Genomic DNA, 142,500 nt, shown 5'->3' with positions numbered 1-142,500 from the left:
ATGGATCTGTGAGAAATAGGCTTCTCATAGGTACTTTCTGTGCACTGGTGATTAAATAACTCTCTATTGTATGTTAATGATGGCCTGAGGCTGATTTGATGAAATGGTTCTCTGAACTACAGGTAGGAGAGAAACAAATGTTCACATTCAGACAGACACACACACACACACACAAAGACACTGATCTGAACCTGAGTCTCCCACAGGAGAAACCAACTTCTTAATTAGATAGAGGTAATTCCCTCTTGGGCCGAGAGCCGACACTGATTTTTACGGTGACCGTGTTACCGCCAAACCGGTGGTCACAAGTCATGAAGGCAGTCAAATTCAATGAGACCGTTTAGTCACGGTAATTAGGCTTCTCCAAGCTCTGATGCTGCTGACAGTCATTTGTAACCTACCAAACTTGCTATAACTGCCTGGTACTCAGCACTCTATTGTCTCTCTAATCACTCTGACATCAATGCAAATGTGATCGAAAATCTAATGAAACACTTCATGAGCTCATGTTGTTCAACATTTCTATAGGCTATGCATTTACGTGACAAAACAGAGTGATGGCCTCTACTAAAAAGAGGAGGGTCCCATCAGCATTCTATAGGCTAGGCCTACTATATTTATTTCTCAACTTTCCTAATATGAAGCACATTGTTTGTCTTTACAACAGGAGTATAGCCTATATGGATGGCATGAAAATTAACCACAGGAAAAGCGTCCTCCATTTCCTATTTAAGTGCATAGATGACATTTTTTTCCCCCGCTACCCCTGTTCAGAGACATGTGCATGATAATGGTCCATTCTAAATCAAAACTAATTTCACACATATATTATTTAGTATACGTAAAGACAATAATTAAATCAAATGTAGATGTTCCCAAGGTCTTCATCAGTGGCTTGTGTGGAAACCAGGAGATGCTAAATGTGTTTATGTTAATTAACAGTAAATTACTTTGAGACCGGCAGTTATTTGCTTGACAATCACCGGCTGATGAAATTGTGACCGCCACAGCCCAACTCTGAACTACGGGTATGAGAGAAACGCACGCAGACACATTCAGATACACACATATACGCATGCACACACGCAGACAGTAATGATGCATATAAACCTTGAATTGCTGAGGCTATGTATTGACCATTGAGAGGCTTTGAAGCCACCGGGTCGGCCATATTGGCACTCCTCAGTAAGAGCAGTCCTCCATAGGAATGAATGGAATTCTACGGTGTTCAAGGACAAAATGACATGTATTTAAGTATTGTTGTTGTAGTGGGGGACAGCAACATTAGTTCTCTAATTCAACATATAATATCATTTGCAATTCTGCATTAAGGTGTCTGTAATAGAATATATGTGTCAAAAACAAATAAATACAAATACAAATAATCTATAGCTGTCAGTCATCCAGGGTTTATACACTCACTGATCTGAACCAGTCTCCCATGGAAGAAACCAACGTCTTAATTAGACAAAGGAAATTTCCTTTTGGGCCAAGAGATTACACTGATTTTGAAATCTCGGGAGGGGCTACTTCATCACATGACCATGAGCAACCAATCATGACCAACTCATGCCTGCTACACAAGCTGACACACAATAATTTATTCATATGTCAATCAATGAGGTGTACAATAGGGGTATAGTATTATTCAATAGCCACTGCCAATACATTACTATTAAGTTTTACACTTCTAAATATATTTAAAATGACTGTATATGTTTCAGGTAAACAGTATGTTTGCTTCTTGTGCTTTTATTATTCTGAACATAAACTATGTGTACTTCCTGCTAATTCAATAAATCATTAAACTGAGATTAAAGACATTTCCTGTCTATCAGTGTAATGTACATTATTGTTCTCTCTACTCTGTTTAACCTAACATGGAATCTAGAGGGACAAGACACCTCTGTTTTATACTGTATCTAATATTAACATGGAATCTAGAGGGACAAGACACCTCTGTTTTATACTGTATCTAATATTAACATGGAATCTAGAGGGACAAGACACCTCTGTTTTATACTGTATCTAATATTAACATGGAATCTAGAAGGACAAGACACCTCTCTGTTTTATACTGTATCTAATATTAACATGGAATCTAGAAGGACAAGACACCTCTGTTTTATACTTTATCTAATATTAACATGGAATCTAGAAGGACAAGACACCTCTCTGTTTTATACTGTATCTAATATTAACATGGAATCTAGAAGGACAAGACACCTCTCTGTTTTATACTGTATCTAATATTAACATGGAATCTAGAAGGACAAGACACCTCTGTTTTATACTTTATCTAATATTAACATGGAATCTAGAAGGACAAGACACCTCTCTGTTTTATACTTTATCTAATATTAACATGGAATCTAGAAGGACTGTAACGGTTTTCTAGTGGTGATGAAGGAGAGTCGGACCAAACTGCAGCGTGTTGATTGCGATCCATGTTTAATACAACAAAGAAACACGAACTTACAAAAAACAATAAACGAAACCAAAACAGCCTATCTGGTGCAAACTAACCGAGAGTACACATAGGACACTAAGGACAATCACCCACGACAAACTCAAAGAATATGGCTGCCTAAATATGGTTCCCAATCAGAGACAACGATAAGCACCTGCCTCTGATTGAGAACCACTCCAGACAGCCATAGACTTTGCTAGACAACCCACTAAGCTACAATCCCGATACCACCACCAAAACCCCAAGACAAACACACCACAATACAAAAACCCCATGCCACACCCTGGCCTGACCAAATACATAAAGATAAACACAAAATACTTTGACCAGGGCGTGACAGAACCCCCCCCCCTAAAGTGCGGACTCCCGAACGCACCTCAAAACAATAGGGAGGGTCCGGGTGGGCGTCTGTCCATGGTGGCGGCTCCGGCGCAGGACGTGGACCCCACTCATTTAATGTCTTAGTCCCCTCTCCCTTCGTCCCTGGATAGTCCACCCTCGCCGCCGACCATGGCCTAGTAGTCCTCACCCAGAACCCCACTGGACTGAGGAGCAGATCGGGACTGAAGGACAGCTCCGGACTGAGGCAGCTCGGGACTGAGGGGAAGCTCGGGAGTGAGAGAAAGCTCGGGACTGAGGGGAAGCTCGGGAGTGAGAGAAAGCTCGGGAGTGAGAGAAAGCTCGGGAGTGAGAGAAAGCTCGGGAGTGAGAGAAAGCTCGAGAGTGAGAGAAAGCTCGAGAGTGAGAGAAAGCTCGGGAGTGAGAGGAAGCTCGGGAGTGAGAGGAAGCTCAGGCAGGTAGATAGATCTACCAGCTCCTGGCTGGCTGGTGGTTCCGGCAGATCCTGGCTGACTGGCACTTCTGGCGGATCCTGGCTGACTGGTGGATCCTGGCAGACTGGCGGATCCTGGCTGACCCTGGCAGACTGGCGGATCCTGGCAGACTGGCGGATCCTGGCAGACTGGCGGATCCTGGCAGACTGGCGGATCTAACTGATCCTGGCCGACTGGCAGATCCTGGCCGACTGGCAGATCCTGGCCGACTGGCAGATCCTGGCCGACTGGCAGATCCTGGCCGACTGGCAGTTCTGGCGGATCCTGGCAGACTGGCGGATCCTGGCAGACTGGCGGATCCTGGCAGACTGGCGGATCCTGGCAGACTGGCGGATCCTGGCAGACTGGCAGTTCTGGCGGATCCTGGCAGACTGGCGGATCCTGGCAGACTGGCGGATCCTGGCAGACTGGCGGATCCTGGCAGACTGGCGGATCCTGGCAGACTGGCGGATCCTGGCAGACTGGCGGATCCTGGCTGAATGGCGGATCTAACTGATCCTGGCAGACTGGCGGATCCTGGCTGACTGGCAGATCCTGGCCGACTGGCAGTTCTGGCGGATCCTGGCCGACTGGCGGATCCTGGCCGACTGGCGGATCCTGGTCGACTGGCGGATCCCGGTTGACTGGCAGTTCTGGCAGATCCCGGCTGACTGGCGGATCTGGAAGAGTCTGGTTGACTGGCAGATCTGGAAGAGTCTGGTTGACTGGCAGATCTGGAAGAGTCTGGTTGACTGGCAGATCTGGAAGAGTCTGGTTGACTGGCAGATCTGGAAGAGTCTGGTTGACTGGCAGATCTGGAAGAGTCTGGCTGACTGGCAGATCTGGAAGAGTCTGGCTGACTGGCAGATCTGGCGGCGCTGGGCAGACTGGCGACGCTGGGCAGACTGGCGGTGCTGGGCAGACTGGTGACGCTGGGCAGACGGGGGGCACTGGTGGCGCTGGGCAGACTGGCGGCACTAGCTGCTCCATATAGGCTGGCAGCTCTGGCGGCTTCTTACAGACTGACAGCTCTGGCGGCTCCGTGCTGACTGGCTGCTCCTGGCAGCCTGGCAGCTCCTTGCAGACTGACAGCTCCGTGCAGACTGGCTGCTCCATGCAGACTGGCTGCTCTATGCAGACTGGCTGCTCTATGCAGACTGACATCTCTGGCTGCTTCATGCAGACTGACAGCTCTGGCTGCTCCATGTAGGCTGACAGCTCTGGCGGCTCCGTGCAGACTGGCAGATCCTGGCCGACTGGCAGATCCTGGCCGACTGGCAGATCCTGGCCGACTGGCAGTTCTGGCGAATCCTGGCAGACTGGCGGATCCTGGCAGACTGGCGGATCCTGGCAGACTGGCGGATCCTGGCAGACTGGCAGTTCTGGCGGATCCTGGCTGACTGGTGGATCCTGGCAGACTGGCAGATCCTGGCAGACTGGCACTTCTGGCGGATCCTGGCCGACTGGCGGATCCTGGCCGACTGGCGGATCCTGGTCGACTGGCGGATCCTGGTCGACTGGCAGTTCTGGCAGATCCCGGCTGACTGGCGGATCTGGAAGAGTCTGATTGACTGGCAGATCTGGAAGAGTCTGGTTGACTGGCAGATCTGGAAGAGTCTGGTTGACTGGCAGATCTGGAAGAGTCTGGTTGACTGGCAGATCTGGAAGAGTCTGGCTGACTGGCAGATCTGGAAGAGTCTGGTTGACTGGTAGATCTGGAAGAGTCTGGTTGACTGGCAGATCTGGAAGAGTCTGGTTGACTGGCAGATCTGGAAGAGTCTGGCTGACTGGCAGATCTGGAAGAGTCTGGCTGACTGGCAGATCTGGCGGCGCTGGGCAGACTGGCGACGCTGGGCAGACTGGCGACGCTGGGCAGACTGGCGGTGCTGGGCAGACTGGCGGTGCTGGGCAGACTGGTGACGCTGGGCAGACTGGCGGTGCTGGGCAGACTGGCGACGCTGGGCAGACTGGTGACGCTGGGCAGACGGGGGGCACTGGCGGCGCTGGGCAGACTGGCGGCACTAGCTGCTCCATATAGGCTGACAGCTCTGGCGGCTTCTTACAGACTGACAGCTCTGGCGGCTCCGTGCTGACTGGCTGCTCCTGGCAGCCTGGCAGCTCCTTGGAGACTGACAGCTCCGTGCAGACTGACAGCTCTGTGCAGACTGACAGCTCCGTGCAGACTGACAGCTCCATGCAGACTGGCTGCTCTATGCAGACTGACTGCTCTATGCAGACTGACATCTCTGGCTGCTTCATGCAGACTGACAGCTCTGGCTGCTCCATGTAGGCTGACAGCTCTGGCGGCTCCGTGCAGACTGGCAGCTCCTTACAGACTGGCAGCTCCGTGCAGACTGGCAGCTCCGTGCAGACTGGCAGCTCCGTGCAGACTGACAGCTCCTTGCAGACTGACAGCTCCTTGCAGACTGACAGCTCCATGCAGACTGGCTGCTCCATGCAGACTGACATCTCTGGCTGCTTCATGCAGACTGACAGCTCTGGCTGCTCCATGTAGGCTGACAGCTCTGGCGGCTTCTTACAGACTGGCAGCTCTGTGCAGACTGGCAGCTCCTTACAGACTGGCAGCTCCTTGCAGACTGGCAGCTCCGTGCAGACTGGCAGCTCCGTGCAGACCGGCAGCTCCGTGCAGACCGGCAGCTCCGTGCAGACCGGCAGCTCCGTGCAGACCGGCAGCTCCGTGCAGACTGACAGCTCCTTACAGACTGGCAGCTCCTTGTAGACTGGCTGCGCTGAACAGGCGGGAGACTCCGGCCGCGCAGGAGAGGAGAAAGGCTCTGGCTGCGCTGAACAGGCGGGAGACTCCAGCAGCGCTGTAGAGGAGAAAAGCTCCGGCAGCGCTGAACAGGTGGGACGCACTGTAGGCCTGATGCGTGGTGCTGGCACTGGTATGCCGTGCATGCTATGCCAAGCCCACACCTTTCTTTCTACTCTGTCCAATACATCCTCCACACTCTCAGACTCAGCACTCTGCTTCGCCGACAGCTCCAATTCCATCCATGGCTCTGCCCAGGGTCCTTGTCCGTCAAGGATCTCCTCCCAAGTCCATTTATCCAAAGAGTGCAGCCTCTCCCAATGCTGCTGCTGCCTCTGTTGCTTCTCCTGCTGCTGCCTTTGCTCCTGCTGCTGCCTTTGCTGCTGCTGCTGTTGCTCCTGCTGCACCTGTCGCTTCTCCTGCTGCTGCTGTTGCTGCTGCCTCTGTTTACCACGCCGCTTGGTCCTTGGTTGGTGGGTGATTCTGTAACGGTTTTCTAGTGGTGATGAAGGAGAGTCGGACCAAACTGCAGCGTGTCGATTGCGATCCATGTTTAATACAACAAAGAAACACGAACTTACAAAAAACAATAAACGAAACCGAAACAGCCTATCTGGTGCAAACTAACAGAGAGTACACATAGGACACTAAGGACAATCACCCACGACAAACTCAAAGAATATGGCTGCCTAAATATGGTTCCCAATCAGAGACAACGATAAGCACCTGCCTCTGATTGAGAACCACTCCAGACAGCCATAGACTTTGCTAGACAACCCACTAAGCTACAATCCCAATACCACCACCAAAACCCCAAGACAAACACACCACAATACAAAAACCCCATGCCACACCCTGGCCTGACCAAATACATAAAGATAAACACAAAATACTTTGACCAGGGCGTGACAAGGACAAGACACCTCTCTGTTTTATACTTTATCTAATATTAACATGGAATCTAGAAGGACAAGACACCTCTGTTTTATACTTTAATATTAACATGGAATCTAGAAGGACAAGACACCTCTGTTTTATACTTTATCTAATATTAACATGGAATCTAGAAGGACAAGGCACCTCTGTTTTATACTTTATCTAATATTAACATGGAATCTAGAAGGACAAGACACCTCTGTTTTATACTTTATCTAATATTAACATGGAATCTAGAAGGACAAGACACCTCTCTGTTTTATACTTTATATAATATTAACATGGAATCTAGAAGGACAAGACACCTCTCTGTTTATACTTTAATATTAACATGGAATCTAGAAGGACAAGACACCTCTCTGTTTATACTTTAATATTAACATGGAATCTAGAAGGACAAGACACCTCTGTTTTAAACTTTATCTAATATTAACATGGAATCTAGAAGGACAAGACACCTCTCTCTTTTATACTTTATCTAATATTAACATGGAATCTAGAAGGACAAGACACCTCTGTTTTATACTGTATCTAATATTAACATGGAATCTAGAAGGACAAGACACCTCTCTCTTTTATACTTTATCTAATATTAACATGGAATCTAGAAGGACAAGACACCTCTGTTTTATACTTTAATATTAACATGGAAGCTAGAAGGAAAAGACACCTCTCTGTTTTCTACTTTATCTAATATTAACATGGAATCTAGAAGGACAAGACACCTCTGTTTTATACTTTATCTAATATTAACATGGAATCTAGAAGGACAAGACACCTCTGTTTATACTTTAATATTAACATGGAATCTAGAAGGACAAGACACCTCTGTTTTCTACTTTAATATTAACATGGAATCTAGAAGGAAAAGACACCTCTCTCTTTTATACTTTATCTAATATTAACATGGCATCTAGAAGGACAAGACACCTCTGTTTTAAACTTTAATATTAACATGGAAGCTAGAAGGAAAAGACACCTCTCTGTTTTATACTTTATCTAATATTAACATGGAAGCTAGAAGGAAAAGACACCTCTCTGTTTTATACTTTATCTAATATTAACATGGAAGCTAGAAGGAAAAGACACCTCTCTGTTTTATACTTTATCTAATATTAACATGGAAGCTAGAAGGAAAAGACACCTCTCTGTTTTATACTTTATCTAATATTAACATGGAAGCTAGAAGGAAAAGACACCTCTCTGCCACTATGAAAGAGAGTCAATGTTACTGTTTACAATTGAACTCGTATCTTGTTAACTTCCTCTTTGTGGAGGCAACACCAGAATGAAGGGTTGGATCAGAACCATCAGTTATCAAAACAGTGTCTAAGGTTTTGTTACTAAACTAACTAGGATGAATCATTGACAACAGTAGGACAGGTGGCAATGACCTCCAGTTATCAGAGAGACAGCCTTAGGCAGGGTTTTGTTGGTGTGATTGTCAGAATGCATGAGATTCATCTAAAAGCGTATAAACGATTGGAAGCTGCTGAGGAGGACGGCTTGTAATGATGGCTTAGAACAGAGAAAATAGAATGGCATCAAACACATAGAAACCATAGAAACCATAGAAACCATGCGTTTGATGTACAGTGGGGCAAAAAATGATTTAGTCAGCCACCAATTGTGCAAGTTCTCCCCCTTAAAAAGATGAGAGAGGCCTGTAATTTTCATCATAGGTACACTTCGACAAAATGAGAAAAACAATCCAGAAAATCACATTGTAGGATTTTTAATGAATTTATTTGCAAATTATGGTGGAAAATAAGTATTTGGTCACCTACAAACAAGCAAGATTTCTGGCTCTCACAGACCTATAACTTCTTTAAGAGGCTCCTCTGTCCTCCACTCATTACCAGTATTGATGGCACCTGTTTGAACTTGTTATCAGTATAAAAGACACCTGTCCACAACCTCAAACAGTCACACTCCAAACTCCACTATGGCCAAGACCAAGGAGCTGTCAAAGGACATCAGAAACAAAATTGTAGACCAGCACCAGGCTGGGAAGACTGAATTTGCAATAGGTAAGCAGCTTGGTTTGAAGAAATCAACTGTGGGAGCAATTATTAGGAAATGGAAGACATACAAGACCACTGATAATCTCCACGCAAGATCTCACCCCGTGGGGTCAAAATGATCACAAGAACGGTGAGCAAAAATCCCAGAAGCACACGGGGGGACCTAGTGAATGACCTGCAGAGAGCTGGGACCAAAGTAACAAAGCCTACCATCAGTAACACACTACGCTGCCAGGGACTCAAATCCTGCGGTGCCAGACGTGTCCCCCTGCTTAAGCCAGTACATGTGCAGGCCCGTCTGACGTTTGCTAGAGAGGATTTGGATGATCCAGAAGAAGATTGGGAGAATGTCATATGGTCAGATGAAACCAAAATAGAACTTTTCGGTAAAAACTCAACTCGTCGTGTTTGGAGGACAAAGAATGCTGAGTTGCATCCAAAGAACACCATACCTACTGTGAAGCATGGGGGTGGAAACATCATGCTTTGGGGCTGTTTTTCTGCAAAGGGACCAGGACGACTGATCCATGTAAAGGAAAAAAACTCCTTCCATCAGCAAGGACATTGAAGATGAAACGTGGCTGGGTCTTTCAGCATGACAATGATCCCAAACACACCAGCCGGGCAACGAAGGAGTGGCTTCGTAAGAAGCATTTCAAGGTCCTGGAGTGGCCTAGCCAGTCTCCAGATCTCAACCCCATAGAAAATGTTTGGAGGGAGTTGAAAGTCCGTGTTGCCCAGCAACAGCCCCAAAACATCACTGCTCTAGAGGAGATGTGTGTGAAAACCTTGTGAAGACTTACAGAAAACGTTTGACCTCTGTCATTGCCAACAAAGGGTATAACAAAGTATTGAGATAAACTTTTGTTATTGACCAAATACTTATTTTCCACCATAATTTGCAAATAAATTCATTAAAAAATTCTACAATGTAATTTTCTGGATTTTTTCCCCTCATTTTGTCTGTCATAGTTGAAGTGTACCTCTGACGAAAATTACAGGCCTCTCATCTTTTTAAGTGGGAGAACTTGCACAATTGGTGGCTGACTAAATACTTTTTTGCCCCACTGTATTTGATGCTGTTCCATTATTTCTGCACCAGCCATTACAAGCCCGTCCTCCACACTTAAGGTTCCACCAATAAACATCCATTCCGTGTGACTATGCATGACTGGCCGAGAAGAGCTTCAGCCTGTGCTAATTCATTAACACAACACTAACCCAACACACTATGGCTCTTTTTCTCAGTCGTCTAAAAAGCACTCTTCCTCTCGGTCCTCTCCTTCACTTCTGAAAGAGCTGACCAGGTGAAAGCTAAGCTAGCGTAATGATGAGCTTCCTTCCACTATATTGTTTTCACCTGTGAAGCCAATCAGTGCAGAGGTAGGGGAGGAGACAAGTAGAGGGAGACATTTGCAAAAGAGCCTCTGGCCACATTTAGAAGCCTTTTAGTCAAAAGTTGCAGATATAAATTATATCAATAAAGCGGAATTGATTCCTTATTTTACACGTCAGAGAGGCATGTTTTTTTTACTACATACTATATTTCCGTTCCTAAACGTTGCATCCTGCTGAACGGGCCCTTGGTCTGGTCACATGCCCATAGATTACTTATCAAGGTACATTCTAGTGGTCAATTATTATACTGCTTTAACTTTCCTCAGACTAGTTTCTAACAAAGATATGCATTACCCCTAGACAACTGACAGGGTGCACTGTTTTGAAGCTTCTGCACATTCATTTTGGTGCTACTCCATTGTAAATATGTTGGAAGATACAGAAATTAATTTATTAATGTCTACATTCAAATGACAAGTATATTATATAAGACAAATTAATGCATACTTTAAAATGATATTAAATGAAGAATAAAATATATAACAGATGGGTTTGTTGTTCAGCAACAAAATCAATGAGCAACCATGGGGAATAACTGACAGGGTTGGCTTAGATTGTTGACAGCATGTAAACTATATTTCATCTCCAATGTTTGAAAATAAATACATTTGAACAATGAGCCCTCGTCTCAAATACATCATTTCTGTTGTTGGTGAGACAGCTAGCAAATATTACCCATATTAAAGTGAAATCAGTCAAAACACCTAAAACAAGAAACGGTATCAATAATGATGAAACGAGATGAAACGAGCCACTTACAATTCACCACATGGAAGTTTGTCAATCTTGCTAGCAATTTGGTCATCCAGAATCACAACCACTTACGTTCTCCAGAAAGAACCAAATAATGTAGCTCAAACAGAAGTGGGAACTAACAGAGAGACACTGACAACAACCAAACAGAAACAGGTGGGTTTAGGAGGGGTTCTGAAAGACACTCATGGGGGAGTCCACTGGGAGTTGACTAGCAACAACTGGAACCTAAAAGACACCTATCATGAGCACCCACTAAATGTTCCCCAAGAACAGGCAAACAAAAGAAAAACCCACACCAAACTGAAGACACCAAACTGAAGACACCAAACTGAAGACACCAAACTGAAGACACCAAACTGAAGACACCAAACTGAAGACACCAAACTGAAGACACCAAACTGAAGACACCAAACTGAAGACACCAAACTGAAGACACCAAACTGAAGACACCAAACTGAAGACACCAAACTGAAGACACCAAACTGAAGACACCAAACTGAAGACACCAAACTGAAGACACCAAACTGAAGACACCAAACTGAAGACACCAAACTGAAGACACCAAACTGAAGATACCAAACTGAAAAGACACCAAACTGAAGACACCAAACTGAAGACACCAAACTGAAAAGACACCAAACTGAAGACACCAAACTGAAAAGACACCAAACTGAAGACACCAAACTGAAGACACCAAACTGAAGACACCAAACTGAAAAGACACCAAACTGAAGATACCAAACTGAAGACACCAAACTGAAGACACCAAACTTGAAAGACATGAAAACTTTAATTGACTAAATGTATATTACTGTGTGAATTAAATTGTTGTGTTTGTTTTTTCCCAAGAGTTTTTAAAGAGCTGCACATATGGATATTTATTGCATTATATTTTCTGGTTGATGTATTTTTAAAATGACTGGGTTGAAATTGTATGTTGGGTTGACTGGTTATCAGGAACATCCATGTTGTCTGGTCAGAACATTCAAATTCATTAGATTAGTATCTGGGTGTGTGTCTTTTATTTTTTACTAGCAATGTGCCAAGAAATGTTCATTCAGGTTGGGGTTGCATTTCTTCTTGAATTTGGTTAAAAGGACAGTGAATTCACTCATACTTTGAGGACTTGCTACCAAGCTACCAAGGTACTAAGCTACCAAGCTTTCCACTAGATGTTGGAACATTGCAGCAGGGACTTGCTTCCATTCAGCCACAGGATCATTTGTGATGTCGGGCACTGATGTTGGGCGATTAGGCCTGGCTTGCAGTTGGTGTTCCAATTCATTCCAAAGGTGTTTGATGGGGTTGAGGTCAGGGCTCTGTGCAGGCCAGTCAATTTCTTCCACACAGATTTCAACAACCAATTTCCGCATTGACCTCGCTTTGTGCCCGGGGGCATTGTCATGCTCAAACAGCAAAGAAAATTGTTCCTCCTCCACCAAACTTTACAGTTGGCACTATGCATTGAGGCAGGTAGCGTTCTCCTGTCATCCCCCAAACTCAGATTTGTCCATCAGAATGCCAGAAGGTGAAGCGTGATTCATCACTCCAGAGAACGCGTTTCCACTGCTCCAGAGTCCAATGTCAGCAAGCTGTACACCACTCCACCCGATGCTTGGCATTGCACATGGCCACGTTGAAAGTCACCGATAAAAGCACTCACAATCCTTATTAGCCGTACAGTTTGTATTATTTATGACAATATATTACATACCGTATATAAGGCCTTTCTTTGAGGGCCTTGTTATTCAGAAAATCTCCCTGAAAAATGCTATATGGTTATGTTTTTTCCCCATGTCATTTTGTTTGATTAGAAATAGTGAAAATAGCCAAAGTATTTCTGACCCCTGAACCTACAGTATTGCGCTACCCCCTGAGCTTAGGTTTCCCATCGCTTAAGGTTTGTTAAAATAGAGCCCTAGGTGTTCTAGCTAGAAAATGGGGGACTATGTACAAAAAGTGCTGTCATTCCTAAATGGATGAAAAGGTGACATTGTTTGATTTCAAATGCAAACTTTAGAATAAATAGTCAAAAGAATAAAAAAATGATTCACTGTCCCAATAATTAAAAAGGGCACTGTATCTCAAACCGTTTCCAAACAACTTGAACAGAGCTGTCCTGTGCTGACCTGGTTACTCATTTACCATAATTGCTGGAACCATGCAATAAAGGACTGTAACGTTCTGTATGTGTTCCTACAGTGAGCATAGGACCACTCATGATATGCAGGAAGCATGAGCTGTAATTATTGCCTCAATTAAAAATGATTCTAATTTGAGAATTCATGATGGTAACTTCACTAGTGAATATTATAAGGACAGTTTGTACATAGTATGGTTGGAGTCTGAGCATGATAGTGTGAAAAGGTTCAACTCTGTTTCATTTGGATAATGTCAACATGAATACATTGTCAACATGTGTTTAAGTTTCCTTTGCACATTTTGGCGCCATTTTCTATTTGTTACAAAGAGTAGAAAGAAGAGACGGATTAATGAGTCACTGTAACGGGGTGCGACACAGGAGAGCAGAACTAGGAAATAGCAGCAGCAGTTTAATATATAAACCAACAGCATAAACAAAAAACAAAACACCAACATAAACAAAACCCGACGCGCACCAGAAAACAATGTGCACACGCACCTTATAATAAACAATTCCACACAAGGACATGGGGGAACAGAGGGTTAAATACACAACACTTAATGAGGGAAAGGAGAACCAGGTGTGTAGGAAAACAAGACTGTACAAATGGAGAAAAAAAAGCGGATCGACGATGGCTAGAAGACCGGTGACGCCGACCGCCACCCGATGGTAGCTGAAGGATGGGATTAAAAACAAACTAAAGATATATATTGTAAAATACATTGTATACATTGTATATAGTATGTATAAGCTGGAAGTGAAGCCTTGTCCATTAGTTTACTCCAATTACGGGAGGGGTGGTAGCGTTAGGGGAAAATAATAAAGGAAAATATATTTAAGTAGTTACCAAAAAGGTGTTAAAACAATCTAAAATATATTTTATATTTGAGATTCTTCAAAGTAGGTACCCTTTGCCTTGATGACAGCTTTGCACACTCTTGGCATTCTCTTAACCAGCTTCATGAGGAATGCTTTTCCAAGAGTCTTGAAGGAGTTCCCATATATGCTGAGCACTTGTTGGCTACTTTTCCTTCACCTTGCGGTCCAACTCATCCCAAACCATCTCAACTGGGTTGAGGTCGGGTGAAGTTATTAAGGATACTTTGGATAGTGTAGCAATACACCCAGTCACTACAATACAGGCGTAATTTCCTAACTCAGTTGCCAGAGAGGAAGGAAACCATTCAGTGATTTTACCATGATGCCAAATGTGAATTTAAAACCATTACAGAGTTGAATTGCTGTGATAGGAGAAAACTGAGGATGGATCAACAACATTGTAGTTACTCCACAATACTAACCTAAATGACAGAGTGAAAAGAAGGAAGCCTGTACAGAATACAAAATATTCCAAAACATGCATTCTGTTCGCAATAAGGCACTAAAGTAAAACTGCAAAAAATGTGGCAAAGAAATGAAATAGAAAGTACAAGTACAAAGCATTATGTTTGTGGCAAATCCATTACAACACATAACTGTATATCCCTCTTCATATTGTCAAGCCTGGTGGTGGCTGCATCACGCTATGGGTATCCTTCTCATTGTAAAAGAATAAGGATAAAATTAAATGGAATGCAGCTTTAAGCACAGGTGAAATCCTATATGAAAACCTGGTTGAGTCTGCTATCCAACAGACATCAGTAGACAAATTCACCTTTCAGCAATAACCTAAAACACAAGGTCAAATATACACTGTGATTGTTACCAAGATGACATTAAATGTTCCCGGGTGGCCTAGTTACATTTTTGACTTAAATATATGGGAAGACTTGAAAATGGCTGTCCAGCAATGATCAACAATCAACTTAACAGAATTTAAAAGAGAATCATGTGCAACTATTGTACAATCCAGGTGTGCAAAGAGCTTGGCGACTTACCCAGAAATACTCACAGATGTAATTCCTGCCAAAGGTGATTTTAACACTCAGGGGGCTGAAAACGTATGTAAATGAGATATTTCTGTATTTCATTTTCAATAAGTTGGCAAACATTTCTAAAAACATGTTTTCACTTTGTCATTATAGGATATTGTGTGTAGATTTGTAAAACATAATTCATTTCGAATTCAGGCTGTAATACAACTAAATGTGAACTACTGTGTTTGGGATTATAGCACTGTTATCATATACTGATTATTGCTGATAGGACTCATTCATATAAACATAATGACACAACTTTGCAGTACAGGAGAGTAAAGTGTATTGTATCTTTGTCAAAGATGCAAAATGTAAAGAATGACTTCTGATTAATTTTAAAAATCTCTGCATTCTTTTATTGTATAAAAATGGATGCAACATATCTCAGTTAAATGAATAAAGATGTAACACAATTCATCATTTAAATACTTTTTAAAATAATTGTTTATAGAAAAATAAATGAACACATAAAAAATAAATACAACTCATTGAATGAACATTATTTCCAATTGTGGTGATTTCTCCCAAATAAACTACAATAAGTATGAACACATAGAGAGGAAATGGAAAGCAAAAGGACACAGAGAGAGAGAGAGAGAGAGAGAGAGAGAGAGAGGTATAGAAAGAGCAGGTTGAGAGAAACTAAGTTCTGGCATTTAATCTCTGTGCTCTTCAGATACACTCAAAACCAATCTCTTCATATCATAAACGCATTGAATATAATTCACATTGGGTCTCTGTACCTCTGAAATCATCCCTGAGCTCCTTCACGCTCGTCATGTCTGCTTTCTGACAACGTTTTAGGACCATCAGCTCCACAGAGACCTTTGCTTCCACCTGGAGGAACAAAAGAGTGATTACAACTGTCGCAGGGATGACAAAAAAGAGAATAGGAATACTGTACATTTTCTGGTCTGTTTGTTGGTATGTTAACAGCATTTAACCACGAGCTGAAGACATTTCAACTTGGTGAACCATTTGAATGTAGAATAAATATTTTAAATAAAGTTTGCGGCGTTTGCCAACATTTATCAGATGTGTTGTTATTTCCAGATGTTTTTAATTAATTTGACACGATCAATATTTGACACCAGAAAAATTACAATTATCAGAACTACATACTCTGGCTCTTAGAAAACGTATAACTTTTTTTTAAAGAGTCATTCGAAGCTGAAAGCCTGTCGATTACAGTTAACGAGACAGTTGAGTGGACAACAGTGAAGTCCAAGAATGGAACAAAAAGTGCTAAGATTGTTGTGGAAAACGAGTCTGATGAATCGTTCCTTGTTGGAATACGCTTTTTTGGATAAAAATGTTAAGGGTGAAAGAGTTGAGGTGTCAAGCAAATCTCTTTTGTGGAGGCGGTGAAGAACATTGAAGGGGCAAGAGGCCACAGTTCTGAAGAAGATGCACCACAACCAGTTGCAAATGTTATACTTCAATCAAGTGATCTGGTTACACTTATGGTGAAAAAGGTGGATTTTATAGAATGTATAGCCACTGTTATTAAATGTACTGCACAAGTGTCCAAGAAGCTGGACATCATTATATCCGCAGCCGATACGTTTTTGGGCCTCCTTGCAGTGCAAGGACTACTGTCGCCTGGAAATGTCCCGCAATCACATGATCCTTCTGAGCCAGTGTAGGGATACCTGTTAAAAAAATATTATTATTATCCACCTGTACAGTAGGTGGCGGAATGCACATATAATTGTTGCAAATGCCACTCGACAGCCGGAGAAGTGGTAGGTTACTAATATTTCTATTATATAAGTCAGGTGTAACATTCTTTATGAGTCCATTTTTATTTTTATATCTCATTTTTATATCTCAACGAAATGTGAAGATAATAGCCCGATTTTCAACTTCTTTCTAATAAACGTCAGGTAAAAACATAAACACCCAACTAGGCCCACTATGGCTGTGTGCGCACAAAGTCTACAAAAGGTTTTCTCTTTTACACGCGATCAGACGCTGAGATGTGTTTTGTTAAGCCGATATATTATATTTATCCTAAAATAATACATGCTTATGTTGAAAGAAACAATAGGCGATAGTGTTAGTGTATTTCTTGCTAACTTTGATAGGCGGTCATGTCATTGAGTGCTCTATAGGCCTTATTGAGTTCTATAACATTTTTAGTGTCCGAATACCCATCAGATTTGAAGAAAATTGCAGAAAAATATGTAGCCGAAGTCAGGCGACAAATTTATTGTTTTTATTAATTATGACAAATGTTTTAAGAAACTGTTGAACAATGCAGTGACTTTTGAAATACGTTTTTTGTTAGCTGCACTATCCTTATGAACCACATAGCATATCATTACAGCAGTACGTTAGTAGCTACCTAACGTTAGTTGGCTACAAATGTATTTATTTTTTATTTAGCCGTTATTTAACTAGACAAGTTGTGATACAGCCTGGAATCAAACCAGGGTCTGTAGTGATGCCTCTAGCACTGAGATGCAGTGATTTAGACCGCTGCGCCACTCGGGAGCCCCCTCAAATACGTTCAATTTGACAGTAAATTGACTACATGCTATCTAACTACCCAACCTTCATTGGCTTGATTACTCACATCATGCTAAATTAAGTGGTATAGTCTTTGCACGTTCTTAATAGACATTGTTAATTGAGGTGTGTTTGTAAATTCGTTCTGGCTATCTACTCTGATTTCAGAGCACTCTCCTCTGAGTGTGCCTGAGCGCAGAATAACTGATGAATTTACGAACGCTGAACACCCCTTGAATATGGCCGGTGTCAGTAAACCTAGGCGAAAAGGCGTTATTAAATTGTTGCCAGCAGCACAGCTACAGTCACCAATGAGTTGGATAACATGAAAACAGCCTAACCAGCTCAGCTAGAGTGAATAAAATGGCCAGAGTGAGGTTCTCTCTCATTTGTGTCTGGGAGTAGCTACTGTAGCAAGCTAGCCAATGTTAGTCAGTTAGCTTGGGAGCTTGACTGCCGTTGTGAGGCCAGAACGCTTTGATCAACCCTACTACTCCCTGGCCAGAGCGTCCAGTGTGCACTCTGAACTCTCCGGGAGCGATACGCTCTGAATTTACAAATGGACAATCTGACAACGCTCTGAATTTGCAAACGCCCGGACCGAAATGTGGCACTCCAGATTAAATTTACGAACACACCCTAAGTAAGTATTATACAGTATGTTAGTATGGGGCACTGGTTCCCAAACTTTTTATAGTCCCGTACCCCTTCAAACATTCAACCACCAGCTGGGTACTGTCGTGGAAATTTCCTCTATTTACCAAATCATGAGCGCAAACCACACACAAGTCAGAGTTAGTTATCAAAGTGAGCTCTATCACAACCCTGTGACTCTCAGATCAATTCAGTGTCTATCCATGAATTCTCTGAGATCCCCCTCTACATTGCAACTGAGATCCTTTAATAGCAAAGAACACACATAGTCAGACAGCATAGACATAATAAATCGTTCAGCTTTGTGTCCTTACTCAAACCCAGAACCATAAACCAATCCTCCATATCAACAGGCATATATATCAAATTGTCATTTAGATACAACCAATTCTAAATACAACCAATCCTGGACAAGCTCACGGAGAGGAGAGTGAGGCTATAGGTTAAGATAAGAGGGAGCATAGAATGATTCCAGACACTGCCATCCTCCTCTCCCCGATGGGAAAAGTAGGGAGTGACTGGCACACAGACACAGTAAAGCAAAAGAGCAAAAGATATGTTTACACATGATGACACCTTGACCTCTCCCCTCTCTCCGGCCCAAGCAACTTAGTCTTGACATAGAACAGATACTGCAACCCTGCCACAGTATTATACCAAAATAACATTCTGAAGAGAAGTAACTTACAAACATTTGATGAATATAAAACATCTTACCTATGTCACCACCTAATTCTGATTATTCCCCAACAATCCCCTCTCAAGGGACTCCCCTCTCAAGAGTCCCTTCTGAAAAATCAGAATAGTAACATAGCACCTTACTATCAGTAGTTGCAGAGTATATAATACAATTAAAAAATCCATAATCAAAATGTATAGATAAGAAAAGAATCAAATCCCTTCAATGTAATTATTCACCCTTCAGAAACTGAGTTTACAATGTTTATACCATAATACAGACTTGCACTTGTTTAAACATATAGAATAATACATTTGTTGAGTAAAAATGAAAATAACAAAACATATAAATGCTCCCAAAATTACAAGAAAACCCAGTGTCTAAACACAGGCCTCCTCACAACATATAGGACAGACATCCCTCTAAGTCCTCATGCTCAGAAATATACTTAGGAATAGAGAATAGGTCATTGAAATCATTCATATTCCAAATCATAAGTAACAACCCAACTATTTATCAAACCAATATTTAGAATAGCATTCCTCAGTGATTCAAATTTGTCTTATCACTCAAGTAAAAACCTCAATTTAACACACATCAATATTAGCAGATTTACATACAGTATAATTATCCCATAATTCTACTATTAACTTTTTTAATCATGATTATAATACAGATCAGTATCTCAATGCATTCTTAATCTAAATTACTACAATTTACATGGTGTAGACCTCTTCAATCAACCTGATACCACAAAAGTATAAACAATTTTAATGGCACAGTTGACCAAACCCCCCCCTCTCAGGCACGGCATCTTCTGGCATCTTCGTTTTTCTTCAGATAGCTTTACAGTTCAAAGTGGACGGCCCATGATAATGTCCCAATTTCAATGTCTCATCTTTACCACTCATGTCTTGTCCATTCGTCATCCAATATACCAGCATCATAAGAAAATGTTAGAACAGATCTTTCTCCATGATCACTCCAAGTGGACTCTCACAGTATGAGAGCTTAGATCTGAGACTGTACACCAATTTCTGGCTTGGTTCTTTTCTCTCGGTAGAAGTGGTTTGGAAAGCCTCCTTCAACGCCTTTGTCACTCTTCTTCAGCCAATTAGAGGGGGTTTTGAGGTACACACACCATTCGGTCCAATTATCTCTTCCATGCATTAAGATACCGTCTGATGTCACTTTTCATGATAACCTCGAAAGAACAGATCAGAACAACAGTTTAGTTCAGTTCATTAACTACATGATAAATGATTACTTTTACCAATTATTCTTAACACACATATCTAAACATATTTCACAGAGAATATCAAAACATTCTATTGAAACTTCTTTCAAATTGGTTTATACTCCCCATCTCACTGTCAACTCCATCGTAGAGCCAAGGATCAAGAAGTTAGACCTATACCCCTCGGGAATAGAACAAAACAAACACAACAATACAATACACTCAACAATACAACACACTCCTTCACATATCACTTAAGTTGTATAACTTCAATTCAAACCCTCAAAAAACTGAATCCTCCCCCATGTTTTACACACATCTCTCCGTATGAGAGTAATGTAAAACAACACTGAATCCTCCCCCATGTTTTACACACATCTCTCCGTATGAGAGTAATGTAAAACAACACTGAATCCTCCTCCATGTTTTACACACATCTCTCCGTATGAGAGTAATGTAAAACAACACTGAATCCTCCCCCATGTTTTACACACATCTCTCCGTATGAGAGTAATGTAAAACACGGAATCCTCCCCCATGTTTTACACACATCTCTCCGTATGAGAGTAATGTAAAACAAAACTGAAAACAAATATAAAACAACATTTCAACTAACCTAATCAAATTAACATCACTAAACTAAAAAAAACTCCACAAAGAAAAATGATTTAACCCCTATGGTCATAGGAAAATAGACTTAAAGCAGCATACCCTTAGTTAAAAACAATGCCCTACTCCCTCTTCACACTGGTCGAAATTACAAATATGGCTATGAAACATATTTACCAATTACACAAATTATTTTGAAAGCAGTATTACAAATGACCATACATTTATTATCCAAATGGCTTTCCAAAGCGGGTGATCAAGCCACAACGGAAAGACATCAGAAGGTCATAGGTCATACAAAACCCTTCAAAGCAGTGTTTTTCACTATATAAAACAAATTGCAAACAATAATCAACTAGTTCCAAACATTTTTGTATCCATGTTCCCAGAACATTCCTTTATCAAAAGAATTTGCGTGTGTAATGAAAAGTCATAAAATAAAATAAAAGTGCCCCTTTAATACCTTTGCACTACAACAAAAAACTTCCCGGCCCCCTCCAATGTGGTAGTTTATGGCCTCAATTTCACTCACTCTCCCCCAGAGTATAGTCCCTGGAAACATTCCAGAGAGAGAGACAGTGAAATATCAATTTTCCCGGAGAAAACACAAAAACACTTAGTATTCATTCATTACACTACATCGATTCAGAAACTCAAACATGAACTATAAACCAAACCTAATGATAATTCCACTGTACCTCAAATCATTAATCATAAGTTTTAATCAACATCAATGTATATGTATGATACAATGTTTAATTAAGTTAAATCAACTCCTAAAAAAACGTTTAATCAGCAACCTAATCATTTCAACCTGTTGATATAAATTTAGTAAAAACCAATCCTGATTTTTTTAAACAAATCTAAAATCTTTCAAAAGTCGGTGCTGTCTCATCATCTTAAAAATAAAAATAAACTTATTTTTTTCCCCCACAGATATCCACAAAAACTCAATACTGGTCAGCACATCCATTAATGATCTTCCTTTAGTCTGTACAGGGTCTGAAGTTCCAATGTATGCAGAAGATACAGTGATAAATTCATGCAAATTACAAACTACACAAGAACTCACTACTATAATGATTCAGATGACAAAATTGCTCAGAGACTCATGTTTGCATCTCAATAAAATAAAACACAGTCTGCATGTTCCTCAAAAAACAACTACTGATGGAAAAAGCTCCTGGTGGTATCTGATTTTAAGTGCCAAGGCATCATACTTGATTCCAACCTTTCTTTTAAAAAGCAAACAATAAAGGAACTCAAATAACCAAATTCAACCTAGATAATTTCCCAAAACATATGAAATTGTTTTGACTATTGCGGTAACAACACTATAATTAAAATCTATGATACTCCCCCACTTAACATATTAGTTTAGTCTTCTGCCAACAGGCTCTCATATTACTCAATCCAACAATCACCTTTAATGACCTGACATTGTTCCACATAATGGAAACATACTATAATGTTAGACTACATGAACTTTCCTGCTCAAATTAACTGGTGTTACTTAAACAATCAAACCAAGAATCAATAACCATCAGAATCTATTCTTACGATGTTTTATGATTCAGACATCCAGTCTCCCACAAATCTATGATGCCCACCTAGCGAATCAGCTGCTAGAACTACAGAAAAAAATGTACTTGAACAACGGTCAAAACAATTAGAGTAAGGTTATTGTATATTCAAACTAATAACGCAAATTTACGTTATTCTACAACAATCTACCTGCCTCCAGCAACTTTCCCTGACAATTAGTAGCCAACATAGCAACTAACTCTCTTATTTCTTTTTCCCCCAGTTGGGCAAAAATATAACCCCTCTCATTTCAACGTTTTTTCCTTACCTCTATCGTAAGATTAAAACCTAACTTTATAACTTCCTCTTCTCTTTGCTCTTCACACTTATGAAATGTATCCTATTTCTTTAAAAAATAACACGCGCAGCGCCAAAATTATAACATGCGTCAGTCAATCTATAAGAATGAAAAACATTTCGGTAACCACTTTCTATCGCCATTCTCTCCCCGCTATTATTCAGAATGTCTTTAACTTAGGTATGAAAATGACTAAGATTCTCCGCAAATAAACCCACTTTACAAGTAAAATCAAGACACGTCACTATCGGCAATTCCAGAAGAATAATAGCCCAATTTTAACAGTACAAACGTTACTCCAGCTATGATTCTCAAAATCCAAATGAATATATTAGCAATCAAAGAATAAAATGGACAGTTAATGACTAGGAAACAGATATTGCGCCTTTTAATAAAAGTAGATTTTGTTTACTTATGCAACGTATTTCAATGACTTTACTACATCACATTAATCACGCAATGATAATTAGTTTGATGGAAAACCTTAGGCTTTGTACGATATTATAAATTACATCGAGCATCCCTCGAATTCTCTTTAACTTTATGGAAAACAGTTTATTCAAATAAATCCCGCAACTTCTCTCATACTGGGAAGAAAAATTATAACATGTTCAGACCTTAAGGGCAGTTTAATTTCAAATGTTTCACCCAGACGGAGATAATCCAATATGCGTTTTATAGTTACATCGTTAGGGTAAGATAACCTAAAGTGGACGCACTCTAATCAGTTTCTAGAGCTCAATTTCCCAGATTTTGTAGATTATTTTAATAGTGCTTAAAAACTTCATCTTTATCAAATTATCCATTTAAGATACCAACTCAAAACCTACATATGTCTACGAATGGGTGGTTTAAATTGTATCTAATCATTCTCAGCATTACTTTAGCATATCTCTAGTAATTGATTATACACACATACAATTTATCATAATTTCAAATAATTCACAGAATCCATACAAAACTTAAGAAATCTTAGGTACTCACACAGAACTTTCAGGATCATCCACACAGAATTGGTCAGATGTTCACATAGAACTGGTCAGACGTCCACACAGAACATCAGAAAAAAGGTTTGCCCACACAGAGTCAACCCTACCCCGCTCACACAGAACGGTCCGGCAACTATTACCTAGTGATCCCATAACAAAATACTCACACAGAGTAACCCAGGGCATACCTGGCTAGCACATTTAAAATAATTGGAATTCATCACATCTGAGGGTCACTTAGACAAATCACACAGATGCACAGAATGAGGTCCTTCTTCCAATAGGGCTTCACCAAGTGCCGTGTTTCACCTAGAACACACAGTCCCCTGGCTCCTCACCCCGACAGACCTCACCAAATCCCCACTGTGATCAATTCAGTGTCAGGAGGGCTCTTGGTCACTGGCAACCGCACAGTGCAGAGTATCTTTTGAGTCCACAAAACCCCCAGATTACTCTCCTCTGACTCGGCCCTGCTTACGCCGCCATGGTGCCTTCCTTACAAAGGAATTCACGCTCAGAGTATACATAACAGGCATAATTAAAAAACTTGACTTCAAATCTGTGTGTGGTTCGCTCACCTTTTTCTTTAAAAAAAACTCAGTTCGAGATGTGGTATCCACTCGGCTCGCTTCCTCTTAGATCAAAGGTTGGTCCATCTGCTTCATTACCGAAGTGTGGTTCTCCCTGAGATCCCAAGTTTAGGGGATCCCTCGTGCCCAATTTATTTACCTAGATCGTAGGAACGGTCACCGAGTGAAGATTCACATCCCCTCCTCGTCGCCAAATGTCGTGGAAATTTCCTCTATTTACCAAATCATGAGCGCAAACCACACACAAGTCAGAGTTAGTTATCAAAGTCCATCTTTAATTATACGAGCTCTATCACAACCCTGTGACTCTCAGATCAATTCAGTGTCTATCCATGAATTCTCTGAGAGCCCCCTCTACATTGCAACTGAGATCCTTTAATAGCAAAGAACACACATAGTCAGACAGCATAGACATAATAAATCGTTCAGCTTTGTGTCCTTACTCAAACCCCAGAACCATAAACCAATCCTCCATATCAACAGGCATATATATCAAATTGTCATTTAGATACAACCAATTCTAAATACAACCAATCCTGGACAAGCTCACGGAGAGGAGAGTGAGGCTATAGGTTAAGATAAGAGGGAGCATAGAATGATTCCAGACACTGCCATCCTCCTCTCCCCGATGGGAAAAGTAGGGAGTGACTGGCACACAGACACAGTAAAGCAAAAGAGCAAAAGATATGTTTACACATGATGACACCTTGACCTCTCCCCTCTCTGCGTCCCATGCAACTTAGTCTTGACATAGAACAGATACTGCAACCCTGCCACAGTATTATACAAAAATAACATTCTGAAGAGAACTAACTTACAAACATATGATGAATATAAAACATCTTACCTATGTTACCACCTAATTCTGATTATTCCCCAATAGTACCCCCTATAGCACCAGGGTCAGTACACTCTCAAATGTTGCTATTTGCCATCATTGTAAGCCTGCCACACACACTCTATACGATACATTTATTAAACATAAGAATGAGTGTGAGTTTTTGTCACAACCCGGCTCGTGGGAAGTGACAAAGAGCTCTTACAGGACCAGGGCACAAATAATAATAACAATAATGTAATGACCTGACTAGATCAAAAAGGAACAATTGTCCAGACAGGAGATAGAGTTTACGAATTGACGGTTTATTACCAACTTTACACAGGCTACTGTTTGGCCGTAGCCCACGCCAAATAAAAGAAAGATACCCCACAAGCCCAGAGAGATAACCCTCTTGTGAAGCCCAGACGTAAGAGAGAGAACAAAGGTTAAACCTGGTCTTAACTTCCAATGCTCCATCCCCCTGCCCAACCCCCCTCCACGCCATTCCGCCAACCGCCAGGATGCCCGGCATCAGAACATTCCAGGCATTCCCGTGATTGGCAGATAGCAGGTTGATTGGCATGTCGGACCCCGCGAACACTGGGTACTGGTTAGTACAGCACAACCACCTACTAGCCTAACACACAACACACAGCTGTCTGTGCGGGTCGCTACACAGCCCCCCACCCCCACCAAAGTCCCTCGTCCCTGAGGGAACAAACAAAGTCTCTGAAGCGACCCAGAGGTCTCCTTTACCTGTGTGGCCGTGATGGTTGCAGAGTGCCCCTCTGGGAACCAGGGGATGAAGGCAGGGATATGGGGGACAAGGAAGCGGGAACGGGTAATACAGTCCGTGGCTCTGGGGAACCACGCGGTGACACAGGGAGGGAGACAGGGGGAGTGGGAACGGGTAATACAGTCCGTGGCTCTGGGGAACCACGCGGTGACACAGGGGGAGTGGGCTGTTTGGAGCCTTGTCTGCGGCACCTGGGGGTGGGTGCCTGGAGAATGTCATTGGGGGTCCCTGGGGTTTGGTAAGAAGAGGCCCCTCTGTATGGGGCTAACCTGTCCCGGTGCAGTGTCACCTTTCTCCCCCTGGGAGGAAGCTGCACCCGGTAAACAACCTCCCCTCTCCAGGACACTGCAGGGTCCCACCCAGTGACTGTCCAACTTGGGGCATCTGCCTTTTTTTCTTAGGGGGCTGTAGACCCAGACCAGCTCCCCAGCCACAAAGTGCCTTCCCCGGGTGTGCACGTCATAGTTCCTCTTCTGCCTCACACCTGCATTCACCAGCTGCTCTCGAAGGTGTGGGCTGTCTCCAGGCGGTCCTGGAGTCTCCGGGCATACTCCGGCCCCGGGGGAACATGAGGGCTATCCAGGGGCCGACCAAACGCCATCTCCGCAGGGGTGCGGATCTCTCTCCCCAGCATGAGGAGGGTAGGCATGCAGGAGGTGGAGTCTTGGACAGCGGTGCGGCATGCCATGAGGACCATAGGCAGGTGCTTGTCCCAGTCACGCTGGTGTTTGGCAGAGACGATGGCTGTCGTGGAAAATTGGTTCAAATATGACGCAATCAAGAACTTTGTGAAAATCAATAGGCTTTTAATAAAAAGATATCGCAAGCCGGAGTGGTCCGCGGAACACACACACTTTTTCAGAGCACTCGCTCTGAGTTATACACATACCATATAAGCCCCTCCCATATGCAAATGAAGTTACATCCCAATCCGTGCATCCTGCTTGTTCAGCCCAATAACGCCCACATCTGCTTTCCATTAGATCCTAATGATGACAAGACCCTTGCTTTGTCCCTTCACTCAGCTTAATGCGTTCTCCTGTTTGTGTGTTATCTAGGGTCAGCAACTATGTGTCTCCTCTGTTTTTAGCGTGCTCAGCTATACTAAAAATACTATACATTCCTCTATGCTATAGGCTTGCTTTGTCCCTGCACTTAGCTCAATGTGTGTCTTTATCTTGGATCAGCAGACTGTGGGTCTCCCCTGTCATTCCTTCAGCATCTTCATGTCCTAAGAATATGTGAGTCATGTCTATAATCCATCAGTTGGTCATTTGGCTGACCCCCTCCTTTGTATATCCCTCTGACCTTTGTATGTCCAGCTATCCTGGCGCCCAACGTGGGGCCCTCTCCCATGGCCCCACTCTGGCTTCCTGTCCTATACAATAGACAATGCCTTTTACCAGAATGGCAAATGTACTCTATAAGTGTTACATTATTTATGATCTTCCATATATGTACATAATTTCTCCCAAATGGCCAGCTGCTGTCCAAGCGATTTGTTGAAGCGCTCCAAAAGGCCATCCCTTTGAGGATGGAGAGGAGTAGTGCGGGTCTTGTGCATACCCAGCCTCTCACACATGGTGGCGAACACACAGGACTCAAAGTTTCTGCCTTGGTCGCTGTGGATGGACTCTGCAGCTCCAAACTTGCTGAACATCCCCGCTGTCAGGGCGTCAACGATGGTCTTTGCCTCCTGGTCAGGCAGAGCATAGGCCATTTTGTGAAATAGTCCATGGCCGTGAGCACCCAGCGGTTTCCACTGTCTGTGGTGGGGAACGGCCCGACTACATCCACTCCCACCCTCTCCATGGAAGCCCCCACTGGGAACTGTTGGAGCCGAGCATGAGAGCGGCCTGGGGGGCCCTTTCTCACTGTGCAGTTGTCACAGTGGTGACAAATGTCCCCCACATCCCTCTTGTGCTGCCCCCAATAAAAGCCCTGATGGAGGCGGCGGAGTTTTTGTGACCCCAAAGTGTCCAGTCCCAGACCCCCCATGATTACTCTGGAGCACAGCCTCCCGCAATGCTTTTGGGACCACCACCTGCCACCTCTCCTCTCCCGTAGCTGACTCCTTCCATGCCCGCTGTAGCACAACATCAGCCAGCCGCAGTCTCTCAAACTTTGACCACAACCCTTTGGTCACGAGTGAGAGCGCTGTCACCTCTTCCCATGGTGGTCTCACCTGCGCCTCTACCCACTGTAGCACTGGCTGTAGGTCTGTGTCCTGTCCCTGCTGCTGCCTCCATTCAGCCACATCAACAGTCTGCAGCTCACAGCAGACAGGCCGCTCGCCTGACACACTGTGGCACAGACCCCCTCCTCTGCACACAGCTTTCTCTCCCGCCCCTCTCTCCGCTCACAGTGGCGGCAGCCGTCTGCAGTACAGGGCCGGCAGGACATGGCGTCGGCGTTGGAGTGGCGTGCCCTGCCCTGTGCACGACTGTGAAGTCATACGGCTGAAACTCCTCCAACCAGCGTGCCACCTGCCCCTCTGGCTCTCTGAAAGACATGAGCCTATGGAGAGCAGAGTGATCAGTCACTACAGTAAAGGGCAGGCCACCCAGGTAGTACTTGAAGTGTTTGATGGAAGACACAACAGCCAGGAGCTCCCGCCGTGTGACACAGTAGCGGCGCTCATGTTTGTCAAATGTTTTGCTGAAGTACGCCACCACTCTCTCCCCCTCTGGCCCCACCTGGGCCAGCACCCCACCCATGCCCACATCGCTCCCGTCTGTGTCCAGGATAAAGGGCAAGGTGAGGTCAGGGGGGGCCTCGATCAGTGCAAGTTTGAGGGTGTTGAACGCCTCCTCACACTCCACTGTCCAAGTGAAGGCCTTGTCCTTCGGCAGCAGGCGGTTCAGGGGAGCAGCGACGCTTGAGAAGCCCCGTACAAACCTCCTGTAATACGAGGCCAGGCCCAGGAAGCTCTTCAGCTGACGCTGATCGGTGGGGGTGGGCCAGTCTCAGACAGCCCCCACCTTGTCCTCCATGGTGCTGATCCCCTCCTTCCCCACTCGGTGGCCCAAGAAGGACACCTCTCTCCTCATGAAGTGGCACTTCTTGGGGTGGAGCTTCAGACCTGCGGCAGCCACCCTTTCCAGCATACGCCGTAGCGCCCCCAGGGCTGACTGGAAGGAGCTGCCATGTGCCAGGATGTCATCGAGGTATACCAGACACTGCTGTCGGGGGATGCCATCCAGCACCCTGTCCATCAAACGCTCAAAAGTAGCTGGAGCGTTGCACAGGCCGAAGCACAGGACCTTGAACTGCCAGTGTCCTCTGTTAGTGGAGAATGCAGTTTTGGCTCTGGCCTCTGGGGAGAGGGGTACCTGCCAGTAGCCACTGCGGAGGTCTAGTGAGGAGAACCAGGAGGACACCCTAACCAGGTCCAGCGACTCATCGATACGTGGTATGAGTCCTTCCTGGTTACCTCATTCAGCCGCCTGTAGTCCGCACAGAACCTCAGCTTGCTCCCCTTCTTCGGAACCATGACGACTGGCGCCGCCCAGGGGGTGTCTGAGGGCTCGATGAAGTCTGCCCGCTGCATCTCCAACACATCCTTGTCAGCCGCCTCCTGGCGAGCCAGCGGGATACGGCGGGGACCAATCTTGATGGGTCCAGCATCACCTGTGTCGATCTCATGCTGCACCAGATGAGTCTAACCCACCTCTTCCTCACTCAGCGCAAAGCTGTCTCTGAATTCAAACAGCAACTGCCACAATCGTCCCTGCTGCTCGGGGTCAAGACCAACACAGTTCCTCCCCCATATCTCCCTCACTGCAGACAGTGTCCTCTCCCCTCCCATCTGGGGTAGCTGGGCTGGGGGGGTGCGGCCCGGGCTCACTCACAGAGGGCTGTGTCGTGGAGGTAGCTGGGGGAATGTAACACACAGCCGTAGGTGACAGGGGGCTGGGGAAAAGTCACAGACAGATGTGGGGGAGGGGGGCAGCCATGAGTCTCTGCTGCTTTAACTGTTGGAGTAAAGGGTTTGTTGGGTTGAGTGAATGTGACATTAGGGGGGGGCCATGGTGACTGCTGGCCCTCCCTGGAAGCTCAGTGTGCCCCCATTTAGGTCTAACTGGCAGCCTGTGCTCCTAAGAAAGTCCAACCCCAGTATACAAGGGTCCTGCACAGCCGCCACCCACACAGGATGACGCACAGACCTGCCCCCTACTGTCAGAGTCATTAATCCCTTCCCTTTCATGGGTGCCAGCTCACCTGTGACTGTGCGGAGCTGCACAGTTGTGGGCTCACACTGAGTCCAACCTGGCACAATATCTGGCCTCACCAGGGTTACTGTGGACCCAGTGTCCACCAGGGCAGAGCAGGGCACCCCCTCTATGGTGACAGGGACATGACAAAAGTCCCCAACACAGGTCCAGCCCACCACAACAACAGGCTCCATCCGCTTGCCCTCGTCTGCTTCTGGGGGAAGTGGAGCCTTGCTTCTCCATCTGTGCCGGTGGGCTCCTCCTGAAGAAGATGGTGGTTGGGATAGAAAACCAGGGGTCCGCACTACCCGGTCTATGTGGACCATGAGCCGTTTCCCTGAGCTCTGGGGGGCATGGGGCAATTTCGGCGCAGATGGCCTGGCTGGCCACACTGGCCTGGCTGGTCCCGTGCTAGCTCGCTCTGCACGGAGGGGGGGCATATGTGTGAGCATATGTGTGAGCATATGCCCGCTGAAAGAGGCTCTCAATGTCATTAGCTAGCACCCGTAGAGGCTCTCCAGGCTGCCTGCGTCTATTACTCAGTTCGGAGCGCAGTAGCCCAGCCAACTGCAGTGCCCTTTCTTCATTCGACCGCCCCCTAAAATGAGCTAACAGTTCAAACTGAGCATGAAAAGCTTCCCAATCCGCCTTACCGGAATACTTCGGGGTCTTAACAGATACGGATGCCGCCGGGAGCCGGTGCGCCGCCATGTTTGTTTACATCCTAAGCCCCAGATTCCTTGTCCCGCCGCGTCAACGTCACCCCTTCTGTCCGCCCACCAGAATCTGCGCGAAGCACAGTCAACGAAGCACTCATGCCCGTTTCAGCCGCCATCACTCATGTCGGACCCCGCGAACACTGGTAAGTACAACACAACCCACTAATAGCCTAACACATAACACACAGTTGTCTGTGCGGGTCGCTACACAATTTTAGGCGTATGTGACGCAGCTCACTTGCCAGACATGGTCCCAGCAATTTTGTGCCCTATAGGCAATATCAAATGCACAAAAATAACTTAAGAAATAGGTTAAATTACCAGAGATTCTGACATACCCCTTACATTGTATTACAGGGCTATATCAGCCAATATGCTAGATGTAGTTTGAAGAGAGCAGAGTTGGAGAGACTTGCACTTTCTCTTGAGATATTTTTTATAGCCTACCTTTTAGGAGTGAGAAGATTTTCTGACTGTGAAATATGGGTGATCAATATTTAGGCCTATTTCTAGGCCATGGGTCATATTAGATTGTATGAGAAATATGAGAAATGTGAATTAGATGACCCCAAATATGGAAGGACCCCCAGACCCCCTGCCAAGTTATGTCCCCCTCTGCAAATAGCACTGCTGGGTAATTTAAAAAGTCATAGTCAATCGATTAATAATACTCTTAGCAAAAATGTTTATTTTTAATTTACATTACGTAGAATCTATGAGAATAGAACGGTTCAGAACTTTTGTGAAACATCACAGCACAGTTGAAAAATATGTGTTATAGGTGTTTTTTGGATGGTCAATTTCCTTCAAGTTATCCTCCATTTTTTTGTTGTTGATGCCACTATGCTTGCAGCCTTCTATAATTGTGACAGATGGTACATTCAATGAACTGCTTTGAACAGTGTCTTCCTTAAACAAACCAATCAAGGCGTGTGGATGGTAAATGTTTGACCACCAAACACCATGTTTGGCCTGACCCTTCTGAGCTATGCTTATTGTTCTTGGTGAAATTACTGTATATTGGAATTAAGATATTTTATCATATACATACAAGGTGAGTTACATCATGCCATGTCTGAAATCTTTGAATGAACAATTGTATTTTGGGTTGACAATAGGCTTGTTAAAGTTCTCCACTTTATTTTAAGCTGAATGACGATGTCAAGCTCTTCATTGCATCATCAGCTGTTAATGCCTTCCAGTCCTCTGGGATATGAGCGGGAACTGACCCTTTGTCCTTAGCTATTCTTGCATTGAATTTGGCCATCACATACTTCCAGTAGTCTGAAGCCTTGATGCTGGAATCTCCCATTATGATCCAGTCAGGGTAATATTTCTGGTAGTCCTTGTATGGGTGAGGTTTGTCTCCTGTCAGGGTGGTCTGGAAAGTGTTTTCACTAATCACATCAGAGGAACATATGTCAGTCACTAACACTGTTGTCTCTGAACACTCCAAACCACTGACACCTTGTGGACGGTGAATGGAGGTGAAGTGTTTGGTATGCTCCTTACCTCCTGCTTCACAGGGTGCACAGCAGAAGGGACATACCTCCCCACAGCCAAACAGGCTGGTGAACATCTTGTCCTGAGGCTTGAATGGCAGAGATCTGAGCCTCTCTCTGATATCAGTCCTCCGATCATACTCAGCTTCTAGTGACTTCTCCATTTCTCCCACAAACTCTGTGAGGTAGCCAGCAAACTGTTCTGTGTCTGCAGTGTTCAGAATCAAGATCAAATTCAGAGCATCCTTTGGAAAGACAAGCTTCTCTACAAGGTTACTGCAGATGTTCTGAATGAAAGTCTTGATATCATTTGCAGGGCTAGATGTATTTCTGATGATAGAAATTGAGTTAGTGATTATCTTGACTATCTCTGTTAGATGTTTATTCTCCAATGTCTTTAAACTGCTATCCTTTGAGAGCTGTTTGACAATCTGGTCAAACAGCCAGTCCTTCACAAACATTTCATAATGGTTAATGTATTCTCTGTATTTCTCATATTCTCCATCAGTCAGGAGTTGTTTCAGAATGGCGAACTGGAAAGCTCCTCGGGTGCTGTAATCCTCTGACCCTTTACCGGTCTTCACTTCATCAACCACATCAGGACCAATCAATTTGGTCACATAGTCCTGTACAGCTGGTTGTAAACACAGCTTTGTGAACTCCTCTGCTTTTTTTTGGCACTGGTCTCGGTTCCGAAACAAGTCTTTGAACTCTGTAAGGTACTTGTTCTTAGACTGTTCCAGACACTTCCTTGGATCATTGACGGCAAAGAAATGATCATGGCTATTTTGAAATTCTCTTGCTGCTATGCCACAGATGTGTAGTTTGAGGGAAACCTCACATTCTTCACAGACTTTACATTTGTTGTTTTGTTGCAGTGCTACATCAATCATTATCAGCAGCTCTTTGATGTAAGTGTCATGGTAATCTTCTTTGCTTTTCACCTGCTGGGTTATAAACTCCTGACACTGTGTTATGATGTCATCACACAACTCTTGTAGTTTCTTCCTGTGATGGTTGAGATCATAGTACTTGACTAAGCTCCTACGTTTCTTTACCGAAACCACTACAAAGGCTTTTTTCCCACAATCCACCAGTCTGGTTCCAACCAACATCTTGTTGGCATGACTCCCCCTTGTTAACAGATTATCACGTAACATGAGGAAGGTGTCTTGAGCCACATCTCTTCTTGGGAGTCCTTTGAATTGGATTTCAGACAGAGTGTTCCTCCACATGTTTTCAAACTCTTCACTGAGGGCCTCATCTGATAGAACTGATTCTTTTTTTCTACAGTTCTGCAGCAGAGCCAGGACCTGTTTTTCCATTGTTTTTGTCTGAGAACTCTTGATGTTGTTCAGTTCTGTTATTCCCTCTTTGATTTCAACAGCTCCTTGCAGTTTGTTCTTCACAGTGTTTTCTGTCTCTCGTCTCAGTGTTTTGGCACTGGACACAAAGTCCTCCTTGTATTTTTCCACCAGATTGACATGGCCATCTTGCTTTTCAAATAATTTTACTAGATTGTCTTGAATTTCCTTTTCTCCCTCTGAAAGCTTCTCAGATGCCTCCATCATCAATTCACTTAGCACATCTCTTATGGACCTCTGAGGATTTTGATCTGTCATGCCAAAATTGGAAATGTTTGTTTCAGCACTCACCATCCATTTATACATCGCCTTCTGGAAGGCCCATTCCCAACCATTGTACTCAGAGCATAATCTAGAGTATGCATCTGCAACCAAGCTGTTTCTGAAACTGAAGATGAAGTTCTCAAATTTCACTGCCTCCCACAAGCTTTGTGTCCACTGCAGGAAATGTGTCAGGTCGTAATTTTTCGGACATTTTACGAAGTCTTGCATCAAGCTCTTTTTGAGATCGTACACCGCCTCACTGTAGCCAGCATTGACTGGAGCCATAGGGGGAGTCCCATGCCAGAGTCCTGGGATGTAGCAGCTGCTTGTGTGTGGGTCATACTCCATTAAGTCAGTGAACTTGGTGATATTCTCCTTCTCCATTCTAGCTGCTGCTTGGGTCATTTCATTCAACTGTTCCAACAACGTCTTCCTGTCCCTCATGTTGTTGTCATGAGCAGACATGTCTGACACATTCTGGTGCACAAAATGACACACTGGCTTCTTCCCCACTTCCTTCATCCTGATAAAAGCATGAACCACAATCTGTAGAATGTCTTTCATTTCTGTGGAGTTCTCCATGGCCATGTTGATGATAGTGACATCACTTAGTCCAATCACCAGTGTTGCCAATTCATTGTCATGTTCATGGCTATCATCTAGTTGAGCCAGCTCTGGTGATTTCAACCCCTCTGTGTCAATGACCATGATGAAGTCACATTTCAGCTCCTCCTTGAGGTCTTTGTTGACGGTTATAAGTTGCATGAAGGCGCCTCTGGTGCATCTTCCACTGCTGACGGCAAACTGGACCCCAAACATGGTGTTGAGGAGAGTAGACTTTCCAGTGCTTTGGACCCCTAAAACTGTCACAACACGGATCTTACTGTTGTATTTCACAAGAGTATGAAGCTGAGTCAGTACAGCTGATATCCATTTCAGAGGGATATTTGATGCATCTCCATCCACAAGCTCAATGGGGAAACCATCCAACAGCATCTGAGCACACAATCCAGGGAGATGCTCCATCTGTTTCCTTTGAGGACTGTCTTCAGGGAGGGAGCAGGCAGCTTCATATAACTGGCCCAACTCACGCAGGAAATGTTCAAGTCCCAAGGAGCAATCAGACATTTGCCTATCCAAATCTGCAATGTCTTTTTTCTCTGGATGATTTTGACAATGCTCTTTGTACTGCTCCCGTAAACCAGACAAGTTCTGCCGAGAGAGATTGTCCAGATTAATCTGCATCCATTTGAGGAAATAAGATCGCTCCGCTTTTGAACTTGACATGCCAGTTATGAAGTTTGTCATTGCTTCTGTCATATCAAATCTTTGTTGCTCCTCTCTCAGCTCTTTCTCCTTTTTCTTCAGAGAGCTCTTGTAGTGTTCAATGTCTTGACTCCCTGCTTTTCTCAGTCTACATCTCTCTTTATCCAACTGGGAAAGCTCTTTCCAGATTTGCCCTTGTAAGGGTAGCTGTTTGTCTTTGAATTTAATTGTGTCTTTTATGTTGCTGGTGATTTCATCTGCCATCTTCTTGGCACTCTGACACTCATCATTGTCTTCATCAACCAGAATCCCACTCTGACGAGCTACTTCAGCCATGTTTTCAATAGTCAATCTGTTTGGACTCATTTCAATGATGTCACAGACAGATGACTGTAATGTTTTTACCAATTCTGCATCATTTTTATTTCCCTTAACAATCACATTTTTTGGCTTGATACTGAATTCTGTGGTGAATTTTCTCAATGTGTTTTCTGTGAATGTTTTGCTCTGCAAGCTGACAACCAGAAATAACTCTGCCTTTGTGTCTTTGGTTTTCAACACCTTCATATCTGACTCGAAATCATCAGTGAAAATGTAAACTGCAGCTGATGTTTGACACAGAAAGGAGAACTGTGTTTCAAAGGACCTGATGTCTCCTCTGAGATTGGCCACCGCCACAGGCTCTGTGAACATGTCTATGTTTCTGTTCCCACATGGAAAGTACCAGCTGATTTCAACCAGACCATCTGAAATTCTACGAGGGACATTACCGCATTCCATTTCACGATGAACAAATGTGTCAGCGTACTGTTGAGGGTTACTAAGCAACTTATTCAAAATCTGAGACTTGGACAAGCTACTCTCTCCTAACCTAACAAAGGACACCATAGGAATATCAGAATCCACAACTCTCTCCTCCATGAAGGACTTTGTGTCTACTTGTGAAGACGGTCTAAACTTCTTCACTATGTCTCTCAAGGCCCACAGCATCAAAGTGCTTTGTTCTGTATCACAGTTGGGCAGCAGCAGAGGAACAGCAAACTGACACATGGACATTTTTTTGACCATGTCCTGCTGCAGGAAACCATCTGAGCACAGAAACAGGGCTGTGATAAGGTCTAGGGGGTTTACAATTATATGACCTTCTTCCCCTGGAAAGAAGAATTTCACATTCCTTGCAGACACGTTCATTCTCAACAGTTTCTTCAGTAAACACAAAGGTGAGGATTGAGGAGTTGGAGCATCTTCTAGCACTTGGTCATCAAGTGCCAGCATGGTTTTCACTGACAGTTTCTTCATACAATGGTCGGTCAGTCCCACTTTCTGAATGTATGATTTCAGACTGAGCTCTGCAATAACAAATGGGGACAACATACTTTGGACAGCAATCAAGAAAATATGAGACTGTTTGTTAACACTAGCTTGACAGTAGCAAGGTAATGAAGTTTGCAGTCACTCTTAGGCCATGGATTACTTATAAGGTAAGAAAACTATGACAACATATTCAATGAAGATGTGGGCATGCCTCAAGGGAAGGCATGAATTATGACTAATTCGGCTGCCTTGATAGATTTTAATTATGTTGATGTTGTTTGCCCCACCGTACATGATGATGTCATCTTGCTGAGTGTACCATTAAAAACACCAAAGAGGATGAACTGCAAAAGTATAGAAAATCACTTACTTGTACAGATTGTTTTAGAGATAGGTTCACTCTGTTCCCCATTGTTCAGCACAGTTGAGACACTGACAGTGTATTGAGTGCCAGGTCGCAGGTCAGAGAGTCTCATATGGCAGTCTTCAATATGTATTGCTTTGGGCTCTGTTCCTGGGCTGCTGTAAGATATGAGGAAGCACTGAGGTGTTTGCTCCATTCTGTGAGCCTTGGACCAGTGGATAATCCAGTAGATCTCTGAATGGTCAATTCCTAAGTCCCTCGGTGGTGGGACCACTGGGATAAAAATAGGATTTGTTTTAGGGAAGATAACATTGAACTCATTGATCATTTTGGGCACTACATGAAGAAAAGCACTGACTTTTTGCAAATTTGGTTTTGTTCCAGCCTTATTCTGAAATTGATGAAATTGTTATTTTTTTCTCATCTAAAAATCAAATCAAATTTTATTTGTCACATACACATGGTTAGCAGATGTTAATGCGAGTGTAGCGAAATGCTTGTGCTTCTAGTTCCGACAATGCAGTAATAACCAACAAGTAATCTAGCTAACAATTCCAAAACTACTACCTTATAGACACAAGTGTAAGGGGATAAAGAATATGTACATAAAGATATATGAGTGAGTGATGGTACAGAGCGGCATAGGCAAGATACAGTAGACGGTATTGAGTGCAGTATATACATATGAGATGAGTATGTAAACAAAGTGGCATAGTTAAAGTGGCTAGTGATACATGTATTACATAAGGATGCAGTAGATGATATAGAGTACAGTATATATATATATATATACATGAGATGAATAATGTAGGGTATGTAAACATTATATTAGGTAGCATTGTTTAAAGTGGCTAGTGATATATTTTACATAATTTCCCATCAATTCCCATTATTAATGTGGCTGGAGTTGAGTCAGTGTTTTGGCAGCAGCCACTCAATGTTAGTGGTGGCTGTTTAACAGTCTGATGGCCTTGAGATAGAAGCTGTTTTTCAGTCTCTCGGTCCCAGCTTTGATGCACCTGTACTGACCTCGCCTTCTGGATGATAGCGGGGTGAACAGGCAGTGGCTCGGGTGGTTGTTGTCCTTGATGATCTTTATGGCCTTCCTGTAGCATCGGGTGGTGTAGGTGTCCTGGAGGGCAGGTAGTTTGCCCCCGGTGATGTGTTGTGCAGACCTCACTACCCTCTGGAGAGCCTTACGGTTGTGGGCGGAGCAGTTACCGTACCAGGCGGTGATACAGCCGGACAGGATGCTCTCGATTGTGCATCTGTAGAAGTTTGTGAGTGCTTTTGGTGACAAGCCGAATTTCTTCAGCCTCCTGAGGTTGAAGAGGCGCTGCTGCGCCTTCTTCACGATGCTGTCTGTGTGGGTGGACCAATTCAGTTTGTCTGTGATGTGTACGCCGAGGAACTTAAAACTTACTACACTCTCCACTACTGTTCCATCGATGTGGATAGGGTGTTCCCTCTGCTGTTTCCTGAAGTCCACAATCATCTCCTTAGTTTTGTTGACGTTGAGTATGAGGTTATTTTCCTGACACCACACTCCGAGGGCCCTCACCTCCTCCCTGTAGGCCGTCTCGTCGTTGTTGGTAATCAAGCCTACCACTGTTGTGTCGTCCGCAAACTTGATGATTGAGTTGGAGGCGTGCATGGCCACGCAGTCGTGGGTGAACAGGGAGTACAGGAGAGGGCTCAGAACGCACCCTTGTGGGGCCCCAGTGTTGAGGATCAGCGAGGTGGAAATGTTGTTGCCTACCCTCACCACCTGGGGGCGGCCCGTCAGGAAGTCCAGTACCCAGTTGCACAGGGCGGGGTCGAGACCCAGGGTCTCGAGCTTGATGACGAGCTTGGAGGGCACTATGGTGTTAAATGCCGAGCTGTAGTCGATGAACAGCATTCTCACATAGGTATTCCTCTTGTCCAGATGGGTTAGGGCAGTGGGCAGTGTGGTTGAGATTGCATCGTCTGTGGACCTATTTGGGCGGTAAAGCAAATTGTAGTGGGTCTAGGGTGTCAGGTAGGGTGGAGGTGATATGGTCCTTGACTAGTCTCTCAAAGCACTTCATGATGATGGAAGTGAGTGCTACGGGGCGGTAGTCGTTTAGCTCAGTTACCTTAGCTTTCTTGGGAACAGGAACAATGGTGGCCCTCTTGAAGCATGTGGGAACAGACTGGGATAGGGATTGATTGAATATGTCCGTAAACACACCAGCCAGCTGGTCTGCGCATGCTCTGAGGGCGCAGCTAGGGATGTCGTCTGGGCCTGCAGCCTTGCGATGGTTGACACGTTTAAATGTTTTCCTCAAGTCGGCTGCAGTGAAGGAGAGTCCGCATGTTTTAGTTGCGGGCCGTGTCAGTGGCACTGTATTGTCCTCAAAGCGGGCAAAAAAATTATTTCGTCTGCCTGGGAGCAAGACATCCTGGTCCGTGACTGGGCTGGTTTTCTTTTTGTAATCTGTGATTGACTGTAGACCCTGCCACATACCTCTTGTGTCTGAGCCGTTGAATTGAGATTCTACTTTGTCTCTATACTGACGCTTAGCTTGTTTGATTGCCTTGCGGAGGGAATAGTTACACTGTTTGTATTCGGTCATATTTCCGGTCACCTTGCCCTGATTAAAAGCAGTGGTTCGGGCTTTCAGTTTCACGCGAATGCTGCCATCAATCCACGGTTTCTGGTTTGGGAATGTTTTAATCGTTGCTATGAGAACGACATCTTCAACGCACGTTCTAATGAACTCGCTCACCGAATCAGCGTATTCGTCAATGTTGTTGTCTGACGCAATACGAAACATCTCCCAGTCCACGTGATGGAAGCAGTCTTGGAGTGTTCGAATCAGATTGGTCGGACCAGCGTTGAACAGACCTCAGCGCGGGAGCTTCTTGTTTTAGTTTCTGTCTGTAGGCAGGGATCAACAAAATGGAGTCGTGGTCAGCTTTTCAAAAAGGAATGACAAAATAAAAACAGGTTTTTAGAATTTTTTGAAAATGTATTAAAAATAAAAAACAGAAATATCACATTTACATAAGTAATCAGACAGTTTCCTCAGTACTTTGTTGAAACACCTTTGACAGCGATTACAGCCTTGAGTATTGGGTAAGAGGCTCCAAGCTTGGCACACCTGTATTTGGGGAGTTTCTCCCTTTCTTTTCTGCAGATCCTCTCAAGCTCTGTCAGGTTGGATGGGGAGGGGGGGGGTGTCGCCGCACAGATATTTTCAGGTCTCTCCAGATATGTTTGATTGAGTTCAAGTCCGGGCTCTGGCTGGGCCAATCAAGGACATTGAGACTTGATCCGAAGCCACCTGCGTTGTCTTGGCTGTGTGCTTAGGTCCTTGTCCTGTTGGAAGGTGAACCCCCAGCCCAGTCTGAGGTCCTGAGCGCATCAAGAATCTCTCTGTACTTTGCTCCATCTTTCCCTCGATCCTGACAAATATCCCCACAGCATGATGCTGCCACTACCATGCTTCACCGTAGAGATGGTGCCATGAAATCTTGGTTTCATCAGACCAGAGTATCTTGTTTCTCATGTTCAGAGTCCTTTAGGTGCCTTTGGACAAACTCCAAGCGGGCTGTCATGTGCCTTTTACTGAGGAGTGACTTCTGTCTGACCATTACCATAAAAGCCTGATTGGTGGAGTGCTGCAGAGATGGTTGTCCTTCTGGAAGGTTCTCCCATCTCCAGAGAGGAACTCTGGAGCTCTGTCAGAGTGACCATCGGGTTCTTGGTCACCTCCCTGACCAAGGCGCTCCTCACCCGAATGCTCAGTTTGGCCAGGTAACCAGATCTAGGAAGAGTCTTGGTGGTTCCAAACTTCTTCCATTTAGGAATGATGGAGGCCACTGTGTACTTGGGGAACTTCAATGCTACAGAAATGTTTTGGTACCCTTCCCCAGATCTGTGCCTCGACACAGTCTTGTCTCAGAGCTCTACGGACAATTCATTCGACCTAATGGCTTGGTTTTTGCTCTGAAATGCACTGTCAACTATGGGACCTTATATTGAAAGGTGTGTGTGTTTCCAAATCATGTCCAATCAATTGAATTTACCACAGGTGGACTCCATTCAAGTTGTAGAAACATCTCAAGGATGATTATTGGAAACTGGAGGCACCTGAGCTCAATTTCGAGTCTCGTGGTAAATGGTCTGAATACTTATGTAAATATAGTTTTCCAGTTTTTAATTTTGTGTAAATTGGTGAACATTTCTAACAGCCTGTTTTCACTTTGTCATTATGGGGTATTGTATGTAGATTGATGACAAAAACAAATATTTAATCATTTTTAGAATAAGGCTGTAAGGTAACAAAATGTGGAAAAAGTCCAGGGGTCTTGTATCTCAACACAGATAACATTACCTGTTGATTTAGACGCTGAGACCGATCTGCTTAGATTTTCATTATCACCCTCTGTTGCCACGCTGAACTCATACCTTTTACCAGGTTTGAGGTCCTTTATTTTAACATTAAGCACAGCTTTAACGCTTAGGCGGCTGAGTTCCCCGTCGCACCTCCAGGTCACTCTGAACTGGTGTGGTCCTTTACCCCCCTCAGGAGAACCCCAGCTCAAAGACACAGAGTCTGACGTCACCGACAGGAAGTGGATGTCACCAGGAGGGGGCAGCACTGGTAAAGCAGGGAATAAGACAGACACAGTAGGCTATGAATAGAATACTAAAATAGAATGTGAATCAATATTTAAGTTCTAAATACTTACTGAATACTAAGCCCTGGCTAAGCCGGCGGTGGGGGGGGTCTACTAAGCTATATGGAATTGTTTTGAAGAACGGTCATACCATGGATAATTTAGTATTTGATTTAGAATTGTAAGATTATTTGATTCTGTTTTTTAGGGGGTGGGGGGGCCTTACTTCTATTAGCCCATACAGACACATTGAATAACATATTCACTACATGGAACAACAGATAAGTCCCCCCAAAAATATCAAAACAAAGTTTGTTCTGAAGTGTCTTTCCTATATCTGAGAGATATAAGAAAGTGCAGGAAACATTATTTTTATTTTTTTACATGTATTTGACCCCATATTTTTGGCAACAAACATTCTCCGTATATACTCCTCCTTCAGACGAGTCTTGTGAGGCCTGTGGGCATCCTAGAGCAAAACATTTAACACATACATGTTCGTTGGGAGTCTCATCTTTGCAGACGGTTTAGACACCACAGACAGAAGTTGACAGATTGGCTATACCAACTTCAGACGAGTCTCCTGACTCTCGTGGAAGTTGTAGAGAGAACACAAATGGAGAATATCATTGCGCCTGGCACCTACTACCATACCCTCTTCAAAGGCTCTTTTGTCTAACCCATTCGCCCTCTGAATGACACACATACACAATCCATGTATCAATTGTCTCAAGGCTTGAAAATCCTTATTTAACCCGTCTCCTTCTCTTCATCTACACTGATTGAAGTGGATTTAACAAGTGACATCAATAAGGGATCATAGCTTTCACCTGGATTCACCTAGTCAGTCTCATGGAAAAGAGCATAATGTTCATAATATTTTGTACACTCAGTGTTTATGATGGGTGGTCGTGTGTGTTTTTTAAAGGTTATTTTTATCAAATAATATCTGTTACTGGTGCATAGGTTTCAATAAGAATACTAGGAGAGATGGAAACCCACACACTGTGGTATATGGGGGTATGACATACCCCTTGTTAAAGAAAAAGGGCAAAAGGCTTAAGATTTTGAAGGGTAAAACATTTATTCCCGATTCAAATAAAGTGATCTATAATGACGCTTAACTCAGCGATGCTTTAGGCTAGAAACAAGCTGTAAACAAGCTAATTTCTCAAGAAAGACGTGATTCTGATGCACACGGGTATATGGTTGGTTTGTCTTTATGATATCCAGAGGCTGAGCAACAACCTAAAGCCGAGGAGTCAGAAAATGTAGCAACTAAAAGGTGTAGGATCTTAATTTGAGCCAGTTTGCTACAGCAGGAAAATAATCCTGCCGCAACAGGGAATTTTTATTATTGTGTGGATTATAATTAATGGTCATTTTTTGTAGGGGTTGATACACTCTACGTTAGGACAAATTAAGTCATTTGAAGTGGAAATGACAAACTTTAAAAGCTTACAGCTCTATTTTATCAAACCAAAATCAATTGTAAATCTTAGCGCATTAGTTGAGTTGTGTGTGTTTCACGAATAATTTAGCTATTTTGACGACGGGAATTATGGGCGTAGGCGTAAAGAGGCAGGCTTTATTAGCTGTCGGTGTGATGAGGGCTTGATCACTCACTGGCCAATAAAAACCTGCTGGGAAACTTTTTGTGGTTGCTTAAAGTTGGGTATTAACAGTTTTTGATGTTGCTTTGTCATAAACTCCGGCAGGAGAGCATGGATGTTCGTTGAAGTTTTTTAAATACATACAGTAACCCTATAATAGGCCTAGTTATAACAAACATGTATCCTGTTTCTCATTAATTTGCTTCAGCATGTGAATATTAACCTACACATTGCAGTTGCATTTTCGTTTAGCCTAAATCTATAGATAATAGGTGGAATCTACCGCGCACCCAAAACCAATCAGTTAAGGTGTTGGGGGTAAAATGCTAAAACATTTTGACCTATTTAAGTCAAACAGAGGACAGTGAAATAGTTTTTATTTTTTAAGGCACCCCAATTTTGATATTTCTTCACTAATTGCTCTTTCAACCAATCAAATCAAATTTTATTTGTCACATACACATGGTTAGCAGATGTTAATGCGAGTGTAGCGAAATGCTTGTGCTTCTAGTTCCGACAATGCAGTAATAACGAACAAGTAATCTAACTAACAATTCCAAAAAACTACTGTCTTATACACAGTGTAAGGGGATAAAGAATATGTAAATAAGGATATATGAATGAGTGATGGTACAGAGCAGCATAGGCAAGAAACAGTAGATGATATCGAGTACAGTATATACATATGAGATGAGTATGTAAACCAAGTGGCATAGTTAAAGTGGCTAGTGATACATGTATTACATAAGGATGCAGTCGATGATATAGAGTACAGTATATACGTATGCATATGAGATGAATAATGTAGGGTAAGTAACATTATATAAGGTAGCATTGTTTAAAGTGGCTAGTGATATATTTACATCATTTCCCATCAATTCCCATTATTAAAGTGGCTGGAGTTGAGTCAGTGTCATTGACAGTGTGTTGGCAGCAGCCACTCAATGTTAGTGGTGGCTGTTTAACAGTCTGATGGCCTTGAGATAGAAGCTGTTTTTCAGTCTCTCGGTCCCAGCTTTGATGCACCTGTACTGACCTCGCCTTCTGGATGACAGCGGGGTGAACAGGCAGTGGCTCGGTGGTTGATGTCCTTGATGATCTTTATGGCCTTCCTGTAGCATCGGGTGGTGTAGGTGTCCTGGAGGGCAGGTAGTTTGCCCCCGGTGATGCGTTGTGCAGACCTCACTACCCTCTGGAGAGCCTTACGGTTGAGGGCGGTGCAGTTGCCATACCAGGCGGTGATACAGCCCGCCAGGATGCTCTCGATTGTGCATCTGTAGAAGTTTGTGAGTGCTTTTGGTGAGAAGCCGAATTTCTTCAGCCTCCTGAGGTTGAAGAGGCACTGCTGCGCCTTCTTCACGATGCTGTCTGTGAGTGGACCAATTCAGTTTGTCTGTGATGTGTATACCGAGGAACTTAAAACTTGCTACCCTCTCCACTAGTGTTCCATCAATGTGGATGGGGGGGGGTGTTCCCTCTGCTGTTTCCTGAAGTCCACATTCATCTCCTTAGTTTTGTTGACGTTGAGTGTGAGGTTATTTTCCTGACACCACACTCCGAGGGCCCTCACCTCCTCCCTGTAGGCCGTCTCGTCGTTGTTGGTAATCAAGCCTACCACTGTTGTGTCGTCCGCAAACTTGATGATTGAGTTGGAGGCGTGCGTGGCCACGCAGTCGTGGGTGAACAGGGAGTACAGGAGAGGGCTCAGAACGCACCCTTGTGGGGCCCCAGTGTTGAGGATCAGCGGGGAGGAGATGTTGTTGCCTACCCTCACCACCTGGGGGCGGCCCGTCAGGAAGTCCAGTACCCAGTTGCACAGGGCGGGGTCGAGACCCAGGGTCTCGAGCTTGATGACGAGCTTGGAGGGTACTATGGTGTTGAATGCCGAGCTGTAGTCGATGAACAGCATTCTCACATAGGTATTCCTCTTGTCCAGATGGGTTAGGGCAGTGTGGTTGAGATTGCATCGTCTGTGGACCTATTTGGGCGGTAAGCAAATTGGAGTGGGTCAAGGGTGTCAGGTAGGGTGGAGGTGATATGGTCCTTGACTAGTCTCTCAAAGCACTTCATGATGACGGATGTGAGTGCTACGGGGCGGTAGTCGTTTAGCTCAGTTACCTTAGCTTTCTTGGGAACAGGAACAATGGTGGCCCTCTTGAAGCATGTGGGAACAGCAGACTGGTATAGGGATTGATTGAATATGTCCGTAAACACACCGGCCAGCTGGTCTGCGCATGCTCTGAGGGCGCGGCTGGGGATGCCGTCTGGGCCTGCAGCCTTGCGAGGGTTAACACGTTTAAATGTCTTACTCACCTCGGCTGCAGTGAAGGAGAGACCGCATGTTTTCGTTGCAGGCCGTGTCAGTGGCACTGTATTGTCCTCAAAGCGGGCAAAAAGTTATTTAGTCTGCCTGGGAGCAAGACATCCTGGTCCGTGACTGGGCTGGATTTCTTCCTGTAGTCCGTGATTGACTGTAGACCCTGCCACATGCCTCTTGTGTCTGAGCCGTTGAATTGAGATTCTACTTTGTCTCTGTACTGGCGCTTAGCTTGTTTGATAGCCTTGCGGAGGGAATAGCTGCACTGTTTGTATTCAGTCATGTTACCAGACACGTTGCCCTGATTAAAAGCAGTGGTTCGCACTTTCAGTTTCACACGAATGCTGCCATCAATCCACGGTTTCTGGTTAGGGAATGTTTTAATCGTTGCTATGGGAACGACATCTTCAACGCACGTTCTAATGAACTCGCACACCGATCAGCGTATTCGTCAATGTTGTTGTCTGACGCAATACGAAACATCTCCCAGTCCACGTGATGGAAGCAGTCTTGGAGTGTGAGTCAGCTTGGTCGGACCAGCGTTGGACAGACCTCAGCGTGGGAGCCTCTTGTTTTAGTTTCTGTCTGTAGGCAGGGATCAACAAAATGGAGTCGTGGTCAGCTTTTCCGAAAGGGGGCGGGGCAGGGCCTTATATGCGTCGCGGAAGTTAGAGTAACAATGATCCAGGGTCTTTCCACCCCTGGTTGCGCAATCGATATGCTGATAAAATTTAGGGAGTCTTGTTTTCAGATTAGCCTTGTTAAAATCCCCAGCTACAATGAATGCAGCCTCCGGATAAATCGTTTCCAGTTTGCAGAGAGTTAAATAAAGTTCGTTCAGAGCCATCGATGTGTCTGCTTGGGGGATATATACAGCTGTGATTATAATCGAAGAGAATTCTCTTGGTAGATAATGCGGTCTACATTTGATTGTGAGGAATTCTAAATCAGGTGAACAGAAGGATTTGAGTTCCTGTATGTTTCTTTCATCACACCATGTCACGTTGGCCATAAGGCATACGCCCCCGCCCCTCTTCTTACCAGAAAGATGTTTGTTTCTGTCGGCGCGATGCGTGGAGAAACCCGCTGGCTGCACCGCTTCGGATAGCGTCTCTCCAGTGAGCTATGTTTCCGTGAAGCAGAGAACGTTACAGTCTCTGATGTCCCTCTGGAATGCTACCCTTGCTCGGATTTCATCAACCTTGTTGTCAAGAGACTGGACATTGGCAAGAAGAATGCTAGGGAGTGGTGCACGGTGTGCCCGTCTCCGGAGTCTGACCAGAAGACCGCTTCGTTTCCCTCTTTTCTGAGTCGTTTTTTTGGGTCACTGCATGGAATCCACTCCGTTGTCCTGGTTGTAAGGCAGAACACAGGATCCGCGTCGCGAAAAACATATTCTTGGTCGTACTGATGGTGAGTTGACGCTGATCTTATATTCAGTAGTTCTTCTCGACTGTATGTAATGAAACCTAAGATGACCTGGGGTACTAGTGTAAGAAATAACACGTAAAAAAAACAAAAAACTGCATAGTTTCCTAGGAACGCGAAGCGAGGCGGCCATCTCTGTCGGCGCCGAGAGCAGATCAGCTCTGAAAAAGAGCTGATGTGAAAAGACCAATTAGTGGAAAAAAATATCTAAATTGGGCTGCCTGTCTAAACACTGACTTTGAACCTAAGTTTTCTGTACTTTACTTTAGTGATTTGCTGTGCCTTCACGTACTAACTTTTGAGTTGTTTTGGTCTCCTGCTGTGTCAAATACCTGCAACACTAAAGACGCCATGTTCATTGCATTCTGAGAGCAGTGTTGCCCCGAGCCTTATTGTATGCATTTTAATCTATTATTGTAATAAAAGTTGTTATATTTTTGTATCTGTGTTGTGTGTCCATGATCCAGTACCCAGTTCAGGTCTCTTATTGGTCCTGCCCTATCCAGAACCTGTCTGTTATAAGCTATTGTTGGAAAACAATATAATTGTAAACAAACACTTTAGCCTCAAAACATGGTTTAAAAAATTGTTTTGATATCATGGACGGTCAGTCCTTGCAAAACAAAGCTCTGTCTATGCATTTCATTGGTTACATTTCTACAGGCCCATCTCTCAGCCTTTGCAGATTGCCCCTTTAACAACTTTGACAAATGTCAATAACTTTGGTGAGTCATTTGTTTTTTTATCAACAATGAAAGCGTATTCTGATACAGTAAAGGTTTGAACATACCTTCAATTAAAGTCAGACTTTGGTTTTGTTCTTCATCCGGTACCTGGTATCAGAATAGAACAAGAGGCTTTAAGAAAATGGAACTAATGTACTTGCACATAGTTTATTCTAAAACAATGACTTTGCAAGAGAAACTAGAAACTCTGACAATGTGGTATTGTTTTACATTAATTCATATTAAGAGAGGAAAGATCAAGTTACGTGGCTTGTTCCATGTCTGACAGAGTACAGACTATCTATAATCAATGTATAAAATTGCCATGGGTTATCCAATATACAGTGCTTTCGGAAAGTATACATTTTTTTACAGCCTTATTCTAAAATGTATTTTTTTTTTAAATCCTCAGCAATCTACACACAATACCGCACAATGACAAAGTGAAAACTGTTTTTTTAGAAATGTTTGAAAAACAGAAATACCTTATTTACATAAGTATTCAGACACTTTGCTATGAGACTGGAAATTGAGCTCAAGTGCATCCTGAATCCATTGATCATCCTTGAGATGTTTCTACAACGTGATTAGAGTCCACCTGTGGTAAATTCAATTGATTGGACATGATTTGGAAAGGCACACACCTGTCTATATAAGGTCCCACAGTTGACAGTGCATGTCAAAGCAAAAACCAAGCCATGAGGTCAAAGGAATTGTCCATAGAGCTGCGAGACAGGATTGTGTCGAGGCACAGATCTGGGGAAGAGTACCAAAACATTTCTGCAGCATTAAAGGTCCCCTAGAACACAGTGGCCTCCATCATTATTAAATGGAAGAAGTTTGGAACCACCAATGCTCTTCCTAAATCTGGCCACCCGGCCAAACTGAGCAATCAGGGGAGAAGGGCCTTGGTCAGGGAAGTGACCAAGAACCCGATGGTCACTCAGAGAGCTCCTCTCTGGAGATGGCAGATCCTTCCATAAGCCTTTATGGTAGAGTGGCCAGATGGAAGCCACTCCTCAGTAAAAGGCACATGACAGCCTGCTTAGAGTTTGCCAAAAGGCACCTAAAGGACTCTTAGACCATGAGAAACAAGATTCTCTGGTCTGATGAAACCATCTCTATGGTGAAGCATGGAGGTGGCAGCATCATGCTGTGGGGGTGTTTTTCAGCGGCAGGGACTGGGAGACTAGTCAGGATTGAGGCAAAGATGAACGGAGCAAAGTACAGAGAGATCGTTGAGGAAACCTGCTCCAGAGCGCTCAGGACCTCAGACTTGGGCGAAGGTTCACCTTCCAATGGGACAACGACACTAAGCACACAGCCATGACAACGCAGGAGTGGCTTCGGGACAAGTCTCTGAATGTCCTTGAGTGGCCCACCAGAGCCCGGACTTGAACCCGATCAAACACCTCTGGAGAGACCTGAAAATAGCTGTGCAGCAACACTCCACACCCAACCTGACAGAGCTTGAGAGGAACTGCAGAGAAGAATCTGAGAAACTCCCCAAATGCAGCTGTGCCATGCTTGTAGTGTCAACAAAGTATTAAAGGCTCTGAATACCTATGTAAATGTGGTATTCTGTTATTTATATTTAATAAATCAGAAAAAAATTCTAAAAAACAGTTTTTGCTTTGCCATTATGGGGTATTATGTGTAGATTGATGAGGATGTTTAAAAAATATATGTTACAATATGGCTGTAACGTAACAAAATGTGGAAAAAGTCAAGAGGTCTGAATACTTCCCGAAGGCACTGTATTACTTAAAATAATTAATTAGGCAAGCATGCAACAAAAGGTGCTATGAATCAGGCAAACAAGGAATCACTGCAGCTCAACAAGACTGGACCCACACAAGAGGTAAGTAAACACATAATAACAGAACATACAAGTTACCTGTCTTCTAGCTGGTTTTCTCTCATCATAGATGGTATCATGTCCTTTATGCTTTGTCACTGAACACAGGCTGCAGATAAGCACCTTGTCTGTCCTGCAGAACACCTCCAGAGCTCTGTTGTGTTCCTGACACAGTCTCTCCTCCAGGTCTCCAGTCACATCCACTAGGGTGTGTCTCAGTAGTTTAGGTACTGTGTAGTGTTTCCTAACGTGGGTCTCACAGTAGTACAGGTTGCAGGTCAGACAGGACTTCACAGCTTTGACCTCACAGACATCACAGAGCATCTCTTCTGGCCTGCAGATATTAAGTGGCAGACAATTACACACATTAAAACTTAAACATTATAAAACACATTATACCATGGCAATGTTGAATACTCGATTCTGATTGCTTAGAAGGTCATTCTAGAGTGTGCATTCATTTCATTTACAGTTGAAAAAGATATTGGATACCTCTGAAGTAGTTCCAACAATTGGTTCCTTATCGTTCTAAATCACTGCACCATGCAGACCTTACTTGCTACAAAGTGACCGAAAGCTAAACCAACATCCACACAAACTGAAATTGGATACATTGTAAACACAGGTCCTATGAGAAAAAAGGTAGCTAGCTAAATAACAATCATTTCTTTTGCAGCATCTGATGACCTTATGTGGTGAGTGATGAACATTAATTTATTTGTTACAATGGCGCAGTCATGACGCAAGTGGCTACTCCTAAATGTTTTTTGTTTGACCAGCTGCTTTCAGCAACTGGTATTGTTGAATTCAGTTATTCAATCATATTGGCAGATTTGGTAGCAACAAACAATTTTGTGTTTAATTTGCAGTGCATACTCCTCTACTGTAATGAACCGTTTCCTGACATCATCAACTCATTGTTATGGATGTATCCAAATAAATGTCACTAGAAAACAGATTAAACAAACTTAAATGCAGCTACTTTGTTCTACCTGCAGAGTTTGACATGACTGTGTTAGCCATAGTTGCCTAGCTAGGAAGCAAGGTATAAGAACATTGCCAGCCTGTATAGCAATGAACAAATAGAATGAATGACCAGTGCACTTCTCTAGCAACCTAAACAATTCAACTAATGACCAGATTTAATTTCTACTGGTAACTGTGTGGTTTAGTATAGTTTTCTTGGAACTACCCATCCCGGATCTGTGAGAATTGTCATCAACTACACTAATTATTAGCATAGCGCAACGGTCAAAAAATATTACTAGAAAATATTCATATTCATGAAATCACAAGTGAAATATAGCGAAACACAGCTTAGCCTTTTGTTAATTAACCTGTCATCTCAGATTTTGAAATTATACTTTACAGCCAAAGCAAGACAAGCGTTTGTGTAAGTTTATCGATAGCCTAGCATAGCATTATGTCCAGCTAGCAGCAGGAAGCTTGGTCACGAAAATCAGAAAAGCAATCAAATGAATTGTTTACCTTTGATGATCTTCGGATGTTTTCACTAACGAGACTCCCAGTTAGACAGCAAATGTTCCTTTTGTTCTATAAAGATTATTTTCATACCTAAAATACCTCCTTTTGTTGGTCACGTTATGTTGAGAAATCCATCGGAAATAGCTGTCACGACAACGCCGAAAAAAATCCAAATTATATCCATAATATCGACAGAAACATGGCAAATGTTTTTTATAATCAATCCTCAAGGTGTTTTTCAAATATCTATTCGATAATATATCAACCGGGACAATTGGCTTTTCAGTAGGACTGAGAGGAAAAATGGCTACCTCTGTCTTTTACGTAAGAATCTCTCTGAGAGCCATCAGGTGGCCACTTACGCAATGTAGTCGTTTAAGCTCATTCTTCAACATGAAGGTGTGAAACTACGTCTACAGACTGTAGACACCTTAGGGAATATGTAGAAAAAGGAATCTGGTTGATATCCCTTTCAATGGCCAATAGTGATGCATAGGAACACAACGGTTTCAAATTACGAGTCACTTCCTGATTGGATTTTTCTTAGGCTTTCGCCTGCAATATCAGTTCTGTTATACTCACAGTCAATATTTTTACAGTTTTGGAAACGTTAGGAGTGTTTTCTATCCTAAGCTGTCAATTATATGCATATCCTAGCATCTGGTCCTGAGAAATAGGTCGTTTACTTTGGGAACGTTATTTTTCCAAAAATAAAAATAGTACCCCTAGCTTCAAGAGGTTTTAAGACCAGTTTATTGTTCATTACCCATTCTGACACTGACTAACTCCTTGTTAAGAGTCTCAGTGAGCTCACTGGCTGTAGGTGCTGATGTGTAAAGTGTGCAATCGTCAGCATATACAGTCATTTTAGCTTCTGGTAAGACAAGTAGCAAATAATTTGTAAAAATAGAGAAGAGTAAAGGCCCAAGGACTCTGCCCTGAGGGACACCACACTGTACATATCTGATGTTAGAGAAGCTTCCATTGTGGTGTAAGTAGGCTAAACGCTTCCGCTCTATATATTATTTGGAAATTATAAACTCCATGGAGGGGCTCCGGTGCGCGTTGTCCCTCCCACGTCGTCCATTATATCCAGCAAGGCATTGTGGAAAACTTGTTTCTGATTGGCTTGAAGGGCATTCTAGAACATGCATTATTTCCCTATAATATATAGCAATATTCAATGGCTATGAAGTTCATTCTTACATGTTCTATGTTAGGGCAGATTTCGAAAGAAAAAGTTTCTTTGAAAATATTATAGGCGTTGTGTTACGGTTTTCTTGCGGTGAAGGAGAGGAGGACCAAAATGCAGCGTGGTTATTTCGATTCATGTTTAATAAAAAAATAAAATAAACACGAACAATACAAACACAATAAACGTGAAAAAACCTAAACAGCCTATCTGGTGCAAACAAACACAGAGACAGGAACAATCACCCACGAAACACTCAAAGAATATGGCTGCCTAAATATGGTTCCCAATCAGATACAACGATAAACACCTGCCTCTGATTGAGAACCACTCTAGGCAACCATAGACTTACCTAGACAACTCTACTATACCACAATCCCATAACCTACAAAAACCCCAAGACAAAACACACCACATAAATAACCCATGTCACACCCTGGCCTGACCAAAATAATCAAGAAAACACAAAATACTAAGACCAGGGCGTGACACATTGATGAATTTGATTTTCATAATAGCAAGCTAGCAGGACTGATGGTTTGGTTAACTTAGCTAGCACATAGAGATTCTATTAATTATTCTAATTTATACTTCTTTGAGCAAATCTGTTTGTTTTAGAGAACAACCGATAATTGTCCGATCCTTTTCTAGTCTATCTGCTATTGGCCGATAGTCCCTCTACATAGTAAAACTGCTGCTATGCCAGCCTCCAGTCACCACCTGAGCCATGAGCACTGCATAATACTAAGATGGAAAAATAATCAACGCAGCAAGCTAGCTCATTCTCCAACAGAAAAGTGCAGTGTTGAGAAGTTTATGAATTGACACAGTAACCAAAATCAAACTCCTGTTGTAAATCTTAGTTTAATTCATGAATAATAAGGCTTGTGTCGACATGCCCGGACATGCATGCAATAAGCAAGCTAGCTAAGCAGATAGGTATGTGACCTGTTAGCAAAGATTATGATAACTAACCCATTAATCTGTGGTGTTAGCTAGCTAGCTATATTAGCTACAATGATATCTAGCTGGCTAGATAAACATGGTGCTAAAATATCAGATAGGAGCTAATCCCCAACGTACCTAGCTAATGTTAGCTGGTTATTATTTTGAACATGTACCATTTTCGACACCAAGTCATCTGACTTGCAGTGTAACCACAGAGTTTCTAAACCTCTTTGGTATAACGTTCGCCATTTACTGGCGTGCTGATCTGACCAGCCGCAATCGTAAATGTTCAGTTGATAGCCGGGTTAGAGGATTGTCATAATAGGGAAAGAAGTAAGCGTTTTAAAATGGCTAAATAAAGATTAGCAACAGGCTTAGCTACCTAAGAATCTTCCTGCATGTTTATGGACCAAGAAAGCTGTAGATTAGTGTGTGTGCTCACTTCTTAAACTATGGGCAGATTTGAGTCATTCAGACAACGTGCATCGTCGTTTCATATATTTTCCTTCCCTTGCTCTCCTTGCTAGATATTATGCACATTTATGACATGGTAGTAAATGTCGTCGCCATTCAGCTAGTTATCATAGTATCAGTAAACAGCAGCAAGTGATATGAGCAATGGAGAGAGATGTGAAAGGGAGCAGAGTTACAGCCTCGCTCTATTCAATCGTAGTTGTACGATCAAGTTACAACCTGCACATTTCTTGACAGAAAGCAGAAATAGCCAATTGAGTTGTTTAGATATATAATATAAGTCCCAAATGGAAAGCAAACAGATAGTCATCTGTAGCACCATACACTCCACTGATCAGCCAAAACAAGCCCAATAACTCAATGCATGCACACACTCCTACTGAATATTAATTCACCTGTATTTTAAGTAGGCCTATGATTTACCATTCAAATACAATTATTACCATTATGTAGTTAGGTTGGTAAAAACAATGTAAAATGTATTGTTTGAATTAAAAATGTATGCATGCATGCATATTGCTGTAAATCTGTAAATGTGAATGTAAATGTGTTAAATGTTAGCTGTGGTATAATCATGATAACTAACTCAGGGCTCTATGCATTCTGTGGAAAATAATGCAACTCTATGGAAGGTTAGTTCCACTCCACTAGCGTATCGTGGCACTCACCTTCCACATCGTGCATTATTTTCCACAGAATGTAAAGTGTCGCTGCTTATCCCTTACTTAAACATTTTATTTTTTTAAATACTGAGAAACTGTTCACTTTTACAAGAAACATATAGCCTAAATAATCCAGTAAAACTTCCACCAAAGCACTGAAGGAGAAGAACATCACCGGCTACCTCATCCACCCTGCGCGGATGAAAGTTCAGTACAAAGGCCGAAGCCATCTCTTCAACACACCGGGAGAAGTGCACACTTTTCTCAAAGAACTGAACAACGTCTGAGCCAGGACGGTCTCTCTGGGGGATAAATGCAACGTCTGAGCCAGGACGGTCTCTCTGGGGGATAAAATGCAACGTCTGAGCCAGGACGGTCTCTCTGGGGGATAAAATGCAACGTCTGAGCCAGGACGGTCTCTCTGGGGGATAAAATGCAACGTCTGAGCCAGGACGGTCTCTCTGGGGGATAAATGCAACGTCTGAGCCAGGACGGTCTCTCTGGGGGATAAATGCAACGTCTGAGCCAGGACGGTCTCTCTGGGGGATAAAATGCAACGTCTGAGCCAGGACGGTCTCTCTGGGGGATAAAATGCAACGTCTGAGCCAGGACGGTCTCTCTGGGGGATAAAATGCAACGTCTGAGCCAGGACGGTCTCTCTGGGGGATAAGATGCAACGTCTGAGCCAGGACGGTCTCTCTGGGGGATAAGATGCAGCGTCTGAGCCAGGACGGTCTCTCTGGGGGATAAGATGCAACGTCTGAGCCAGGACGGTCTCTCTGGGGGATAAAATGCAACGCCTGAGCCAGGACGGTCTCTCTGGGGGATAAAATGCAACGTCTGAGCCAGGACGGTCTCTCTGGGGGATAAAATGCAACGTCTGAGCCAGGACGGTCTCTCTGGGGGATAAAATGCAACGTCTGAGCCAGGACGGTCTCTCTGGGGGATAAAATGCAGTTTGTTTGTTTTCTCTTATCCGGATTGAACTGCTGGTATCTCCCGGTCACTATAATTGATTTGTACATTTTCAACTAACCGTATTTTCCCGGGGTGAGTTCTATTACATTTACAGGAGAGTATATTTTGGTTTAGTCCATATCTACTGGGCGAAGCAATAAGTGGTTTTAGGCCCACTGCTTTCCCCCTCATTTATGTTAATCTTTCGAAAAGAGACTCAAGCAGCCCTTACCGTGGGCAGTAAATATTCAGCCATAAATATCTATTCACAACGTTTGTTTTCAACTTAGAGAGCTCACAGGTTTTAGTTTACGCCAAGGTTTAGCTAGTAAGAGCAAGATGGAAAGTGAGCAGCAACGTATCTCTACAAGTGTATTGGTGTTTGATTGTTGGGATTGTTGTTTTAGTCTAATCAGGGTGGGTGGGATTTTTATTATGTTTTTCCTCCTTTTTTCTATGTTTATTGTTTCCTTCCTAAAGAGACACACGGGTCACTTTTGTGCTCAAACCAAAGTTGAAACATTTCCTAATTATCTACATATGATAGATTTCCATTCAGTTACATATTTGAAACCCAACCTATGCTTAATCCACTAAAATGTGTCTCATTCAACGTAAAAGGTCTTAATATTGTGCATAGCCTTAGCCTTAACAAGTTCAGCCCGATTAAAAGGAAAAGAGTCTATACATACCAAAACTAAAGGCTGACATTGTGTTTTTACAAGAAACACATCTTACAGCCAGTGAACACAAGAAATTGAAGAGGGAATGGGTAGGACAAGTTTTTTCCTCCTCTTTTAACTCCAAAGCAAGAGGAACTGCAATTTTGATAAGTAGACACATCCCCTTCTGCGTCAACAACACCATCTCTGATCCCTCTGGCAGGTTTGTTTTGGTGCAGGGGCACATGTTTTCAGAGTCTTGGACCCTATTGAATATTTAAGCTCCTAACTCTGATGACCATATGTTTATTCAGAATGTCTTCCTTCAGGTTGCTCAAGCACCACCAGGCTGGCTACTGGTTGGAGGAGATTTTAATTTTTGCTTAGATACAGTTCTTGATAGGTCTTCTGATAAACCCTCACTTCTTACCAAAGCCGGCAACCTCACCATGTCATTCATGAAAGATTTCAATTTACTAGACAGCTGGAGACAGTTGCACCCACAGGATAGGGACTACTCTTTTTATTCACACCCACACAAGACACACACACGCATAGATAACTTTTTACTTTCGACACAACTGTTTCATAGAGTGTTAGATGTCGAGTATCTCCCCAGATTGCTTAGTGACCATTCTCCTCTGGTATTATCAATCTCCATTCCTACCAAGGTAAATGGAGCATATAGATGGAGACTAAATTCTACACTCCGAAAGCAACCTGAATTTTGTGCATTCATCAAAGAGCAGATCAATATGTTTACTTTGACAAACAAACCGCTCCTGACAGTTTCATTCTTTGGGACACATTGAAAGCCTATCTGAGGGGACAGATCAATTCCTATAAAGGGCTGAAGAGAAAACACAGTGCGGAACAGAGTGCCCTTGAATCTGAAATCTCAGAGCTTGAGAAAACCTACCAAAGAGGCCCGACTAAAGATCTATACAGGCTTTTGGTAAATAAAAAACTGAAATATAATATTCTGAACACATATCAAGCTGAGAGGGCCATCACTAAATCAAAACCGCGTTATTACGAGCTTGGAGAGAAAGCTCACAAAATATTGGCATGGCAACTGAAAGCAGAAGAAAGTAAGAGGACAATTAATGCCATAGAAACTCTTACTAATGAGATATCTTTCGACCCTACTGAAATGAATGATACTTTTAAGAAATACTATGAAGACTTCTACACTTCCCAATAAAGCGATGATCTATCAGAGATCGACTCCTTTCTCAACCTCCCATGCCAGTCAGGGGAAGATAGCGAGCGCCTGAGTGAACACTTCTCAGTTCCTGAATTGTTGGAGGCCATTAAATCCTTACCTTCTAATAAATCTCATGGGGAGGATGGCTTCCCTCCAGAGTTCTATAAAGAATTTAGGGAACTGTTGGTCCCCTATCTTATGGAGGTACTTAAAAAGCCAGGGAAGACAACTGCTTTCCAGAGTCTCTCTCTCAAGCAGTGATTACTGTAATCCACAAGGGAAAAAACCCACTAAAGTGCACCTCCTATAGACCAGTCTCTCTCCTTAACACAGATTGTAAAGTGGTCACCAAGATGCTATCTAAGAGACTGGAGTCATGTCTTCCCTTGTTGATCAACCCAGATCAGACTGGCTTCATAATTAATAGATCGTCCTCCTATAATCTCAGAAGGTTCTTTGATACAATTCACCTTACTAACAAAAACAAAATACCTAGTGTCGCAGTCTCCCTCGACGCTGAAAAGGCCTTCGATAGGGTTGAATGGCCATACCTCTTTCGCGTCTTGGAAAAATTCGGTTTAGGTACAGTGTTTGTACATTTGATAAAATCACTCTACAAATCTCCTAAAGCTAGGATTGCTACCAATGGGATTACTTCCTCCTCTTTATAGGGGCAACAGACAAGGTTGCCCAATTAGCCCCCACCTCTTTGCCCTTGCCATCGAACCGTTGGCTGAGGCTATTAGAATGTGCCCTGACATACATGGCTTTGAGGTGGGCCCCCATACCCATAAATTATCACTCTTCGCGGACGACCTTAATTTATTTCTAACAAACCCAGAACACTCCCTCTCTCACTTACAGAACCTACTACAGTGTTATAATTCTTTCTCTGGATATAAGGTCAATTTTGATAAAAGCAAAATCTTATCGTTGTCTGTCTTTGACCATCATACCATCAAGCACAAGTTTCCTTTTAGATGGTCGCCTATGGGCTTCACATATTTGGGCATAATGGTGGATGGTAATCTGAACAACCTCTAAAGACTCAATCTGGCCAGTTTGTTGCAAAAGGTGGAGGGTGACCTTTGTAATTGGATGGACTTACCTCTCACTCTACTGGGTAGAATCAATGTAATTAAAATGAATGTCCTGCCCAGATTTCTATATTTGTTTCAATCTCTCCCTATCCCTGTGCCGCAGCATTCTTTTTCTCTCTCGACAAGCTGACCAGACGGTTTATCTGGCACGGCAAAACCCCTAGGGTTGGCCTGGATAAACTGACCCTTGATTACAGTCAAGGGGGCTTAAACCTCCCCAATTTTAGAATGTACTACTGGGCTGCACAGTCTAGGTTTCTGGCTCAGAGGTTTGACAATGGTCTCTCTCCCTCATGGTTGAACATTGAAAAGCTTGAGGTAAATGATGACACTGGGGCAGAATTGTTTTACAAATGGGACATAAAATCTAAAAAAAAAAACACAGACAACCCTTTAATCATACATTCTGTCCTGGCATGGTGCAAACTGCATGAGCTGTTCGGACGAGGGGGATTCCTTTCCCCTAAAACCCCTTTATGGAACAATAGATTGATTCCTATGTTTTTCCAGAATAGTAACTTTAGACCATGGTCTGATAAGGGGGAACATTGTTACGAGGAGGGAGTTCTTATGTCTTTTGATCAGCTGAAACAGAAATACCACTTGCCTAACAGGGACTTCTTTAGCTACCTACAACTACGAAACTTTATTAGGGTGACTCTCAAGGGACAATGGAACCTACCTAAGATGTCACCTATTGAACAACTCTGCCACGCAGACCAACCACTGTTCAAGATCATTTCCTGTGTTTATGATGCTCTTATGTCAGGACTGCCTGAGCTAGATAAACCCCGACTTAGATGAGAAAAAGATCTGGGTATTGATGAGGATCTATGGAGTGACCTATGCAGGGATGGTGTTACATCCACATTGAACTCCAGATACAGACTGATCCAGTTTAATTTCCTCCATCAGCTCAATATCACCCCATCTAGACTGCACAGGTTCAACCCAGATATCTCCTCCCTATGTTTTAGATGTGGCTCAGATGAAGGAACATTCCTCCATTCCACTTGGCAGTGTTCAAAACTACACGGTTTCTGGCAGGGGGTATGTGATACCATATCCTCAATTCACGGGGTTGCATTCCCTTTAGACCCAGAGGTCTGTCTACTGGGCAACTTTACTAACACCAATCTTAGGCAAAGCCATACTATAAAGCTAACAGAAATATTGCTAGCGATTGCCAAGAAATGTATTGCCAAGAAATGGAAATTGGATTCCTCCCTGCCAGTTGCAATGTGGCTATCGGAAGTTAATAGTTGTATCCCTTTGGAGAAAATCACTTACTGCTTGAGGAATAAGTTAGACATTTTACAGAATTTGGCAACCTTTTATTGACTATATGGAGAATCTCTATATAATCCTCACAATGTTTCACACGTAATGTATAATATGTAGCCTACGGCAGGTCTCATTATTATTTTTCTCTTATTGTATGTTTGTATATATAATTATAATTATTTTTGTTACGCTCGTCTGTTTACTGTCACTTTGTCCTATCGTTGTCTAATATCTTTTCACTTTTGTTTTGAATGTTCTTAATTGGAAAATGCAAAATATATATATATATATCATTGCGTTTACTTGATAGCTACCTACATAAATAGCTAGCTAGAACAAAGTGTTAAGATAAATTCATTTAAAAAGATTAAAAGCAATACAAATAAGTTATCCATATATAAATTATATATATTTATATATATATACATTATATATATATAAAAAAAAGAATGTATCAATGATAGTAGCTGTTTTTATTAACTTGTAGAAATAGGGAAAACTGGGCTTTCCAAAGCTCAAACTGTATTAAACGCCCATCCCAACAAACAGCAGAGCAGCTCGGCATTTAAAGGAAGTTTTAAAGTACATGTCATAGGTGCATGTCATACAACTCTGCATGTGTTGTTGGATTACCTTTCATTCCTGGGTTGGTCTCCATCACTTGGGTCTATGCTGCTTGAATTCACTGACTGTTTATTCTGGTCAGTCATAGGACTGGTGGTACATAGCTGGAGATGCTTCAAATTGTTGCTGTAAACATAGAAAGACACTCAAATCTTTGTTCACAATTTGAAATAATAAAAATGGGGGAATTGGTCTGGCAAAACGGAACTACAATCTCCTAGCCCATGAGCAAGGCACTTAAACCCACAACTACTCCAGGGGCAATGCACAGTGGCTTGACCCTCCTCTCAGCTGTGTGTGTGTGAGTGTGCGTGTATGCATATGTGTGGTATTGCGCAGAAGACGCATTTCCTTGTTCACTTGTTTGATAAAATTCCCTTAAAATAAATGTACGATCTTACTTCTCTTTTTGAGCTGAGTCCTCCACCTTGTCCTCATACTCCTCGTCCTCCTCATCCATATCCATTGATTGGTGACTCTTTGCTGATACAAAACTCAGAGTTGGTGACTCAGCTCTCTCCTGATGAACACTGAAAGTACAGAAATGCAAAACTATGAGAAGAGGAAGCAACATAATTCAACCAATTAGTGTTGACATCAACTTGAATAAAATGTCATAAAGGAGGTGTATATTCAACCATCAGATTCAAAGGGTAGGATTAAGATTAGGTTTAGGGTTAAGGTCCAGGTCAGTGGTGCAAGGTTAGGGGTAAAATGTGTAATCTCACTACTCTTTTTGAGTAAAGTCTTTGAAAAGAATAGAATAGTCTTTGAATAGATCGGTAGAACGGTCAGTCTTCATGGCTAGACAACTCGCAGTTGATGAATCAGCTCTCTGCAGATGAACCCTGCAAGTAGAAGACTATGAGAGTTGGATGTAAATAATATTGAATTTACATCCAAATTAACTAAGTGCCACAAACAGCCTCTCACCCCTCATTTTGAGTACAGGCCTCCTTCTTGAATAAAAGTGGGGTATCCATAGTATGGTCAGTGTTCATCTGTAGACAACTCGGGGTTCGGGAGTCTGCCCTCTGCAGCTGAACCCTACAACTAAAGCAAAGGTTTTCAAAGTGTGAGGTGCGCCTGCCAAGGGCGGCGCCAGTTTCTGGGGAGGCTTTAAAGGAAAGTCAAACGGTATATAGTTTTCTACTATACATTTCCATCGCAAAAACATGATATATGTTCCTGTAGCAAATATGTAGTATATGTAGGCTACTGAAAAAAAGACAATTGTAGCTTTCTTGTAAACTTCATATCTCACTTTTTATTAAGCAAATTACACCCTATTAAAACAGTAGTAATCGGTGAGCAGGGATATTGATAAGACGGATGCACCTCTATTGCTCATCTATTAAGAGGGGATACCGATGACTGACAATCACCCATCAGACAGACTCCTGCAAACTCCTGCAAAATGTTGCAGCTGTGTCAAAAAAAAGTTACTTTTGCACCAAATGTATTTTTTTTAACCTAAAGTGTGTGTACATTACTGTATTTATACTTTTCAACAGGGAAAAGTTTTAAAAAAATAGCTGGCGGGAGTCTATAAAGTTTCAAACCATCATTGATATGAGCAATTTTTTATCTTGTATTCTTTTTAAAGGTAGACTCAACAAAATGAAGTTGCCATGAATAGCAACGCAGATATTGCGATGAGGTCGATTAAAAACACTACGCTCACACACAGTATCTGCGCATGTGTTCGCTTCATGTTAGAGTGGTAGGTACGGGACTAAAACAGCTGAAAAGGTTAGTCTCGCGCTTCAACACTCTTAGTTGTTGCGGAAATTGACCCACTATGCGGTTTATGTTGTGCACCTACGTCATATCACGGAGTCTACCTTTATTTTAACATGATTTTAGGTATTTAGAATACTTTATAGGTATAGAGCATTGTACAGAACAAGGCTATGTCAATAACCCTGTTTTGACAGAAATGCAGACAGAACCTTGTAATTCCAAGCTCTCGATTTGGTTTCGCTGGCTCAAATGTGCTAGCTAGCCAGTGGGTTTACAATAAGGCTACATGAATTTGAGATGAGGAAAAGGCTTGTGGAAAAACGAACTCCCTGCCTCACCATTACAGGGACAGTTCGCAAAAAAAAATAAAACATCTAATTTTTCAATTGCTTACTATTAGGCTACTGACTGTAGAAAGTTAGGAGTGGATATGCAAGCCACATTATGAATACATACTGTCTTAGCAAGTTAAAGAGACCTAACCTTCATCTGTTTTCTGTTATGGGGCTGCCTTGATGATTTCTGAAGGGAGGTCCACTATCTCAGACTTTGAAAACTCCTGCACTATAGTAATGGAAAACTATGAGGAGTGGAGGGGGGATTGGAAAGAATGAGCAAACACCTTGAAATAAACATTACAGTTGTATTTAATGAGGTGCTTCGTATCTGCTTAGCAACAGTTGGCTTGGCTTTCTGCACTAAATTATCATATTAACTTAATAATAATAAACATTCACAACAATAAGGTAAGACATTTGTTTCCATACAGAGCTAGTGAATCTGTTGCTAGGGTAACTAGCTAATGTTAGCTATTGGGGATAATTACTAGCTGGCTAAAGCTAACGTAAGGTCTTGTGGCACAATACCCTTTTCTATTGATTTGAATGAGATAGTAGCAAAATTGGTTATTCTGGATACAATTGCATAAGTAAAATGTATTATCTTCTCTTTTTGAGTTAAGTCTCCATCCTGAAATACAAGGGAGGGATATTCATAGATTTGTTAGTCTTCATTGATAGATAACTGGGTTCTGGTGAAGTTGGTCTATCTGGATGGATCCTGAAAGCAGTGAAAGACAGTCTCATAATTCAATCGAACAAGAAACATACACATTTCATACAAATCATACATAATATAACATTACTATCATACAACTCTGGGTTCTACTGTTTTAGCTTTTATCCTTGGTTTGGTATCATCATCACTTGGATCTACGCTAAAATATCCTGACTGGTCACTCACTACTCAGATATATGACTCATGGCTGTGGCCCTGATAATAAACATAAAAAGATGCTTAAAATCCCGCTTGAGGATCAAATCTTATCCCAATATCACTCAAACGAAAATGCTGAGAAGAACTATCATCACATCAATTATTAAGGTATTCAGAGTATGAAAGACATATGTGGATGAGATCTTTAAGGTTAGGAACCTCAACAAAGCTCACAAGATCCTTTCTGACCCCCTGCATCTTGACTTTGACCTACTCCACTCAGGCAGGTACAGGGCACCAGCTTGTGTAGCCATGTGAAATGGCTAGCTAGTTAGCGGTGGTGTGCGCTAGTGGCGTTTCAATCGGTGACGTCACTTGCTCTGAGACCTTGAAGTAGTAGTTCCCCTTGCTCTGCAAGTGCCGCGGCTTTTGTTGAGCGATGGGTAACGATGCTTCGAGGGTGACTGTTGACGTGTGCAGAGCGTCCCTGGTTCGCGCCCAGGTCGGGCGAGGGGACGGACGTAAAGTCTATACTGTTACACTTGCAGGCACACTTTTTGGTTCTATCCCCCCCCAAAATTCTAAGTGTATATTAAAGTAACAGTAGAAGTAGTGACTGCAATAGTGGTGGAAATAGTGACTGTAATATGTAGTATTAGTGACTGTGGTTATAGTAGGCCTAAAAGTAGTAGTACTAGTAGTAGTAGAATATCTAGAGTGGTCTTGCTGTCACACTAACTATAAGTCAGAAGTAAGAGGAATGATTGAGTAGTCACAATATAAAGTCATCTATAAGTGATAGATTTCAAATATGACTAATTTCAAATGTGTGTGTGTTTTTGTAATTGTGGAGGGTGGTATGTGCATCAAAATGAGGGAAATAGTGCATAAAAACATTTACTTTGTTATTACGTTATCCGTTTAACATTTTATTACATTATCCGGCAAATTATTACATTAACCGTTTAAAAAAAAAAACGTATCACATTTAGACAAGTTATTATGTTAACCGTTGTTAGAGGGCATGACATCTAAAACATGCTAAATTTACTTACATCTTGTAAATCTTAAAACCTACCTCTTCTCCATTTCACGCTCCATCGTCTGTACCAGGTCATTGCGGGGGATCTTCTCCAGGATGTGCATTGTCATCTTCAGGGCTCTTTCATCACCATAGGCTGCCATCATCTTCTCCACAATGTATGTTACATCATAGTGTTCACATTTAGGCAAATGGCCTCTTGAAATGGGTTTGAAACCCTCCAGAGTTTGGTCAATAAGATAAAACCTGAACCTCTTCAGCTCATCGTGCTCCAGGTGATCCAGCAGGTCAGTAAGAAGAATGTGGGCCATGCTTTAACACTGGAAGAAAAACAGAACCATATGATTAGTTCAGGGACAGGGACCTCAAAAATACTTCAAACTAAGTTCAGTAGTTGGTGGAGATGTCAGAGATATTTTTAAACATGCATACGGCTGAAATAATCACTGTAATTGTGTTACTCTTAACTGGAACTATTTCCATATGTAGTCTCACAGCCACATCTGTTTATGTTGTTGTTACGGCTTTCATCCGTTGAAGGAGAGTCGGACCAAAATGCAGCGTGGTTAGTTCGATACATCTTTAATGACGAAAAAACACCAACAATACAAAAACAACAAACGGAACGTGAAAACCTAATACAGCCTGTTTTTTTTAATGTTTTTTTTAACATATTTTGAAAGCTGAGAAACAGCTCTTTCAAATGATATGACATACACCACATCAATCAAATGGTAATCAGTCAAGAAAAAACACCTGTCTGTTACGATTTTCTTCCGTCGAAAGAGAGTCGGACCAAAATGCAGCGTGGTTAATAATATACATCTTAAATAAACGAAAAAACACGATAATACAAAACAACAAACGGAACATGAAAAATAATTTTTATTAAAGAGATAGGCTGTATAGGTTATTATCTTCAATACCATTCATTCGTTACAACTCATAATTCTCATACATACTCAAATAATGGTAATAAATAAATAATTTTAATTTAACTAAACAAAAACCCCAAACAAAACCTCAGGGGAGCATCTTCCCTCCCCATCACCCTACAAACTACCTTTCCCTATCTCCCCGTCCCTAATCTATCCCCTTACAAATCTAAATGACACCCAGCCCTAAACCCCCCTTCCACCTCTCCCGAGCAGCATGCTGCCCCCACTTCCTCTCCTCCCTCTTCATCCTCCCCCTCAAATCTCCTTCCACCCTCCTCACTATCCCTTCCACCCCCCAATCTCTCCCTGTCTTCACCATGTTCTGCCTGGCTTCCCACAGCCCCCGTTTAAAGAGACTCATGAGAAGCCAGAGCAGAAACCTGTCCCTCTCGCTCTCCCTACACCTCTATCTAACCTGGCCCACGTCAATACAAAATCCCCCCTTACCAAACCTAACAACACCTGTGCCCTAGCCCATACTACTCCGGCAAAGGCACAGTCCCAAAAGACATGGAGCACAGTCTCCTCCCTGCCACAAGAGGATCTTGGACAGGTGGGGGATTGCACCAAACTATACCGGTACATGATGGAACGTACCGGCAAGCACTTATGGAGGCTCAACCAATTCAGGTCCTTGAGCCTGTTGTCCAGACCCCGTGCCTGCAATCCCTCCCAGAACACTTCCGAGATGCCCACTACAGGCGCCGGACTCCCTGCCTTTCTGACCTCCTCGTACAGGTGCCTGTGATCTAAACCTACTGGGCAACTTCAACCTCAGGGTGCGCACGCAGCCACTTGGCCGCATGAAAGTGCCACGGCAGCTGTTCGGCCCGAGGACCCGTGTTAGACCACACCATTACGCTTCGCCTGATACGAGAAGAACACCCGCAGGAGGTAACCGACGGGTGTATCACTGGATGAGCAAGCTCCGTTAACAAGAAAGAAACAAAATTGCGGTCCAGCTTGAGGGGGAAATGTGGTACCCCCTACCTCCCTCCCCGATGGGACAGAGCATGCGTGCCCTGGCGACCCACTCGCACCTGCCACTCCACATGAACTGAAACACAAGCCTCACTAGAGGCCTCCTCAGACAAGCCGGCAATGGGTAGATGTACGCCAAATACAAAAGAGACGGCAACACATCCACCTTTAGGACCAGGACTTTGCCCATAAAAGACAAATACCTAGCCTTCCACATTGCTAGCTTCCTCTGTACCACTGCGATACGCATGTTCCAGTTTAGCGTCGCTGAGCCGGAGGTCTCAAAATGGACCCCGAGAATCCTCAGGGCCCCTCACACGAGAGATAACCCCCGGGCACATCCGTTCTACCGCGCCATCTTCCGAAAAACTTGACGGAAGACTTTGCATGGTTCAGAACCGCTCCCGACGCTCGGGTGAAATCCCCAAAGATGGCAAGGGACCTTGTCAGGCACGAGTCCTTGCACAGCAGCAAGGAAGTGTCGGCGGCGTACTGCGTCATCTTAACACGCAGCCCACCACTTCCAGGGATCAACAAGCCTTCCACCCCTGTGTCTGCCCTAATGGCAGCCCCCAGAGGCTCCATGTACAGAACAAAGAGGAGAGCCGAGAGTGGGCACCCCTGCCTGACCCCAGACGAGAGGTCAAAAACGCCACCCAAGTGACTATTTACACTAACTCGGCACCCCGCTCCGACATATAATGTACGAATCCATCCTATGAACTTCTCCCCAAATCCTAATCGACCTAACACTCTGAATAAAAGGATCTATTCACGCGATCAAAGGCTTTCGCCTGATCTAGCTGCTACCATTAAAGGCAGTCCTCTATCTTCAACCCAAGCGATGGAGTCCCTGATTAACTGTAGGTTCCATCTAATAGAGCGGCCCTCTACCCCGCACGTCTGATTCTCATGGACGACGTAGGGAAGGGCTGTGCGCAACCGGTCTGCTAAAACCTTTGCAAGTAGCTTGTAATCTACACACAGCATGGTCAACGACCGCCAGTTGCCAAGGTCTGTTACTTCCCCTTCTTATATAAAAGTGACAGCACACCAACAGCCATTGATCCCCCGGGACCCCCGTCTCAAGGATGGCCTTCAAGACTTCGAGGACCACTGGTCCAAGTATACCCCAAAACTTGAGATAAAACTCAGCCGGCAGCCCATCCATCCCAGGCACCTTCCCTTTTCCCATCCTCCTAAGAGCGCTCTCAACCTCTTCTAGTGAAATCTGGGCCTCCATCACTTCTCCAATGTCCTCGGAAGTAGTGTGCAGACCACCATCAACCAGACCATGGCAAGCCATTAGCCTGGTGATGGCGCCTGCACTGCTATCCCCCCTATTCCTAAATCTGTATTAAAATCCCCCTATCACTAATTTCCTATTTGTGACACACAGGGGCATCAGACAGTCCACCATCTGCCTCCTGTCTGCCACCACCTGTGGCCCATACACCACCACTAATCTAAACTTACAATCCCTTATCGTGACATCCACCCCTATAACCCTCCCTTGCATTACCATAAAAGAATCCTCCACTTTTACCTCCCTGTGCCCTCACAAAATCCCTACCCCGATGAGTGCACCCCCCAATACCCCAAACCGACTCCCTTGTCCCACTCCCTCTTAAACCTACTAACATCCCCTCCATCCCTCAGGTGAACATCCTGTAAAAAACAAAAATCAAACCCCACACCCTCCAAATAACTAAAAACCGCCCTCCTCTTAACAAAATCCCTTAAACCCCTTACATTTAAACTAACAAAAGTAAAATTAGATCCCATGAAAGAATAAAATAAAATCATGTAATACACTCAAATTCTAAACCCAGACAGAAAAAACAAAACAGGAGACTCACCCGATGCTCCCTGCTCCATATCTACCGGTGAGAATACCATCCGTACTCCCGACATCCCCCTCTTCCTCCATCTCACCAACCCAGGATGCAGGAATAGTGTTTGGCTCCGGGGTGCCCTGCACCCTGGGTCTACCCCCACAGTCCTCCCCTCCCCAGTGCTGCAGCTGGTTTGAAAAAAACTCCCCACCTCCTCCTGTACCCAGTCCTGAGTCTTGTTAGGTGTGTCCCACCCAACAGAAATTGAGGGCCTGGGAAAACCAGCAGCAACCCAGAGGTTTCTCCCACCCCATCACTCTCTTGGCCATCCCCTCCTCTCACTGTCGGCCAATCGCACCCTCCTCTTCATTCTCTTCTTTGGTGATGGCGGCAGTGGAGAGATACCACCTCCCCCCCGGCAGCTCCTCCACCATACCCTCATCTCTTCCACCAGGGCACTTTCCCCCAGTCCACTTGCTCTTCCACCGTCTCCTTCTCCAACACTCCTCCCTCGCTTTCTTCTCTCTCATGCTCCTCCACTCGGCTGCCTTCTTCCGCCGCTTTTCCTGGTTCTCCTACTCCCGTGCCTTCTGTTTCCTTCTCTCTTCCATCCGCCGCTCTTGCTCCTCCTCCTTCCTTGCGGCCTTCCCTCTGGACCTGTACTCTGGTCATGAGGCGTGCTTCCTTCCCCTCCTCTTCTTCCCCATCCCCGCTCCTGCTCCCCCAGCCGCAGACGCATATGACCTCTGACGAGCCGGGCACCCCCGCCACAGGTGTGCTGACGAGCCACACCCGTGGCACGCCTTAGGCTTGTCACAATCCCTCGCCTCGTGTCCACAAAATCTGCATTTTCTTGTGCTGCACGAAGCGAATATGTGGCCGTAGGCCATACAGCGCCTGCAAAATGGGGGCTGACGTGCATAAAACAACATCCACCTGTCAGCCCCTAGGGAGAACATAGCAGGAGGATGGAGGTAGCCACCATGTCCCTTTGGGTCCTCCCTGAGGAGGGCCTGGAAGCCTCTCTCCCATTCCAAAACCCAAGGGAGTCTTTGAGGTGCCTTGCTGAGGAGACGTTATCCATGTATCTCCCCAGAAAGGCCCTCACCTCTTCGTCCTAACGTATGGGTTGTAAATGTTGACAGTTACAACCCTAAAGTTGTTCTTCGCCAGGCTTGTTATTTCATAGTGGCTCATCGGCCTCTCACCTCCCACTGCTCTTGCCCTTCTCAGGATATCATCGTGTTTCTCCTCTGTATATAGTGCCACGTCGTATGCTCCTCCAACGAGTTGCCTTGGAAACAAAACACGTCCTTCACCGTCAGCTTTAGAATCCCCATCAATATAGTCCTTCCCGTCCTAAAGGCTCCAACTCCTTTTCCTTCCAAGCAAACCGAATCGTGTTGGCCAGCCCAATCCCAGGGACCGACCGTGTTGATGTATTTTGCACCATCTCCGCAAGGAGAATGGCGCTCATTCTCTTCTCTTCTCTTCTCTTCCAAAACAAGGAAAAAAAAAAAACCAAAGTGACTGGGCCTGACCAAATAAATATATAAACACAAAATACTAAGACCAGGGCGTGACAGTTGTTGGCTTTAACATGGACAATAAAGTTGTATTGTATAGAGAGAAAAAGTAAAGGTGTCTTTTGTAGGCACTAACTTAAATCAAATGTATTTATAAAGCCCTTTTACATCAGAAGATGTAAATGCAGAAACCCAGCCTAAACCCCCAAACAGCAAGCAATGCAGATGTAGAAGCACGGTGGCTAGGGAAAAACTACCAAGAAATGCAGGAACCTAGAATAGAAACTTAGAGAGGAACCAGGCTCTGAGGGGTGGCTAGTCCTCTTCTGGCTGTGCCAGGTGGAGATTATAAGAATGCATGGCCATTAAGGCCAGATCGTTTTTCAAGATGTTCAAATGTTCATAGATGACCAGCAGGGTCAAATAATAATCACAGTGGTTGTAGAGTTTGCAACATGTCAGTACCACAGGAGTAAATGTTAGTTGGCTTTTCATAGCCGAGCATTCAGAGGTCGAGACAGCAGGTGCGGTAGAGAGAGAGAGTCGAAAACAGCAGGTCCGGGACAAGGTAGCACGTCCGGTGAACAGGTTAGTGTTCCGCAGGCAGAACAGACGCAACTCCGCCACGGATCGTTGGACAAAGCCTATGGGGAAATTAATGGAGTTTGGTAGGGTTTTTGGATGAACGCCAAAATAAGGTCGGTGGTAAACACAGGTTTAGGAGATTTTATACGTTTTGTTTTATGAGATAATCTTCATCAGCTAACGTAACTTTTTGTGAATTTTGGAAAATGTACAGTACCAGGCAAATGTTGACATCTACTCATTTAAGGGTTTTTCTTTATTTTCACTATTTTCTACAATGTAGAATAATAGTGAAGACATCAAAACCATGAAATAACACATATGGAATCATGTAGTAACCAAAAAGTGTTAGATTTTAGATTTTTTCAAAGTAGCCACCCTTTGCCTTGGTAACAGCTTTGGCATTCTCTCAACCAGCTTCACCTGGAATGCTTTTCCAACAGTCTTGAAGGAGTTCCCATTTATGCAGATTTTCCTTTACTCTGCGGTCCAACTCATCCCAAACCATCTCAATTGGGTTGAGGTCGGGTGATTGTGGAGGCCAGGTCATCTGATGTAGCACTCCATCACTTTCCTTCCTGGTCAAATAGCCCTTACACAGCCTAGAGGTGTGTTGGGTCATTGTTCTGTTGAAAAACAAATGATTGTCCCACTAAGTACAAACCCGATAGAATGGCATATCGCTGCAGAATGCTGTGGTAGCCATGCTGGTGTCATGACTTGGCCTCATGGGCTGAGGATCAGGGATGCCGGCTAGGCAATGGTTTGAACACCCCCTCTCCTCGGTGGCAGTTTTATAACCGGTCATAAATACCAGGCAGACTTTCTCTTCCTGGCCATGCAGTATTGAGGGGGAGAACCTCTATGGAACAAAGCAGTCCTCCCGCCAAAACTCAAACCTCCAAAAGTGGAGAATTAAACAATATTGTAATATAAAGAATGTGGGATTGATTATCAGCTGTAAAAAAACTCACTGGTTGCTTGATGGAATTATCAGAGCATCGGAATATTCAGATATTTTGCCCCCAAAAGTTTAAAGTGTTTGAGGAAGTTTAAGCATGCAATGCAGCTTTGCTAACATTAGTACAATGGATTACATTAATTTTTATGGGATGATGCTAATCATGCTAACTACAGTCTGTGGCTAAAGTTTAAAAATAAAAAGATTATGTGGATGTTGACCCAAACATACATTTTGGATGAAATATCCCTTTAAAATGGTCTGCTTAAAGAATTATTTTACTAAAACAAATAATAATTCAGTGTAATACAAGACTTAGTGTTAGTGAAACACATCAATATTCATCCTAATTTCCACATTTAGGTGTGATATATATTTCAGTGCTAGGCATTCCGAGTCTTTTCAGTGAGCTGGATCAATTGTCTCCACTCACCTAATTTGGCTCCCAAAATGCTCTTTTGTTCAGATTCATTTATGCTTAACAATGTACATAGAACCATGAACAAATGTAATACCTCTAATCTAAAGGCTAAAAAGTAGCATAACATTACATTAGTTTAGGAAATGTATGTTCAGATAAAATGTTTACCTGCGCAAATTATTAGATCAGCTTTTTTACACACTGCAAAAATGAGCGTGAGACCAGAATGATGCGCTCTCCCCCTATTTATTGTTTCTGCAGTAAGGATTCACCCTCTAGATAATGCTGTTGTAACGTTAGATAATGATGTTGCAACGTTAGATAATGATGTTATAACTTATCTGCAGATAATCATTGTTTTGAGGTCATAAAGCAGTAGTAGCAGTATGCAAATCAGGGAGCCAAATGAACGGCTCTTTCACTGATGTGATTCAGCCGTTCAAAAAGAGCTGTTCATTGGCGGAACGACCCATCACTAATATTTTGGATTTCAGTTGTTAATTTGCCACATTTTAGCGCATCCTACTAATACAGAGGTGGGAGGTTCTGTAATGTTACGGTACCTCTCAAGGGTGGGGTTTTGCTAGAGCTTGTTAACAAGGATCTGTTTTTTGACATTAAAATAATCAATATAACTAGTAACAAGATCATGTTTAGAGTTTTGGATATAGCTAATGATTGTCCCAATTGGGTATGCATATGGCCAACCCCATGATTCAGCTTATTTATTTATAGCCTCTATGCTGCATCAGTTGGGCTTCATGTGATAATGCTTATTGCTAAATAGCACACCTGCCTGATCATATAGACCATGTATAGATTATGGTAAAAGAGTCAGCCATAAAATATATTTCTACCATTATGTTATTAGGCAAATTTTTATTTAGATTGTGTCAGCATATTTCTTTACATTTTGCTGTAGAATGTCACCATAACTGAATTTCTCACAGTCCTTATAAAAAAAATGTGAGCTGCCTCTCCATCTAAGATATTACTAGTAGTAGCTAGCTAATGTACATACTGTAGCTCCTGGACTGCGATAATACAAGTGATTATTGACATTAATGCAGTAAAAGTATTTGGACAGTGACAGATGTTGTTTTTACTCTGTACTCTGTGTGATTCAATGACGTCCTAATATTGAGTTCAATTCCAACACTGAACAAAAATATAAAGGCAAAATGTAAATTTTGGTGCCATGTTTGATGAGCTGAAATAATAGATCACAGAAATGTTCCATTAGCACAACAAGCTTATTTTTCCTCAAATGTTGTGCACAAATTAGTTTACATCCCTGTAAGTGAGCATTTCTCTTTTACCAAGATAATCCATCCACCAGACCATATCAAGAAGCTTTTTAAATAGCATGATCATAAGACAGGCAACTCTAAAATGTGGTCTGATGAGTCCAAATGAGAGATTTTTGGTTCCAACCGTTGTATCTTTGTGAGACGCAGAGTAGGTGAACAGATGATCTTCGCATGTGTGGTTCCCACCGTGAAGCATGGAGGAGGTGTGATTGTGTGGGGGTGATTTGCTGGTGACGCTGTCAGTGATTTATTTAAAATTCAAGGCACACTTACCAGCATGGCTATCACAGCACTCTGCAGCGATACGCCATCCCATCTGGTTTACGCTTAGTGGGACTATCATTTGTTTTCCAACAGGGCACAACCCAACACACCTCCAGGCTGTGTAAGGTTTATTTGGCCAAGAAGGAGAGTGACGGAGTGCTGCATCAGATGACCTGGCCTCCACAATCATCCAACCTCAACTCAATTGAAATGGTTTGGGATGAGGTAGAAGGAAAAGCAGCCAACAAGTGCTCAGCATATGTGGGAACTCCTTCAAGACTATTGGAAAAGCATTCCAGGTGAATCAAATCAAATTTATTTATATAGCCCTTCGTACATCAGCTGATATCTCAAAGTGCTGTACAGAAACCCAGCCTAAAACCCCAAACAGCAAGCAATGCAGGTGTAGAAACACGGTGGCTAGGAAAAACTCCCTAGAAAGACCAAAACCTAGGAAGACACCTAGAGAGGAACCAGGCTATGTGGGGTGGCCAGTCCTCTTCTGGCTGTACCGGGTGGAGATTATAACAGAACATGGCCAAGATGTTCAAATGTTCATAAATGACCAGCATGGTGAAGCTGTTTGAGAGAATGCCAACAGCGTGCAAAGCTGTCATCAAGGCAAAGGGTGGCTACTTTGATGTAGCTTTGTTGCCATACTTACGATATAATATATATGCAACAAATTGTCCACCAAAAGGTTTCTGTGCCAATGTACCACACAACCAATAAACAAGACTTACCGACTTCAGGAACTTCAATATCATGGTTTTCTCCGTTTTCAACACTACAATAAATAGACTATGACAATCTTGACAAACAAAACACACATCCCTCTACTCTCCTGGGAAGGCTTTCCACTAGATTTTGGAACATTAATGCAGGGACTTGCTACGATTCAGCCACGAGCATTAGTGAGGTCGGGCACTGATGTTGGGCAATTAGGCCTGGCTCGCAGTCTTACTTCTCTGATAGAGTTCAGTGTGTCAAATCAGATGACATGTTGTCCGAATCCTGACAGTCTCCATGGGGGTGCCACAGGGTTCAATTCTCGGGCTGACTCTCTTCTCTGTATACATCAATGATGTTGCTCTTACTGCTGGTGATTCTCTGATCCACCTCTATGCACACGACACCATTCTGTATACTTCTGGCCCCTCTTGACACTGTTAACTAACCTTTAAACGAGCTTCAATGCTGTACAACTCTCCTTCCGTGGCCTCCAACTGCTCTTAAATGCAAGTAAAACTAAATGCATGCTATTCAATCGATCACTGCCCGCACCTGCCCGTCTGTCCAGCATCACTACTCTGGACGGTTCTGACCTAGAATACGTGGACAACTACAAATACCTAGGTGTCTGGTTAGACTGTAAACTCTCCTTCCAGACCCACATTAAGCATTTCCAATCCAAAATCTAGAATTGGCTTCCTATATTGCAACAAAGCATCCTTCACTCATGCTGCCAAGCATACCCTCGTAAACTAACCATCCTATCGATCCTCGACTTCGGCGATGTCATCTACAAAATAGTCTCCAACACTCTACTCAACAAATTGGATGCAGTCTATCACAGTGCCATCCGTTTTGTCACCAAAGCCCCATATACTACCCACCACTGCGACCTGTACGCTCTCGTTGGTTGGCCCTCGCTTCAAACTCATCGCCAAACCCACTGGCTACAGGTTATCTACAAGTCTCTGCTAGGTAAAGCCCTGCCTTATCTCAGCTCACTGGTCACCATAGCAGCACCCACCCGTAGCACTCGCTCCAGCAGGTATATCTCACTGGTCACCCCCAAAGCCAATTCCTCCTTTGGTCGACTTTCCTTCCAGTTCTCTGCTGCCAATGACTGGAACGAACTGCAAAAATCACTGAAGCTTGAGACTCATATCTCCCTCACTTGCTTTAAGCACCAGCTGTCAGAGCAGCTCACAGATCACTGCACATAGCCCATCTGTAAACAGCCCATCTACCTCATCCCCATACTTTATTTATTTTGCTCCTTTGCACCCCAGTATTTATACTTGCACATCTTCTGCACATCCACCATTCCAGTGTTTATTGCTATATTGTATTTACTTCGCCACCATGGCCTATTTATTGCCTTAACTCCCTTATCTTACCTCATTTGCACTAACTGTATATAGACTTTGTTTGCTTTTTTTCTACTGTATTATTGACTATGTTTTTGTTAACTCTGTGTTGTTGTATGTGTCAAATTGCTATGCTTTATCTTGGCCAGGTCTCAGTTGCAAATGAGAACTTGTTCTCAACTAGCCTACCTGGTTAAATAAAGGTGAAATAAAAAAACTCAATAAAAAGTCAGCATTCCAATTCATCCCAAAGGTGTTCAATGGGGTTGACGTCAGGGTTCTGTGCAGGCCAGTCAAGTTCTTCCACACCAATCTTGACAAACCATTTCTGTATGGACCTCGCTTTGTGCACGGGGGCATTGTCATGCTGAAACAGGAAAGGGCCTTCCCCAAAATGTTGCCAAAAAGTTTGTAACTGACAGTTAGACTTACAGGTTATGTCGTTGTCTTTTGTTTGAATTGTTTACGTGTCCGCTGTGCGGGGGAAATGATAATACAATCGGAACTACGTAGCTAATACTGTTGTAACGGGGATCCTTATTGTAGCAACACACTTGGAGGGAAGGCAATCCTGCGCTGCGTTAGCTAAGTTTTCATGTCATCGGGTGTAGTTCATAAAGGTTGAAGAGTGTATGTTAGGATGAAGTGTGAATTCATGCCAGGAATAATAAGTGTGAAGTTTGATTTCCTCCCTTCTGTAATAAGCAGCCAATGAGGTATTTTTTCCTTTATTCATGTGTTTAATCTGAACACGTAATAACGCCGGTTAAACTGTTATGTATGTAAGCACTTCAGAGTTATACCAAGCTAATAAGTCACTCGTAAGATAAGGTTGTAAGAGTGTGCTTAACTGTATTTTCATTTACTTTATAGTTCTCACGGAAGGTGATAATTCTGACTAAAACTACAGAATAAAGCCGCCAGTTAAAATCAAGGAACGGTTGTGCTCGTGGTTACTGAAGGGAGCTACAGTGAGAACTCAATGCTCTTCACGAGCAAGAGAGAAAGAAGAATCTCATCCAGCTGTAAAACGTCTACAAGATTCCCAAATCCTGGTAGACCCAGTCATCTGCCAGATAAGAGTTTTGCACCTACCTGCAAACTAAGAAGAAAATCTCCACATAAGGAAGCATCGTGAGGCAACATAAGGTCAAGACTAACAGGAAAGTCAGACACGCAAGTACAAGTCAAGGTGTTTGAAGGTGGTCCTAGCCTTGTGAACAGCTAATAAGAGACTTTAAGAATACAATTCGTAAGGACTGGAGATAGTTGTCTATTTCATAAAGACTCTGGTATTATGCATTTGCTCTTTCTATCTTAATGTATTGCTGGTATGTGTATTACTGAAAAATATTATTTGATACTTACTAAAAATATATATATAGTCACAAACATTAAGGGTCAGCGTACACCTATTAATTCTATTTTCACCTGTAAGTTAATAGTGTAATTGTTTGGTAAGGTGTTTGTTCAAGCCTTTGTTACAAGCATTATACATGCTTATACCACGTACTAAGGTATAAATTACAGTGAATTAGAGTATAAATGACCTACTCACTTATCCAAACCTTAGCTAGAATTGATTTGACTTGATTTAGAATGTCAGAAAGAGGTAGTTTCACTAAAGGTGATAGAGATGGGGTGGGTCAAGTTGAGCAGCTGCAGCAACACCTCGCAAACTTCGAGCCTTCATCAGAACAAACAGAACAGCAGGAAGAGGCCCAGACTGGTGTGGAGTCACTTCGGCCAGTGAATGATGATACAGAGGCTGCTAACGAGATAGCACAACAAGAGCCACGAAAAGGTGAGAGGGTCCGCAGGTTAACTGAAAAGGGCAGAGAATTGCGCAACGAAAGGTGGAGACAGCTCGAACATCGTTTCAGGGTCAGCTATGAGAAGTGGAAGGCTCTGGTAAAGGAAGCAAAACTGTCACTGACAGGCTGTTGCTCTGAAGACCTACTAGAAGACCTCTTAAACAAGATTAGCCATACCTCTACAGAGCTAAACCTTGTCTATGTAAATTTGCGTCAAATCGACATTCCCGACAACAATATACGACGCAGAGTTGATACTTGTGAAGCAGTTACAATGTCTATTATCAAGACTGTAAGGTGTCATTTAAAAGGCAGGGAAGAAAGTCAAAGTAACCAGATAGAGTTGCACTGGAAGGACAGCAATTCCTTGTGCATGTCCGAACTCTCACATAAGTCAAGTCTCAACTATCAGCCCTCAAGTGCTTCCTCACAGTCTCATAGCAACTCAAAGGTCAACTCCAGACGCTCAAGCGTGTCATCTGTCAAGAGACAAGAGGCTGCGGCGGAAGTTGCTGCTAACCAAGCAGCTTTAGAAGTAATGGTTAAGCAAGAACGCCAACTTGAAGAACTTCAGATACTCGAAGATGAAGATAAGAAGAGGACAGCGGAGCAAGAAGCTGAGGCTGTGAAACGCAACTTAGAAGAAGCTAGGCTGCGAGTCAAGTTAGAGGTAGAAAATGCTGCCAGACGAAGGACGCTAGAAGATAAGCGTAGAGTTAGAGCGCCTAGAAGTGCTCAAGAAACTAAATGCCGCCAAGGCGCGAATGCAAGTGTATGAGCAAGATGAAAACTCAGAGGACGAGAAGAGAGAACTACTCTCTAACTGCAAATCTGTGAAAGAAGTCATGCACAGAAGTGGCTCATTTCACAGTCTCTCACCACAACATGCTGTGACAAGCACACAGCGAGAAGATGGCACCAAGACCATGTTCAGGTTACTAGCGGAATCAATCAGTGAAAGCCGCCTCCCCATACCAGAACCAGGAACATTCAATGGAGAACCACTCTCGTTCACTGACTGGAAGGTCTCCTTTCAGACTCTGATAGACAGGAAGAACATACCAGCAACTGAGAAGATATATTACTTGAGAAAATATATTGGTGGGCCTGCCAAGAAAGCCATCGAAAGTTACTTTATGTTAGGAACAGAGTCAGCCTACTATGCTGCATGGACCATTCTTGAAGAAAGGTACGGAAACAAATTCCTCATCGCCAAGTCCTTCAGAGATAAGCTCAATGCATGGCCTAAGATAGGATCCAAGGACAGTCTTGAACTTAGAGACCTTGTAGACTTTCTTCGCAGCTGTGAGGCTGCTATGTCTCAGAATAAGGGCCTGGAGGTGCTTAATGACTGCAATGAAAACCAAAAGATCCTCGCTAAACTTCCAGATTGGCTAACTTCAAGATGGAATAGAAAGGTCATAGACATCTTAGAAGAAACTGAGATCTTTCCAAGCTTCAGTCAGTTTGTGAAGTTTCTCACGAGAGAAGCAAAGATCGCTTGCAATCCTGTGACATCCCTTCATGCTTTGAAACCAAGCAAAGATGGAAAACCTAAGACGCCAAGGATTCAAAGCCCCGGAGCAAGGGTATTAGCAACTAACTGTGATGAGAAAAATACTGTTACTAGTTGTGTCTTCTGTGAGAAGTCAGGTCACAGTCTCCACAAATGCTGGAAGTTCATGGATAAGCCCACCGCAGAGCGACAGAAGTTTGTTCAAGATAATAAATTGTGCTTTGGCTGTTTAAGGCCTGGGCATCGCTCAAAAGATTGTGATAACAGGAACACCTGCGACACGTGTCAGAGGAGGCATCCATCCTGCCTGCACGAAGATCGTACTAAAGAAAGGTTAAGGGATAGGAAGGCCCCACAAGATAAGGGGACAAGAGCGTCAAGTGAGGCCATATCTAACAGAGTCGTAAGGGACATTAACAACACTCACACCTCCACAATCATTCCAGTATGGGTGTCAACCACAAGTGAGCCAGATCGTGAAGTTCTCGTGTATGCACTTCTTGACACCCAGAGCGACACCACCTTTATCCTTGAAGAGACAACAAAGGCTCTCAATACAAGGAAGGAGCCAGTCCAATTGAAACTCTCTACAATGGCTTCAAGGAATACCATTGTGCCCTGCCAGAAGCTGTCTGGTTTGCAGGTTAGAGGGCTTTACTTGGAGAAGAAAATCCCTCTGCCAACGACCTACTCGAGAGAGTTTATTCCTGCAAACAGAGATCATATTCCTACTCCAGAGACTGCAAGAGCATGGTCTCATCTTGAACACATTGCAGAGGAGATTGCTCCTCAACAGAGCTGTGATGTCGGTCTCTTAATTGGCTACAACTGCTCCCAGGCTCTCCTTCCAAGAGAAATTGTGTCTGGTAAGGGAAATCAGCCTTTTGCTCAGAGAACAGATCTTGGCTGGAGCATAGTCGGCTATGGAAATCCATGTATCGACTATGGCGACCCTATTGGAGTGAGTCATCGGGTTATCGTTAGACAGGTGATGCCAAGCCTTCAATCTTCTTCCAAACTCACAAATCAAGTATGGGTTAAAATCAAGGAACGGTTGTGCTCGTGGTTACTGAAGGGAGCTACAAAGTTGGAAGCACAGAATCGTCTAGAATGTCATTGTATGCTGTAGTGTTAAGATTTCCCTTCATTGGCACTAAGGGGCATAGCTCAAACCATGAAAAACATCCCCAGACAATTCTTCCTCCACCAAACTTTACAGGTGGCACTATATGCACTGGGGCAGGTAGCATTCTCCTGGCATCCGCCAAATCCAGATTCGTCCATCGGACTGCCAGATGGTGACGTGTGATTCATCACTCCAGAGAACGCATTTCCACTGCTCCAGAGTCCAATGGCGATGAGCTTTACATCACTCCAGCCGACGCTTGGCATTACACAAGGTGATCTAAGGCTTGTGTGAGGCTGTTCGGCCATGGAAATACATTTCATGAAGCTCCTGACGAAAAGTTATTGTGCTGACATTTCTTCCAGAAGCAGTTTGGAACTCGGTAGTGAGTGTTGCAACCGAGGACAGACGATTTTTATACGCTACGGGCTTCAGCGCTCGGCGTTCCTGTTCCGTGAGCTTGTGTGGCCTACTACTTCGCGGCTGAGCAGTTGTTGCTCCTAGACGTTTCCACTTCACAATAACAGCACTTACAGTTGACCGGGGCAGCTCTAGCAGGGAAGAAATTTGATTAACTGACTTGTTGGAAAAGTGGCACCCTATGACGGTACCACATTGAAATTCACTGAGCTCTTCAGTAAGGCCATTCTCCTATGGCTATTGCATGGCTGTGTGCTCGATTTTATATACCTGTCATCTTTCGGGATGGCTGAAATATTTAAAACAACTAATTTGAAGGAGTGTCCACATACTTTTGTATATATAGTGTATTTGTTCAGACCCCTAACCATTGTCGACCATCATTAAATGTGAAGACTTATATTTTCAAATGAATTCTCTATGTGTAAATATTCTGTGGTTAAACAAATCATGGAATAATAATTAACTAGGAAGTCGGGGCACCACAGGAAAATGTTTATAAAGTCTCTATTTCCCGAATTAACTCTTCAGATATTTTCATATCTTATCGATTACAGTCTTCTATTCATGTGTTATTACCTCATCAATCTCATTCCTGAATGTCGCAAACCCTTGGATGTCTGCACGAACCCTAGCATCATAAATCACGAATCAGCGATATACAAATTGGCTTAATTATTTATTTACTAACTAACTAATCAATCACTGAATTACATAAACACACACATTTCATTTCCTAAAATAACTTTTCAGTTATTTTATCTGATCAATTAGACTTTGAATTAATGAATTATTTACTTTACCTCACGTTAGTCTCATTCCAAACGTCGTAAATTGTTGGTTATCTGCACAAACCCAGTCTATACAATGAGTCATACATGAATTGTCTTAAATCATTTATTTATTACTAACTAAGTAATTCACAGAAATGCATAAACAAACAAACAAACAAGGTAAATGTGGTGATAGGAGGATGTGCCTAGTCAGCTAAACCGGCATGGCGGTTTGTTAGACAAAAGGGAAGTGGGGGTCGACTAAGAAGTCACTACAGAGTTAATAATTATAACAAGTGAAATGCTAATCCTTTACACATGAACGCTCACTCATTCGGGAACAATTGCAATCAATATATACAGTGGGTATTTGATACACTGCCGATTTTGCAGGTTTTCCTACTTACAAAGCATGTCGAGGTCTGTTATTTTTATCATTGGTACACTTCAACTGTGAGAGACGGAATATAAAACAAAAATCTAGAAAATCACATTGTATGATTTAAGTAATTAATTTGCATTTTATAGCATGCAATAAGTATTTGATACATCAGAAAAGCAGAACTTAATATTTTGTATAGAAACCTTTGTTTGCAATTACAGAGATCATACGTTTCCTGTAGTTCTTGACCAGGTTTACACACACTGCAGCAGGGATTTTGGCCCACTCCTCCATACAGACCTTCTCCAGATCCTTCAGGTTTCGGGGCTGTTACTGGGCAATGCAGACTTTCAGCTCCCTCCAAAAATGTTCTACAGGGATCAGGTCTGGAGACTGGCTAGGCTACTCCAGGACCTTGAGATGCTTCTTACGGAGCCACTCCTTAGTTGCCCTGGCTGTGTGTTTCGGGTCGTTGTCATGCTGGAAGACCCAGCCACGACCCATCTTCAATGCTCATCCTCCCCTCAATACGGTGCAGTCGTCCTGTCCCCTTTGCAGAAAATCATCCCCAAAGAATGATGTTTCCACCTCCATGCTTCACGGTTGGGATGGTGTTCTTGGGGTTGTATTCATCCTTCTTCTTCCTCCAAACACGGCGAGTGGATTTTAGACCAAAAATCTCTATTTTTGTCTCATCAGACCACATGACCTTCTCCCATTCCTCCTCTGGATCATCCAGATGGTCATTGGCAAACTTCAGACGGGCCTGGACATGCGCTGGCTTGAGCAGGGGGACCTTGCGTGCGCTGCAGGATTTTAATCCATGACGGCGTAGTGTGTTACTAATGGTTTTCTTTGAGACTGTGGTCCCAGCTCTCTTTAGGTCATTGACCAGGTCCTGCCGTGTAGTTCTGGGCTGATCCCTCACGATCATTGATGCCCCACATGGTGAGATCTTTTATGGAGCCCCAGACAGAGGGTGATTGACCGTCATCTTGAACTTCTTCCATTTTCTAATAATTGCGCCAACGGTTGTTGCCTTCTCACCAAGTTGCTTGCCTATTGTCCTGTAGCCCATCCCAGCCTTGTGCAGGTCTACAGTTTTATCCCTGATGTCCTTACACAGCTCTCTGGTCTTGGCCATTGTGGAGAGGTTGGAGTCTGTTTGATTGAGTGTGTGGACAGGTGTCTTTTATACAGGTAACGAGTTCAAACAGGTGCAGTTAATAGAGGTAATGAGTGGAGAACAGGAGGGCTTCTTAAAGAAAAACTAACAGGTCTGTGAGAGCCGGAATTCTTACTGGTTGGTAGGTGATCAAATACTTATTGCATGCAATAAAATGCAAATTAATTACTTAAAAATCATACAATGTGATTCTGGATTTTTATTTTAGATTCCGACTCTCACAGTTGAAGTGTACCTATGATTAAAAAAAATACAGACCTCTACATGCTTTGTAAGTAGCAAAACCTGCAAAATCGGCAGTGTATCAAATACAGTGCCTTGCGAAAGTATTCGGCCCCCTTGAACTTTGCGACCTTTTGCCACATTTCAGGCTTCAAACATAAAGATATAAAACTGTATTTTTTGTGAAGAATCAACAACAAGTGGGACACAATCATGAAGTGGAACGACATTTATTGGATATTTCAAACGTTTTTAACAAATCAAAAACTGAAAAATTGGGCGTGCAAAATTATTCAGCCCCTTTACTTTCAGTGCAGCAAACTCTCTCCAGAAGTTCAGTGAGGATCTCTGAATGATCCAATGTTGACCTAAATGACTAATGATGATAAATACAATCCACCTGTGTGTAATCAAGTCTCCGTATAAATGCACCTGCACTGTGATAGTCTCAGAGGTCCGTTAAAAGCGCAGAGAGCATCATGAAGAACAAGGAACACACCAGGCAGGTCCGAGATACTGTTGTGAAGAAGTTTAAAGCCGGATTTGGATACAAAAAGATTTCCCAAGCTTTAAACATCCCAAGGAGCACTGTGCAAGCGATAATATTGAAATAGAAGGAGTATCAGACCACTGCAAATCTACCAAGACCTGGCCGTCCCTCTAAACTTTCAGCTCATACAAGGAGAAGACTGATCAGAGATGCAGCCAAGAGACCCATGATCACTCTGGATGAACTGCAGAGATCTACAGCTGAGGTGGGAGACTCTGTCCATAGGACAACAATCAGTCGTATATTGCACAAATCTGGCCTTTATGGAAGAGTGGCAAGAAGAAAGCCATTTCTTAAAGATATCCATAAAAAGTGTTGTTTAAAGTTTGCCACAAGCCACCTGGGAGACACACCAAACATGTGGAAGAAGGTGCTCTGGTCAGATGAAACCAAAATTGAACTTTCTGGCAACAATGCAAAACGTTATGTTTGGTGTAAAAGCAACACAGCTCATCACCCTGAACATACCATCCCCACTGTCAAACATGGTGGTGGCAGCATCATGGTTTGGGCCTGCTTTTCTTCAGCAGGGACAGGGAAGATGGTTAAAATTGATGGGGAGATGGATGGAGCCAAATACAGGACCATTCTGGAAGAAAACCTGATGGAGTCTGCAAAAGACCTGAGACTGGGACAGAGATTTGTCTTCCAACAAGACAATGATCCAAAACATAAAGCAAAATCTACAATGGAATGGTTCAAAAATAAACATATCCAGGTGTTAGAATGGCCAAGTCAAAGTCCAGACCTGAATCCAATCGAGAATCTGTGGAAAGAACTAAAAACTGCTGTTCACAAATGCTCTCCATCCAACCTCACTGAGCTCGAGCTGTTTTGCAAGGAGGAATGGGAAAAATGTCAGTCTCTCGATGTGCAAAACTGATAGAGACATACCCCAAGCGACTTACAGCTGTAATCGAAGCAAAAGGTGGCGCTACAAAGTATTAACTTAAGGGGGCTGAATAATTTTGCACGCCCAATTTTTCAGTTTTTGATTTGTTAAAAAGTTTGAAATATCCAATAAATGTCGTTCCACTTCATGATTGTGTCCCACTTGTTGTTGATTCTTCACAAAAAAATACAGTTTTATATCTTTATGTTTGAAGCCTGAAATGTGGCAAAAGGTCGCAAAGTTCAAGGGGGCCGGATACTTTCGCAAGGCACTGTACTTGTTCTCCCCACTGTGTATTTACGCTCAGTGTGTCGTCTTGATCGCTGGTGAAAAGTTTGTGTCTTTCTTAGAATTGTCCGTCTCTCTCCCTCTCTGTCTTGGTTTGAGGGGATAGTTCAAAGTGATATTCATTATAGAATGGATGTTTCGGCGGTTGTCGTTCTTCGCGTTCAATGATACCGAATTCCTAGCTGCAGACTAGTAGTTAGTATCAAAGACTTGTTCTTATTCTGTCAGTATCGTTAGTCTAAGAGTTTAACCACGTGGTATGGTTAAAAGATTCAGCAATGGTCTACAACCTTTGTCCTCCTAATGGAGAAAAACATGGTCTGCAACCTTTAGCCATCTCGTAATTGAGGTAAGCTTGGTCTGGTGATAATTTCTCAAAGTTGGGTTTTATTCAGAATGGCAGAAAAGGTCTGTCCCAGGATGTCTGACCTCTGATCCTCTGATTTAGTTCAAATCCACTTCCCTTTTTAGTTTTCCTTCATTAAACAGTCCAAAATCACATTCTAAAATTGTGTAAACAGCATCATACTCACTCATTCATCTTATACAACAATTAGATGTAAACCTTATATCTGGGGTTATTATATAAACAGCGTTATGGTAATGTGGCCACACAGTCTCCCATGAGCTTCCCAAGTTGTGACAAACGGATCAGTTCGTAGCTGGATTCTTCACCGATCTTTTACACTTTCTCCGGAACATGAAATTTGTTCGTACCTCAAGTTCTGTGAGGTGGAAGGATTTCCTTTGTGTCCATGAAAACTACTCTATAACTGTGTGTCCATGAGGTCTTCTCGGGAATTTACGACCTCTGACCACAGCAACCTAGTTGAAGGAGGCAAGGGGAGGCAGGGAGAGGGGGATGGGCTTGCTATACCCAAAGAGGCCAACATCATGACAAGTGTGTGCAAATGAAGTAAGATTATCGAGGTAAGGCAATAAATAGGCCAGAGTGGCAAAAATAATTACAATTTAGCAATTAAACACTGGAGTGATAGATGTGCAGAAGAAGAATGTGCAAGTAGAGATACTGGGGTGCAAAGGGGAAAAAAACAATATGGGGATGAGGTAGTTGGTATTTACAGATGGGCTATGTACAGCTGCAATGATCTGTAAGCTGCTCTGACAGCTGATGCTTAAAGTTAGTGAGGGAGACATGAGACTCCAGCTTCAGTGATTTTTGCAATTCATTCCAGTCATTGGCATCAGAGAACTGTAAGGAAAGGCAGCCAAAGGACGAGTTGGCTTTGGGGGTGACCAGGGAAATATACCTGCTGGAGCGCATGCTACGGGTGGGTGCTGCTATGGTGATCAGTGAGCTGAGATAAGGCGGGGCTTTACCTAGCAAAGACTTACAGATGTCCTGGAGCCAGTGTGTTTGGCAATGAATATGAAGCGAGGGCCAGCCAATGAGAGCATACAGGTCGCAGTGGTGGGTATTATATGGGGCTTTGGTGACAAAATGGATGGCACTGTGATAGACTGCATCCAATTTGCTGAGTAGAGTGTTGGAGACTATTTTGTAAATTACATCGCCAAAGTCAAGGATCGGTAGGATAGTCAGTTTTACAAGGGTATGTTTGGCAGCATGAGTGAAGGATGCTTTGTTGCTAAATTGGAAGACGATTCTAGATTTAATTTTGGATTGGAGATGATTAATGTGAGTCTGGATGGAGAGTTTACAGTCTAACCAGACACCTAGGTATTTGTAGTTGTCCACATATTCTAAATCAGAACCGTTCAGAGTAGTGATGCTAGACGGGCGGGCAGGTGCGGGCAGCAATCGGTTGAAGAGCATGCATTTAGTTTTACTTGCATTTAAGAGCAGTTGAAGGCCATGGATGGAGAGTTGTATGGCATTGAAGCTCGTCTGGAGGTTTGTTAAAACTTCTTAAGACTAGGTGTCCCGTCGTCAACATCCAGTGAAATTGGAGGGCACGCAATTCAAATAAATAATCGTAATATTAAACATTTATGAACATACAAGTATATCGGTTAAAAGCTTACATTCTTGTTAATCTAACTGCATTGTCCAATTTACAATAGGCTTTACAGCGAAAGCATACCATGCGATTGTTTGAGGATGTTTTGGGCACCCCACAGCAACATATTTTTCAACCAGCACAGGCTTCATAAAATCACAAATAGCTATTAAATAATCACTTACTTTTTGAAAATCTTCCTCTGTTTGCAATCCAAAGGGTCCCAGCTACAACATGCATGGTCGTTTTGTTAGGCAAGTGCCTACCCTACCCAACAAATGCCAGAAATATGCTAATGTTATTTATTTTACAACAGACCTACTTATAACTTAAACTAAATATGGAGCACACCATTAAAAAGACAGATTGAATGTAATTTAGCCAATGAACATTTCTCATCAGATTTAAATAAAACAGGATCTACATTTTTTTTAAATCGTGATTTGATTAATGAATAGGCTTACAATAACAACAATGATATAGGATACAATAATAAATGATAAAACTAATTATTATAAATACACTTTAGTTCCACAATTGCATCCTACCTGAATAAGGAGTTGCACAGTAACCTGCATTTGGCCATACCCAATCTTCCACTACAATATTAAAACTATTTTTGTAGGCTTTTCACTAAAGGCATAATATTTTTCCTCTAACTTGTATTTTACTTAAATGAAAAAGTCCTCCATCTTCACAATCAACAATAGCCTAGGCCAAGGGTCCTCTCTCGCTGGCTCTCTATTAATCTACTAAACCGAAGGCTCAGGTGCGGCGCAAGGCATGAGAGAATGGTGCTGAAGCTCGAATTCGGTGTGTAGGCGATAAACAGTATCTCTTGGACAATTTGGCTTGCTACAACTTTATTTATTGGCTTTTCATTTTACTTATTGTCCAAAAACCGCAATTAGGGAAACCCTTGTGCACTTTCCCCTCAAAGTTGTTTTACCATCAAATTGACTTGTTGCAGATAAAAGTATGTGGGTCAAAAACGTATTGCACATAGAAATAACTTTTGAGGTTAAATTCCCATGTACCGAATAAAAAAATAACATTAAATGGGTTACCATGGCATTTTCAACTCTAGGTCGAATGATGTGAAATTATAAATATTTAGGCTATATTGAAGTGTTAGGTTGAAGGTGCGCGAGGAATAGCTGCTCGGATTGGAGAGCACTGCGCCTGCTGGGAGCATGTGACCACATTATTATAGGACAACTTGGAAGAATGATGATCTGAAACGGACAGCGCATTCAGTATTAAAAGTAAAAATACAGCCAGACTGGCCTGCTACTGTGCCTTTCTAAACCTTATAAACTGTCGAGAGTGGATCCACAACTGATAGAAATGGAATGAAACATTAAAATCACAGGGGTTTTGCACTCCTATTCAAATGACATTTTCACTGTAGCCTGGAGTAGAATATTGTACTCAAGTGAAAACAGTAATGCGGTTATTCATTGTATTGTGGTGTTGTAGGCTACTATAGTCTAGGTAGGATAGTTGTATTATGGTGTTATAGGCTAATATAGTCTGTAGGATAGTTGTATTGTGGTGTTGTAGGCTAATATAGTCTGTAGAATAGTTGTATTGTGGTGTTGTAGGCTAATATAGTCTGTAGGATAGTTGTATTATGGTGTTGTAGGCTAATATAGTCTGTAGAATAGTTGTATTGTGGTGTTGTAGGCTAATATAGTCTGTAGGATAGTTGTATTGTGGTGCTGTAGGCTAATATAGTCTGTAGGATAGTTGTATTGTGGTGTTGTAGGCTAATATAGTCTGTAGGATAGTTGTATTGTAGGCTAATATAGTCTGTAGGATAGTTGTATTGTGGTGTTGTAGGCTAATATAGTCTGTAGGATAGTTGTATTGTGGTGTTGTAGGCTAATATAGTCTGTAGGATAGTTGTATTGTGGTGTTGTAGGCTAATATAGTCTGTAGGATAGTTGTATTGTGGTGTTGTAGGCTAATATAGTCTGTAGGATAGTTGTATTGTGGTGTTGTAGGCTAATATAGTCTGTAGGATAGTTGTATTGTGGTGTTGTAGGCTAATATAGTCTGTAGGATAGTTGTATTGTGGTGTTGTAGGCTAATATAGTCTGTAGGATAGTTGTATTGTGGTGTTGTAGGTTAATATAGTCTGTAGGATAGTTGTATTGTGGTGTTGTAGGCTAATATAGTCTGTAGGAGAGTTGTATTGTGGTGTTGTAGGCTAATATAGTCTGTAGGATAGTTGTATTGTGGTGTTGTAGGCTAATATAGTCTGTAGGATAGTTGTATTGTGGTGTTGTAGGCTAATATAGTCTGTAGGATAGTTGTATTGTGGTGTTGTAGGCTAATATAGTCTGTAGGATAGTAGTTGTATTGTGGTGTTGTAGGCTAATATAGTCTGTAGGATAGTTGTATTGTGGTGTTGTAGGCTAATATAGTCTGTAGGATAGTTGTATTGTGGTGTTGTAGGCTAATATAGTCTGTAGGATAGTTGTATTGTGGTGTTGTAGGCTAATATAGTCTGTAGGATAGTTGTATTGTGGTGTTGTAGGCTAATATAGTCTGTAGGATAGTTGTATTGTGGTGTTGTAGGCTAATATAGTCTGTAGGATAGTTGTATTGTGGTGTTGTAGACTAATATAGTCTGTAGGATAGTTGTATTGTGGTGTTGTAGGCTAATATAGTCTGTAGGATAGTTGTATTGTGGTGTTGTAGGTTAATATAGTCTGTAGGATAGTTGTATTGTGGTGTTGTAGGCTAATATAGTCTGTAGGATAGTTGTATTGTGGTGTTGTAGGCTAATATAGTCTGTAGGATAGTTGTATTGTGGTGTTGTAGGCTAATATAGTCTGTAGGATAGTTGTATTGTGGTGTTGTAGGCTAATATAGTCTGTAGGATAGTTGTATTGTGGTGTTGTAGGCTAATATAGTCTGTAGGATAGTTGTATTGTGGTGTTGTAGGCTAATATAGTCTGTAGGATAGTTGTATTGTGGTGTTGTAGGCTAATATAGTCTGTAGGATAGTTGTATTGTGGTGTTGTAGGCTACAGTCTCTGTAGGATCATTGTATTGTCCCTAAACATGATCAATATGGGAGCTTTTTTAACTGTTCTTTCATGAGCAATGATACACCTGGTCTCTCCAATGCCGATCAGCTATTCTTATTTGTTCTTGTCGATTCATATTAAAAATGGATGCAGCTTTGAATGCTTGTATATGTGGTATGATAGCTAGTTACTCCATTGCAGATCTGTACAAACGATCCACCTGCCACTATTGCCACTGTGAATGGTGGATAGAGGGCACGATAGAACGTTAGACTGGTACTGACCAGCGGTATAGTAAAAAAAGGAGCACATGGAAAAGCGTAGTCCATACGGGAAGTACCAAAACACCTTGATATAAGGGAGGTACATGCAAGCTCATGAGGAAATTTGACTAGGATGGAAGAAAATATATAGTAAAACCTGCAAAATAGTCAATGTTAACCAGGGAAAAAAACGCACTATCCTCCCCTGTTCTCAATAAGATGCTAAAAAAAAGTTGACAACCCTCCGCTATTTTGGTCCACCAATCCCCCAGTAATTTGTAATCTGGGCCTAAATCCATGTTTGTGGGACATGGAAGAAGATATAGGGGAAAGGGAGAGACACACATACAATATATTATCTGCAGTGTAGTAGTTTATTTCTGTTTATTGTGTGTTTCTTATCATTTGTTTTCATTAAATGAGAAATTGACAGAAAGTGTGTTAGGAAAAGGCTTGAACTGTTTAACCCCGTTGTACACGTGTTAAACGCAAGGCCCGCGGCCGAATAACAAATGTATATCTGGCCAGCGCAATGATTTGGGTTGCCAATTCACTACAGGTCACAGCAAGCATTGCCAACGCGCTGCACGCAAAAAAAAAAGGCAGTGCATTGCAACACACACACAACCCTCATCCCAGATCCACACATGCAGGAGCCAGCCAGTGTGCTGTATCATATTGTCACATGTGGCACGGACCGAATCTTCAACCGGACCGAAAGTTTAAACGTGTTGTAGGCTAAATGTCATGCCAAGTGTCGGTTCCAACGGGTATTTGTTATAGCCTACATAAAATGCCATATTGGTTGTCAAAAAGTTACAAGATAAAGGATTACAACTAAAATACAATAGGACACACAAGCGAGTCAACAGTTGAGTCACCTACTTTATGAAATTACAGCCTGAAGCGCTCGCATTGGTGAATTCAACTCAATTGCGCTGCTTTCATGTGCGGTTTACATCGCTCAGCAGAGGGAAAGGGTTGCAACCTGGTCTCAGAGCATTTCGTATTATTCTGTACGTAAATCTGAGAAAGTCCTTTAGTATGATGTGTTTCATATGGTATGTATTAATTTGTAGATGTCCAACACACATTTTGTATGATGTGTTATGAATTACAATTAATATTATATGTTACAAATTATCAAAACGTACAATATGTTACAAATTTGCCAAAGTACAATATGTTACTAATATGCTAAATGTATGATATGTTATGAATTCTAGCTAGATGCCTAACATTAACTAGGCTAAGGGCTAAGATTAGGGTTAAGTTTAAGAGTTAGGTTAAGGTTAGGGTTAGAGAAAGGATTAAGGTTATGATTAGGTAAAGGGTTAGCTAAATAGGGTCAAGGTTAGGGTTAGGGTTAGCCAACATGTTAAAAAAGTAGTAAGTAGATAAAAAAAAAGTTGCTAATAAGCTAAAATACTAAAAGTTGTCTGTATTGAGATTGTAATGGGTTGCTAGACGTCCGCATTATACGACTACTCATCCACCCTCCTTTCGATTTTAGTAACCATCTGTCTTATGTAACCATACCAAACAGAACATATCATACAAAATGGAGTGTCTCAGATGTATGTACTAAATAATACGAAATTCTCTGAGAACAGGTTGAGTGTACAGACATGCCACAGTCCTAGCTAGTCTACAAAAATGTTGCAGTCTGGTTTCGTTTTTTAAAAACTTGACAATGAATAACCAAAAAACAAAACTAGCAACAAATCACCATGCAAAGGAGCAACATGTAGGTATATTCCAGAACTATTTTAGCAGTAGCCTAGGCTGGCTACTCGACAACAAAGACACTCTACTCAAAGACATTTTGAGTGCACCATACAGCAATGCTGCATTCACCCACACCAGTGATCCATGCAGTGCAAACAATTTTATAACAACCAGCTAAGGTTTTGTTATTTAGGCCAAGTGAAGAGAAAACAAAAACAGAGACAGGTGGTGGTAGTTGGATTTAAATTTGTTATACTAATAAAGTGGCAATATTTTGAGAATAAAGTGCCTATACTAGGTCCATGACAGGGGTTTGGGGGCCATCCTTGAGACAGACAGGGACATGCAATCCTACTCCACCAAATCCATGACCTACATTCACAAGATAATAAAATGGTTTAGGCATAGGCCTATAAACCTAATTCATTGGATGTGTAGCCTACATAAAACGCCATGCCATTACGCACACATTTGTAAATGAACTTCTCGTTTCGACGTATAGGCTGCTGGCCTGCCTGTTACTCGAAATATACTATGCACGGTGTTGGCACGCAGGGGATTGAGGATACCACTGTAGCGACTTCGAAGGGCAACATATCAATGACTGATGCACGTAACTCAGTATCTTCGCAGTCTGACAAAACACTATTGCCGTTAGAATGGTATTGCTTTGGGACTTTCTTTTGTGGCTCAGTTGGTACATCATGTTACTTGCAACGCTAGGGTTGTGGTTTCGATTCTCACGGGGGAAATGAAAATGTATGCACTCATAACTGTAAAACGCTCTGGACAAGAGCGTCTGCTAAATGACTCAAATGTAACATGGGGTACCGTGTGTGAAGCCTGTTTGAGTCTATTAACTCCACACACCTGTCTCTACCTATGTATTTAACCCCACGGGCATGAATGAAATACCTTGTCCGTGTGGTTCCAAAAATAATCTGCGTCATAACCTCTTCCAGGTCCTGATAAACGCAACAAGATTCGCTGCAAGTCACAGAATATCCCCTACTTTAATCTTGAAATACAACTGCGACTTTCTCAGTATTTGAATTTATTAAAAATAAAAACTTTTTCTTCAAATTATATTTCGAGTTTATTCTTGAAATATTGCCACTTTTTTAAAGTAGACTACTATCCATGCAAAAAAATATTTTCACTCTGCCATAATACTCTCCGTAATTTTGAGTTGTTAAATAGGCTAGTTTTTTTTATTTTATGGTCGCAGCATATTATGCACATATGCATGCATAGCAGCAACGGCTGGTGACATTTCTCTTCTTTTGTTTTAATATGTTAAAATGCTATAGACAGCATCCTATGTACATAAGTGGACATTATAAAGGGCGTTAGTAGGTCAGCAATAGATATGGATGCAAAAATCATGATTTAAGTGTAGGTGAGGTACCATTCATACCGTTAATTTGCTGAAGTGACCCTGCCACTTATATAAAAACGTGACTTACCATTTCCTGCTATATTTCGAGTAGCTGGCAACAAATGAGGGCAATTACACGGTAGACACAGCTGTACAAAGAGTGTAAACCAAAAATGTCCATGCAATTAATCAGGAGTGAAACTATCTGACCGTTTTATCTTCAAGTTGTGTCCAGATTCAAAACAATTGCCTTGCAACCATTAGTTTACACCGGACTTTCATAATCAAAAAGTTATCCTACAAATTCTGTTTTGCATTTCGATCAGCCTATAGGGTGAAACGGAAAGAGAGCTCATACTACACCTTTCTCCCTGTCTCTTAATTCATCTTTCTTTGTGAACGTCCCAGCCGAAACTTCCGTGTGCGCAATCCGCCATTATGTGAGATGTAGCTACTTGGTCTATTTGTTTTTTGCCTTTGATTAGATGTTCTACCTAGGAGGAATTATCAGTCTTGAAGTTGTCTAGTTGAATAAGAATTCACTTCCAGTCATAAAAAAATCTTAAAACCTTACACTTTCATTAAAAAACGTGACTTACCATTTCCTGCTATATTTCGAGTAGCTGGCAACAGATGGCTGTTGAGATGTTGAGAAAGAGATGGCTGTCGAATGTAGGCCTACTTTCAGTTTCGTAGCTACGTTGGAAACAACTTTGACAAACTCACCATTATAAAAAAAAAAAACAGCTCTACATTTCCCAAGACATGTATCTTTAATTTCTCATTTGATCATGCCAAATATTGATATGGTCCACTGTCCAAACAGCTAATTGAAAACATGAACGATTTAATACAGCTGAGAAATATTGTCATTTCTATATCCTTTATTAGGTAGCCTAGCGGTTAGAGCGTTGGGCCAAAATATCCCATAATGACAAAACAAAAACAGTTTAGAAATTCTTGTAAATGGATTAAATATAAAAACGGAAAGATCACATTTACATAAGTATTCAGACCCTTTACTCAGTACTTTGTTGAGGCACCTTTGGCAGCGATTACAGCCACAAGTCTTCTTGGGTAGGACTCTACAAGATTGTCACACCTGTATTTGAGAGTTTCTCCCAATCTTCACTGACGATCCTCTCAAGCTCTGTCAGGGATTTCTGTTTTTAAATGTTCAATAAATTACCCCCCAAAAAAATCTTAAAACCTGTTTTCACTTTGATGAGGGTTTTTACAAATGTAATCAATTTTTGAATAAGAATGTAATGCAGCTATCATGTTCCAGGAGAAGACGCAAATGCAGACAGTGTCGAAGTAACACAAGTCTATTACAAAAACAGGGGGCAGGCAAAACTACAGGTCAAGGGCAGGCAGAGGTCAATAATCCAGGGTGGTGTGACAAGGTACAGAACGGCAGGCAGGCTCAGAGCAGGCAGAATGGTCAAAACCCAGAAAACAGGAACTAGAAAAAGACAGGAGCAAGGGGGAAAACGCTGGTAGGCTTGCCGAAACAAAACGAACTGGCAACAGACAACACATGTATAAATACACTGGGGATAAATGGGGAAGATGAGCGACACCTGGAGGGGGTGGAGACAAGCACAAAGACAGGTGAAACAGATCAGGGTGTGACAGTAACAAAATGTGGAAAAAGTCAAGAGGTCTGAATACTTTCCCAAGGCACTGTATATATTGAAGCAGGTAAATGACAGTGCTATAAAGCCAAACACAGTTCATGTATCTCAGAAAATAGAAAACAAACGAATAAACAAACTAACAATATCCTTCAGATGACTATTTGCAAATACAATCAGTTTTCCACATTGATTCAATGTCATCAGATGTATTAATTCTGTTTAAATGACGTGGAAACATTGATTCAACCAGTTTGTGCCCAGTGGAATAGGATATTAAGATGTACAGTATAAATGTAACACTATGTTGCACACAAGGCAACCATCATCACATCAACGTGATGGTTTAACATGACTAGACATGCAAGACACTGAACGAAAGGAGACATTCAGTCATTTAAGATTCATCATCAATTAATTTTAAATTGTTGAGGTTGGTGTATACTTTGTCTAACGTGTGTAAACCCAGTGGTGTAGTGCAGGGTAGATGCCGTATTCCCACTTATCTTTCAGTGGGCATTGCGTATACTCACTTCTTAGTCCACACTGATAAGTATAAAAGTAGTGTAGCGACGGTATAAGCCGTATTAATTAAATAGGCAGTAGCGGTGAATGGGTAAAATCACTGGGAAGCCAGTGAATTTGTCCAATCAATGTCAGCTAAATATGATGTGGCGGTCCATGGTTCTGATTTGTTTGTGTGTGTGTGTGTGTGTGTGTGTGCGTGCGTTCGGGCAAGTAGAAAAAGCATGTTGACTCACCCTACTTGTAAAGGAACGCCAATGCCATCCTCCTCTCTTGTGGACGAAAAGGTCTCACTCTGCCATACAGTACATGCTTTTATATTTTTTTGTCCTACACTACCTGGCTAAAAGGTGTTTTCTTGTGAGATACATTCAGGCTCTTGGGAACTGAGGGAAAATTATGAAACACAGAGAGACCAAAGATAAATAATTGTATTTTATTTGTATTTTTTGGGAAAGCCTGGCTTCCCTTGGCATCCATGAAGGCACGATACTGTTAATAGGGCTGATGGAACAGATCGGAATGTTTAACTTAAACTAGTATTTCTTCACATTTTAGGCGCAGCAATGTACACATGGCAATAAGCCTACGCGTGGACGTTCCAAAGTGCAATTTGCAGGAAAACAACTTCTAAAATCCGCACCTCACATGCAAGCGGTTTCATGGACAGAGATGGAATGTCCATTAGAAAGAGGGGGGATTTAAAAGATGCAACAACGATCATGGGGTGATAATATGATTAGGATAATGTATTTGGCTGCTAGACAATGAAATAAAGTTTTCGGTACCGGTACCCGTATATAGCGTCATTGTTATTTTATTGTGTTACTTAAAAGTTTACTTTAAAGTTATTTAGTAAATATTTCCTTAACCAACAGTGCAGTTCAAGAAATACAGTTAATTCTTTCAGCTAGGGGGCACTAATTTTGTGTTTGGAAAAATAACATTCCCAAAGTAAACAGCCTATTTTTCAGGCCCAGATGCTAGAATACGCATATAATTGACAGATTAGGATAGAAAGCACCCTATAGTTTCCAAAACTGTCAAAATATTGTCTGAGTATAACAGAACCGATTTTGCAGGGGAAAACCTGAGGAAATCCAAACAGGAAGTGCCTCTTATTTTGAAAAATCCCTGTTCCATTGCTTGCCTTTCCTCCATTTAAAGGGATATCAACCAGATTCATTTTCGAATGGCTTCCACTGGTTGTGAACAGGCTTAAGACATAGTTTCAAGCTTTTATTCTGAAAAATGAGCGAGATTTATCAAATCGCGTCAGTGGATGGCCAGGTGTCCTTTGATTAGTTCATGCGCGTGAGAGTTGTAGCTCGACATTTTTCTTTCTCTGGTTGAAATATTATCGATTAGGTATGTTAAAAACAACCTGAGGATTGATTATAAAAAACGTCTGACATGTTTCTACGAACATTACGGATACTTTTTGGAACTTTCGTCTGCCTTTCAGGACAGGCACGAGCCTGTGGTTTTCTGAACATGGTTATAAAAACCATCTTTATCAAACAAAAATAACATTTGTGTAACTGGGAGTCTCGTGAGTGCAAACATCCGAAGGTCATAAAAAGGTAAGCAATTCATTATTGCTTTTCTGACCAAGCTAATTTGCGGCTAGCTGTTCGTAATGTTTTGTCGAGTGATCGATAAACTCAAACACTTGGATTGCTTTTGCTGTAAAGCATATTTTAAAATCTGACACCATAGGTGGATTAACAACAAGCTAGGCTGTGTTTTGGTATATTTCACTTGTGATTTCATGAAAATAAATATTTGTAGTATTTTTTTAAAATTTGGCATGCTGCCATTCAGCAGTTGTTTACAAAAATGATTCCGTTAACGGGATCCGTGCGCCAAGAAGTTTTAATCAGTTCAGTTGCAGACCTTGAGTCCTCAGAGTTCTCATGTGGTGATGTCCCGTTATTTATTTTATTATCTGGAGGGAAAACTATTTTACTGAAACACATTCTCTTGTCTGTTCACACTGTGAACTGATACCATCCCTTTGTTCCACTCACTTTGCAGAGGTAAAAATATTTTACTGAAAAAAAATCTGTTTGTAAATGTGCTAACAGGAAGAACATCAAGGTTATACTCATGTCAAAGGTAACAACATTGTCATTGTAATCCAACAGAACATGACGTCCAGATTGTGCTGGTGGGGAAGATTGGAGTTGGAAAGAGTGCAGCAGGAAACACCATCCTGGGCAGGTAAGCTTTTGAATAAAAAATCAAATAGGTTGGGCAAGATAATCAGGACTTTGGGGAAAAAAATCATGGGGCAGCAACAGCAAGAACTGTCATCTCTCTACCTGGGCAGATCAAATATATAAACGCTACATGCAACAATTTAAAGATTTTACTGAGTTACAGTTCATATAAGGAAATCAGTCAATTGAAATAAATTAGGCCCTAATCTATGGATTTCGCATGACTGGGCAGGGGCGCAGCCATGGGTGGGCCTGGGAGGGCATAGGACCACCCACTGGGGAGCCAGGCCCAGCCAATCAGAATTTGTTTTTCCCCACAAAAAGGGCTTTATTACAGACAGAAATACTCCCGTTTCATCAGCTGTCCGGGTGGCTGGTCTCTGACAATCAATGTAGGTGAAGATCCCAGAGACGGAGGTCCTGGGCTGGGGTGGTTACACGTGGTCTGGGGTTGTGATGACGGTTGGATGTACTGCCATATGATCTAAATCAATGTTAGAGAAGGCTTATGTTAGAGAAATTAAAACATAAAATTATCTGGCAACAGCTCTGGTGGACATTCATTCAGTCAGCATGCTAATTGCATGCTCCCTCAACTTGAGACATCTCTGGCATTGTGTTGTGTGAACAAATTGCACATTTTAGAGTGGCATTTTATTGTCCCCAGCACAAAGTGGACCTGTATAATGATCATGCTGTTTAATCAGCTTCTTGATATGCCACACCTGTCAGGTGGATAGATTATCTTGGACAATGAGAAATGTTCACTAACAGGGATGAAAACTCATTTCTGCACAATATTTGAGAGAAATAAGCTTTTTGTGCATATGGAACATTTCTGGGATCTTTTATTTCAGCTCATGATACAAAGGACCAACACTTTACATGTTGCGTTTATATTTTGGTTCAGTCCATATACCCGTTGTGGATAATTGTTCAGTATATAGACATTGTGGATAATTGTTCAGTATATACAGTGGGGAGAACAAGTATTTGATAAACACTGCCGATTTTGCAGGTTCCTACTTACAAAGCATGTAGAGGTCTGTCATTTTTATCATAGGTACACTTCAACTGTGAGAGACGGAATCTAAAACAAAAATCCAGAAAATCACATTGTATGATTTTAAGCAATTAATTTGCATTTGATTTGGTACAGAAACCTTTGTTTGCAATTAGAGATAATACGTTTCCTGTAGTTCTTGACCAGGTTTGCACACACTGCAGCAGAGATTTTGGCCCACTACTCCATACAGACCTTCTCCAGATCCTTCAGGGCTGTCGCTGGGCAATACAGATTTTCTATTGGGTACAGGTCTGGAGACTGGCTAGGCCACTCCAGGACCTTGAGATGCTTCTTACGGAGCCACTCCTTAGTTGCCCTGGCTGTGTGTTTCGGGTCGTTGTCATGCTGGAGGACCCAGCCACAACCCATCTTCAATGCTCTTACTGAGGGAAGGAGGTTGTTGGCCAAGATCTCGCGATACATGGCCCCATCCATCCTCCCCTCAATACGGTGCAGTCGTTCTGTCCCCTTTGCAGAAAAGCATCCCCAAAGAATGATGTTTCCACCTCCATGCTTCACAGTTGGGATGGTGTTCTTGGGGTTGTACTCATCCTTCTTCTTCCTCCAAACACGGCGAGTGGAGTTTAGACCAAAAAGCTCTATTTTTGTCTCATCATACCACATGACCTTCTCCCATTCCTCCTCTGGATTATCCAGATGGTCATTGGCAAACTTCAGATGGGCCTGGACATGTGCTGGCTTGAGCAGGGGGACCTTGCGTGCGCTGCAGGATTTTAATCCATGACGGCGTAGTGTGTTACAAATGGTTTTCTTTGAGACTGTGGTCCCAGCTCTCTTCAGGTCATTGACCAGGTCCTACCATGTCGTTCTGGGCTGATCCCTCACCTTCCTCATGATCATTGATGCCGCATGAGGTGAGATCTTGCATGGAGCCCCAGACTGAGGGTGATTGACCGTCATCTTGAACTTCTTCCATTTTCTAATAATTGCGCCAACGGTTGTTGCCTTCTCACCAAGTTGCTTGCCTATTGTCCTGTAGCCCATCCCAGCCTTGTGCAGGTCTACAGTTTTATCCCTGATGTCCTTACACAGCTCTCTGGTCTTGGCCATTGTGGAGAGGTTGGAGTCTGTTTGATTGAGTGTGTGGACAGGTGCAGTTAATACAGGTAATGAGTGGAGAACAGGAGGGCTTCTTAAAGAAAAACTAACAGGTTTGTGAGAGCCGGAATTCTTACTGGTTGGTAGGTGATCAAATACGTATTGCTTGCAATAAAATGCAAATTAGCCTCCCGGGTGGCGCAGTGGTTAAGTGCGCTGTACTGCAGGGCCAGCTGTGCCACCAGAGACTCTGGGTTTGCGCCCAGGCTCTGTCATAACCGGCCGCCACCTGGAGGTCTGTGGGGCGACGCACAATTGGCCTAGCGTCGTCCGGGTTAGGGAGGGTTTGGCCGGTAGGGAAATCCTTGTCTCATCGCGCACCAGCGACTCCTGTGGCGGGCCGGGCGCAGTGGGCGCTAACCAAGGTTGCCAGGTGCACGGTGTTTCCGCCGACACATTGGTGCGGCTGGCTTCCGGGTTGGATGGCGCTGTGTTAAGAAGCAGTGCGGCTTGGTTGGGTTGTGTATTGGAGGATGCATGACTTTCAACCTTCGTCTCTCCCCAGCCCGTACGGGAGTTGTAGCGATGAGACAAGATATTAGCTACTAAACAATTGGATACCACGAAATTGGGGAGAAAAAAAAGGGGTAAAATTAAAATTAACAAAAAAAAAAAAATGCAAATTAATTACTTAAAAATCATACAATGTGAATTTCATTTTAGATTCCGTCTCTCACAGTTGAAGTGTACCTATGATAAAAATTACAGACCTCTACATGCTTTGTGAGTGGAAAACCCTGCAAAATCGGCAGTGTATCAAATACTTGTTCTCCCCACTGTATACACATCGTGGATAATTGTTCAGCAGACATTGTGGATAATTGTTCAGTATACAGACATTGTGGATAATGAGATGTTACAAGAGGCTGAGAGAGAGATTGAAGAGGAAGAAGAGATGATCCTGAGAGAGAATGAAGAGGACTAGAGGATCTGAGAGAGGGGGAGATGGAAAAGTTTGCAAGAGAGCGTCCAAGGGATAGATTTGGTGTTGAAAGGACAGTTGTGGACCTCCTGAGTGGTGCAGCGGTCAATCCCAGGCTGTGCCATGGCCGGGAGGCCCATAGGATGGCGAACAATTGGCCCAGCGTCGTATGGGTCAGGGGTGGGTTTGGCCGGTGGGCTTTACTTGGCTCATCGCGCTCTAGTGAATCCTTGTGGCAGGCTGGGTGCCTGCAGGCTAACTCTGGTTGCCAGTTGAACAGTGTTTCCTCTGACACTTTGGTGCAGCTGGCTTCCGGGTTAAGCTGGCGGGTGTTAAGCGCAGTTAGGAAAGTCATGTTTCGGAGGACGCATGACTCCACATTCGCTTCTTGAAAATTGGGGAGAAAAAAGTAGGTAAAATAAAAACAAGTTGTGACGCAGTGGGGGCAGTAGATGGAACTACTGTAGTAGTAAATAGATGCAGGACTCAATGAGAGTCCATAGCTAACCGTGCAGTTGTTATTACTGGATATCTATTAATATAGCAGTCAATGTTCTGACTTTTCTGACTTTGCCTTGCCTGTTCCAGTTTAATGCTGTAGGGGGAAAAAATGATTACCCTTTAATTCAAGTGTGCAGGCACCTAGCCCTATACAAATAAATATGTATTTGTCGCATACAACAATACACCTTACCGTGAAAATGCTTACTTTACAAGCCCTTAATAAGATCATGCACATAGTTGAAGGTGGGCCATGCTTTAACGCTATGGAACGCCGATTGGGTCTTAAAGCACATGGTCCAAACGCAATCTTTTTAATGCTACGCGTGTAGGTTCAGGCGCTAAATTAACGTCTACACGCACCAAATAAACGTGTGCAAATGTGCTTAGAGGCAGTCCATCGTGCTAAATAAACAGCTGCAAGCATTCCTGCACAAGTCAAATTAACGCCTACAGCTACTAAATACACACCTACACACGCTAACTTAACAAATTCTTTTATATGCCTATTTTACTAGCCAATATCCGGATAGCTCCTCCTTTCAACCAGATTTCATTCATCAGTGTACAGTCAGTTTGATGCAACAACACCACAATTGAAGATGGCGAGTAGAAACTTCCTTATCCTCTGCAAACATACCCTAAATGACTGCACTCAGCATCAGCTCTCCGATGTATCTGGACTTGATGCCCTTCAGTCCAAGTTAACAAGGTTCATTATTTTTAAATACTACTACTTAATCATAAAGTTGATCTGCTAGCTAATGTCATATATATATATATATATATGTAAACATTCATACACATAGCTCATATATTATACAGCGCCAAGCCAAACCGCCTGACTCAAGTCATCTTACTTACCCCTGCTAAAACAGGAACCAGCTCACTCACCCAGCAATAAAACTACCCCCCCTCAGCTCTGTTGTCTTACCACCCCAGGAAACAAAGACATTCCATCGCAAGAACACATACACCCAGCCATAAAACTGACCCCCTCTGTTCTCTTCTTTCACGACCCCCTACATACCTACATATTCCATGTATAATATCTGCTGTGACCAATGTCTAGGTCTCTTTTTCACCTGACTCCTTACCGAGTTAAATGAACTAGATCCATGCACGTAAAACTGCAGGACGAGATAACTTTGACTCATTAAAACAGTCTTTTGTTACAACTGAAATCCACTCTGTCCAGCGTCCGTGATTTGGTCTCAACTCTCCAGTATTTGAACACCAACAAACTTGGTAGCAGAGGATGGTTATTTCCTGAATTCGATCTATGATAAATTGGTGTGAGAGGCGAGACAAATCATCCGGTTCGAATCAGACGGAAGAGTGACCTGAACCAGGAGAAAATCAGCCATTCATCTTGCCTCAGGAAATCTGATCAGAGCGCTCTACTAATAAGGTAAGCAGAGCCTGTTAAATCGAAATCTGCATATTGTATTATAGCCTAAACCAAATTTTGATCAGAAAGTACTGGGCGTGAGTATGAATCGTTGCCAAATTATTTTTACATAAAAACCTAAGGCATTGATCGAGGATATCTTGTTTTGCTTGTTTTTATTTTTATATTTTTATTAATTGGCCTATACTGAGTTATTTTAATAGGAATGTGTGAATTGTGATTGACCAATGTGTTAAATTCCTTCGGGACCCTATTTGTTCTGAAATCTGCATAGAAAACTGTCCTAGTTGTATATATTGGGTTGTGTATAGAGGTGAGGAAAAGCAGAGGCTGTGTTTTAACATGTAAAGGACACGATTATGGATGTTGGAAATTCAAGGTGAATGTCGTACGAATGAATGGAGTATTGAGAAAACGTATGAACTAGAGTTGACGTTCCACGATTTTGAGACCGGGGAAATTAAATTGAGAGAAACGTTTGTTGTGGAGTAACCACCAGGATAAGTTACGTAACTGGGCTATTATGCACTCGTGCTGATAGCCTAGCCACCCAATAGTCGAATCAACATGACGCTTTGATTGACAGCGCCCGGGCTAACACTGATTTTCAGTTTGTCAATTCTGCTGGTATTGCCTAAAGTGTTAAAATTGTTCTGACAATTGTTATAGAATCGCTTGATTTTATTGATATAAGTTCATAAAGGAAGTTACTGAATTATTTACAGAAAGTATTTAAATAATTCGCAGAACAATTTTTTAAAGTTCTTCTATTTTTTCGATATTTCCTAAGGAGATAAAATTATTCTGACAATTGCTATAGAACCGCTTCAATTTGTTAACACATAGTTCATAGAGGTGATTGCTTATGTTTAGAAAGTATTTAAATAATTCGCTGAACAATTTTTTAGTTTTCTATTTTTAATTCAAATTTCCTAAAGTACTAGAATTATTCTGACAATTGTTATAGAATCGCTTGAATTTGTTAACATATTGTTCCAAAAGGTGATGGCTGAATTATTTTTAGAAAGTATTTAGATAATTCGTTGAACAACTTTTGGTTTTCCAAATTTCTATCTATATTTCCTACAGAGATAGAATTATTCTGACAATTGTTATAAGAATTGTCTAAATTCACTGATACATCGTTCCAAAGGGAAATCGGTGAATCATTTCTAGATAATACCTGAATCAGACATTACCACATGATCTAGAACAGGAATTAGGAGCCAAATAAGACCTTTTTCAGATAATCACTGCCTCAGTTACATCTTGCCTAACCGCGTTAATAATTACCTTAGCAGTTTACGTAATTATTTTGTGCCGCTTCTCCCTCACTATATCCAAAATTGTCAATGGAGGCAGTTCAGCCCCCGCCATACTCAACGAGACAAAATCACCGGAGCCCGTCACACAACCCACTCCACGGTAACAACCCACTCCTGCCCAGGGCACCTCCCGCAATACAGGCTCCAGTTCTGAGAGTACGACAAGGGGAGCTAAAAGGGGAAATGACACTGAGGATAACGGGTGGCCATATTGTATGTGAACAGCTCGAAACCGGGACTCCAGGCGCAGGAGGCCTCCCCCAGGAACGGAGACCGCAATGCTCCTCTGTGAACTCTCTTACCTCTGAAACCACTGAACACCTCACAGGATTGGATTCTAACCACTTCCATCAGACGGCAAGGGAGGACAGTCATAAGAGCATGGATACCGAAAACGAAGAAGAAATGGACATGGTGCTCACCCCAGCTCCAAGGGGAGGTCCAAACGTGACTAAGATGCAGGACCAGCCCTGGAAAATGACCGATTTAACAACCCTGATGGAACAGATGCCTAGCCTACATGGAGGAGCCTCAGCGGGGCTACTTCAACTGCAGACACTTACGTCAGGCCTGCAACTCTGCCTAGGAGACATGAAAGCACTTCTAGCAAGAGCCACTGAACACGGAACTATGGAAGCCCTCATGACAGCAGCTGACCTTGGATGGCGGGCCCCACCACCCCAATATCCTCCCCTACAGCAGTATCAATGGGGCCCCTACACTGGACCATACAGAGGGGGAAACTACCAGTGTTATAACTGCGGGATTCCCGGTCACTTTGCCAGAGATTGCAGGAAACCACTCTCCCCGCAGCAACAACAATGGAGAGGAAGAGGACGTGCAGGAGCACCAGGAAGAGGGAGAGGAAGAGGAGGACCCCCCTCCTCCACACTACAACCAACCAGGACCTCAGCAACAGCCAGCATACAACCACCCAGGATCTAACCACATGCAGTAGCAACAGCAAGATCACACGTCACCCTTGAATCAGCCATCATCCTTCAACCAGCATCTGACCAATTAGCTGAAATCATCAGATTGACGCAGGCCCTCATCAGAGGAAAAGGAAAGACTGTGAATATCTATACAGACTCAGCCTATGCCCATGGAGCAGTCCACACTGATGGACCCAGAACTTTTACGAGAAGCACATGGCCCCACACACGAAGGCAAACTAAAGACCCTCCAAAAGGCCTCGCACATCTGGGGTCACCCTCACATGAAGGAAATAACTGACTTATTTTGTGACGAATGCAACATATGTGGCAGCCACAACCCAAAGAAACCATATCAAACACCAATGGGCTCATACCCAGTACCTAATGCATGTTTTCAGGATATTAGTATAGACTACACTGACATGGGCCCCGATAATGTATCTAAAGGCAAACGCTATCTCCTAGTTATAATAGATAGGTTCTCCAAATGGGTAGAAGCAATACCAACAGCGAAGGGGGATGCTAGGTCAGTCGTTAAGTGGCTAACAAACCAAACTAATACCCAGGTATGGCATCCAAAGAAAAATCTAATTTGACAAATGGCTCACATTTCAATAACAAACACCTGAGACAGGTGGAAGAAAGATTTGGCATAACACACAGATTTGGTTCTGCGTACCACTCCCGGTCCCAAAATCTGGTGGAACGTTAAACCAAAAGCTGAAAGCTAAGATAGCAAAAGTGTCTGGAAGAGTCATGCCTGGTCCACCAAGGGAGGGAGGTCATATGCCCGCCCTTGATGTAAAACAAATTGTAATGTCTGATTATGTGAAAAAACTGACGGTTCTCTCTGCAGCACTCTCTACCCAGGTTCATAAGGTCCAGGAAGGGGAGCTGCCAGGGGACACGCCACCACTGAAGGTAAAGGTTGGTGACTGGGTGAGGGTTAAAGTCCACAAGAGAAAGTGGCTGGAACCCAGGTGGACTGGACCGTACGAAGTGAAGGAGGTTACTTCACACTCAGTCCAGGTCAAAGGTAAATCAGGTGCACCTTGGCACCACCTTACACATTGCACCCTAGCCCCAACTCCTTCCAGAACACTGACTGAAGTCAGAGCTGATTTGAGCGGCCTAAATTCGATTCCAAATGAAGACACTCCTTCCTCAGGTGATGCGGCATCAAACTCCGCCTCCCCTGAAAAAGGAACCTCGCCCAGTTAGAGGGACATTTCTCCCTCCCTGGGTGAGGCTGGGGATATCTGGCCCTTTGTTTGTGATATTCCTACTGATATTTGGGGTTTCCTTAGGCACTCTCACATGGTTAATAGAACAACAAACACATACTAACGCATCAACCCCTCTCACCCCAACCCCTATCCCTGATAACATCCCTAGCACCACTCCCTTCAATCTCACACGCACCAAACGTAGGACTACACCTACAGACCCACCATGCACACCAGACAAGGTTAGAAGCACCACCTTATGTATACCCACGAATGGAACCACCACCTTTCTGCTATAGTTTTCACGTCTAGTAGACGTGAAGAGGGGGATTTGTCATATATATATATATATATATATATATATGTAAACATTCATACACATAGCTCATATATTATACAGCGCCAAGCCAAACCGCCTGACTCAAGTCATCTTACTTACCCCTGCTAAAACAGGAACCAGCTCACTCACCCACCAATAAAACTACCCCCCCTCAGCTCTGTTGTCTTACCACCCCAGGAAACAAAGACATTCCATCGCAAGAACACATACACCCAGCCATAAAACTGACCCCCTCTGTTCTCTTCTTTCACGACCCCCTCTGCTCTCCTGTATCAGATTTCCTGACACACAAATATGTCCTTGTATAAACACACATCTCACCCCCTCTACTGGTCGGGTGCTCAGAACAAGACTCTGCTGTGCACCAATGGGGCTTCTGATCTGGCTAGAGCAGGTCCGCCTCCAACCCTTTGGGACCAGTCAGAAGACCAACACGACAAGACTCCACCTACATATTCCATGTATAAAATCTGCTGTGACCAATGTCTAGGTCTCTTTTTCACCTGACTCCTTACCGAGTTAAATGAACTAGATCCGTGCACGTAAAACTGCAGGACGAGATATCTTTGACTCATTAAAACTGTCTTTTGTTACAACTGAAATCCACTCTGTCCAGCGTCCGTGATTTGGTCTCAACTCTCCAGTATTTGAACACCAACAGTTTCAGCGGCGGGAGATGGCTGCAGAGGGTCAACCTCTCACGGCCCCTGCTCTCTCCTTCCTTTCCTCAGGTGAGACTGACCGGAGAGAGGGGACACTGGTGGCGAAACTCTAGTTGCACCGCATCCGCATATGCCTCATTGCACACATGCATGTTGTTCCTATGACCAAAGAAAGGGAAATACTCCCCATATCAAAATATACTGGGCTGGTAATAATAATTCAAAAGCGCGGGGCTATCGATCCACTTGGCTGCTCATTCATTGTAGCTGCAGCGGAAGTGGTAGTAATGCAGAGTTTGTCTTTTCAGACAAATGAATCGGTTCATATTGGGAACACTTTGTCTACCTTGTGCACCTACCACCTACTGTGCACCTACCACCTACTGCGCAACACCAACAAACAAAAAAGGAGCGCAAGCATTCATAGTTGGCTTTTCTAAAGAAACAATTGGTGATCAACTAAGAATGCGGTGAAGATCGACCAGTTGATCAATTGGTGACCACTACTTTAAAGGTATAGCGTGTTTTCTGGTAGGGAAACTGAGTCAGGTGCATTTTTTGGTACGGAAACTGATTCGGATGCATTTCTGGTTGGAAAAAATACGTCGGATGCACTCTCATGCACAAATAAAGATCGTAGCTACAAAGCATTCCAAGCAAACAGTTTGAAGCACAACTATTCAATCTTCCGTTATCAAATTTATACCAAATCGTTTATTTAATTTCGGCCTTATTTAAAATGACTTTGATATTGGGGTAAAGTGAGGCGGAGAGAGGGGGTGCTGGTGGCGAAACTGGTAAAAAAGCAGCGCAGCATTCATGCCTCATTGCACACAAATGAATCTATGACAAAGAAGGGAAATACACCAGTTGATCATATCAAAATATACTTTAAAGGTAATAATAATTCTGTGAGTTTGATAGCTTTTTTCTTTGGCTTTCATTCATTTAGCTGCAAAGTGGTAGTAATGCAGAGTTGTCTTTTATGACAAATGAATCGGTTCATATTGATGGAATCTTTGTCTACCCACATTGTTTATCTTTTCAGGGCTTTGAAACAAGTGCAACTATCCACCTACTGCGTTTTCTGGCAACAAACAAAAAAGGAGCAGTTTATTCATAGTTGGCTTTTCTAAAGAAACTTTTTGATATTATGGTTAAAGTGTGAGGCTATTTAAAAATGCCCATAAAGTTGATCGGTTGAAAGCAAGCAATACTTTAAAGTCAACATGTAAACAAACTGGTAGGTGCATTTTATCGTTTATCAAACTGATTTTTGATAGTTACGGCTTTTCTTTGTTGGAAAAATTTGGATGCAATTTAAATAAAGATATTGTTTCAAAGCTAGTTTAACAAGCAAACAGTTCTGAACTTTATCAGATATTCTGGGTTCAATGATTCTTGAAATACAAACACCCCGTCGCGGTTTAATTTTCGGCCTTATTTAAAATGACTTTGTATTGGGGTAAAGTGATGGCTAGTTTAACGGGGGTGCTGTTTAGCAAATGTTAAATTGTGAAAGCAAGATGTGTTACAGTCATGAAATACAAACACAGTACACACACACACACACACAGCTTCACAACAAGATCTAAGTGAGTTTGATAGTTTTTTTTCTTTGTATTTCATTAGAGATATTATCCATTTAAAAAAGTGTTCAATAGCTACATTTACTTGGTCTATCCCCACATTCTTTATCTTTTTAACTTTTGTAAGTAGCTATATTAGAGTGATTTTTGAAGACCCTGTGTAAAAACAACAATCACTGTAATAATGACTGGTAGACCTTTTTTGTGTGCCACTAGTAGATAATTAATCCAGTGTGATGACTATTGTATACTTTAACATGCCCATATTATGGTTAAAGGAAAATATTTAAAAAATGTAACTTCATATTCATCATCTCCAGCAATACCCCAACATCAACATGTGAAAATTGAGCTTTTCTATGTTTTGGAGTAAACAAGGTAGAAGATAAGCGTTTCAGGGGCCTCCCGGGTGGCACAGTGGTCTAAGGCTGTGCCATCAGATATTCTGGGTTCAAGCCCAAGCTCTGTCGCAGCCGTTCGCGACTGGGAGGCCCACGGGGCGGTGCACAATTGGCCCAGCGTCGTCCGGGTTAGGGAGGTCTTGGCCGGTAGGGATGTCCTTGTCTCATCGCGCACTAGCGACTCCGGTGGCGGGCCGGGCGCAGTGCACGCTGACCAGGTCGCCAGGTGTATGGTGTTTCCTCCGACACATTGGTGCGACTGGCTTCCGGGTTAGATGTGCATTGTGTCAAGAAGCAGTGCGGCTTGGTTGGGTTGTGTTTCGGAGGACGCATGGCTCTCGACCTTCGCCTCTCGACCACAAAATTGGGGAGAAAAAAAGAATATAAGCGTTTCCGATGACATCGTCAACCAATTAGCAGGTAATGCCAACTCATAATTGTCTAAAATTATATGACGATGTTATCTTCCTCTATGTTTTTTTAGTACAAAACAGAAATGTGCCATTTTCACAAATGTTGATGGTGGTGATGGAAATGATGAATATGAAGTTGAAACATTTTAATATTTCCAGTTAAAGAGGTTTTGAAGTAGATCAATAATCCATTGTCATTAACATTGTAAAGCGTAACATGTCCATGTTATGACAGCTACAAGACTGGAGCAACACTAGAACTAGAACAGTGTGATTAACATGACACCACTAGTAGATCACTAATACAGTGTGATTAACATGACACCACTAGTAGATCACTAATACAGTGTGATTAACATGACACCACTAGTAGATCAATAATACAGTGTGATTAAATTACACCACTACTAGATCAATAATACAGTATGATTAACATGACACACCACTAGTAGATCACTAATACAGTGTGATTAACATGACACCACTAGTAGATCAATAATACAGTGTGATTAACATGACACCACTACTAGATCAATAATACAGTGTGATTAACATGACACCACTAGTAGATCAATAATACAGTGTGATTAACATGACACCACTACTAGATCAATAATACAGTATGATTAACATGACACACCACTACTAGATCAATAATACAGTGTGATTAAATTACACCACTAGTAGATCACTAATACAGTGTGATTAACATGACACACCACTAGTAGATCACTAATACAGTGTGATTAACATGACACCACTAGTAGATCAATAATACAGTGTGATTAACATGACACCACTAGTAGATCAATAATACAGTGTGATTAACATGACACCACTAGTAGATCAATAACACAGTGTGATTAACATGACACCACTAGTAGATCACTAATACAGTGTGATTAAATTACACCACTAGTAGATCACTAATACAGTGTGATTAAATTACACCACTAGTAGATCACTAATACAGTGTGATTAACATGACACCACTAGTAGATCAATAATACAGTATGATTAACATGACACACCACTAGTAGATCACTAATACAGTATGATTAACATGACGCACCACTAGTAGATCAATAACACAGTGTGATTAACATGACACACCACTAGTAGATCACTAATACAGTGTGATTAACATGACACACCACTAGTAGATCAATAATACAGTGTGATTAACATGACACCACTAGTAGATCAATAATACAGTGTGATTAACATGACACCACTACTAGATCAATAACACAGTGTGATTAACATGACACACCACTAGTAGATCACTAATACAGTGTGATTAACATGACACCACTAGTAGATCAATAACACAGTGTGATTAACATGACACCACTAGTAGGTCAATAACACAGTGTGATTAACATGACACCACTAGTAGATCAATAACACAGTGTGATTAACATGACACACCACTAGTAGATCAATAATACAGTATGATTAACATGACACCACTAGTAGATCAATAATACAGTGTGATTAACATGACACACCACTAGTAGATCACTAATACAGTGTGATTAACATGACACACCACTAGTAGATCAATAATACAGTGTGATTAACATGACACCACTAGTAGATCACTAATACAGTATGATTAACATGACACACCACTAGTAGATCACTAATACAGTGTGATTAACATGACGCACCACTAGTAGATCAATAACACAGTGTGATTAACATGACACACCACTAGTAGATCAATAATACAGTATGATTAACATGACACCACTAGTAGATCAATAATACAGTGTGATTAACATGACACACCACTAGTAGATCAATAATACAGTGTGATTAACATGACACCACTAGTAGATCAATAATACAGTATGATTAACATGACACACCACTAGTAGATCAATAATACAGTATGATTAACATGACACCACTAGTAGATCAATAATACAGTGTGATTAACATGACACCACTAGTAGATCAATAATACAGTGTGATTAACATGACACCACTAGTAGATCAATAATACAGTATGATTAACATGACACCACTAGTAGATCAATAATACAGTATGATTAACATGACACACCACTAGTAGATCAATAATACAGTATGATTAACATGACACCACTAGTAGATCAATAATACAGTGTGATTAACATGACACCACTAGTAGATCAATAATACAGTGTGATTAACATGACACACCACTAGTAGATCAATAATACAGTGTGATTAACATGACACCACTAGTAGATCAATAATACAGTGTGACTAACATGACACCACTACTAGATCAATAACACAGTGTGATTAACAGTCTGATATACCACGGCTGTCACCCAATCAGCATTCAGAGCCCGAACCACCCAGTTTATTATGGGCAATTAATTCCAGAGCTGGAACCAGCTACTTTATAATAGCCAGTTAATCTCAGGCCTCATACCAAGGCAGAGATAGAAACACAATCATGTATTGATGAACGAAATATCAACAATTCATATTTTGCATATTAATATGGGCTGTAGGCAGCATTTACTTTTAAATGATTCAATAAACAATCAATCTTTCTGTTATATTTATACACCTAAAACGGTGTTGTACTTGTACACCTAAAACGGTGTTGTACTTGTACACCTAAAACGGTGCTGTACTTGTACACCTAAAACGGTGCTGTACTTGTACACCTAAAACGGTGTTGTACTTGTACACCTAAAACGGTGTTGTACTTGTACACCTAAAACGGTGTTGTACTTGTACACCTATAACGGTGTTGTACTTGTACACCTAAAACGGTGTTGTACTTGTACACCTAAAACGGTGTTGTACTTGTACACCTAAAACGGTGTTGTACTTGTACACCTAAAACGGTGCTGTACTTGTACACCTAAAACGGTGCTGTACTTGTACACCTATAACGGTGTTGTACTTGTACACCTAAAACGGATGTATAAAGGGTGAAATAACAGCTCCGTCTGAAGGTTGCATTGCCAAATGCAAAAACATAACCCACTATGTCAATTCTCAAAAAGCTGTGCTTTATAAATAGTGACATAACGCATGCTAACTAATGCCTAATGTATGTAAATACGCAACACAAGAATGCAGGTCAAGTTACATTTTGGGTGGCACAATTTTACATAATTGGGTAGTACACTGGCCAACACATAGCAAGTACACTGGACAACACATAGCTCATTGGACAACACATAGCAAGTACACTGGACAACACATAGCTCATTGGACAACACATAGCAAGTACACTGGACAACACATAGCTCATTGTGTTCTTGCGTTGTAAACTTGCATAATTGGTCTAATGCTTTCATTGCAGAGCCAACAGGTTCCATTGGCGCTCCATTTGCTTTGATAAGGGGTCTCCAGCCCTCCTCTGGTCCCTGCATGAAGGCTCTGATGTCAACAACAGTTTGACATGATTGTCACACACTCTTATGTCGCACATTGTTTTACTCTTTATGGACTGAAATACATTTGAAAATGAAATGAAGATCAACAATATAATAATTACCAGAGAATATTAATGTTCCTTGAGTAGTTTCAAGTTGAATTGTCTACATGCACAGTATATCTTAACTTTTAACAATCTTTGCCATTCTCCCTGGCACCGTTTTGACAGTAGACTAAGGGTCACTTTCAATGACACGTTAACTGTTTGATCAACAACAGTAAACAATTTACTAATTACAAACACGTTAGAAACGCATTAGAAACAATAAATAAGATGAAATACCTATCATGAAGTAGTTTTAGTAGTAAATCACTTTAACAATCAACTACATATAGTTCATGTTAATGTCAAATTATTTATCCCATACAAACCTGAGAAGCCCACCCGATGCCATTTCCTCTTGACCGACTAGATGGACTTTCTATGCCAGTTCTCTGCTAACATTGACTGTAAACAGAGCTCAATAAACTGTGTGTTCTTTTAAAACAGGTTGGGTTCATGAGACTGTACCACCATAAATGTTATCTGTTTTTCTCCTCCACTATCCCTCTCTGCTTCCAGTCAATGGCATTTTCCCTCTAGTTGGCGGCGGAGTGACCTTTGTGGAGATGATGGGTCAGAACTTAGATGTTGGCAGAGACAGCAGACATGATAGGAGCAGTGGTGACCTGTCATTATGAGCCCCACATTTTTTGGGGGAGGTCTTACCTGTTTTGCATGTTATTTTGGCATTAATACTTATCAGTTTGCAAACAATGTAAAAAAAATTATAATATTGAGTTAATAAAGCCGCATACAAACATTGTCTCTTTTATGCTTTCTTGAGTAAGACAGCTCCAAAATGCAGGTGTTTCAGCCGAGCTCAGTGCTTTCTGTGGTGGTGGGGCAGCCAGCGGAAAATATGGAGCGTAGGTGTTGGTAAGGCTCAAGGTCATTGGCCACAGATAAAATGACGTCAAATCACGTAATATCTACAGTAGCTTTGATTGGACTGATTGTGGTAACATAATACTTTCAAAATATTAGCTAGCAGTCATCATCATGAATCAAGTCGACAAAATACTTTTTAATCCTTGTCAAATGAATATAAATAATGAAGGGAAATTATAGATAATATCAGCGCTCATCGGCCATTGGACATAAACATTACACAAGTTGGAAATCGCAAATTCAACAATGAGTGGTGTGGAAGGAATCAGAGACTGTGGGTAACTGCAAGCCTTGCAAAGCAATCAATAACCTGCTATTCATTGGAGTGTCTGTGTGGTCCCAAATCTGGGATTTAGTGTCTCTTTTCCAAGTTTAAAATGGTAAACATTCAACATTGGCCATACTGTCAATGAAGCAGGATTTGTGCTGCGCTCAAAACAACTTAACTCGAAACTGCGAAAACTTGACTTCAGTGGGTTCAAGACAACTGGGAATTCCTGAAAAAAACGAGCTCCGACTGGGAAATACGTTTTGAACGTTCATCCAACTGGGAATTGTACATCGGGAACTCAGGCCTCTTTCTAGCGCTAAGACTTGAAGATCACTGACGTCATCATGATTTGACCTTTTTTTCCCCAGAGTTCCCAGTTGTCTTGAAAGAACCATAAATACAGAGAATGCCAAACTTTGATAACAAAATTTGTCGATGAAAGACCACCGTGCCACTTTCCTGTTCAAGTGAGCACAGCACAACAAGGTGAGCACAGCACAACAACACAGCATGCTGCTGCATAAATAATGTAATATGCCAGGGAGATAGTATTGCTTTCTTAGCTACAGTATACATAAGTGTATGTTGTGTAGTACGCTGTTAGTAGCCCATGTGCCTCACCCTAATAATTTGGTCTATTTACCCCTCTAATTTCGCCTACTGTTCTGACTTGGTGGTGCACATGTAGCCTATAACCTGTTTTTGAGAAATGTAATCATAAAATGTTGCTTTCATTGTCTGCTTATATGCCTCCTTTCTTTATCCTATGGTTCTGACTTGGTGTAGAGGGAGAACACTGTAAGAATGGCCCATGTTCTGAACTCTGTCGCTCTACATTTCAAAAGTGCTAAACAAATAGTTATATTGATTACGTCCATCCTAGCTCGCTCATTAATGTCTTATTCGAAATTACAGATTGCCTCTTATCCTCTTATCGTCCCCTCATGCCATAGTTTGTACATCTCAATTGTCATTAGAAGCCACAATTGTTTAAGCAACACAGCCATATCAGCTATGTTTTTTTAAAAGGCATTAAATGAGACTGAATTAACTGTTTCACTGCCAGACAAGGCTCCGCTGGTAGCCAGGTGTAGCAGTGGTAAGATGTTGGGACAGCTTTATGTAGGCCCTAACAGTTTGTGGGCACCGTTTGTCACCGTTATAGTGTAATTAATGTATTGTTTAGTGTTGTGCAGTGTCTTTGCTCGGATGCAGCCCACTTGTTTTTCTTTTTTTTGCCCCACCAAGATTTACCTGTTAATTTCCCCACTGGATAGGAGTGAATGGATGCTTTCAGAGGTATGGAGTCAACATGACTGTTTAAATCTGTTGTCAGTGTAGAATCATCTAATATCAAAGCAATTCACTTATTTCCTCAATCAAACCTGGTCTTCCTCTACTTCTCTTCTCTCTTTCTCTCATTCACTTTAATATATTTGTGGGTGTATTTGTTCTTACTGATTTTCATTGCTATAGAAACAATCCCTAACAATACTTCATGTCTGTTTTAATTGCATAACCTACATTGTAATAATAAAATGATTTGTAAAGCACTTTTCATGCATTTTGTTAATAGCACTACGCCATATAGTCAATTAACAAATATAGATTCATTATTTAAAGAAAATGTTTGTGGTATGATTATACTGTATAATATAAGGTAGATTAGGAGGTGGGGGGGTCATCCTACTGTATAATACAAATATCTCAAGAGTTTTAAAATGTTAATTATAATATTTTTATTAACTTAAAATATATCTATGAGGGAATGAAGTAAAATAAACAATCTCAATGAACAGTTTTTATTAAAAAGTCCTTCAATGATAAGTGGTATACATTGTTGTTAGTATGATAAGTATATTAATCATAGGATAATCATAGGATATGATACATGGATTTTTCTACAATAAATAATGCTGGGATTTTGAAATTAGATATATAAAAATTTCCTGTAGGTGATGAATCATTGGTTATGCATTTTTCTAAAGTAAAATAATGCAGATATTTTTTATGAAATCAGATGTGTATACATTCTTTACATTTGACAAATCTCAGGCAAATAAACAAACAATGGAATAATTAACTTGTTACATTACGGAAATGAATATTTTAACATGCATGCAACTAAAGTAGCCCTTAATGCAACTTCCTTTCATAAGATGAGGACTAAGATGTTCTCTGCTTACATACATACTTGTTTAAGGCTTTTGTATGTTTGTATCTGTTTCAGAGGCTTTTTGTAAAGGTGTAAAACATAGCATTACATATAGAATCACATCTGTATGGCGGTAAATCTAATGGACAATATTTACAATCACAGTATGTACAGTCTGCACTGATCTATGGACCCCTTCAGTCCATCACTGGGCTAGTCCTTCAAAGACTGTATGAATGATATACAAGATCAAACACAATATCAAAGCTCAAACAAACAAACAAAATGACCTTTCTTTCATAATTAGTTACACTTCCCTCTTGTAAATATATATCCTTGTTTCATCCCAATGAGCATAAACTTCATTTAATTTTAATCCAGCTGTTTATACAAATTATATGAATATATTTTTTCTAATGTTGAGATTTGTCTTCATACTCCAGTCCAAGTCAACTAGTAGTCAACAGTATGATTATAATCTCTACCCGGCACAGCCAGAAGAGGACTAGCCACACCTCAGAGCCTGGTTCCTCTCTAGGTTTCTTCCTAGGTTCCTGCCTTTCTAGGGAGTTTGTTCTAGCCACCGTGACTCTACGTCTGCATTGCTTGCTGTTTGGGCTTTTAGGCTGGATTTGTGTATAATTATCTGCTGATGTAAAAGAGCTTTATAAATACATTTGATTTAATATAATATCATTTTTTAATTACATTTTTTTATATAATATCGGCGTTAGACTGACAAAATCAATAGGAGACCCCAGCAGGTAATTCAACCATAATAGTTTAGATAGCTGGCCGCTAAACTAACTTAGCAATCTTTGTTTTGCTGACATGGGCTAAATGACTGACTGTCAATGACTTACATAACAAGAGAAAAACTGCTGATATAAAACCACATTTCTAAATTGCACCTTGTGTATTCTACTATTCTAACTGGTAACTTAGAACACTTAGAACCTGATGGGCAGGGGTTCTGTATTCTACTATTCTAACTGGTAACTTAGAACACTTAGAACCTGATGGGCAGGGGTTCTGTATTCTACTATTCTAACTGGTAACTTAGAACACTTAGAACCTGATGGGCAGGGGTTCTGTATTCTACTATTCTAACTGGTAACTTAGAACACTTAGAACCTGATGGGCAGGGGTTCTGCTGTCCTAGTGACAGTAATAAACTGCTTCCACCATTGGGATGACAGGACAAGTCCTTCAGCACGATTCATATGCTCATTTGGGGGTTTGGATCTGTTTTATATTCTGCTTTCAGCACCCATTATCCAGGAATAAATGTCCTTCTTGAAGGACCGTTCCCAACCATTGTACTTAAAGCATTAACTGGTGTATGCATCTGCAACCAAGCTGTTTCTGACACTGAAAATTCATTTATCCAATTTGACAGACTCCCACAAGCTTTCTGTCCACTTCAGGAAATGTGTCATGTCATCATTACTCTGGCATTTGATTAAGTCTTGCATCAAGCTCTTTTTAAAATCATACACAGCCTCACTGTAGCCAGCATTGACTGGAGCCATAGGGGAGTCCCATGCCAGAGTCCTGGGATGTAGCAGCTGCTTGTGTCTGGATCATACTCCATCACATCAGTGAACTTGGTGATATTCTCCTTCTTCTCCATTCTAGCTGCTGCCTGGGTCATTTCATTCAACTGTTCCAACAACTTCTTCCGCTCTCTCATGTTGTTGTCATGAGCAGACATGTCTGACACATTCTGGTGCACAAAATGACATATCGGCTTCTTCCCCAATTCCTTCATCCTGAGGAAGGTATGAACAACAATCTGCAGAATGTCTTTCATCTCTGTGGAGTTCTCCATGGAGATGTTGATGATAGTGACATCACTGAGTCCTATCACCAGTGTGGCCAGTTCATTGTCATGTTCATGACTATCATCTAGTTGAGCCAACTCTGGTGATTTCAACCCCTCTGTGTCAATGATCATGATGAAGTCACATTTCAGCTCCTCCTTGAGTTCTTTGTTGACTTTAATCAGCAGCATGAAGGCCCCTCTGGTGCATCTTCCACTGCTGACAGCAAACTGGACCCCAAACATGGTGTTGAGGAGAGTGGACTTCCCAGTGCTTTGGACCCCTAAAACTGAGACAACCAGGATCTTACTGTTAGAGTCCACAAGAGTATGAAGCTGAGTCAGAACAGCTGATATCCATTTCAGAGGGATATTTGATGCATCTCCATCCACAAGCTCAATGGGGAAACCATCCAACAGCATCTGAGCACACAATCCAGGGAGCTGCTCCATCTGTTTCCTTTGAGGACTGTCTTCAGGAGGGAGCAGGCAGCTTCATATAACTGGCCCAACTCACGCAGGAAGTGTTCAAGACCCAGGGAACAGTCAGATAATTGCTTATCCAAATCTTTAATGTCGTCTTTTCTCTCCGGAGAATATTGGCAAAGAGCTTTGTACTGGTCCCGCAAAGCAGACAGGTTCTTTGGTGACAGATTGTCCAGATTTATCCGCATCCATTTGAGGAAATAGGAACGCTCCGCTCCTGAACCTGACAATCCTAAAATGAAGCTTGCCATTGCATCTGACATGTCAAATGTGTGTTGCTTCTCTCTCAGCTCTTCCTCCTTTGTATTCAGAGAACTGTCTTGATCCCCTGCTTTTCTCAGTCTACATCTCTCTTTCTCCAACTGGGAAAGCTTTTTCCAGATTTTCCCTTGTAAGGGTAGCTGTTTGTCTTTAAATTTGACTGTGTCTCTGATGTTGCTGGTGATTTCATCTGCCATCTTCCTGGCACTCTGACAGTCATGGCGGTCTTCATCAACCAGAATCCCACTGTGACGAGCTATGTCAGTCATGTTTTCCACTGTCAACCGGTCTGGACTATTTTCAATGATGTCACCAACAGATGATTGCAGCGTTTTGACAAATTCTGCATCGTTTTTCTTTTTCTTGACAATCACATTTTGGTCATTGATACTGCAGTTTGTGATCATTTGTTTTAATGTGTCTACTCTGAATGATTTTCTTTGAGAGTTGACGACCAGAAATATCTTTGCTTTTGTGTTTTTGCTTTTCAACAAATTGAGATATGCCTTTAAATCATCAGTGAAAATGTAAACTGCAGCTGATGTTTGACACAGAAAGGAGAACTGTTTTTCAAAGGACCTGATGTCTCCTCTGAGATTGGCAACAGCCACAGGCTTAGTGAAGATGTCTATGTTTCTGTTCCCACATGGAAGGTACCAGCTGATTTCAACCAGACCATCTGAAATTCTATGGGGGATGTCGCCACATTCCATATCATGATGAACAAATGTGTCATGGTACTGCTGAGGGTTACTAAGCAGTTTGTTCAAGATCTGAGACTTGGACACTCTAATCTCACCTAACCTAACAAAGGACACCATGGGAATATCAGAGAGTACAATTCTCTCCTCCACAAAAGCCTTTGTGGATGTTTGGGAAGAGAGTCTAAACTTCTTCACTATGTCCCTCAAAGCCCACAGCATCAAAGTGATTTGTTCTGTGTCACAGTTGGGCAGCAGAAGAGGAACAGCAAACTGACACATGGACATTTTCTGGACCATCTCCTGCTGCAGGAAACCATCTGAACACAGAAACAGGGCACTAATCAGGTCCAGTGGATTAATGACATTACTGTTAGCAGAGTCACTCTTTAGATTCTCAAAACGGTCTGTACCCGGAAATGAAACATCTGCATCAGTGGTCAGACATTTAACACTCCTAGCATTCAGATTTGCCATCATTAATTTCTTCAGGAAGGCCCCTGGAAGTGACTGCATAGTGGTAAGAGGCTCATCTGATGTAGTATCAGCATTTATCTCAAGGACAGTACTTAACATCAGCTTGTTTTCATAATGATCTTCTAGTCCAGCCTTTGACAACAGATCCATCAGATAGGATCCTGTAAATAGAAAGGAAGATCAGGAAATATTCAGGAAAATCACCATCATATATTTCTCATCAGGGAAGATACTGTACCTTTACATCCCACTCTGACACATCCATTATGATTAGTTCATTTACATTACAGTCCTTTAGATAACTAGTCAGTTTGACACCAGAGATAATACTTAAGTAGGTTACTTCATTACAACATTCACTTAAAATGAACCTTACAAATAACAGTGTTGGGTGATATGAAAAGCCATATTCAATAAATGATAGAATAATACTCGTAGGAAAGGTTTTCATCTTAAGCTCACAATCTGTGGATACTCTTTGACTAGAAAGGTTCTAAATGTTTGTAAAACATCACAGCACAATTGAAAAATATATGGCACATGGAAACCAAACGATGGTGGTCTATGGGGATGGGTGGGATGGGCTGAGAGTGGCTGAGGGGTGGGATTAAAGAGCTGAGGTCTATGGTGATAGGTGGGATGGGCTGAGAGTGTCTGAGGGGTGGGATTAAAGAGCTGAGGTCTATGGTGATAGGTGGGATGGGCTGAGAGTGGCTGAGGGGTGGGATTAAAGAGCTGAGGTCTTTGGTGATAGGTGGGATGAGCTGCTGAGTGGCTGAGGGGTGGGATTAAAGAGCTGAGGTCTATGGTGATAGGTGGGATGGGCTGAGAGTGGCTGAGGGGTGGGATTAAAGAGCTGAGGTCTATGGTGATAGGTGGGATGGGCTGAGAGTGGCTGAGGGGTGGGATTAAAGAGCTGAGGTCTATGGTGATAGGTGGGATGGGCTGAGAGTGGCTGAGGGGTGGGATTAAAGAGCTGAGGTCTATGGTGATAGGTGGGATGGGCTGCGAGTGGCTGAGGGGTGGGATTAAAGAACTGAGGTCTATGGTGATAGGTGGGATGGGCTGAGAGTGGCTGAGGGGTGGGATTAAAGAGCTGAGGTCTTTGGTGATAGGTGGGATGAGCTGCTATGGTGGCTGAGGGGTGGGATTAAAGAGCTGAGGTCTATGGTGATAGGTGGGATGGGCTGAGAGTGGCTGAGGGGTGGGATTAAAGAGCTGAGGTCTATAGGTGGGATGGGCTGAGAGTGGCTGATGGGATTAAAGAGCTGAGGTCTATGTGGCTGAGGTGGCTGGGGGTGGGATTAAAGAGCTTGTTGGTAATGTATTATTGTGATTGCTGTATATGAAAGTACCAGGTATGTAAATGTATGTATACGTAGCAGAAAAGCTGTAAAAATAAAAAATATATAACAAATGTCCCCCGAAGAGGTGGGTGGTGTAACGGTTTTCTGGTGAAAGAGAGGCGGACCAAATGCAGCGTGGTTAGTTTTGTACATCTTTAATAAAGATGAAAATACAACAATCTACAAAAACAAGAAACGTGAAAAAACCAAAACAGTCCTATCTGGTGCCACAAGACACCTAAAGAATATGGCTGCCTAAATATGGTTCCCAATCAGAGACAACAATAAACACCTGCCTCTGATTGAGAACCACTCTAGGCAACCATAGACTTACCTAGAGTACTACTCTAACCACAATCCCATAACTACAAACAACCCCAGACAAAACAAACCACATAAATCCTCATGTCACACCCTGGCCTAACCAAAATAATAACGAAAACACAGAATACTAAGGCCAGGGCGTGACAGGTGGTGGTATGTAAAATGTATGTACACTACCAGTCAAAAGTTTTAGAACACCTACTCATTCAAGGTTTTTTTCCCCCCTACATTGTAGAATAATAGTGAAGACATCAAAACTATGAAATAACAAATATGGAATCATGTAGTAAGCAAAAAAAGTGTTAAACAAATCAAAATATATTTTATATTTGAGAATCTTCAAATAGCCACCCTTTGTCTTGATGACAGCTTTGCACACTCTTGACATTCTCTCAACCACCTTCATGAGGTAGTCACCTGGAATGCATTTCATATGTGCATTCATACAAGTTAGTGTGTTGAATGCATTTACTTCTTAATGGTGTTTGAGCCAATCAGTTGTGTTGTGACAAGGTAAAGGGGTATACAGAAGATAGCCCTATTTGGTAATAGACCAAGTCCATTATAATAACAACGACAACAAAACACATGCAAAAACAAATAGTGTACTTCCTTACTTGTGGTGAGGGTTGTTAACACCAGTTGACTTTTCCTTCCATCTTCCAGCACAGTACAGACAGAGACAAAGTACTGAGTACCACCTTGCAGGTCACAGAGAGTGATGCTGTGTGAAGATGTGGTAGTGATGTGTGGTTCTGTCCCTGGACAGGTGTAGGAGATCTGGTAATGATGTTGGGTTTGGTCCAATCCTGGTGGCTGGCTCCAGCTAACAGCAGCTGATGTGGCATCCACTGAGTCAACAGTCAGCTGGTCTGGAGCAGGAGGTACTAAGGGAAAATATATTATTGTCAGGGCTACAGTTTAACTCCAGAAACATATTACAGGAGTGTTATAGGTTTTGGGGTTGTGCTCAATTTTTTTCCGAGGATGGTTCTGTTTGGGTTTGACCTGATTGGAATCATCCTCGTAGTTCAGGATGTGTTTCACCTGTTGCCTCATTAGTCAGTTGTGCTGGCACAGGGGATATTTAAGAGCAGCTGACCCGGGTGTTCCATTTGGCATGAGAGATGCTGGAAGTTCTTGACCACGGTTTAGCTCTTACTCTTTGAGTCTGATACAAATGAAGTATTTTATCCTGTGTTCTCCCCTTTGATTTGCTCCAATTGCTTTTAGCTCCATATTATAAGTTGGCGTGGGTTTTATTTTGTTTTGTCTTTTCTCAGGGCAACTTAATTTAGACCCAACTTAGACCCAGATTCTTGTTGCTAGTCAACTTTCAGGGAACACGCCATGGGTGTCTAAGAACCCCTCCTAAAACCCCACCTGTTTCATTCTGGTTGTTCAGGTATTTTTTGTTAGTTCCCTATTTCTGTTGAGCAACAATGTTATTGGTTTTCTTATTGGGGAGTGTTAACGATATGATAGTCACTCTAATCAGCTACTCTGAAGCTCTACTGTGCCCAGAGATTTGAGTTTTCAAAATACACTTTTGTGGTGGAGTTTGTGTTACTGACAACCATTCAGAGGGTGGCGAAATCTGTGAAAAAGTGCATAAACACACAAGCTAATAAACAAAACAGATTAACTTTGATTTGGGAGCATTTGTGGGGAATTCTACTTGGGAGTTACTTGATAAATGTACGAAGACAAATCTTCTCATTGCAAAGCATTATGACATCAAAGTGGTACATGTTGAACCCAAAAACAGTAGTCAGAGTTCATTGGTACTGCTTTGGTGGAGGAGGAAATCCTCCCAGAGAGGAAGGATGATGAAAAGGGTCCTATAGGTGGTACAATACACCCTGTAGATAACACTAAAGGCAAAATGGGAGCAAAAGAAATTAGAGCTTGAGAGGCCATTCAGCAGGCCATTCAGCAGGCCACTGCAGGCCATTCAGAGGCCATTCAGCAGGCCAATAGAACTAAAGGCAAAATGGGATTCAGCAAAAGGCCATTCAGCTTAGAGCAGGCCATTCAGCAGGCCATTCAGCAGGCCATTCAGCAGGCCATTCAGCAGGCCATTCAGCAGGCCATTCAGCAGGCCATCATTCAGCAGGCCATTCAGCAGGCCAATTCCTGCAGGCCATTCAGCAGGTCATTCAGCAGGTCATTCAGCAGGCCATTCAGCAGGCCATTCAGCAGGCATTCAGCAGGCCAATTCAGCAGGCCAATTCCTGCCGGCCATTCAGCAGGCCATTCAGCAGGCCATTCAGCAGGCCATTCAGCAGGTCATTCAGCAGGCCATTCAGCAGACCAATTCTGCAGACCAATTCCTGCAGGCCATTCAGCAGGCCAATTCCTGCAGGCCAATTCCTGCAGGCCAATTCCTGCAGGCCAATTCCTGCAGGCCAATTCCTGCAGGCCAATTCCGCAGGCCAATTCCTGCAGGCCATTCCGCAGGCCATTCCGCAGGCCATTCAGCAGGCCATTTGGTTAAAACAGAACAATAAGAACGTGCTGCCAGAGAACAAGAACACGAGCCAACCTATTAAAAGAGTTAGAGCTGGAAGCACTCACACTTGAGAAAGCTGCAGCTGCTGATGAGTTTGTGTTGACACATAAAACTACCTTCACAAGCAAAGCACCCAGTAGTTCTCCCTACACAAGAGAGAAGAGAAGTCAAGAACCTCAAAGACTAGTAGCTTCACAAAAGGGTCTACCTACACAAGGATCTCACACTTGAGAAAGCTGCAGCTGCTGATGAGTTTGTGTTGACACATAAAACTACCTTCACAAGCAAAGCACCCAGTAGTTCTCCCTACACAAGAGAGAAGAGAAGTCACCTCCTACTACGAGGTTTCAGTCTCTTCCCCAGTGTCCAAAAACAAGGATCGTCAGAAAACTGGTTCTTCATATCCGTAAGTTTATCATTACTGCCATGACAAAGGACACAGTCTAAGTGGCCTAAGTTGGAAAAAAAAATATTTAGAGAGAGAAAGCAGTTTAACTTATGGGATCACTCCAGCCCGTTAAATTTCTGGTTGGGACTGGTGTATCTCCTAAACAAGATGTTGGATCAGATGTGTATGAACCCTTTGTTTCAGAAGGGTTCGTGTCTCTGCATAATGATGATGCTGTTAAACAGCCTGTGAAGATACTATGAGAAACTGATGCAGCTGAATCCTTCCTTTTGGAGGATGTTTGGCCCTTGTCTGACACGTCAGAAACTGGTTACAGTGTTTGTACAAGGTGTGGAGATGGAGTGCATGTAAGATCCTTTGTATAATGTGGAACTCGAGTCTGATTTAGTTTCTGGTTCTGTTATCGTTGGAGTGAGGCCTAGCCTAACCGGGTTTCATTCTTTTTCTTTTGCAAAGATTTGGCGGAAGTGAATGTTGTGCCAAATCATGTTGTTTGTAAGGAACCCAGAGAAGAAGAACCTGATGGGTTATCAGTATAGTAGTGCTATGTCTAAGAAGGTTGCCATGAGCAAGCAGTGTTGAGGAGGATATCAGCGATTCCACCATGTTCGATCTATCTGAGACTTTTATGTGTGGTTCTGATTTTGGTAAACCTCCTGAGTTGACTTCTCCATTGAAAACCCCAAAGGTGAATGTGTTTGTAGGACTTATAAAAGAAGAGAGGGTTCCTGCAGTTGACACTTCGATGTCTAGGAAGCAGCTTATTGCTGAACAGAGTAAAGATTCTTCCCTCGCCCCTCTCTTTGCTGAGATACATCCAGAGGAGTTAGATAAAGTTTGTTCGGGTTAATTTGACAGAGATGGTGTTCTGATGAGGAAATGGCGTTCTTGGGGGTAATGGCTGAACTAGGCCTCTTTCAGTCTCACCAAAATTAATAGAAACCCATTAAACATTTAATAAAATGTGTAAAGCCTTACGGGAGAAAAGGTCAAATAAGGTTGGAGCTTTTGATATGGTTAGAAATAAGCTCAGAACAGAATCAACAAAACAATTTTGATTTGTAATGTAACAAAATCGCTCTAGTTACTGGTAAAGAGATATCTGTCTAGTTTACAGGTAAAGAGATCTCTCTAGTTACTGGTAAAGAGATATATCTCTAGTTACTGGTAAAGAGATGTAGAGATATCTCTAGTTACTGGTAAAGAGATATCTCTCTAGTTACTGGTAAAGATATATCTCTCTAGTTACTGGTAAAGATATATCTCTAGTTACTGGTAAAGAGATATCTCTCTAAGAGACATCTCTAGTTACTGGTAAAGAGATATCTCTCTAGTTACTGATAAAGAGATATCTCTAATTACTGGTAAAGAGATATAGAGATCTCTCTAGTTACTGGTAAAGATATATCTCTCTAGTTACTGGTAAAGATATATCTCTCTAGTTACTGGTAAAGATATATATCTCTAGTTACTGGTAAAGATATATCTCTCTAGTTACTGGTAAAGAGATCTCTCTAGTTACTGGTAAAGATATATCTCTCTAGTTACTGGTAAAGATATATCTCTCTAGTTACTGGTAAAGAGATCTCTCTAGTTACTGGTAAAGATATATCTCTCTAGTTACTGGTAAATATATATCTCTCTAGTTACTGGTAAAGATATATCTCTCTAGTTACTGGTAAAGAGATGATGGGCTGTAGTTGGGGGAAGATCTCTTACTAGTGCAGATGGTTGTAGAGACAGGTTCACTCTGTTCCCCATTGTTCAGCACAGTTGTAGTCTAGTGGTTAAGTGTGTTGGGCCAGTAAACGAAAGGTCGCTGGTTTAAATCCCAGAGTCTGATATCAGCAACAGGACCTGGAATCCCCGTTCTGTTGCGAAATCTGTTGATTTTCCCTTGAGCAAGGCACTTAACCCTAATTGCTCAGAATAAGAGTGTCTGCTAAATGACTAAAACGTAGTCTGAATAAAAACACAAGTTATCCTACTGTACCTGCGGATAGGGATGCTGAGACCTACTGTACCTGTGGATAGGGATGCTGAGACCCACTGTACCTGTGGATAGGGATGCTGAGACCCACTGTACCTGTGGATAGGGATGCTGAGACCTACTGTACCTGCGGATAGGGATGCTGAGACCTACTGTACCTGTAGATAGGGATGAGAAGGTTCCTAAGTAGCCTTGTAGCTGTTCTAGGGATGCTGAGACCTACTGTACCTGTGGATAGGGATGCTGAGACCTACTGTACCTGTGGATAGGGATGCTGAGACCTACTGTACCTGTGGATAGGGATGCTAAGGCCTACTGTACCTGGATAGGGATGCTGAGACCTACTGTACCTGTCTGATAGGGATGCTGAGACCTACTGTACCTGCAGATAGGGATGCTGAGACCTACTGTACCTGTGGATAGGGATGCTGAGACCTACTGTACCTGTGGATAGGGATGCTGAGACCTACTGTACCTGCGGATAGGGATGCTGAGACCTACTGTACCTGCGGATAGGGATGCTGAGACCTACTGTACCTGCGGATAGGGATGCTGAGACCTACTGTACCTGCGGATAGGGATGCTGAGACCTACTGTACCTGCAGATAGGGATGCTGAGGCCTACTGTACCTGCAGATAGGGATGCTGAGACCTACTGTACCTGCGGATAGGGATGCTGAGATCCATCTGCTTTGGCTTCCATCTTCTCCCTCTGTAGCCACACTGAACTGGTACTTTTTACCAGGGTTGAGTCTGCTTATTTCAACTTCATGAACATTTTTCACCCCTATACTGCACGGTTCCACGTCACAACCCCAGGTCACTCTGAACTTCTGTGGTCCCTTCAATCCTTTAGGAGAACTCCAGCTCAGAGACACAGAGTCTGACGTCAGCAACAGGACCTGGATGTCACCAGGAGGGGGCAGCACTAGTGAAGGAATAACAGGTGATTGAAAAACAGACTTCATTGACATTCCAAACACACATTTGTACTATTTATACCAGGAGTTAAAGGAAAACAATTGACGTATTACAAAATGTATCCTATAAAATTGAGATTCAAATTAAATAATATTGTTTGGGTCAGTTTATTCTGTTTCCACATACTGTAAACTGTACCTACCATCATCCGCGGCCAACGTTGTGTGTTGGTCTCTATCAAAACTCTTAGGCTGGGAAAACAAAATTAGAATTAGTCATTTCTTTAAAAAATAAATATTTTGCTAAATGTAAAACAGATGTTTTTTCAAAGATACATCAACTGCTTTTGATATTCTTCTGCAATGCTGAAAGTGCAGATGACATATTTTGAACAACGTTGTGAATTTAACATTGTAATAGTCCATTTTTAAAGTCATGTCCCCCTCCATCCTTGACTTTTCCTAAATAAGTACATTTATCACACTGTCGTTGTTACAACTTTTACAATGCATGTTTACTTTTAATCTGTCTGTCTGCATATTTCAATACATGGTATTTGGGGGAGCGGTGAGATACCCAATGGGGTGGACCATACAGTACCTTTCTCGTCAATGATTTTGAAAAAACTTCTACTTTAAAAACTGGAAATCAAATTATGCTCCATCACTAAAACAGTGGACAAATGAAATTTATTTTTATTTAAATATTGAAAAAGGTGTAGGCTCCAGAGAAAAGTAAAACAGTGGATGAATGAAATGCATTATTATTTAAATATTGAAAAGGTGTGGGCTCCAGAGAAAGGTAAAACAGTGTAATTTGAGGCTGTATGGCATAGAGTGCTACAAGCACAGGAAAGTTCCAGGAGATGGAGGGGGAGTGTGGTTGTGAGACATACATGATGTGTATGGGTGGGAACATGTGAGTCTGAGCAGGTGTGATGTCACTGAATGTTTGTAGAAATTTCTGTGCGTCTGTTTATTGTATTTTGTTTGGTTATTATTGTTTGAGAAAATACACTGAACAAAAATATAAACGCAACATGTAAATTGCTGGTCCCATGTTTCATGAGCTGAAATAAAAGATCCCAGAAATGCTCCATTGCACAGAAATCGTATTTTTCACAGACCACGTGTATGATGTTTTCTGGGCGAGCGGTGTGCTGATGTCAACATTGTGAACAGAGTGCCCCACGGTGGCAGTGGTGTTGTTGTATGGGCAGACATTAGCTACGGACAACCAACACAATTGCATTTTATTGATGACAATTTGAATGCACAAAACTATCATGATGAGATCCTGAAGCCCATTGTGAGGCCCCTTTTGTACGATATCTGTGACCAACAGATCCATATCTGTATTCCCAGTCATGTGGAATCCATATATTAGGGCCCAATGAATTTAGTTCCACTGACTGAATTCTCATATGAACTGTAACTCAGTAAAAGCAATGAAATTGTTGCATGTTGCATTTATATTTTTGTTAAGTGTATATATAAAAATAAAATCGTACAAAAACTATAATTACATATCACAAACAATGTATTATAAGCCGTTTTAGGAGGACGTTCTTCTCCCCTGCCCTTCCTTCAGCCCTTCCTTCAGCCCTTCCTTCATCCCTTCCTTCATCCCTTCCTTCATCCCTTCCTTCATCCCTTCCTTCAGCCCTTCCTTCAGCCCTTCCTTCAGCCCTTCCTTCAGCCCTCCCTTCAGCCCTCCCTTCAGCCCTCCCTTCATCCCTTCCTTCATCCCTCCCTTCAGCCCTTCCTTCAGCCCTTCCTTCAGCCCTTCCTTCATCCCTTCCTTCCTTCCCTTCCTTCATCCCTTCCTTCATCCCTTCCTTCATCCCTTCCTTCAGCCCTTCCTTCATCCTTCCTTCATCCCTTTCAGCCCTTCCTTCAGCCCTTCCTTCAGCCCTTCCTTCAGCCCTCCCTTCAGCCCTCCCTTCAGCCCTTCCTTCATCCCTTCCTTCAGCCCTTCCTTCAGCCCTTCCTTCAGCCCTTCCTTCAGCCCTTCCTTCATCCCTTCCTTCCTTCAGCCCTTCCTTCATCCTTTCCTTCATCCCTTCCTTCATCCCTTCCTTCAGCCCTTCCTTCAGCCCTTCCTTCATCCCTTCCTTCATCCCTTCCTTCATCCCTCCCTTCAGCCCTTCCTTCATCCTTTCCTTCAGCCCTTCCTTCATCCTTTCCTTCATCCTTCCTTCATCCCTTCCTTCAGCCCTTCCTTCAGCCCTTCCTTCAGCCCTTCCTTCATCCCTTCCTTCATCCCTCCCTTCAGCCCTTCCTTCATCCTTTCCTTCAGCCCTCCTTCAGCCCTCCCTTCAGCCCTCCCTTCATCCCTTCCTTCATCCCTCCCTTCAGCCCTTCCTTCAGCCCTTCCTTCAGCCCTTCCTTCATCCCTTCCTTCCTTCAGCCCTTCCTTCATCCTTTCCTTCAGCCCTTCCTTCATCCTTTCCTTCAGCCCTTCCTTCAGCCCTTCCTTCAGCCCTTCCTTCAGCCCTTCCTTCAGCCCTCCCTTCAGCCCTTCCTTCATCCGGCTGCACATCCGACTAATAGCCCATCAAAACTACACATCAACTATATTGAAACTAATAACATAATACTAACATAATAAAACTCCTATTCTGTACTTTTTAAATACATTTAGTTCAGTAATATTTAAGACCTGCCTAAACAAAATGATGATGGTGTAGTTCCCCCAAATTACAAAATGAAATATTGTTTTCCTTACCCTCTAAGCAGTCTATGGAAACGGTATGACAGCAATCCATGCTTAGGTTTAGCTTCATTGGCACTGTTGACACATGCTAACATTTTAGCAATTGTGGTACACATCTCATTAAAGTCATGGGACACATATTAGCCTTGTTCACACATCATGTTCAAATCATCTACAAGTGACCTCGTTGAGCTTCACAATCAATTTTAGATACAGTACTTTTGGATGATTTGGACATGATACGTGTAAAATGCTAATATCAGTCCCATGACTTGAATTGGATTTGAGCCACAAATGCGGAAAAAACAGTGGAAACAGTGGCAGGAAAACTGAACCAAAGCATGGATTACTGTCATACTTTCAAATAACGGAAGACATATTTCAGTTGAATGCGTTCAGTTGTACAACTGACTACTTATCCCCTTTCCCCATGTAATGTAAGATCACAATAAAACCAGAATGAAAAACAGATCACAATAAGCCCTTACAACAGGGACTGTGAAGAGACAGACATTCTATATGTTGTGTTGTATTATGTATTGTATTATGTCTGCCACGTTATTTAATTGTAACATAAATATAGTGCAATATATACTACTTTGTGTTTAGTTTCCTGTTTGGACCCCAGGAAGAGTAGCCACTGCCTCAGCAGCAGATAATTGCAGATCCTAATCAGAACTAATAATACTAAGACCTTCATGAACACAGCCAAAGGATTATTGTTGCCGTAGCACATATGAAATGTTTTTATTGGGCTGTTAGAATGTTGACGGACCAAACTGGGATGCCTCGAGTCCCAACGGTTCTAGTGTTAATTAAGGAGTGTTCAGACATGGACTGGAACTGCACTGAACAACCCCGAAAGAAAAGAGAACCCCAGTAGCTACCGGTCTTCCTGATTAACCCCAGTAGCTACCTGTCTTCCTGATTAACCCCAATAGTTACCCGTCTTCCAGATTAACCCCAGTAGTTACCTGTCTTCCTGATTAACCCCAGTAGTTACCTGTCTTCCAGATTAACCCCAATAGTTACCCGTCTTCCAGATGAACCCCAGTAGTTACCTGTCTTCCTGATTAACCCCAGTAGTTACCTGTCTTCCAGATTAACCCCAATAGTTACCCGTCTTCCAGATGAACCCCAGTAGTTACCTGTCTTCCTGCTTTCTTTATCTCATGGATGGTGGTATCATGTCCTTTGTGGTTTGTCTCTGCACACTGACTGCAGATCAGCATCTGGTCTGTCCTGCAGAACACCTCCAGAGGACTGTAGTCATGTTGACAGAGTTTCTGCACCAGGTCTCCAGTCACATCCACCAGTGTGTGTCTCTTTAGTTTAGGTATTGTATAGTGCTGTCTGATGTGGGTCTCACAGTAGGACACACTGCAGGTCTGACAGAACTTCACAGCTTGGACCTCAGAGCAGATATCACAGGGTACCGCTCCTGGCCTGATGGGAATTGGAAATAACAGTTATTAAATACATTGATCAAAAGAACCTGATCCATTCAGAAGCTCCAGGTGGTATCTGATTTTAAGTACCTTGGCATCATAGTTGATTCCAACCTCTAGTTGATTCCAGATTAACCCCAAGTTACCTATTTTAAAAGCATGTGAAAAGGGTCATTCAGATAACCAAATTCAACCTAGCTCATTTCCGATTTATATGAAATTGTTTGACTACAGAGGTAGCAAAACTGTACTTCAAATCTATGATACTCCCCACTTAACATACTGCTTGACTAGTTGGGCCCAAGCTTGCTGTACAACATTAAAACCTATTCAGTCTGTCTACAAACAGGCTCTCAAAGTAGCCATCATCACTGGAATCCCAGAATGAGCTCCTGATTTACAAATCTTGTGCAGATGAACCATGACCTGCTTCCTGATTTGGATGAAAATCTTGTGGTTTGTCAATACACCATGTCTTGTATTCAAGATCCTAAATGGCCTGGCTCCTCCCCCTCCACTCAGTATTTTTGTTAAACAGAAAACCCAAACATATGGCAGCAGATCCACAAGGTCTGCCATGAGAGGTGACTGTATAGTTCCCTTAAGGAAAAGCATCTTCAGTAAATCCGCTTTCTCTGTGAGAGCTTCCCATGTCTGAAATACACTGCCATCAGACACACATAACTGCACCACCAAATCACACTCATTCACAAAATGTATGAAATTGTTTGTCAGACTAAGAGGTCAATCAGATTTGTGATCATAATCCCTAGCTGTGTGTTGCCGCTTTCCATGTTGTCTGTTTGTGAGGTGTGGAAACACTTTGTTGCTTTTATGAATTTTGTCTTGCTGCTTTTTGTTCTGTTGCTCTGTCTGTATGCTATGTCTTGCTTGTCCTATGTTGCTCTGTCTGTATGCTACGTCTTGCTTGTCCTATGTTGCTCTGTCTGTATGCTACGTCTTGCTTGTCCTATGTTGCTCTGTCTGTATGCTACGTCTTGCTTGTCCTATGTTGCTCTGTCTGTATGCTATGTCTTGCTTGTCCTATGTTGCTCTGTCTGTATGCTACGTCTTGCTTGTCCTATGTTGCTCTGTCTGTATGCTATGTCTTGCTTGTCCTATGTTGCTCTGTCTGTATGCTACGTCTTGCTTGTCCTATGTTGCTCTGTCTGTATGCTACGTCTTGCGTGTCCTATGTTGCTCTGCGTGTTCTGACTGCTCAATGATTGTCTATATTGATATTGTTTTTAATAACCTGCCCAGGGACTGCGGTTGAAAATTAGCCGGCTGGCTAAAACCGGCACTTTTACGGAAACGTTGATTCATGTGCACTGTCCCTGTAAAAATAAAATCAACTCAAACTCAAACACATAATGGCCTGATAATATAACACATGGTAACCTACCTATAACTCTCTGTTATCATGATAATATAAAACATGGTAACCTACCTATAACTCTCTGTTATCATGATAATATAACACATGGTAACCTACCTATAACTCTCTGTTATCATGATAATATAACACATGGTAACCTACCTATAACTCTCTGTTATCATGATAATACAACACATGGTAACCTACCTATAACTCTCTGTTATCATGATAATATAACACATGGTAACCTACCTATAACTATCTGTTATCATGATAATATAACACATGGTAACCTTCCTATAACTATCTGTTATCATGATAATACAACACATGGTAACCTACCTATAACTATCTGTTATCATGATAATATAACACATGGTAACCTACCTATAACTATCTGTTATCATGATAATATAACACATGGTAACCTTCCTATAACTATCTGTTATCATGATAATACAACACATGGTAACCTACCTATAACTATCTGTTATCATGATAATATAACACATGGTAACCTACCTATAACTCTCTGTTATCATGATAATATAACACATGGTAACCTACCTATAACTCTCTGTTATCATGATAATATAACACATGGTAACCTACCTATAACTCTCTGTTATCATGATAATATAACACATGGTAACCTACCTATAACTCTCTGTTATCATGATAATATAACACATGGTAACCTACCTATAACTCTCTGTTATCATGATATTATAACACATGGTAACCTACCTATAACTCTCTGTTATCATGATAATATAACACATGGTAACCTACCTATAACTCTCTGTTATCATGATAATATAACACATGGTAACCTACCTATAACTATCAGTTATCATGATATTATAACACATGGTAACCTACCTATAACTCTCTGTTATCATGATAATATAACACATGGTAACCTACCTATAACTCTCTGTTATCATGATAATATAACACATGGTAACCTACCTATAACTATCTGTTATCATGATATTATAACACATGGTATCCTACCTATAACTCTCTGTTATCATGATAATATAACACATGGAAACCTACCTATAACTCTCTGTTATCATGATAATATAACACATGGTAACCTACCTATAACTATGTGTTATCATGATAATATAACACATGGTAACCTACCTATAACTATGTGTTATCATGATAATATAACACATGGTAACCTACCTATAACTCTCTGTTATCATGATATTATAACACATGGTAACCTACCTATAACTATGTGTTATCATGATAATATAACACATGGTAACCTACCTATAACTCTCTGTTATCATGATAATATAACACATGGTAACCTACCTATAACTATCTGTTATCATGATAATATAACACATGGTAACCTACCTATAACTCTCTGTTATCATGATAATATAACACATGGTAACCTACCTATAACTCTCTGTTATCATGATAATATAACACATGGTAACCTACCTATAACTATCTGTTATCATGATAATATAACACATGGTAACCTACCTATAACTCTCTGTTATCATGATAATATAACATGGTAACCTACCTATAACTATCTGTTATCATGATAATATAACACATGGTAACCTACCTATAACTATCTGTTATCATGATAATATAACACATGGTAACCTACCTATAACTATCTGTTATCATGATAATATAACACATGGTAACCTACCTATAACTATCTGTTATCGTGATAATATAACACATGGTAACCTACCTATAACTATCTGTTATCGTGATAATATAACACATGGTAACCTACCTATAACTATGTGTTATCATGATATTATAACACATGGTAACCTACCTATAACTATCTGTTATCATGATATTATAACACATGGTAACCTACCTATAACTCTCTGTTATCATGATAATATAACACATGGTAACCTACTGTACCTATAACTATCTGTTATCATGATATTATAACACATGGTAACCTACCTATAACTATCTGTTATCATGATAATATAACACATGGTAACCTACCTATAACTATCTGTTATCATGATAATATAACACATGGTAACCTACTGTACCTATAACTCTCTGTTATCATGATAATATAACACATGGTAACCTACCTATAACTATCTGTTATCATGATAATATAACACATGGTAACCTACCTATAACTATCTGTTATCATGATAATATAACACATGGTAACCTACCTATAACTATCTGTTATCATGATAATATAACACATGGTAACCTACTGTACCTATAACTCTCTGTTATCATGATGTGTATATTTGTTTTACATTAAGTCACAGATCTTTTATTTCATGAGGTCAGCATTATTAAAACATAGACCTGTATTTACAGCTGGGCTCAAATCAGAATCTCACCCTTTGTTTTGTGGAGAGTCTGCTCCTTTGATATTAAGAGGGATATCCATGGATCGCTCAGTCTTCATTGATAGAAAACCAGAGGAAATAGACTCTGCGCTCTCTGGAGGGCCCCTAGTAGTACAAGACATTCACATAAAAACAAATAAAACACTAAAAATACAATTAAAGAATGTATTATATTCCTCCATTCTTCCACATAATAATGATCTGAATGACCATAATGTGAATTTTAGCTTCTTCTTCTCGCCAACTACATATATTAAAGCTTCACTAGGGTAGGGAGGAGTATTTAGTACTTGACACCTGGATGAAAAGCGTGCCCAAAGTAAACTGCCTGTTACTCAGGCCCAGAAGCTAGGATATGCATACAATTGGTAGTATTGGATAGAAAACACTCTACAGTTTTCAAAACTGTTAAAATAATGTATATGAGTATAACATAACTGATATGGCAGGGGAAAACCTGAGAAAAATCCATCCAGGGAATTTTGTTTTTGAGGTCATAGGATTTTCCAATGGTTTTCTATGGCTTCCACTAGATGTCAACAGTCTTTAGAAATGTCTTTAGAAATTGTTCAATGTTTTTCTTTTGAGAAATGAAGAAGTAGTCATATTCTTTCTATGTGTCACTCCAGGTGGACTCTACTGTTTTAGTGCACATGAACAGGAACGCGTTGCACATTGTTTTTATCCGCTATTAGCAACAGTTTATTATGTCTTAAATTTTATAGATTATTTACGTTTTAGGGTACCCGAGGTTGGTTTAGGAACGTGGATTGAAATGTTTGGACCAAGTTAACAGGTCATTTATTCGATACTTTGTAGGCATGTTGGGCGTGTTGAAACCGGTGTATTTCTGAATCAAATGCGCCAAATAAATAGACATTTTTGGGACATAAAGAAGGACATTATCAAACAAAAGGACCATTTATGATGTTTCTGGGACATTTTGGAGTTTCAACAGAAGAAGATCTTCAAAGGTAAGGCATTAATTATATCGCTATTTCTGACTTTTGTGTTGCACCTGCCTGGTTGAAAAATTATTTTCATGTGTTTGTATGTGGGCGCTGTCCTCAGATAATCGCATGGTATGCTTTCGCTATAAAGCTTTTTTTTAAATCTGACAGCGTCTGGATTAACAGTAAATTAATATTTAAGCCTATCTATACCACTTGTATCTTTTATCAATGTTTATGATGAGTATTTCTGTCATTTGAATTTGGCTCTCTGCAATTTCACCGGATGTTGTTTGAGACAGTGGATTACTGAACAAAACGCGCCAATTTAAACTGAGGTTTATAGACAAAGAGGGACTTTATCAAACAAAACAAACATTTATTGTGTAACAGGGACTCTTGTGAGTGCCACCAGATGAAGATCAAAGGTAAGTGATTAATTTTATTGCTATTTCTGACTTTTGTGTCGCACCCGCCTGGTTGAAAAAATTATTTTCATGTGTTTTGTATGTGGGACGCTGTCCTCAGATAATCGCATGGTATGCTTTCACCATGAAGCATTTTTAAAATCTGACAGGGGCTGGATTAACAAGAAGTTAAGCTTTATTTTGATGTATAACACATATATTTTCAAGAATGTTAAATATCTGAATTTAGTATTTTAGAATTTCACGCTCAGCAATTTCACCGGATGTTGACCAGTTCCAGTGAAGAGAAATCTACAGCATACAATGACATTCTAGACGAATCTGTGCCTCCACTTTTGAGACAACAGTTTGGGGAAGCCCCTTTCCTATGTCAGCATGACAATGCCTCTGTGCACAAAGCGAGGTCCATACAGGAATGTGTTGTCAAGATTGGAGTGGAAGAACTTGACTGGCTTGCACTTGCATTTGGGATGAATTGGAACGCAGACTGCGAGCCCTAATCGTCCAACATCAGTGCTTGACCTCACTATACGCTATGTGGCAGAACGGAAGCAAGTCTCTGCAGCAATTTTCCAACATCTAGGGAAAGCCTTCCAAGAAGAGTAAAGGCTATTATGGCAGCAAAGAGGGGACAAACTCCATATGAATGCCCATGACTTTGGAATGAGATGTACTTTTGGCTATGTAGTGTATCTACCTCAAATACCTCATACTTCTGCACATTGATCTGGTACTGATACTCCCTGTATATAGCTCTACATTGATCTGGTAATCACTGTTGTGCCAGTGGATTCGGAAAGTATTCAGACCCCTTGACTTTTTCCGTCACAGTCTTACTCTAAAATTGATTGAATTAGTTTTTTTCCTCATCAATCTACCTTTAATACCCCATAATAACAAAGCAAAAACAGGTTTTAGCAATTTTTGCATTAAAAATTAAAAACAGAAACATCACATTTACATAAGTATTCAAGACACTTTACTCAGTAGTTTTTTGAAGCAACTTGGCAGCGATTACAGCCTCAAGTCTTCTTGGGGATGACGCTACAAGCTTGGCACAGCTGTATTTAGGGAGTTTCTCCCATTCTTCTCTGAAAATCGTCTCAAGCTCTGTCAGGATGGATGGGGAGTGTCGCTGCACAGCTATTTTCAGGTCTCTCCAAAGATGTTTGATCGGGTTCAAGTCTGGGCTCTGGCTGGGCCACTCAAGGAAATTCTGAGACTTGTCCCGAAGCCCCTCCTGCGTTGTCTTGGCAGTGTGCTTAGGGTCGTCCTGTTGGAAGGTGAACCTTCGCCCCATTCTGACCTCCTGAGCGCTCTGGAGCAGGTTTTCATCAAGGATCTCTCTGTACTTTGCTCCATTCATCTTTCCCTCGATCCTGACAAGTATCCCAGTCCCTGCTGCTAAAAAACATCTCCACAACATAATGCAACCACCACCATGCTTCACCGTAGGGATGGCGCAAGGTTTCCTCCAGAAGTGACAATTGGCATTCAGGCCAGAGAGTTTAATCTTGGTTTCATCAAATCAGAGAATCTTGTTTCTCATGGTCAGAGAGTCCTTTAGGTGTATTTTGGCAAACTCCAAGCAGGCTGTCATGTGCCTTTTACTGAGGAGTGGCTTCAGTCTGGCCACTCTGCCATAAAGCCTGACTGGTAAAGTGTTGCAGAGATGGTTGTCCTTTTGGAAGGTTCTCCCATCTCCACAGAGGAAGTCTGGAGCTCTGTCAGAGTGACCATCGAGTTCTTGTTCACATCCCTAACCAAGGCCCTTCTCCCTCGATTGCTCAGTTTGGCCGGGCAGCCAGATCTAGGAAGAGTCTTGGTGGTTCCAAACTTCTTCCATTTAAGAATGATGGAGGCCACTGTGTACTTGGGGACCTTCAATGCTGCAGAAATTTTTATTTTTTACATTTTAAATTAAGGTATCTGTTTTTTAATAAATTTGCAACAATTTCAAAAAAATCTATTTTTCCTTTGTAGTTTTGGGGTATTGTATGTAGATTGATGAGGGGAAAAATATTTAAGCCATTTTAGAATAAGGCTGTAAAGTAACAAAATGTGGAAAACGGTAAGATGTCTGAATACTTTCTGAATGCACTGTATATATATACACAGTGGGGCAAAAAAGTATGTAGTCAGCCACCAATTGTCTAAGTTCTCCCACTTAGGTACACTTGAACTATGACAGACAAAATGAGAAACAAAATCCAGAAAATCACATTGTAGGATTTTTTATGAATTTATTTGCAAATTATGGTGGAAAATAAGTATTTGGTCAATAACAAAAGTTTATCTCAATACTTTGTTATATACCCTTTGTTGGCAATGACAGAGGCCAAACGTTTTCTGTAAGTCTTCACAAGGATTTCACACACTGTTGCTGGTATTTTGGCCCATTCCTCCATGCAGATCTCCTCTAGAGCAGTGATGTTTTGGGGCTGTTGCTGGGCAACACGGACTTTCAACTCTCCCCAAAGATTTTCTTTGGGGTTGAGATCTGGAGACTGGCTAGGCCACTCCAGGACCTTGAAATGCTTCTTACGAAGCCACTCCTTCGTTGCCCGGGCGGTGTGTTTGGGATCATTGTCATGCTGAAAGACCCAGCCACGGTTCATCTTCAATGCCCTTGCTGAGGGAAGGAGGTTTTCACTCAAAATCTCACGATACATGGCCCCATTCATTCTTTCCTTTACACGGATCAGTCGTCCTGGTCCCTTTGCAGAAAAACAGCCCCAAAGCATGATGTTTCCACCCCCATGCTTCACAGTAGGTATGGTGTTCTTTGGATGCAACTGAGCATTCTTTGTCCTCCAAACACGACTAGTTGAGTTTTTACCAAAAAGTTATATTTTGGTTTCATCTGACCATATGACATTCTCCCAATCTTCTTCTGGATCATCCAAATGCTCTCTAGCAAACTTCAGACGGGCCTGGACATGTACTGGCTTAAGCAGGGGGACACGTCTGGCACTGCAGGATATGAGTCCCTGGCTGGCGTAGTGTGTTACTGATGGTAGGCTTTGTTACTTTGATCCCAGCTCTCTGCAGGTCATTCACTAGGTCCCCCGTGTGGTTCTGGGATTTTTGCTCACCGTTTTGTGATAATTTTGACCCCACGGGGTGAGATCTTGCGTGGAGCCCCAGACCGAGGGAGATTATCAGTGGTCTTGTATGTATTCCATTTCCTAATAATTGCTCCCACAGTTCATTTCCTCAAACCAAGCTGCTTACCCATTGCAGATTCAGTCTTACCAGCCTGGTGCAGGTCTACAATTTTGTTTCTGGTGTCCTTTGACAGCTCTTTGGTCTTGGCCATAGTAGAGTTTGGAGTGTGACTGTTTGAGGTTGTGGACAGGTGTCTTTCATACTGATAACAAGTTCAAACAGGTGCCATTAATACAGGTAACAAGTGGAGGACAGAGGTGCCTCTTAAAGAAGAAGTTACAGGTCTGTGAGAGCCAGAAATCTTGCTTGTAGGTGACCAAATACTTATTTTCCACCATAATTTGCAAATAAATTCATAAAAAAATCCTACAATGTGATTTTTTAAATTTGTTTCCTGTCATAGTTGAAGTGTACCTATGATGAAAATTACAGGCCTCTCATCTTTTTAAGTGGGAGAACTTGCACAATTGGTGGCTGACTAAATACTTTTTGTCCCACTGTATATACAGTGGGGAGAACAAGTATTTGATAACCTGCAAAATCGGCAGTGTTTCCCACTGACAATGCATGTAGAGGTCTGCAATTTTTATCATAGGTACACTTCAACTGTGAGAGACTGAATCTAAAACAAAAATCCAGAAAATCACATTGTATGATTTTTAAGTAATTAATTTGCATTTTAATGCATGACATAAGTATTTGATCACCTACCAACCAGTAAGAATTCCGGCTCTCACAGACCTTTTCTTTAAGAAGCCCACTCATTACCTGTGTTAACTGCACCTGTTTGAACTCGTTACCTGTATAAAAGACACCTGTCCACACACTCAATCAAACAGACTCCAACTTCTCCGCAATGGCCAAGACCAGAGAGCTGTGTAAGGACATCAGGGTTAAATTGTAGACCTGCACAGGGCTGTGATGGGCTACAAGAATATGGCAAGCAGCTTGGTGAGAAGGCAACAACTGTTGGCGCAAGTATTAGAAAATGGAAGAAGTTCAAGATGACGGTCAATCACCCTCGGTCTGGGGCTCCATGCAAGATCTCACCTCGTGGGGCATCAATGATCATGAGGAAGGTGAGGGATCAGCCCAGAACTACATGGCAGGACCTGGTCAATGACCTGAAGAGAGCTGGGACCAGTCTCAAAGAAAACCATTAGTAACACACTACGCCGTCATGGATTAAAAACCTGCAGCGCACGCAAGGTCCCCCTGCTCAAGCCAGCGCATGTCCAGGCCCGTCTGAAGTTTGCCAATGACCATCTGGATGATCCAGAGGAGGAATGGGATAAGGTCATGTGGTCTGATGAGACAGAAATAGAGCTTTTTGGTCTAAACTCCACTCGCCGTGTTTGGAGGAAGAAGAAGGATGAGTACAACCCCAAGAACACCATCCCAACCGTGAAGCATGGAGGTGGAAACATCATTCTTTGGGGATGCTTTTCTGCAAAGGGGACAGGACGACTGCACCGTATTGAGGGGAGGATGGATGGGGCCATGTATCGCAAGATCTTGGCCAACAACCTCCTTCCCCAGTAAGAGCATTGAAGATGGGTCGTGGCTGGGTCTTCAAGCATGACAATGACCCGAAACACACAGCCAGGGCAACTAAGGAGTGGCTCCGTAAGAAGCATCTTAAGGTCCTGGAGTGGCCTAGCCAGTCTCCAGAACTGAACCCAATAGAAAATCTTTGGAGGGAGCTGAAAGTCCGTATTGCCCAGTGACAGCCCCGAAACCTGAAGGATCTGGAGAAGGTCTGTATGGAGGAGTGGGCCACAATCCCTGCTGCAGTGTGTGCAAACCTGGTCAAGAACTACAGGAAACGTATGATCTCTGTAATTGCAAACAAAGGTTTCTGTACCAAATATTAAGTTCTGCTTTTCTGATCTATTAAATACTTATTTCATGCAATAAAATGCAAATTAATTACTTAAAAATCATACAATGTGATTTTCTGGATTTTTGTTTTAGATTCCGTCTCTCACAGTTGAAGTATGATAAATATTACAGACCTCTACATGCTTTGTAAGTAGGAAAACCTGCAAAATCGTCAGTGTATCAAATAATTGTTCTCCCCACTGTACATACATAAAAATGTGTATCTATTTGATTTCTCGTGTTACTATTTCATTTGTTCATTTCAGTATTCTTTTTAAACTGTATAGCTCGTAGGTAAGCATTTCACGGTAAAGTCTACACCCGTTGTATTCAGCATTTCACGGTAAAGTCTACACCCGTTGTATTCAGCATTTCACAGTAAAGTCTACACCCGTTGTATTCAGCATTTCACAGTAAAGTCTACACCCGTTGTATTCGACACGTGACCAATAACATTTGATTTGCACTTCCACTGGCCCATGATTTCACCTCTGTTATTTACACCAACTATATTGATTAGAATTAAAGGAATTAAAACATCCCATCATGCTTAGGGTGACTATAGGGGCAGTAGGTAGCCTAGTGGTTAAAAGCATTGGGCCTTTGAATCCCCGAGCAGGCAAGGTGGAAAAATATGCTGTTCTGCCCTTGAGCAAGGCAGTTAACTCCCAACAACAACTGCTCCCTGGGCACCGATGACGTGATGTTGATTAAGGCAGCCCCCCGCACCTCTCTGATTCAGAGGGGTTGGGTTAAATGTGGAAGACATATTTCAGTTGAATGCATTCAGCTATGCAACTGGCTAGCTTTCCCCTAGAATAAAATGTTATATTTACTATGCAGTAACTCAATATCTTTCATAGAAATCATATGAACATATTGGTATATATTTGAGAGGTGTGTTGTATTTCTGGTCAAAATCCTCACGTTAATCTATTACATAATTATAGCATAGGATCTAAAAGTGTTCAACAAGAACACAAACACACCTCATATCCTGACAACTGCAATGGAAACAGACATCATGAGAAGTGCTACACATGCTATTGGACACACCCACCTCTTCATATCAGGGTCCATGGTTTCATCAAGATCCTTGTTTGGTGACCCAACTTTACGTCTTTTTTAGGGATGGCTT

General features: G+C 42.1%; 1 protein-coding gene and 1 pseudogene across 4 annotated transcripts; both read right to left on the bottom strand.

Moving 5' to 3' along the window:
• Positions 1 to 25,501: 25,501 nt before the first annotated feature.
• LOC112238313 (interferon-induced very large GTPase 1) lies at positions 25,502 to 93,332 on the bottom strand. 4 transcript variants are annotated; one of them, XM_024406887.2, is made up of 9 exons: positions 93,260 to 93,332; positions 64,222 to 64,505; positions 60,587 to 60,715; positions 60,195 to 60,311; positions 49,630 to 49,924; positions 47,798 to 47,840; positions 41,364 to 41,630; positions 37,009 to 37,275; positions 25,502 to 36,673 (listed from the first exon to the last, which is right to left on the bottom strand). In XM_024406887.2, the coding sequence occupies exons 2-9, from the start codon at positions 64,494 to 64,496 to the stop codon at positions 32,067 to 32,069; spliced, it is 6,000 nt and encodes a 1,999-aa protein (XP_024262655.1). In that variant the 5' UTR covers positions 64,497 to 64,505; positions 93,260 to 93,332; the 3' UTR covers positions 25,502 to 32,066. The 4 variants fall into 4 exon arrangements, with proteins under 4 accessions (XP_024262655.1, XP_024262658.1, XP_024262657.1 ...); XM_024406890.2 differs by lacking the exon at positions 93,260 to 93,332 and adding an exon at positions 93,024 to 93,160; XM_024406889.2 differs by lacking the exon at positions 93,260 to 93,332 and adding an exon at positions 92,749 to 92,949.
• A 22,065-nt stretch (positions 93,333 to 115,397) lies between these two features.
• Positions 115,398 to 142,500, bottom strand: LOC121845016 (annotated as a pseudogene).

The sequence above is a fragment of the Oncorhynchus tshawytscha genome, unplaced genomic scaffold (genome assembly GCF_018296145.1).
Source record: "Oncorhynchus tshawytscha isolate Ot180627B unplaced genomic scaffold, Otsh_v2.0 Un_contig_3536_pilon_pilon, whole genome shotgun sequence".
Taxonomy (NCBI): Eukaryota; Metazoa; Chordata; class Actinopteri; order Salmoniformes; family Salmonidae; genus Oncorhynchus; species Oncorhynchus tshawytscha.
The sequence above is the reverse complement of the archived record's forward strand: the minus strand, read 5'-3'. Positions and strand labels throughout refer to the sequence as shown.

What these genes read in the sequence shown, in the direction of transcription:
- LOC112238313 (XM_024406887.2), bottom strand. Translation starts at nt 64,496, where the DNA reads ATGGCCCACATTCTTCTTACTGACCTGCTGGATCACCTGGAGCACGAT. An exon ending in GAGCGTGAAATGGAGAAGAG is followed by an intron (nt 60,716 to 64,221) that starts GTAGGTTTTAAG and finishes CTGTACTTTCAG; the next exon opens with TGTTCATCAGGAGAGAGCTG. An exon ending in GACTCAGCTCAAAAAGAGAA is followed by an intron (nt 60,312 to 60,586) that starts GTAAGATCGTAC and finishes CTATGTTTACAG; the next exon opens with CAACAATTTGAAGCATCTCC.